The 133,394-nt window shown below is 43.7% G+C and overlaps 2 protein-coding genes and 1 long non-coding RNA gene across 4 annotated transcripts; 2 read left to right on the forward strand and 1 right to left on the reverse strand.

The window, feature by feature from the left end:
- Window positions 1-1,136: 1,136 nt before the first annotated feature.
- Window positions 1,137-65,685, forward strand: GPLD1 (glycosylphosphatidylinositol specific phospholipase D1). Its single transcript, XM_078446585.2, has 27 exons — window positions 1,137-1,484; window positions 1,939-2,214; window positions 4,763-4,818; window positions 16,581-16,659; window positions 19,764-19,861; window positions 20,291-20,401; window positions 22,014-22,062; window positions 23,036-23,090; window positions 32,295-32,402; window positions 32,630-32,657; window positions 32,751-32,890; window positions 41,299-41,364; window positions 43,022-43,142; window positions 45,397-45,536; window positions 47,613-47,799; window positions 49,964-50,074; window positions 51,365-51,439; window positions 51,536-51,692; window positions 52,175-52,316; window positions 53,102-53,207; window positions 53,293-53,386; window positions 59,289-59,465; window positions 59,805-59,965; window positions 61,169-61,195; window positions 61,314-61,364; window positions 63,876-64,670; window positions 64,866-65,685. Exons 2-26 carry the CDS (start codon window positions 2,118-2,120, stop codon window positions 63,960-63,962), a joined length of 2,523 nt encoding a protein of 840 aa, XP_078302711.1. The 5' UTR covers window positions 1,137-1,484; window positions 1,939-2,117; the 3' UTR covers window positions 63,963-64,670; window positions 64,866-65,685.
- MRS2 (magnesium transporter MRS2) lies at window positions 65,412-99,942 on the reverse strand. 2 transcript variants are annotated; one of them, XM_060614670.3, is made up of 11 exons: window positions 99,544-99,942; window positions 97,692-97,765; window positions 94,131-94,167; window positions 92,796-92,908; window positions 84,064-84,237; window positions 82,104-82,234; window positions 81,550-81,666; window positions 80,126-80,278; window positions 79,766-79,883; window positions 68,215-68,328; window positions 65,412-67,671 (listed from the first exon to the last, which is right to left on the reverse strand). In XM_060614670.3, the coding sequence occupies exons 1-11, from the start codon at window positions 99,713-99,715 to the stop codon at window positions 67,561-67,563; spliced, it is 1,314 nt and encodes a 437-aa protein (XP_060470653.1). In that variant the 5' UTR covers window positions 99,716-99,942; the 3' UTR covers window positions 65,412-67,560. The 2 variants fall into 2 exon arrangements, with proteins under 2 accessions (XP_060470653.1, XP_060470654.1); XM_060614671.3 differs by lacking the exons at window positions 65,412-67,671; window positions 68,215-68,328 and adding an exon at window positions 76,725-79,039.
- A 59-nt stretch (window positions 99,943-100,001) lies between these two features.
- LOC132666656 (uncharacterized) lies at window positions 100,002-115,932 on the forward strand. The gene is made up of 6 exons (XR_013555485.2): window positions 100,002-100,175; window positions 101,159-102,221; window positions 110,195-110,277; window positions 111,524-111,587; window positions 114,595-114,725; window positions 115,657-115,932. It is a non-coding gene; the product is annotated as an uncharacterized LOC132666656 (long non-coding RNA).
- Window positions 115,933-133,394: the final 17,462 nt, after the last annotated feature.

A 133,394-nucleotide genomic window follows, 5' to 3' on the forward strand; every position in this document is an offset into this window, starting at 1 on the left:
ATTTTTTTTTAACATTTATTTTTGAGAGACACAGCGTGAGCAGGGGAGGGGCAGAGAGAAGGAGACATAGAATCTGAAGCAGGCTCCAGGCTCCGAGCTGTCAGCACAGAGCCCAAGGTAGGGCCCAAACTCACCAACTGCGAGATCATGACCTGAGCCGAAGTCGGGCACTTAACCAACTGAGCCACCCAGGCACCCCTGTCTGCTTATCTTTGTAAGGTTCTGTTTTCAACAGTGTCCCCTCACTTCTCCTAAAGGCACACTGCCTAGAGCCCATGATACTTTTGGGGGCACACAAAACTGTTATTTCTTATAAAAATCAGGAAAAAAGTGAACTTTAATATTAATATTAACCATTAATAGCTAACTATTAATAAGTAATAAGTATTAATACTTAGGCCAATGCCAGTGTAAATCTAATTTTTCTATCTTTATGAAGGAAGGGGCCCATAAAGGCCTCAGGCCAAGGAAATTCCATGCTGTTGGCCTCCCCTTCTCTGACTGTCTAGTGCCCTGTGCAATCCCCCATTCAGAGTGGGAGCACATTCCCTCCTGGTTCCTGTCTTGCTCCTGGGCTGCCTGGGATGTCCCCCAGAGCCTGGATGGGTGTGATCGCTCACCAGGGCCCGCGAGGGCAAGACCATCAGTACCCAGGACATTTCTTTGTCACATGACCTTGTCCCGGGCACCTCCACCTTCTACTTCTCCCCTTTGCCCATCTACTCCCCCACTTGGAGTAAGGAGGAGCCTAGACCTAGGTTTGTAAAGCACCCTGTTAGCCAGACAAACCATGTCAATTAAAGGTCTCTGGCGGAAAAGCAGTGAGAAGCAGCCCGGCCCAATGCCCTCATGGCTGAGCCCACAGCTGTGGGCTTCCTTTCTCTGGGGCTTGCCGGTGGCTGAGCTAAGGTTACAGAGGAAACTTGGCAGACATCTAAGGATCTCAGATCATCCCACATTCTATTCTTCTCTATTTGCTCACCTGAGCATGAGCATGGTTTCTGCCCACCCTTTTAGGATCTCCTTCCTTGCTTTTCCCGTATCTTATGCACAATTGGAGCTTTGAGAGCGTCACGTAATTTTTCCCATGGATTAAGTGCTGTAGATTAGATCCTTCGTGACAGGTGGATTCTGAGCCTAGCATTTTCTGAATTCTTGTTTCCCAGTCTTAAATCGGTCCCACGTCTCCCGCCCCCGGTGGAATCGATATCTTTTCTTGGGGTGCAGGAATCTGACCGTGCAACAGGCTCGAGATAAGCCCCATAAGAGAGACCAGGAGTGGTTGCTGTTGTGTAATCCCTTTGCGGGTGTTGGTATCTGTTGCCAAATACTGAAAGAGAAGCTGGTGCCAGCTGTTTGTCATAAAAGCTTTCCCAGCACTTGTGGCTTGGGAGGCCAAGGACGCAGGGCACCTGATACGCGTGTGGAAACGATGCCCGAGAGATCAGCCCTTGTGAGGGGATGTTGACTGTCCATATAGACAGGTGAGAGTCTCTCTCTCTCTCTCTCTCTCTCTCTCTCTCTCTCTCTCTCTCTCTCTCTCTCTTTTTAAGAAAGCAAAGAGGGGCGCCTGGGTCGCTTGGTCGGTTAAGCGTCCGACTTCGGCTCAGGTCACGATCTCGCGGTCGGTGGGTTCGAGCCCCACGTCAGGCTCTGTGCTGACAGCTCAGAGCCTGGAGCCTGTTTCAGATTCTGTGTCTCCCTCCCTCTCTCTGTGACCCTCCCCCGTTCATGCTCTGTCTCTCTCTGTCTCAAAAATAAATAAACGTTAAAAAAAAATAAAAAAAAAAAAAAGAATATTTGGAGAAAAACTTTGCTAGTGTCATCATACAAATTTCATGTTAAAAAAATCCAGAGACCCCAGGTCAGAAAGTGGCAATGCTTCAACCCCAGGACATTCACATTTGGGTTGATGGCTTTTTTTTTCCCCCCTCCCAGGTGGAGTTTGTTTGCTGTTCTGGTGAAGTTAAACAGTAGTTAAACAGTTTGCTGGGCAGTGTTATTATTTTGAAACGACGCCGGGCTTCCCGTGTCGGTGACCCGCTTAGAGGGAAAGCAGGGAGCCTGGGCCTGGATTTCAGACACATCGTGTCACCGGAGTGGTGAGGAACGAGGGCATGTCCGCGTGCAGGTTCTGGCCCGGGCTGCTGATCACACTGGGCTCCCTGTGTCCAAGAGGTTCACCATGTGGCATCTCCACGCACGTAGAAATAGGTAAGTGCCGGCACCTTGCTGTGCGATTAGGACTCTAAGTCCGTCTAAAGGCGTTGAGGAAGAGATGTACGGTTGGTCCTGTGTATTGATAACAAGTTCCCCCGGCTGCAGCCAGCAGCCAGGGGGTGGAGAGCGGTGGGCCGTGACCCGAGTCAGGGGCGGGCAGGAGGCCTGGCAACGATGCATCTTTGATGATACGGTCCCTGGCTGTTGCTCTGGGTGGGCAGACAAGCTGGATGAGCTGGGGGCTGCCCAGAAGCAGAACATCTGATCGAATGCAGAGAGGAGAAAGATGCATGGAATTCTGTAAGACTGAGGAAGATATTTTTGTTGTTTTGTATTTCCAAGTGTGCGGAAAGGCCACTTGTGGCCCCAAGAGTCTATCCCCCAAGTCAAGGGGTTGGCATCAGGGAGGAAAAGGATGCGAGGGAGCTTGGCCACCGGCATTAGAGGTGCCCAGGATGAGGACAGCAGCCGGGAAGGACCGGCTACAGGCAGAGTATCGGATATTGGTGCACAGTACATTCAGTTCTCGTATGAAGGGCATTTGTACTATTTTTTAACTCCTGGAAAAAGTCAGCCAATTTATAATCTAAGCAGATGGGATTATATTCTGTAACAATTTTCGGATTAATGTCAGTTAATACCCGATGTCTGGGTTTACTTTTAGATAAAAACAATAATATTTTCTAGTTAGACCACTTCCAGAAGGTACAAAGCAGAACAACATTACAAATAAAGTGTGAAAACTTATCAGTGCAAGATAGACCTAGGTATTGAGTTCTAGCGCCCAAGAGCCTATGATCACAGAATTTTGCTGTCTGGAAGGGCAGTAGAGGTCACTGAGACCAGTCCCTGCAGTTCACATACAAGGACATGGATGTAGAAGAATCTCCCAGCTAGCTCGTTAGTGGGGCGGCCTAGGACCGGCTGTCCTGACAGCCAGTCCAGCATTCTTTCCAAAAACATTTATTGCTAGCGAGAGTCAGGAAACAAAAGAGAATTAGACCGAGGTTCTAATACCAGCTCTGTAAACTAAGTACGTGCCACAAGAACAGTTCATTTCCTCTCTGTTCCTCTCCTGTAGAATAAGGAAGCCAAACTTGCCAATGAATTTGAAAAGTATTTTCCAAGTGTAAGTTCTGTGAAACTGAAATTGGCTAAAACCATAAGTGGGCTGAAAGAGAACAAGTATAAGTAGAAATACTGAAGTATTCAATCCTTAAAATTTAAACACAGATGAAATATAAAATTAAAAAAATCAGATAATTGCTTGCTATTTTTTAGTCTGTGACAAAGATCCTAATAGATTAATATATACTAAATATATATTAAATGTAGTATATTAACATAAAACTTTGAGCATAATTGAAGACCACTCCTAACCTGTACAGGTTTTGAGGATTAAAAAAAAATTTTAATGTTTATTTTTGAGAGAGAGAGAGAGAAAGACAGCAAGCAGAGGAGGGACAAAGAGAGGGAGACACAGAATCCAAAGCAGGCTCCAGGCTCTGAGCTGTCAGCACAAACCACAAACCCACGAACCAGGAGATCATGACCTGAGCCGAAGTTGGACGCTCAACAGACTGAGCCACGCAGGCGCCCCAGATTTTGAAGATTTTTATGTAAAAGACAAAACTCCGACATTTACTAATTAGAGGGTTTTATAAATGTCTTGGTTCCTATTTTCACTTCTTCTATAAAGCCTGTGTGGAAGGTTGACATTCAGGCGAGTTAATTAGATTTGGCCTCATTCAGTGGTTTGGCTTTGTAAATCACTGGAATCTTCTACACAGGTCGTTTGTGTGGGCTGTGAGTTTGTATCATATAGTATTAATGCTTCTAGTAGTGGCTGTGTTTTTGTATGGATTATAAAACTGGATGTGATGCACAATAAAAAATAAAGGTATCACCCTTGGAAGTGACTTCGCAAGGCATGTTCATCTTCTAGATTCTAAGAAGATTCAGGGTGTGGGTGTGTGGGCATGTGGGTGGAGCAGGTGACCTGAGATGATTTTTTTTTTTTTTTTTTTTGGTCCATCTAACTGATGGAAAAAAAAAATTGAGAGTCATTGATTCATTCCATGCTTTTGGCCATGTATCATATTTCCTGCTTAGGCTTATTTATCTCAGTGGGTTGTTGAGGCAAAATACAATGATGACACCTTCTGTTTACTGAGCTCCTAGTGTGTATCAGCCATTGTGCTCATCACACAGCATTTATTTTGTGTGACTCTCTCAACGAACCTGTAAGGTGGGTATTATTTACTTAATTTTACTTAGGAGGGAACTGCTACCTAGCCTAGCCAGGTCTATAGTGCTACCTAAGTAGAAAGTTCAAATCCCCGTGCGGATTTGATCTGTAGTTTAACAAAATAAACATCATAAGAATCTTATGCCTGATGAAAATTACTAGTGCGTACACACTTAATTTCCATTTCCCACTTCCTTGACAGTTACAATGACAAAAATTACATCTTCCTTTTAAAATATCTCGAGTAAGTTCTGTTTTCAGTTACAGTTGAATTTCATTGATTTAATATTTCAGGACACAGAGCTCTGGAGTTTCTCCACCTTCAAGATGGGAGAATTAACTACAAAGAGGTATAACGTTTACTTTTTCTCTCGCTCGTTAACTTTCTTCCATCGGTGCCAAAAAACCTTAATGACAAATCATAATATGAGAAACTGAGAAAGAATGGTCTAAAAATGGTGCGTCTTCCTGTTTTTACAAAGAGAAGCCACACCTGAGATAAATTATTTTTCACCTCCTGACTGTCTGTTGTATAAAAATTGCATCCGTACAAGGAGCAGGAAGGATTTCTTCAGAAGTCCATGTTGAGAGGCTCTTCTGACGTCTCCTCCTACTGTATTCTTCATAGGACCATCTGGTGGCTTCTCTGGACCTGTCCTCAAATCGACTGCGCCCGTTCTGACCCTATACACTATTGCTAGTTCTATAGCTAAACAGTGTGCTGTGACAGAGAGGATTAAGTACTTCCATTTGATAAGAGTGGTTAACATTTGCTCCTGATGTCAGGATTGGATCCAATTATTGCCAGTAAGTCCCGATAATTCAGTATGGAAAGCAGGATGGTAACATAACTGAAATCTGTCATGTCTTCATACCTCGTTTAGACGTTAGTTTCGACTTTCTTGACACTTCAACAGCAGTTGGTTATCCTCATTGACCCTGCAGGAAAGCAGCCAGGCAAGAGGGGAAGGAGGAAGACTGCCTAACTGATCATGCAAACGATCAATCCTGAGTGTGTACAGAGCGATTTCTCTAGTAGAAATATTCGTGCTTGCGTCACTAACTTAATTTGAAACGTGAACTGGACACCGATCCTTCCCCTCCGCATCCGCCCTGATGCAAAGAGTGATGTCGTCATCAGAAATGACTAAGTGCCCTGAGTGCTTACCCTTCAGCTTTCAATTTATGAAGATCAGGATTACTTCACCTTTTCTGATACTATCCAATCCCTTTTCTTGATCTATTTTATATCTCTCTGTATGTGGGAATTGTTGTAGTATCATTTTCTCCCTATTCAAAACCTGCTCTTCGGTAACTTCTGGACTCAATGGTACAGTTTGGTGAAATGATTCAGAAGGAAGTGGCCTGAAGGATGCCAGCTGTGTGCCTAGACCGTCCCCCACAGGCTGGAGATCTAGGGGCAGGCTCTGTGGAGTTTTGTTGGTTCTGGGGTTATCTTTTGTTAATATATTTTCTCTTTAAAGATTTGACTTACACAAAAAGAATAATGCATCAAGTGGAGAAAATCAGTTCATTAATTTATAAGAACTGTAAAAACAGCAAACCGACCTCACACTGGGTGTCATTATTGCCCTGATACTTTTTTCCCATTGTTTTCTTATTACTAAAATGTGGCTGATCTATAATGCTACATTACATATGTACAGCATCGCGATTCGACAATTCTATACCTTACTCAATGCTCACCGTGCTAAGTGTGGTCGCCACCCGTCCCCATGCATTACTACGATATTGTTGACTGTATCTCCTGTGCTGTACTTTTCATTTCCATGTCTTATAACTGGAAGTTTGTACCTCTTAATCGCCTTCACCTATTTTGCTGATCCCCTCCCATCCATGACCTTCTCCCTGGCAGCCACCAGTTTCTTTGTATTTAAGAGTCTGTTTGTTCATGTGTTTCTTACATTTCCATCTAAGTGGAATCGTGCTATTTGTCTTTCTCTGACTTATTTCATTTAGCACAATACCGTGGAGTCTACCCATGTTATCCCAGATTTCAAGATTTTATTCTTTCTTTTTGGCTGAGTCATATTCGTGTGTGTGTGTGTGTGTGTGTGTGTGTGTGTGTGTGTGTGTAATCACCTCTCCTTTATCCATTCACATATCTATAGACACTTGGGTTGCTTTTATAGTTTGGCTCTTGTAAATAATGCTGCAGTAAACATAGGGCTGCATACATCGTTTTGAATCATTGTTTTCATTTGCGGAGGGGGCGGGTGGTAAATACCCAGTAGCAGAATTACTGGGTCATATAGTAATACTATTTTTAATTTTTTGAGGAAACCCCATACTGTTCTCCACAGTGGCCGCACCAATGTACGTTCCCACCAACAGTGCACAAGGGTTCCTTTTTCTCCACATCCTCGCCAACACTTGCTGTTTTCTTGCCTTTTTGACTAGCTGTTCTGACAGGTGGGAGGTGATATCATTGTGGCTTTGATTTGCATTTCCCTGTGACTAGTAACATTGAACATTTTTTCATCTGTGTATTGGTTATCTGTAGGTCTTCTTTTGAAAAATGTCTTTTCAAGTCCTCTGCCTATTTTTTAATGGGATTGTTTGGTGTTTTGTTTTGTTTTGGTGTTGAGTTGTGTCAGTTCTTTATGTTGTTTAGATATTAACCTTTAATGGGATGCATCATTTGAAAATATCTTCTTCCATTCAGTAAGTTACTTTGTTGTTTTATTGAGTTCTTTTGTGTGTTTGTCTTTGTGTGTGTGTGTGTGTGTGTGTGTGTGTGTGTGTGTGTGTGCGCGCGCGCGCGCAAAATCTTTTTTTGTTTTGGTGTAGTTTCAATGGTTTCTGTTTGCTTTTGCTTCCTTTGCCCAAGGAGAATTATCCATGATTATGTTGCTAAGGCCAATGCCCAAGAGATTACTACCTATGTTTTCTTCTAGGATTTTTATGGTTTCAGCTCTCCTACTTAGGTCTTTAATCTTTTTGGAGTTTATTTTTGTGTATGGTGTAAGAAAGTGGCCCGGTTTCATTCTTTGGCACATAGCTGTCCAGTTTTCCCAGTACCATTTGTTGAAGAGACCGTCTTTTTCTCATTGTATATTTTGACTCTTTTGTCATAGAGAAATGGACCATATATGTGTGGGTTTGTTTCTGGGCTCTCTATTCTGATCCGTTGACCTATGTGTCTGTTTCTGTGCAAGTACCATTCTGTGCTGATTACTACAGCTTTGTAGTGTAGCTTGAAATCTGGATACACTCCAAGATTCCTCCAGCTTTGTTCTCCTTCCTCAAGATTGCGTTGGCTGTTTGAGGCCTTTTGTGGTTTCACACAAATTTTAGGATTGTTTGCTTTAGTTCTGTGAAAAATGCCATAGGTATTTTGATAGTGATTGCATTAAATCTGAAGATTGCTTTGGGTAATATGGACATTTTAACATTATTAATCCTTCCAATCCATGAGCACGGAATATCTTTCCATTTCTGTCCTATTTAATCTCTTTCATCAATGTCTTACAGTTTTCAGAGTATAGGCCTTTCACTTCCTTGGTTAAGTTTATTCCTAGATATTTTGTTCCTTGTGGTGCAATCATAAATTAGATTGTTTTCTCAGTTTTTCTTTTTGCTACTTCATGATTCACATGTAGAAATGCTACAGATTTCTGCATATTAATTTTGTATCCTATAACATTACTGAATTCCTTTACTCTAATAGTTTTTCTTTTTTTTTTTTTTTTTTTTTGTAGTCCTCAGGGTTTTCTATATACAATATCCTATCATCTGCAAATGGTGACAGTTTTACTTCTTTCTTACCAGTTTGGATGCTTTTATTTCTTGTCTCATAGCTGCATCTAGAACTTTCAGTACTATGGTGAATAAATGTGGTAAGAGAGGACATCCTTGTCTTGTTCCTGAGTATGATGTTGGCTGTGGGTTTGTTGTACAAGGTCTTTATTATGTTCCCTCTACGTCCACTGTGCTGAGAGTTTTTATCATAAACAAATGTTGTATTTTGTCAAATGCTTTTTCTGGATCTCTTGAGATGATCATATGGTTTCAATCCTTTTGGTTAATGTGACCTATTACATTGGTTTGAGAATATTGAACCACTTTTGAATCCTAGGAATAAATCCCATTTGATCATGATGAATGATCCTTTTAACATGTTATTGAATTTGGTTTGTTAATATGGGTTGAGGACTTTTGTGTCTGGGTTCATCAGAGATGCTGGCCTGTAGTTCTCTTAGTAGTGTCTTTCAGGGTAAAGTTGGCCTCATAGAATGAATTTAGAGATTTACCTTTCTCTTCTACTTTTTGGAATAGTTTGAGAAGAATAAGTATTAACTCTTCTTTAAATGTTTGGTAGAGTACACTTGTGAAGCCATCCAGTCCTGGAATTTTGTTTGGGAGTTTTTTGATTACAGATTTAGTTTTGTTACTAATAATTGGTCTGTTCAAAATTTCTATTTCTTCTTGACTCAATTTTGGAAGACTATGTTTCTATGAATTTTTCTATTCTAGTTTCTCCAATTTGTTATATAATTTTCATAGTATTTTATAATTCTTTGTATTTCTATGGTGTTGGCTATTTCTCCTTCATTTCTTATTTTACTCATTGAGTACTTGTCTTTGTTGATGAGTCTGGTTAAAGGTTTATTAATTCTGTTTTATCTTTTCTAAGAACTAGCTCTTGGTTTCATTGATTTATTTTTTCAGTTATTTTGGTTCTAATCTTTACTATCTCCTTCTACTAACTTTGGTCTCTATCTGTCCTTTTTCTAGTTCGTTTAGGGGTATGGTTTGATGCTTCATTTGAGATTTTTCTTGTTTCTTATAGTAGGCCTATACTGCTATAAACTTCCCACTTAGAACTGCTATAAACTTTGCACCCCAAAGATTTCTTCCTTTTTAACAATTTTTTTTAATATTCATTCATTTTTGGGAGTGAGCGAGACCAAGCATGAGCAGGGGAGGGGCAGAGAGAGAGGGAGACACAGAATCGGAAGCAGGCTCCAGGCTCCGAGCTGTCTGCAGAGCCTGACGCAGGGCTGGAACTTACAGAGTGCGAGATCATGACCTGAGCCGAAGTCAGACACTCAACCAACTGAGCTACCCAGGTGCCCCAGATTTCTTCAAGTAGGCTCCATACCCAATGTGGGGCTTGAACTCATTGACCCTGAGATCAAGAGTGGCACTCTCCACTGACTGAGCCAGCTGGGGCTCCCCACAAAGATTTTCAGTCATTATGTTTCCATTATGTATATTTCCATATGTATTTTTTAATTTCTTCTTTGATTTCGTCATTGACCCATTGGTTGTTCACTAGCATGTTGTTGGGTCTCCATGTGTTTTTCTTCCCCCCTAGTTTTTCTTATAATTTCTAATTTCAGACTGTTATGGTTGGACTTATTATATGTACTTATGTTCTATAAGAATACAGAATGTGGTGTTTTAACCATGAAATCATAGCAACGGTAGTTATTTGCTTGGTTGCTGTCCTTTCTGTCCTGCTTCCTTCTACCTGCCCATAGAAGAGGTTTTTTCTTTTCCAATGAGAGAACTGATAGATGCTCACCATAGAGAAAAATTTTGAGACGACCTGCATTAACACTTGGCTTTATATCATTCTAGGTGTCATCTCTTTCATTTATTAGCACAACCCCCACCCCACCAAATTACACTCTGCACGCTGCACCTTGTTATTTTTCATTTAATATATTGGTGATGTCTTTCCATGTCAGTAGAGAACTTCAGAATCACTGAGAACAAATACATATTTTTCTGTTATCCATAATGCACCATCATTCAATCATCCAGTTCTATATTTTAACTTTTCATTTGGAAGTAATTAAAGACCAATAGAAAAGCTGGAAAATTAGGCAATTCATTTATGCCCTTTACCCAGTTTCCCTAATTGTTGACAACTTATATTTCCTTTTTTTATCCTTTGTGTTGTCAACCAAGGAAAGGAGGTGGAACTGAAAAGGAACAAAGGTCTTTATTTGGGTCTCAGAATTGCAATTGGGAGGGTACAGATTCTAGAATAACCAGAAAAGTGTGCTGCTCGTTCAGGGAAACCAAGGAGTGTTTATGAGGAAAAAAGGAAGGGGTGATTCCATGATTTAGATAAAGGAGAGAAGGAAAAACCCTGCTAATTTGGTGCTGACCAGTTGAACAATTTCTGATGACTATCTTCTTGATTATTGGTGTTATCAATTAAAACTGTCCTCCTATGTATTAATTAACTTTGCTGTCCTGTTGAAATTTTATGAGCAACTGCTTGTCAAATAGTTGCTGCTTCTGGCCCAGTTCAAGAGTTCATTCATTGGACAGGAAAATGGAATCTTTCATGTCCAGAGACTTCATCCAATTCCACATTATTTATACATATTGATTTCTTCCCCCCTGAACCATTGGAGAGTAAGTTGTTGATGGGATACCCATTATCCTTTAACACATCATTGTGTATTTCCTGAAAACAAGGACGCTCCTATGTAACCACAGCATAATAATCACAGTCAGGAAATCAACACTGAACAGCACTTTGACCCAATCCTCAGGTTTCATTCAAATCTCACCAGTTGTGTCTCAATAATCTTTATGGTTCCAGAACCAATCCAGCACCACGTGACCTACAACAGTTCCTCAGGCCCACCTTGTTTTTAATGACCTTGATATTCTGGAAAGGGCAAAGTCCAATAACTCTTTAGAATGCAACTTAATAAGGTTTTGTCTGATGGTTCTCCATGATAGACCCATTGCAGGTTATTTTTTGACAGAAATATCATAGAACATGGAGATGATGCTGTATTCTCATTGGATTGTATCAGAAGGCTCATGGTGTCGGGGCACCTAGGTGCCCAGTTCGTTAAGCATAGAACTCTTAACTTCCACTCAGGTCATGATTTCACAGTTTGTGAGATTGAGCCCTGTATCACGCTCTGCGCTGACAGCATGGAGCCTGCTTAGGATTCTGTCTCCCTCTCTCTTTCTGCCCCCGCACCGCTGCTCATGCGTGCTCAATCTCTCCAAAAAATAAATAAAAATAAACTTAAAAAAATAACTAGAAAAAAGAAGGCTCACAATGTCAAGTGTACGGTTTCTGGTGATATTAACTTTTATTTCAGCTATTGTATTTTTCATTTCTAGGATTTCCATTTGGCTGTTCTTCATATATTTCTCCCCTGAGACTGCTTTGGTGGTGGTTGGGGGGGGGGGGTTGTTTCAAGTGTGTTTGTGATTGAAGTAGTTTTATGATGGCTGCTTTAAAATATTTGTCAGATAATTATAACATTTCTGCCATCTCAGTGTTGGCCTCCATTGGTTGTCTCTTTTCATGCCTTTTGAGATTCTTGGTTCCTGGTTTGATGAGTGATCTTTGACTGAAACCTGGACATTTGGGTATCAGGTTATGAGACTCTGGATCTTACTTGAAACCTATTTTTAAAATTTTTCTTTAAATGTCTATTTTGAGAGAGAAAGCACGAGTGCGGGGTGGGGGCAGAGAGAGAGAGGGAGACACACAATCTGAAACAGGCTCCAGGCTCCAAGCTGTCAGCACAGAGCCCAGTGTGCGGCTTGAACTCATAAATCATGAGATCATGACCTGAGCCCAAGTCAGACGCTTAACCGGCTGAGCCCCCAGGTTTTAGCCCCCCTGAAACCTTCTATTTTAGCTGACTTCTTCCAGCACCGCTTTGGGAGGGGTCTGCAGTGAGCGGATACCCACCTCCTAACTCTCCTAACTGCCAACTGGGGGTAGAGGTCAAGGTTCCCCCTGGGGTCTCCACTGATGCCTCCCTGGCTGGGAGGGGTAGAAGTACCTAATACTGCTCCTCACTGCGGCCTCTACAGATGCTGGGGTGTGTGTCATTTGGTGGTGAACGTCCTGCTCTCCCCTGGGCCTTTTCTGGTCCCACCCAGTGGGGATGGGGTGAGGTGCCATGTCACTGCCAGTTGGGATTGTATGTCTAGGATCTCCCCATGGTTTCCACTCACCCTGAGGGGTAGGGATGGGAGACGGGACAGCACAGATGAAAGTCCTGGTAAAGGTGGGGCCACAGTCTTTTCTGTGTTGTTTGGCTGCAGTAGAGAGGCTGTTGTCTAAAAGTTTTCTGTCTTGCTAGTCTGCCTCTTTCCTGGTCGCATGGTTACAACAGGCTTTTGTTGTGGCTTTCGTTTGTGTGTTTAGTCTATGCTCATAGGAGTTTCTAGTTTTTCTGGTATCCAGTTGGGGACATAAGAGGCCAAAAGAAAATCAAGAGAACTCTCCACGGTATCGTCTTCAGGTCCTGCATTTCCCCAGCCATCTGCATACTTCCCTCCACCTTCCAGAGGCTTCTAAGTCTCACTTTGTGCACAACATCCCGGGTTCTTAGTTATGTTTAGCAAGAGGGAATAAGAAAAGTGCATCTCTTCGATCTTCCCGGAAGCAGAAGTCTTAGTGATGTTAATTTCTTGGTAAGATGGGGTCTTTCCATTTTTACACTGGAAACTTAATATGTATTTTCTGCTTTTTCAAAAGGTTTATTTATTTTGAGAGGGGAGGAGAGGATGTGGCAGAGAGAGAGAGAGAAAGAAAGAATGAGAATATCCCAGGTAGATTCCACGCCATCAGTGCAGAGCCTGATGTGGGGCTCAATCCCATGAACCATGAGATCATGACCTGAGCCAACATCAATTGGATGCTCAACCGACTGAGCCATCCAGGCGCCCCAGTATTTTCTAACTAGCAAGTAAATATTTTATGGGGAGAGATATTAAGGTAATGTAAATACCCTGTTTTTCCCATCGGTTTTAGTATCCATTGATAATTCTTGCCTGAAATAATTATTATGATGGTGGCCAAATTGTTTATCTGATTCCATTATTCTTTCTACGTTTATCGACATTCTACTGTAAAGTAGAGCCTTTCCTTCTTTCGCATTCGTATATTTACTTATATCCATATACGTTCATGGATTTCTTTTTTTTTTTTTTTTTTAAATTTTTTTTAACGTTTATTTATTTTTGAGAAGAGAGAGACAGAGAATGAGCAGGGGAGGAGAGAGAAAGAGGGAGACACAGAATCTGAAACAGGCTCCAGGCTCTAAGCTGTCAGTACAGAGCCTGACGTGGGGCTAGAACTCACAGACCACAAGATCATGACTTGAGCTGAAGTCAGACGCTCAACCAACTGAGCCACCCAGGCGCCCCATGGATTTCTTTTTAATGGTTTATATTACATTACTATTGTTTATGTTGAGGCTTCCATTGTCCCAGATTCTGCCTCTAGTTGGCTTTGGTGTCTATTTATCTGCCTATTTATTTAAAACCATGAGTTCACCCAAAAATATCTCCAGTTATGATCCATCATCACAGGATTCGTTCTAGCCTTCTTATGTCTGTATCTGTGACTCCTTTCTCCAACAGTGAGAAGCCTGGCCTTTGTCATTCTTGATACGTGTTCTTACGTGCTCAGGCCCCTTGTTTGTGGCCAGTTTCCTAACCATGTCTGGCAAACCCCTTCAGCCGTGGCACTGCTAGTGGAGTCCGTTTGGCCCAGAAACAAGACAAAACTAAACAGGAAAGACCTATAGGAAGGATTAATATCCTTAATTGCTCATGTATTTCATTGAAATTTCTTGATAGGTATCTTCAGGTTTGGAAACATTCACTTTTGGAGCCTGTTTTTTTTGTTTTTGTTTTTTTTTTTTCATTTTTGCTAATTTGGTAGGTGGAAAATGGTATTTTGTTAGAGATTTAATTGGCATTTTAGTGAATTAAGAATGAGGTTAAATATACTTTCAAGGGCTCATCAACTATTTCTAGTACTTATGTGAATCATTTATATCTTCTTGTTTTTCAATTAGGATATTTATCTTGATGTGGAAAAATGACTTATTAAATATATGAGCCCCCATCATGTATCAAATGATTCTCGTCGTTATTTTTCTCTTAAATTTGCTTCTGGTGCTTTTTACCATGCAAATTGCTTACATTTTAGGGTACTTAAGTGCACCATTCTGTTCTTTTATGGATTTTGCCTGTATGCTTTGCTTAGAAAAATCATTCCCTCTCTGAGGTTGTGCAATTATTTCCTTAAGTTTGGTCCTAATTTTGTGGCCTCTTGTTTTGCCTTTAACTCTTTAAGTCACCTCGTATTTGTCTGTTGTTATGCCACGCTGGAACCCTCACGGCCACAGGGTTGCGACGACACCATTTGTTGGTTACTCCCCCCCTTTCCTCTTCACTGTATGTTGTGTATGCTTGAGTCTGTTTCTTGACTCTCTTTGATCTCTTTCGACTCCAGGATCCTACTACTTTTATTTCTGTAGCTTAAAAATACATTTTTACGTCTGAAGGACGCATCCTCCCCCACATTTCCCCCCACCCCGCCGGCAGTGTCCTATTTTGCTGACACATTTACTTTTCAAAACTTACTTCAGAATTCTGTTTTAATGTTAAGTAACGGGCTCTCCCTCACCTAGAGTCTTTATCATGTGAAGTAACTAGGACAGTGGCTGACAAGGTAAATATTCAATAAAGGTAACTATTATTTTGCAGTGACAAAAGTCCAACCCGAGCTACCTTTAGAGAACAAGGAGACTTTAGGGGCCCATGTAACTTACAGCCCTGGAGCAGAGCTCCACCCACAGGTCAAGTGGCGGTCTCTCTCCCCGTGGGGGACACGGGCCATCCAGAACTCAGCCTTCAAGCTGAAAATCCCTGAAGGGAAGAGGGTGTCTCCCCCATGGCTCGAGATGAGGAGTCTCGGCGAGGGCTCTAACTGAGCTAGCTTTCATCAAACGTGCATCTCTGAGCCAAACATCGTGGTGGCAGGGGGGATTAGTAAGTCCTTACGGAGAAATGAAGAAGTTTAGGTTGCCAAGCTTTTACTTTGCCCATTTTGGCCATCAGAGTTCATCTGCAGATCACAGAAACCCCTCTGGCTAGCTTCTGCTGAGAGGGGCTCAATGCCCAGGATTGGGGAACTCCGTGCTGACGACGTGTGAGCGCTCGAAGAGCAGGTTCTGGGCTGAGCATCCAGGAAGGGCTCCCAGAACGACACCCGGAACTGGCCTGCCAGGGTCACCTGTGCCTAGTCAAACAGCCACGGCCCCAGTTGCTAGATCCAGATCCAACTGCCTCCTACACAGTCTGGAGAGTAGGAAGCCGCCATCTGGACTGTTGGCTCCAGGACCTTGTCACCTCAGCCATGTTCATTACTAGCAAAATAGGTGCTCTGTACTCTACCTGTGAACACCTGGGCCCCTCCGACCTCTGCTGCAAAACCAGGCACTCTCCTGCTAGCTGAAGAAGCAGAGGGGGAGAGGGGGCTCCACCATGGAGTCTGGGAAATGTAGTCTTTGCTTTCTAGCCTCTAGAGACCTCTGGGACCCCCTGAAGGGGGTCAGAATGGAATGGAGTGAGCCAGTCACCCAAGGAAGACCCCTCCCCCCCCCAAGCGCAAAAGACCTAATCTTACTCTAAAGCACAGGTAGCAGCTATAAACTTGTGTGTACGTAGTCGACCTTTGAACAACACAGGGACTGCGGGGACGGGGTGGGGGCAATCCCCCAGGCAGTTGAATATCCAAATATAACTTTGACGCCCCAAAAACTTAACTACTAATAGCCTCCTGTTGACCAGAAGCCTTACTGATGAGTCAATTAACACTTACTTTGTATAATATGTATTATATACCGTATTCTTCTAATAAAGCAAGGTAAAGAGACCATTAATGAGAAAATAAGTGGATCTGCACAGTCCGAATCTGTGTTCAAGGGTCAACTGTGTAAATGTATATGTGCGTATATTGTGTGTATGTGTGTATTTTATGTACACGTATGTATGTCTGTATTCCTCTCTTTCACTGATTTTTCACCGGATCATTGAAAATCCTTCTACAAAGCAGTTGGCGAACTAGCCTTGGGAAATCCCGCTCTGTTGGGTGAACGGAGCAAATAAGTGATTTTTGCTACTCCTTGATCCGCCTGTGTTTGCTAGGACAAGGTTCTCCATTGGAGGGCGTTGTCTTGGATTACGCGTGAGTTTTTATTATCACGTATGCCTGCCCTCCATCCTCCTGTTGTTGGTGGGCCTGTCCCAGGCTGCTGCCCCTTGCCCCTCATCTCTCCGTTTTCCTGCTCCCCAGCTGTTGCTTGAACACCAGGACGCGTATCAGGCGGGAGCCGTGTTTCCTGATGCGTTTTACCCCAGCATCTGCGAAAGAGGTAAGGTGGAGTGTTACAGACCACACGATGTCACCTTCACTTGAGCGGTAGGAATGGCTAGGATTTAAAACACACGACACATTATATTTTCCACTATCGTTGGTTCGCGTTAGCTGCATTTTCTGCGTAACCAAACCTTACCTACTCGAGCACGGAAATTCTGAGAATTTTCACGATCCTGTGCGCCCTTACTTTACTGCTTTGTGGCGGAAGAGAAAACATTTTGAAAGAGATTGAAGGGTCTGGGTTCTTGTTCTGTTAGCATGTGACTTTCAAAAACTCTTGGCCGTGTTGAGTCTGTTTCCATACCTGTAACGTAGTAAAAATGCCTGCTTGCCTCTTTACTGGATTTTTGTTGGTGTTAGTGCATATTATTTTGTCAAGTGTTCTGCAGACCTGAGGTGGTGTTATCAGCAAATTGGGCTCATGGGTGTGTCATTCGGAGTCCCCAGTAGTCATGGAAGGTGCTCCCCAGTGGAGTGATTTGGGGTGTTTTATAAGGTGACCATTTACAAAGACAGGGGCACAATATAAGAGAACTGGGGAGGATAGTGCAGGGAGGGGGCAGTTAGTGGACAGGCTGCTGCATGGGGGACCACTTGCTGGGGCCAGACCTTCAGCTGGGGACACAGCCAGTCCCTGTGACCCCACAGCAGGGGAGCTGGGAAAATGAATACCCCCATCTGTCTCTCTCTCCCTTCTCTTTGATCTCCTCTGTGCTCTCCCCATTGGCCAAACCCAACCCAAGCAAAGCTGGAGGGCAACGAGACCAGTTGAACAGGTCCTAGGGGCACAGGGTGGGGCAGAGAAGGGTGACCGTGGATCTGAGGGACAAATGGAAGACTTCCAGTACGCTGGTCATCACGTAAACCATTTTTGGAATCTTGGAGTCATAGCCATTATCCCAATGTTTGGTTGAATACAGTGACGCTCGTAGGGTCAGTGGAATGTTTAGTGCCACACCTATAGTCATGACCCCAGATAACTAAGCTTTTGTATTTCTCACGTTTGGAAGGTTGGGTTTTTCTTTTTTTTCTTCTGTTTCCTTCTTAGTCTGTTAACTATCCTTTCTTAATCTTGTTACTGTTTTGCCTGCTTGTTACAGCTTTTTTTTTTTTAAACCTATTTCCTCTTTAGCCCTTCCCAACACTGTGTTCAGGGAGCTATAATGTCTCGATAATTTAACAGTTCCTTGATCTCTTCCATAAAAAAGAAGTAAAAAGATTTTCTTTTTGTCAATTAAACTTGAGAAAACTTGCTTCACTATGTGCCATTTTAAGAGACCAATTAAACACACAGTACTGCAGGCTTTGAGAAGAGTATAAAAGGGGACCCCACTCTCCTGAATTTTCCATTTTTCCCACAGTGGTAGATGCCCTCCCCCAAACAGCACAGACCAATTCATCAGTGAGGTCGCTTAGAATTATAAAATATGGGTGCCTGGGTCAGTTAAGCATGACTTCAGCTCAGGTCATGATCTCATGGTTCATGGGTTTGAGCCCCGAGTCGGGCTCTGCCCTGACAGCTCAGAGCCTGGAGCCCGCTTCGGATTCTGTGTCTCCCTCTCTTTCTGCCCTTCCCCTGCTTGCACTCTGTGTCTCTCTCAAAAAATAAAAAAATAAAAAAATTATAAAATATGTACCAATTACATATAGGAATTGGATGCAGACTCCTCTTACTTAGACTTTTATGAAATTTTCCAGATTTCACCTTGGTCTCACACATACCTACTTCCACAGCACCTGTCTCTTTCGTGTTTAGGGGTTCACTTTTATGGCATCTTTCGAAAGCAAATGTTCTCAAATGCTCAGCTGCCAAAGAAACAGCTTTGTTTTTACACTCCCGTTGCATCACTTTACCTAGTACTGAACAAATCCTGTAACTACAACAATGAGGACCATCCTAGCCAGGAATGGAAGGAACCCTGCCGACTCCTGTAACACAGCTTGGCTGTGGGGACAGGTACCTGCTGGCTGCCACCCCCCCCACCCCCACCCCCAGGCCCTGGGTGGGCTTTCTTTTGCTTCTGGTCAGATTCCAGAGGGGAACAAAAGACAATTTGGTTAAGGGGAGGTTTGTCAAAAATGGTTACCTCTATACTTAATTTTGGATTTGTACTGAGTTCTGTAAAATAGGAATTATAAGTTTTATCTCTAGGAAAACCATTAGCACAAATCAAATTTCTTAGTTGCAATCTCTCTGAAAATCATTTCCACAAAAACCAATGATCGAAAACTGGTCAGGCTGTTTTTACTTTAGCGACAGTGAAAATACTTGAACTGAGGGACCTAAACTCTGGAGTTTTGGCTTCAGTTGCCCCTCGTGACATTGGACACCCCAGGAAGAATGTGTGGCTTTGGGAGTTTTCGAGTAGATGTCTGGTCCCGTCTTTCTTATCCCCGCTGTGGAAATAAAGGGAATTAAGACACTCAGCTGATGCTTGGGGCCGGTGCCACTATAAAACAATTGTTGTAAATTAAAATGCTTGAAAGCCTTTGGAGTGTATCTACTGTTGTCTTTTGTGCTGGTGGGGTGGACTGTGATGGATGGAGATTGCACACATGCACATATACACCCCACACACACCTATACGCCCCCCCCCCACTGCACCTCCCCTCAAACCACACACCCCTTCTCTCCTTCCCTTTATTATTTTTTTAAAATTATTTTGTTTTGAGGGAGGGGCGGAGAGAAAGGGAGAGAGAATCCCAAGCGGGCTCCATCCTGTCAGTGCAGAGCCTGATGTGGGGCTCGATCTCACAAACCGAGCAATCATGACCCGAGCTGAAATCAAGAGTAGGATGCTTAACCAACTGAGCCACCCAGGCGCCCCCTCCTCTCCTTCCCTTTAGAGCACAGAATTGGAAACCCTTCCAGCTTCCATGGCAGCCCAGGTGATTTCAAGATGCTGTGAGCCAGTTCAGGCTCCTTTCTCTCTCTCTTTGTGCTGGCTCTTCTGTTCTAGAGGCTTCCCCTGCACATCAACAGAAGAAACTAAGAGACTCGGAGGGGAGGAGGAGGAGGGTCGTAGTGGGCAGCAGTAGTGGCAGATTTGGGAATCTCCAGCTTTTAAAGAAAGACTCCTGACACCTTTGTCTCATCAGGGCAATTCCATGATGTGTCTGAGAGCACTCACTGGACCCCATTTCTGAATGTGAGCGTTCATTACATCCGAGAGAACTATCCTCTTCCTTGGGATAAGGTAGGCACGGCCCTCAAGCCAAGAAGAAATTCTCTTCTAGACCCGCCGAGTCCCTTGCTTATGTCTGCATCTACTCCATTTGTCCCCCGTCCCCACGCCAGGCTCTGGGAGGGCTGCCCCCCACACCCACCCCCACCCCTGCATACCTTCAATGCCAAACATAGCATGTGGCTAGTTAATATCTGAATAAACCACTTAAAAATGTTTGGGCTATGTCACTTCACTGTTTTGCTCCAAGGGTAATTAATCTGAAATCCGTAAAATATTTTGAAGAGTCCTTTGTGGTTTTTGTAACTGGAAACTACAATGTACCTGCCTCTAATTTTAGTGTTTAAGTCTCAGTAATGGAAATCATACTTATTAAAACTGTTAATAGGATTTGTATAGACAAACCCAAGCACCTAGGACTCTAATTCGCTTCTTTGGCAGGACACAGAGAAATTGGTGGCGTTCTTGTTGGGAATCACCTCTCACATGGTGGCCGATGTCAGCTGGCACAGCTTGGGGATCCAGCAAGGGTTCCTCAGGACAATGGCAGCCGTGAGTACCTGTCTTTGGGTTAATGATGCTATGGGAGTGTTTCCCACCCAGGATTAAAAACTCACCCTTTTAGAGGAGAGGAGAACTTGAGATTATTCAGAGGTCATGTCATTTATTTTAAGAACAATTTATTATTTATTATTTATTCTCAAGTGGGTTAACATACAGTGTAGTCTTGGCTTCAGGAGTAAAACCCAGTGGTTCATCTCTTACATACGACACCCAGTGCTCATCCCAACAAGTGCCCTCCTCAATGCCCATCACCCATTTTCCCCTTTCCCCTGCACCCCACCCCCTCAGTTTGTTCTCTGTATTTAAGAGTCTCTTATGGTTTGCCTCCCTCTGTTTTTATCTCATTTTTCCTTCCATTCCCCTGTGATCATCTGTTAAGTTTCTCAAAATCCACGTATGAGTGAAATCATGTGATACCTGTCTTTCTCTGACTCATTTCACTCCTAACGCCCTCCAGTTCCATCCACGTTCTTGCAAATGGCAGGATTTCATTCTTCCTCTTTGCCGAGTAGTATTCCATTGTGTATATAAACCACATCTTCTTTATCCGTTCATCAGTTGAGGAACATTTGGGCTCTTTCCATAATTTGGCTATTGTTTGGAAGCAAGATTTCTTGCCCAAAGCAGGATTTGTTAGATTTCCATCCATTACGATTTATGCCTCTTAATCTTCCTGCTGCCTATACGTTCATCACACAGGCATTAGCCATTCACTAATGTGCACTGAAAACGGCGATAAATGTGATGTTCTGTTTAGTCACAAACAATATTGGGGAAATTTCATGTTTTATTCATGTTGTGTATTAATAAGGATGTGAAGACCTGCCACTTAGTTCTATTTGAAAGTAATGGTTCCGCGTGTTTGTTTTTTCTTTTATTAAATTTTCTTGGCCTTTTTAAATTAAATTTTTTTGTGTAGTCGATAGGCTGTTACATTAATTTCAGGTGTACAACATAGCAATTGGACGTCTCGGTTCATTATGCCGAGCTCACAAGTGTCACTGCCATCTGTCACCACACAACGCCACTATACTACCATCACTGTGTCCCAATGCTGTACCTTTTATTTCCATGATTTATCCGTTTAACTGGAAGCCTGTACCTCCTTCCCCCCCTTCATCCATTTTGCCCATCTTTTTGAATGTTCTGTATGAAAACGCCATTCCCCAAACTGAAAATGACGATCTTACCTGGTGACTTATTTCTGGAAGTCCCTTCTGGTCACCAGTTGACATTAGTACCATTCTGTGAGAAGCTTATGTTTGGACTCAGTCAAGATTGTGTATCTATCCTCTGAGGCGCAAACATTTGCAATAGCTTTATTTACTACCAGACAACAGGTATACAACTCAGCGGCCAATATAGTTTTGAACAAATAAAATAAGCATTTTAATATAATAGCTATTTATTAATGTAAAATAAAATAAGAAAATGAAACATGGTTTTGAAAATTGAGTCCATCCATATGTACCCTTAGCATTTCATTTGGTTAGACAGACAGTCACCTTCCCACTACTGGTTTGGCTGTGGGGTAGGGGTTTGGGCTACAGTTTGTGATGTATACGTACACACACATCGGGTGTTTCTCTTTCTTTTTCAGGTTGATTTTCATGGCTCTTATTCGGAGGCACATTCGGCTGGTGACTTCGGTACTATTTACACTTGCCAAATTTTCTTTTGCAGTGGTTATATCTCACTTGCTACGGAGTCACTATCTTAACTCTGTATTTTTTCCCCTATTTTAGTAACTTGCTTCTTTCTCCTTAACTGAGACCATTTCATGATGAATTAGAACTGGCCATGTGGTTCCCTTGAGTAAAAATGTAATTTTCATACTCTATGAAATAGGTATTAAGTCACTTTGTGAAACGACTAATAAACAGGCAGGGGTCTAGATAGTAAGTAATGCTTCTGGGAGCATCCTTGGGCAAAGATGTGCATAGTTCATGTAGGCTTGGTGCATTATCTCTTTCTCATTTGTGTGTGTGTGTGTGTGTGTGTGTGTGTGTGTGTGTGTGTGTAAAATTCAACTTATACTAAAAAAAAACCCAAATATTTAAAGTAAAATATGTATTTTTTTATCCTATCTTACCAGTACATATACTAACTAGCTATCTTAATAATTCATAGTATGGGTATACTTTAACATAGAAATGTATTTCCGAAAAGTTGCGTATGTGTATTTTTTTATTTAAAAAAATCACATTTCATCATTGACTTGTGTCATAATTTAGAAAAGCTTTACTTTATATCAGGTTGAAACTCCTTACCTAATATCACCTAATATTTCAGCTTTAAAGTGGCATCTTCCATTTTTTCCCATAGTAAATTACCTCCCAATATACAAAGTAGATGGTGAATGGGGTTTTTAAAGAACTTTCATGGCTTGTCTTTCCTTCAAGTGAAAAACTCTTAACATGGGTATTTTTTCTTAATTCATATGTTTCACTGCCTAAGATATAAAAGATCGCCTTTTTCTTAAAGATATGCCTGTATCTGAAACAACAAACAGAAACGTGTGACGATGTGATAAATAACCTGGGTTATCCAAATTTGTGTTAAGGAAGCATGCTACATCTTGTCTCTGACTGACCAAATGTACATATTTTTCTTGTACCCTAGGAGGAGATGTGTTGAGCCAGTTTGAGTTTAACTTTAATTACCTCGCACGGCACTGGTAAGAGCAAGTACACTCACATATGTGTTCCCTAAATGGCATTGACCCTTCTTATCCCTCTAGAAAATATAAATGTAAAATTGTAAACCTGTAAATTCTAAAAGGTAAAACTGCAGATTAGAACGTTCTAAGTAGATTCTTTAAACTTGTGAATTATACCATGTAAAAATGCATATTTTTAAAAATTTTTAAAATTATTATTGAGAGACAGAGTGAGACAGAGCATGAGCAGGGAAGGGGCAGAGAGAGGGAGACACAGAATCCGAAGCAGCCTCCAGGCTCTGAGCTGTCGGCACAGAGCCTGATGTAGGGCTCGAACTCACGAACCGTGAGATCATGACCTGAGCTGAAGTCGGATGCTCAGCCTACTGAGCCACCCCGGGTGCCCCTAAAAATGCATAATTTATATATATATATAAAAAAAAAGATGATGTACACCTGTGCGTCTACCACTCAGCTTAAGAAATGGAGCCTTACTGGAATCTTACAAGTTCCTTGCCCTCCCTCCTCAACTTCTCTCCCACTGGGGTAACCACTACTGTGGGTTTCCTGTTAATCATTTTGTTGCTTTTCTCCATAGTCTAAAACACAGGGATGTGTCCATATACAAAATAGTACATTTTTTAAGTTTTTAAAAAAATGTTTATTTATATTTGAGAGACAGAGACAGAGCATCAATGGGGAAGAGGCAGAGAGAGAGAGAGAGAGAGAGGGAGACACAGAATCCGAAGCAGGATCTGGGCTCCGAGCTGTCAGCACAGAGCCCGACGCAGAACTCCAACCCACAAGCTGAGAGATCATGACCTGAGGCGAAGTCGGACGCTTAGCCGACTGAGCCACCCAGGCGCCCCAGTAGTACACGGTTTTAAACTTTAGATAAATAGAATCGTATAGCATGTATTCCTCAAATTTTGTTTGTTTCTGTTTCTGAGATACAGTCACATGGATGTGTTTGGCGGTAGTTTGTTCATTTTTCACCACTACATGGTATCCATTTCATGGGCAGAGCAGGTGAATTACTCTGTTCTCACGTGGATGGATATGTAAGCCATAGGGAGTGTTTTTGCTTCACACATCGCGTTGCCATGAACGTTTCTGTACGTACACCAGAGAGGAACCTCTCTCATAATCACCACTAGACATGGAATTGGTGGGTCGTAGGGCATGTGCATGTTTAACTCCACTAAGCAAGCCCAGACTTTCAGAAAGGTCTTCCCAATTTCTGCTCTCCGCAGTTTTATATGGTAGTTATATGTATTTTTTTTCTTTTGACGTTTACATTTTCTCCAATGCTGGGTACTGTCCAACTTGAAAATAACCTGTTCGGTGTGTAATGGTACCTCATTAAAGTTTTAATTTGCATTTCCCAGATGACTAATAATGAGGTTGAACATTCTTTCATATTGGATTGTTCGTGTTTGATAGTAAGTGAAAATCCGATTTGGTGTTTGGCCTATTTTTCTGTTGGTTTGCTTATCCTTTTTGCTTGTTTCTGAGTGTTCTTTGCATATTAGGGCTCCTAATGTTTGGTCCGTTTATCATTATTTGTTACAAATATCTTTTTACGGTGTGCGGCATGTCTTTTTACTTATGATGTGTTTCAATAAGCAGAACTTAATTTTAACCTATAGTAATTGAATATATCGGTCTTTTCCTTTGTAATTTGTACTTGTGATGTCTTATTTAAGAAATCCTTCCCTACTTGAGGGCGTGAGATTATTCTCCTACTTAGCCTTCAAGAGCTTTTATAATTTTATTTTTTAAACTTTGCCTTTCATCTACCTGGAGTTAATCTTTTGTATATTCTGAGATAAGATCTGATTTTCTTTCTTTCTGGAGACAGAACTGATCGTCTCCAGATCAGGGCACTTATCCATAGCCTCCCCTTTCCTCACTGGTCTGTAATGCCCTCTCTGACATAAATTAAATTCCAGATGTATTTGGGTCCATTTCTGGGCTTTCTGTTTTGTTCTATTGATCTAATTGTCCGCGAGCAATACTGATTTTGAAAAATTACAGTGACTTTATAACACATCTTGACATGTGGTAGGGCTGGTCTCTCAGCCTGTCCTTTTTCTTCAGACATACCTTGCATATTCTTTTGCCTTGGTTCTTTCAAGTCAAGTGATAGGAGCAAGTTGCCATGTTCTGAGAAAAATCTTGTTGGAATTTTTATTAGAATTTTATTGAATCTAGAGCTCCATCGGAAGAGAATTTACAGCTTTGCAATATTGAGTCTTCTTATCCATAAATCTGTTATATAGTTTATTTAACTCTTCTTTAATGACTTTAAAGTTTCACAAGTTTTGTCATCAAGGTCTTACATATTTTATTTGATTTGGTTGCAGAGGCTTTTTATTTGCTACCATAAGTGGTAACTTTTGGTACCGGTTTTATCTTCTAATTGCTTGTTGCTGTGTAGAAATGCAAGTGACTTTCTAATTTTGACTTTTGTATCCAGCAACTAATTTAAATGTATCTGGAGATGCTTTCAAATTTACGGCAGACTCACAATGCCTCAGCTACAGATTGTCACCATTTTGCTTTTCCTGTTTCCTCCAGAAATTTCCTTTTTCTGGTGCATCACACTGGCTAATGTTTTCAGTTCCGTAGAAGTGGTGATACTGTGGGGCACCTGGGTGGCTCAGTTGGTTAGGCGTTTGACTTCAGCTCGGGTCATGATCTCACAGTTCATGGGTTCAAGCCCCGCGTCAGGCTCCGTGCTGACAGCTCAGAGCCTGGAGCCTGCTTCAGATTCTGTGTCTTCCTCTCTCTCTGCCCCTCCCCTGCTCATGCTCTGTTTCTCTCTTTCTCAAAAATAAATAAACATTAAAAAAGTGGTGATACTGAACATGCTCACCTTGTTTGTGATCTTGAAGAAAATGCTTTCCAAATTCATCACGTATAATATTTGCTGTGGGGTTTTGTGACTATCCTTTATCAACTCAAGGTAATTCCCTTCTATTTCAGTTTGCTAGTAGTTTTTGTTATGAATTAACTTCTTATGGATTGAACTCTGCATCTGTTGAAATAGTTCTCTCTTCTTTAATTAATCTTGATTAATTAATTGTGATTCTATTAATCTTACATTTGCCAATATTTAATCAAGTTTAATTCCTGGGACAAACCAACTTTGGCATAGCTTATTTTCTGTTTAATATTTGTTACATCTGTTGCTGCCTGGGCTTTTGCGTTTTTGTATATGGGTGAGCTTGTACTGTGATTTTCCTTTCTTCTGTCCTTGTTTGGTTTTGGTATCAAGGTTGGGCTGGCTTCATGACATCTGGTGGAGAGTGTTCCTTCCTTTTCCGTTCTCTGGAAGTCTCTGTAAGATCAAAACTTCGTTTTCCTGAATGTTTAGTAGACTTTGTAAAGCCCTCCAGGCCGGGTGTTCTTTGTAGAGACTTCTTAAAAACTTCTGTAATGGTTATAGGGCTATAGAGTTTTTTAACTTCTTCTTAAGGAGTTTTATTTTTCTAGGACTTTTCCATTTCCTCTGTTTAAACACTGTAGCATAAGGTTGTTCATAATTTATTTTTTTCTTTATTTGTACTTGTGTTCCCTTATCATCCATAAATGTTCTTTATCCTGTTTTTTCTTACATCTTCTCCAATGACTCTCAAATAATATTTTTCAGGTTTATTATTTTTAAAGAATGAACTTTTGGCTTTATTGATCCTCTCTGTTACATGTTCCCTTTCTCTTTCCTTACTTTTTACTCATATATTTATTTCCTTCAGGTTCTCCTAAAATTTGTAGAGTCTTTTTAAGTTTTTAAATTTAATGCCAGTATCGTTAACCTAGTGTTATATTAGCGTACGGTATAGTGATTCAGCAAATCTGTCCATGACTTGGTGCTCACCATGGTAAATGTACTCTTAATCCCCTTTATCTGTTGCACTCCTCCCCCCACCCATCTCCCTTCTGGTAATCATCAGTTTCTTCTCTATACCTAAGGGTCAGTTTCTTCTTTTCTCTCTCTCTTTTTTTCCTTTGTTCATTTGTTTTCTTTCCTAAACTCCACATCTGAATGGGATCACATGGTATTTGTCTTTCTCTAACTTATTTCACTTAGCATTATACTCTCTAGTTCACTCCACGTTGTTGCAAATGACAAGATTCCATTCTTTTTTTATGGCCAATTAATATTCCATCATGTATATATAGACCACACCTTCTTTATCTGTTCGTCAGTTGATGGGCATTTGTGCTGCTTCCTTAATTCGGCTCTTGTAGATAATACTGCTGAAAACATTGGGGTGCACGTATCCCTTTGAATTAGTATTTTTGTATCCTGTGGGTAAACACCCTGTGGTGCAATTGCTGAATTGTAGGGAAGTTCTATTTTTAACTTTTTTTTTTTTTTTTTTTTTTTCAACGTTTTTAATTTATTTTTGGGACAGAGAGAGACAGAGCATGAACGGGGGAGGGGCAGAGAGAGAGGGAGACACAGAATCGGAAACAGGCTCCAGGCTCCGAGCCATCAGCCCAGAGCCCGACGCGGGGCTCGAACTCACGGACCGCGAGATCGTGACCTGGCTGAAGTCGGACGCTTAACCGACTGCGCCACCCAGGCGCCCCTATTTTTAACTTTTTGAGGAACCTCCACACTGTTTTCCACAGTGGCCATACCAGTTTGCGCGTCCACCAACAGCGTACGAGGTTCCTTTTCCTCCACATCCTCGCCAACACCTGTTGTCTCTTGTGTTGTTGACTTTAGCCATTCTGACAGGTGTGAGGTGGTATCTCATTATAGTTTTGATTTGTATTTCCCTGATGATGAGTGATGTTGAGGGCATCTCCCATGTGTCTGTTGGCCCTCTGGATGTTTTCTCTGGAGAAATGTCCATGTTCTCTGCCCATTTTTAAATTGGTTTAGTTGTTCTTTTGGTGTTGACTTATATCAGTTCTTTATATATTTTGGATATTAGCCCTTTATCAGGTATGTCATTTGAAAATATCTTCTCTCATTCAGTAGGATGTTTTTAGCTTTGCTGATTATTTCCTTTGCTGTGCAGAAGCTTTTTATTTTATGAAGTCCCAATAGTTTATTTTTGCTTTTGTGTCCCTTGCCTCAGGAAACATATCAGAAAAATGTTGCTATGGCTGATGTCAAAGAAATTACTGCCTGTGATCCCTTCTAGGGTTTTTATGGTTTCAGATCTCACATTTAGGTCTTTAATCCATTTTGAGTTTATTTTTGTGTATGGTGTAAAAAAGTGGCCGAGTTTCATTCTTCTGCATGTTGCTGTCCAGTTCTCCCAGCACCATTTGTTGAAGAGACTGTCTTTTTCCCATTGGATGTTCTTTCCTGCTTTGTCAAAGATTAATTGATCATATAGTTGTGGGTTCACTTCTGGGTTTTCTACTCTGTTCCATTGATTTATGTCTATTTTTGTGCCAGTATCCCACTATTTTGATTAATGAAGCTTTGAAATATAACTTGAAGTCTGGAATTGTGATGCCTCCAGCTTTGCTTTTCTTTTTGAAGATTGCTTTGGCTACTCGGGGTCTTTTGTGGTTCTGTACAAATTTTAGGACTGTTCTAGCTCTGAAAAATGCTCTTGGTATTTTGATAGGGATTGCATTGAATAGTAGATTGCTTTGGGTAGTATTGACATTTTAACAATATTTGTTTTTCCAATCCATGAACATGGAATGTCTTTCCATTTTTTGGTGTGTCGTCATCAATTTCTTTCATCAGTATTTTATAGTTTTCAGAGTATAGGTCTTTCACCTCTTCTGTTCCTAGAGATTTTATTGGTTTTGGTGCAGTTGAAAATGGATTGTTTCCTTAGTTACTCTTTCTGCTACTTCGTTATTAGTATATAGAAATACAACAGAATTTTGTACATTGACTTTTGTATCCTATGATCCTACTGAATTCATTTATCATCTCTAGTATTTTTTTGGTGGTGTCTGTAGGGTTTTCTATAGATAGTATCCTGGCATTTGCAAATAGTGATAGTTTTACTTTTTCCTTACCAATTTGGATGCCTTTTATTTATGTTGTCCAATTGCTGTGGCTAGAACTTCCAATACTATGTTAAATAACGGTGGTGAGAGCAGACATCGGCATCTTGTTCCTGACTTTAGAGGAAAGACTCTCAGTTTCTCACCACTGATTATGATGTTCACTGTGGGCTTTTCATATATGGCTTTTCTTATGTTGAGGTATGTTCCCTTTAAACCTATCTTGTGGAGGGTTTTTATCATGAATGGATGTTGTACTTTGTCAAATGCTTTTTCTGCATCTATTGAAATTATCATAAGGCTTTTATTCTTTTATTGATATGATATGTCGCATTAATTTTGTGAATACAGAACCACTCTTTGAACCCAGGAATAAATCTTATTTGATCATGGTGAATGTTTTTGTTTTGTTTTTTTAATGTATTGTTGGATTTGGTTTGCTAGTATTTTGTTGAGGGTTTTTGCATCTGTGTCCATCAGATACTGGCCTGTACCTCTGGTTTTTAGTGGTGTCTTTATCTGGTTTGGGTATCAAAGTAATGCTGGCCTCATAAAATGCATTTGGAAGTTTTCTTTCATCTTCTATCTTTTGTAATAGTTTGAGAAGAACAGGTACTAACTCTTCTTTGTATGTTTGGTAGAATTTGCCTGTGAAGCCATCTGGCTCTGGACTTTTGCTTATTGGGGGTTTTTTGATTACTGATTGAATTTCATTAACGATAATTGGTCTGTTGAAATTTTCTACTTCTTCCTGATTCAGTTTTGGTAGGTTATATGTTCCTAGGAATTTATCCATTTCTTCTAGATTGTCCAATTTGTCATCATAGAATTTTTTTTAATATTCTCTTACAATTCTTTGTGTTTCTGTGGTGTCAGTTGTTACTTTTCCTCTTTTGGGGGGAGGGTGTTTATTTACGACCTCTCTCTCTCTCTCTCTCTCTCTCATGACTCTGGCAAGAGGTTCGTCCATTTTCAAGGAACCAAGTAGGCTCCCCAGTGTGATAATCTGCTTCTTGCCCCTCTCTGAAACCATGGCTCCCTCCCTCTGGTAGCCAGACCTGTGAGGTTTAGCCCACACCATGTCTCTACCCTTTCCACCCTCTTTAATGTGGCCTTTTCTCGACATTTAGTTGTGGAGGCTCTTCTGCCAGTCTTTGGGTCATTTTTGGGGTTGTCTGCACTGATGTGAGTGTTGTCTAGTTGTACCCATGGGACAAGATCCATTTAGAGTCCTCCCACTCTGCCGTCTTTGCCAGGAGTCTCCTGTTGAGTCTTGATTTGAGACCTAACATATGATCAACACTCGTAAATAGTCCATATGCGCTTGAAAAGATTGTTCTCCAACTTTTGGTCTAATGTACGTATGCTTATTAGCTTAAGCTTATTAAATTTACTGTTAAAATGATAAACTAGCCTTTTTATTTCATATTAGGTCGATCTAATAATTACCGAGAAATTTGTTAAAAAAAATTTCCCCTGGCGATGGTGGATTGTTTTCCATTTTCTTGAAGCTCTGTCAATTTGCTATATAGACGTTTTGAAGATATGTTGTCAGGTACATTCAAGTTTAAAAATCTTACATCTTTCCGGTGAGTTGAACCTTTTCCTCATGACGTGGTGACCCTCTTCATCGCCAATGAATGCTTATTGCCTTCCAGTCTCCTTTAGCAACTATCACTGTCGTTACGCTGGCTCTCTTGGTTATGTCCCATGGTGCTTGAATTCCTCACGGCTGGACTTCGAGTTGCATGTCTCCAGGCAGGGTTTGTCGACTTCTGCAGGCTCCCGGGAGACACTGTTAACCTAGGACCATACGGAGTTACATTCAGCCCTTGAAGTTGTCCTGACTACAGAGATAGCACGAATGCAGGACAGACCATTTGTGGGACTGGTGGTAGTTACCAATGTTAGGGGGACAACTATATCTTTTCCCCTTTATCCATTGTCAGTTTCTTGGCTGACCTTGACAGGTTAGGTTGGTTTCTGGCTAATACTCGTGCAGAGGCGTGGCCATTAGTTCAGAGTCTCCTCCGAGGTGGAAACCAGCTTTGGCTGGTTTCTGTGCTTTAGCCCATGCCTTCTGCAGCCCTTCAAAATCGCCAAGAGCTCGGGGCAGAGCCTGGCTTCCCCACTTGCTTACCTCTTCAAGTTTCCAGTTTCAATTTATTTTGGGCCTTTGGAAAATTTTCACTTTCTTGCTAGCTTCGTGATTCATCTAAAAAAAAATATTTTTGTTATTTTGTCCAGCCCGGAGCTATTTTTATTGGGAGGACCACTCTGGTGCTCTTTAAAAAAAAAAAAAAAAAAATGGATCTCTCCATAGAGTCTTTCTCATAAATATACTAAAATCAGGTTTTATTTGGTTGTGATTTCTGTCTGGTGTATTCTAAGGTTTCAGAAATAAAAACGGAAGATGATTCAGCATTAATCTAATGTATGCTGCTCTTTTGACTGAAATAAGGAATATTGTGAATCAAAACCTGACTTAGAATTCTTTTTACTGTCTCATTTCTTACTTCTGTGTGGTCTAAACCAGGATGTTGGGGTGAGGAGCCATTTCGGTGTTTTTAAAAAAATATTTTGTAATGTTTATGTATTTTTGAGAGAGAGAAGGAGAGGGAGAGAGAGAGAGAGAGAGAGAGAGAGAGGGAGAGAGAATGAATGGGGGAGGGGCAGACAGAGAGGGAGACACAGAACCCAAAGCAGGCTTCAGGCTCTGAACTGTGAGCACAGAGCCTGATCAGGGGCTCGAACTCACAAACCATAAGCTCATGACCTGAGCCGAAGTTGGACGCTTCACCAACTGAGCCACCCAGGCGCCCCCAATTTTGGTGTTTTAAAACTAAGAACTTTCAATAGCAATTCAGTGCTCAAAAGAATAAAAATATATTGCTCCTTGAACTGAATTCACAAGACCAATTCTTTTGACACGTTAGAGTTCGTTTCCTGTCTTTCAATGTACCTCCATAAATATCGGGTGAAGGTACAGTTGTTTGCTGTGCATCTTTGGGGAAATCAGTTCACTTTTCTGTGCTTTAGCTTCCTCTGATGTCAAGCAGGAATGTAGTAATTCCAAGCACCGGGGCTTGTAGGTAGGACGAAATAAATAGTTCATGGAAAGCCCTTTGCATAATTCCTGGCCCAAAGTAATCATGGAGTGAACAGTAGCTGCTCTTGCTGGCCATTTATCTTTAATTTCAGAATCTTATCTTATTCTAACGCCTTTCTCAGGTATGTGCCCGTCCAAGATCTGCTGGGAATTTACAAGAAGCTCTATGGCCGAGAAGTCATCACCAAAAGTGCAATCGTTGACTGTACCTACCTTCAGTTCTTGGAAATGTAGGTGTCGCCCAGAGGAGAGCTTACAACTGATCTCAGTGTGACTTCCTTCGAGTGCTTTCTGACGTTTTAGTTTCCTGAGTTGGGTTTTGGATTTACGGGATTTTGCTTATTCAAAGGCAGTTGCATGATAGTAGCTACATGTTAGTGGAGTTTTTTTCTTCATTATCTGCTTCGCTTCTCTGTACAAACCACACTCACAGGCAAAATTGTTGTTCATGTTGCAGGTATGGTGAGATGCTGGCCGTTTCCAAGGTAAAGGCTTCATTCTTCACAATCTCAATTTAAAGGATTACGAAGACACCAGGAAAAGCACCTATTGATAACTTTTCTTTTTCTCTACTGTAGCTTTATCCCACTTACTCCAGAAGATCCCCGTTTTTGGTGGAACAATTCCAAGAATATTTCCTGGGGGGACTGGATGACATGGCGTATTGGTCCACGAACATCTTCCGTCTGACGAGCTTCATGTTAGAGAACGGGACCAGGTGAGATCCGGCTCTACTTGTATGCGGTCCTCCTGCCCTGCCCCCCCCCCCCCCCCCCCCCCCCCCCCCCCCGCCAACTATTGTGCTCAGGTTTTCCACTGATCAAATGCAAAGCTCTCATGAAGTGCTAGCCTCTCTCATAACCAAGGAGGGAGAGCAAGGAACTCCCTCCCTCATCTCAAACTTCAGATGCGCTCCCGTGTGGTTACGTGTGCTGCTGTCTCCAGTTTTGGGGACGGAGAGGTGGATCCTGCAGGACTGTGGTCAGTGGGAGGGCCCCCTGTCCACCCCTGTGCCGCGTCCCCTCTTCAGGGAGGACCCGAGTTGTGCGCAGGCTCCGGCAGCCAGGGCCCAGTGAGCCTCCTCTCCGCCTGCCGCCGTCTCAGGGTTAAAGGGTTTCAGAGGCCGCTGCACCAAACTCCCTCCTCCGAAGTGAAACGAGGAGTGGACACATTTGTAAATCACAGCCTTCGGTTGGAGTCTGACATTCAGCCCGCGTGGAACAGCGTCTGGAGCGCCAGCTCCCGCCCTGCATGTCCAGGATGAGTGTTAACCGGGGCCTCCGACCAGGGTAGACCAGCCCACTTCCAGCCGCAGTAGACCTTTGGGCTCACAGAGTCTCCCCGCCGGATGGGGGAGCCAAGGCTCCTCTCGGATCTGGCTTGCAACCACCCCACTGAGTATGCAGCCCCCGTGCACTGCGCAGCTAAGTGGGGTGGGGGTGGTCTGGAGAGGGAGCAGCGGAGGCAGCACCCCATGCAGACAAGGGCAGTGGGAAAGAGGGTTTTAGGGCCGGATCTGTACCAGATGGCGGCTGCTCCAGGTAAGGAGTATAGGACTGGGGTTATAAACTGGAGAGGCCCAAATGTGTGTAGCTCTGGGATATTATATGCTGGATGCTATTCTTTTGGCCTTAAAGACATTTGCTAGTATTCGGGGCTGGCTCATTTGGTCAGGCATCCGACTTCAGCTCAGGTCATGATCTCACCATTAGTGGGTTCAAGGCCCACGTCAGGCTCCGTGCTGACAGCTCAGAGCCTGGAGCCTGCTTGGGACTCTGTGTCTCCCTCTCTCCCTGTCCCTCCCCTGCTCACATTCTGTCTGTCTGTCTGTCTGTCTCTCTCTCTCAAAAATAAATAAACATGAAAAAAATAAAAACACTTTTAGTATTCAGAGAACGTTAACCATAATTATATATTGTGATTTGGAACAGAATTCCCTTGCGTGATAAATTTGACATTAGACTGTAAATATGAAACCTGTTTTAAGTAGCTGGGGAACAGTGAGATAAACAATCCAATATAAATACTATTTTTAATAGTGAAATAAGCCTCCGGTGAAATCTCCAGGCTCTCCTTCTGTGGCCATGGGTTTTGGGTGCACACGATGGTAGAGGATGGGCTTTGGAATTTTCCAGACCTGCCACTCACTGCTGGGTTATCCCAAGCAAGTAACTAAACCTCCCTGAGCTTTGTTTTCTCATCTGTGAAATGGGGGCAGAAATAATTCTATCTTTGATTGTGGGGCTGTTGGGAGGTCCACCTGAGGGCGCTCATGTAAATGGTTCAGTGTGTAGGAAGCACTTTATAAATGTTGGCTTCTAGTGTTAGGACCACCATTGGAAGGAAGTTCAGTTTATGTGGGTCATGTGAGTGTGAATGACCTGCATTTATTTGTTTTAAAGATTTTCTCTCTTTTTAATTTAAAAAACAATTTTAAATTAATTTTTAAATTTACATCCAAGTTAGTTAGCATCTAGTGCAATAATAACTTCAGGAATGGAATCCAGTTATATGGGAATCCCCATATAACCCCCAGGGCTCCTCCCAACAAGTGTCCTCCTTGATGCCCCTTCCCCGTTAAGCCCCACCCCCCCCCCACCACCCTTCCAGCAATCCTCAGTTTGTTCTCTGCATTTAAGAGCCTCTTATGTTTTGTCCCCCCTCGTTGTTTTTATGTTATTTTTGCTTCCCTTCCCTTATGTTCATCTGTTTTCTATCTTAAATTCCACATGAGTGAAGTCATATGATATTTGTCTTTCTCTAATTTCACTTAACATAATACCCTCTAGTTCCATCCACATAGTTGCAAATGGCAAGATTCCATTCTTTTTGATTGCAAGTAATACTTCATTGTGTGTGTGTGTGTGTGTGTGTGTGTGTGTGTGTGTATACACACACCACATCTTCTTTTAAATTTGTTTTAAATGTTTATTTTTGAGAAGGAGTCAGAGTGAGCAGGGGAGGGGCAGAGAGCGGGAGACACAGAATCCGAAGCAGGCTCCAGGCTCTGAGCTGTCAGCACAGAGCCTGATGTGGGGCTTGAACTCATGAACTACAAGATCATGACCTGAGCTGGAGTCAGACACTTAACTGACTGAGCCACCCAGACACCCCAATATACCACATCTTCTTTATCCATTTCATCCGTCAATGGACATTTGGACTCTTTCCATACTTTGGCTATTGTCAATAGTGCTACTATAAACATTGGGGTGCATGTGCCCCTCGAAACAGCTTACCTGTATCCATCCCTTGGATAAATACCTAGTAGTGCAATTGCTGGGTCATAGGGTAGTTCTATTTTTAATTTTTTGAGGAACTTTCATTCTGTTTTCCAGAGTGGCTGCACCAGTTTGCATTCCCACCAACAATGCAAAAGGGATCCTCTTTCTCCACAACCTCGCCAACATCTGTTGTTGCCTGAGTTGTTCATGTTGGCCATTCTGACAGGTGTGAGGTGGTATCTCTTTGTGGTTTTGAGTTGTCTTTCCCTAATGATGAGTGATGTGGAGCATGTTTTCATGTGTCGGTTGGCCATCTGGATGTCGTCTTTGGAGAAGTGTCTATTCATGTCTTTTGCCCATTTCTTCACTGGATTATTTGATTTTTGGGTGTTGAGTTTGATAAGTTCCTTATAGATTTTGTATACTAACCCTTTTAACTTGATATTTCATTTGCAGATCTCTTCTCCCATTCCGTCAGTTGCCTTTTAGTTTTGCTGATTGTTTCCTTTCCTGTGCAGAAGCTTTTTATTTTGATGAGGTCCCAGTAGTTCATTTTTGCTTTTGTTTCCCTTGCCTTTGGAGACGTGTTGAGTAAGAAGTTGCTGTGGCTGAGGTCAAAGAGGTTTTTGCCTGCTTCCTCCTTGAGGATTTTGATGGCTTCCTGTCTTAGATTTAGGTCTTTCATCCATTTTGAGTTTGTTTTTGTGTCTGGTGTAAGAAAGTGTCCGGATTCATTCTTCTGCATGTCGCTGTCCAGTTTTCCCAGCACTACTTGCTGAAGAGACTGTCTTTATTCCATTGGATATTCTGTCCTGCTTTGTCAAAGATTAGTTGGCCGTACGTTTGTGGGTCCATTTCTGGGTTCTCTATTCTGTTTCATTGATCTGAGTGTCTGTTTTTGTGCCAGTACCATACTGTCTTATTGATTACAGCTTTGTAATACAGCTTGAAGTCTGGGATTGTGATGCCTCCAGCTTTGCTTTTTGGGGTCTTTGGCTATTTGGGGTCTTTTGTGGTTTCATACAAGTTTTAGGATTGTTTGTTCTAGCTCTGTGAAGAATGCTGGTGTTATTTTGATAGGGATTGCATTGAATATGTAGATTGCTTTGGGTAGTATTGACATTTTAACAATATTTATTCTTCCTATCCAGGAGCATGGAATCTTTTTCTATTTTTTTGTGTCTTCTTCAATTTCTTTCATAAGCTTTTTATAGTTTTCAGTGTATAGATTTTTCACCTGTTTGGTTAGATTTATTCCTAGGTATTTTATTGTGGTTTTTGGTGCAATTGTAAATGGGATCAATTCCTTGATTTCTCTTTCTGTTGCTTCATTATTGGTGTATAGGAATGCAACCGATTTCTGTGCATTGATTTTATATCCTTCAACTTTGCTGAATTCATGGATCAGTTCTAGCAGGTTTTTGGTGGAATCTTTTGGGTTTTCCATACAGAGTATCATGTCATCTGCAAAGAGTGAAAGTTTGACCTCCTCCTGGCCGATTTGGATGTCTTTGTGTTGTCTGTTTTCTGAAGCTAAGACTGCCAATACTATGTTGAATAACAGTGGTGAGAGTGGACATCCCTGTCTTGTTCCTGACCTTAGGGAGAAAGCTCTCAGTTTTTCCCCATTGAGAATGATGTTAGCGTTAGGTGTTTCATATATGGTGTTTATGGTCTTGAGGTGATCCTTCTATCCCTACTTTCTTGAGGGTTTTTTCCAAGAAAGGATTCTGTATTTTGTCAAATGCTTTCTCTGCATCTATTGAGAGGATCATGTGGTTCTTGTCCTTTCTTTTATTGAGGTGATGTATCACATTGATTGTTTTGCAGATGTTGAACCCGCCCTGCATCCCAGGTATAAATCCCATTTGGTCATAGTGAATAAGTCTTTTAATGTATTGTTGGATCTGGTTGGCTAATATCTTGTTGAGGATTTTTGCGTCCATGTTTATCTGGGAAATTGGTCTATAGTTCTCCTTTTCAGTGGGGTGTTTGGTTTTGGAATCAAGATAATGCTGGCTTCATAGAAAGAGTTTGGAAGTTTTCCTTCCATTTCTATTTTTTGGAACAGCTTCAAGAGAATAGGTGTTAACTGTTCTTTAAATGTTTGGTAGAATTCCCCTGGAAAGCCATCCAGCCCTGGACTCTTGTTATTTGGGAGATTTTTGATTACTAATTCGATTTCTTTACTGGTTATGGGTCTGTTCAAATTTTCTATTTCTTGTTTCAGTTTTGGTAGTGTATATGTTTCTAGGAATTTGTCCATTTCTTCCGGATTGCAACTATATTGGCATATAATTGCTCGTAATATTCTTACTATAGTTTGTATTTCTTTTTTATTTTTTTTTAACGTTTATTTATTATTGAGAGACAGAGACAGAGCATGAACAGGGAAGGGGCAGAGAGGGGGAGACACAGAATCCAAAGCAGGCTCCAGGCTCTGAGCTGTCAGCACAGAGCCTGACTTGGGGCTTGAACTTGTGAATTGTGAGATCATGACCTGAGCCCAAGTCGGATGCTTAATTGACTGAGCCACCCAGGTGCCCCTTGTTGTTCACATTTCTGCTGTGTTGGTTGTGATCTCTCCTATTTCATTCTTGATTTTATTTACTTGGGTCCTTTCCTTTTTCTTTTTGACCAAACTGGCTAGGGGTTTATCAATTTTGTTAATTTTTTCAAAGAACCAGCTCCTCATTTCATTGATATATTCTGTTATTTTTGGTTTTGATAGCATTGATTCCTGCTCTAATCTTTATTATTTCCTGTCTTCTGCTGGTTTGGGGTTTTATTTGCTCTTCTTTTTCCAGCCTTTTAAGGTGTAAAGTTAGGTTTGTATCTGTGACCTTTCTTCCTTCTTTAGGAAGGCCTGGATTGCTATATACTTTCCTCTTTGACCTCCTTTGCTGCATCCCAGTGGTTTTGGGTTGTGGTGCTATCATTTTCATTGGCCTCTATGTACTTTTTAATTTCCTCTTTAACTTCTTGGTTAGCCCATTCATTCTTTAGTAGGATGTTCTTTAGTCTCCTAATATTTGTTGTCTTTCCAAATTTTTTCTTGTGGTTGATTTCAAGTTTCATAGTGTTGTGGTCTGAAAATATGCACGGTATGATCTCAATCTTTTTGTACTTGTTGTGGGCTGATGTGTGTCCCAGTATGTGATCTATTCTGGAGAATATTCCATGTACACTGGAGAAGAATGTGTATGCCACTGCTTTAGGATGAAATGTTCTGAATATATCTGTTAAGTCCATCTGATCCAGTGTGTCATTCAAAGCCATTGTTTCCTTGTTGATTTTCTGCTTAGATGATCTGTCCATTGTTGTCAGTGGGGTACTGAAGTCCCCTACTATTAGGGTATTAGCAATGAATTTCTTTATGTTTGTAACTAATTGATTTATATAGTTGAGTGGTTTCATTTTGGGGGCATATATATTTACAATCGTTAGATCTTCTTGGTGGATGGACCCCTTAATTATGATATAATGCCCTTCTGCATCTCTTGATACAGTCTTTATTCTAAAGTCTAGATTGTCTGATATAAGTAAGTATGGCTACTCCGGCTTTCTTTTGTTGACCATTAGCATGATAGATTGTTCTCCATCCCCTTACTTTCAATCTGAATGCGTCTTTAGGTCTAAAATGGGTCTCTTGTAAACAGCATATAGATGGATCTTGTTTTCTTATCCGTTCTGATACCCTCTATCTTTTGATTGGGACATTTAGTCCTTTGACGTTTAGAGTGAGTACTGAAAGATATGAATTTATTGCCATTGTGTTGCCTGTAGAGTTGGAGTTTCTGGTGGCATTCTCTGTTCCTTTCTAGTCTTTGTTGCTTTCGGTCCTTTTAGTTTTGTTTCATCCTTTCTCCCCTCACAGAGTCCCCCTTAAAATTTCTTGCAGGGCTGGTTTAGTGGTCACTGACTCCTTTAATTTTTGTTTGGGAAACTTTTAATCTCTCCTTCTATTTTGAATGACAGCCTTGCTGGATAAAGAATTCTTGGCTGCATGGTTTTTTGATTCAGCATATTGAATATATCCTGCTACTCCTTTCTGGCCTGCCAAGTTTCTGTGGATAGGTCTGCTGCATACCTGATCTGTCGTCTTTTGTAGGTTAAGGACTTTTTTTTCCCTTGCTGCTTTCATGATTCTCTCCTCGCCTGAGTATTTTGTGCATTTGACTATGATACGCCTTGTTGATAGTTCGTTTTTGTTCAATCTAATGGGAGTTCTCTGTGCTTCCTGGATTTTGATGTCTGTGTCTTTCCCCAGGTTAGGAACCTTTTCTGCTATGATTTGCTCATATAAATCTTCTACCCCTTTTTCTCTCTCTTCATCTTTTGGGACCCCTATGATTCAGATGCTTAAAAAATTTTTTTAATGTTTATTTTTGGGGGGGAAGGAGGGGAAGAGAGAAAGGGAGACACAGAATCCGAAGCAGGCTCCAGGCTCTGAGCTATCGGCACACAGCCCGACGAGGGGCTCGAACCTATGAACCATGAGATCATGACCTGAGCCAAAGTTGTACGCTTAACCGACTGAGCCACCCAGGTGCCCCTAAACCTTACTCTTTAATTAGGAGAACTATTTGAGAAGGAACAGATTTGTCTCTTGATCTCTGTTCTGCTTTATCAAGGCGGAAAATTCCTTGAATTGATTGTCTCTTCACACCCAAAGAAAGATTCATCAGAGTTTGTGGAACTTGGTGGAAATATGGAGAAAGGCTCCAAAGAAAAAGGATCCAAATTCAGGAGCGGGAGAAGCAGTGTGTACACTGTCATATTATAAGGATTTCTCAGCGTCCTGATAATTATCTTCCAAAGCAGATTTGTCGCTTGAAACTCTTAGTGTAGCTTCTGGAAGAAACAGCAGAAGAATGGTAGTTATGTTTGCAGCCGGAGCTCTGCATAATTCAAAAAGGATTTGTAACTGTAGCGTTCTTGCTGTAAGGCTGCCGTCCCAATCCTGGTGTTGGAGAACAGAGCATTTGAGGAAAAACCTTCTCCGAAGCTGAACGTTGGCCCTGAGAGAGATGATTTTTTTTAAAATGTTTATTTATTTTTGAGAGAGACAGAGAAAGAGAGACAGAGCATGATTGGGGAAGGAACATGGAGAGAGGCAGACACAGAATCCAAAGCAGCTCCAGGCTCTGAGCTGTCAGCACAGAGCCTTACACGGGGCTTGAACTCACCAACTGTGAGATCATGACCTGAGCTGATGTCAGATGCTCAACCGACTGAGCCACCCAGGCGCCCCTGGAACAGACTCTTGTAATGTAATACTCCCTTGCTTAGTGCTTCCTTCCAGAGGGAGAGGGAAAGTTTACCTCTTATGTTCTCTTAGTGGCCGTGTCAGTTTACAAATCTTTGTTTTTAAAGGAATGAGATGAAGAAAATAAGACCTATTCAATCATATGCGGGCATAATCGGGCAGAGAGGGGTGCCATTGGGAATCCGTTTCTTTTTGTCTCCAACTCCCAGAGCGTTCATGGTAGCGTGGGGCGGTGGAACAGGTTCACTGGGAGGGAGGAGGGCGGCGTGAGTCTGGGGTGACCAGAGCAGGTGCACAGGAGGGAGGGGGGTGGGTTCAAAGCCCCACGCTGGGCTTTGTGCCGACAGCTTGGAGCCTGCTTTAGGTCCTGTGTCCCTCTCCTCCTCCTCGCAGGGAGGGGTCTGGGGTGACCAGGGTGTGGGGCTGCCTGTGTTACCACCGGGCTGTCTGCAGTCGGCTCATACACCCTCAGCACGGAGGCCCCCGGTCCTTCAGCAGTGCCGTCTGGCTCCGTCACGAACGCCCCTAGACTAAGGCTTCTGGACGCGGCTTCAAGTGCACCACCGATTCTCAGTAAAATTCATGCCTGGAAAGAAGGTGGTAGAAAAATGCCCGATTCATCTGTGTCCCCAGTGACTGCAGTCTGCCCGAGAACCCTCTGTTCATTGCCTGCGGCGGCCAGCAAACCAGCGCCCAGGGGTAAGTGGATTCCAAACCCGTTCATAGAGAAACAACATGCAAACCGAACAAGGAACACACCGAGGGGTGCTCGGTAGACACGAAGACGGGATTTGTAGACAGGTAGGTGCGCGGGTCCGCCACTTACAGCCGTGTGATTTTCAAACAAGTTGCTTAATTTTTTTTGAGGTGCAACTTCCTCCTCCTGGCAAGATAGAAAAAAAACACATGTCCATATTCCCAGAATCATGGCCTGGATTTCGTGCCAGCACGGATGTAAAGCAATTAGCATATCAGCGAGTCGCTCGCTAAGGAGTAAAAATGGTAGTTCACGGTGTTATTACCATCACTGTTAGTACTCATCAACTTGACTTGCTCAGGGTGAAATCTGGGTAGTCCTCGAGGAGACCGGGTGAGCAGAAGATGGTCAGGTGGTTCCTGAGGAGGGGGGTCGGGGGCCCGACTTGTGTTCTGAGGGCTGGCGTCCCTGTGGGGCCCCGTCCCGACCACGTGCGCTTACTAAGCGTGTTCGTATTCTGCACGTCCGTGACGAGAGGGTGTTTGCTCCTCGCCGGCTCCAGGGGCTGGTTTAGGCTTTGAGGCCTCATCGTGAGCAGGACAGAGACGGTTCCCGCGCCCCGGGGTATGTGTCCGGCAGGGAGATGGGCACTGAACAAAACTCGTAGACAATCTCAAGCGTCAGGAGGGGCGTAGCATGGAGTGCCCTGACCCCGTCACAGGAGAGCCCTCGGCGACGAAGTGGTGTTTCCACGGATATTTCAGGGTGAGCGAGGGCTAGATACTCGGACGCCGCTGCAGTGAAAGAGAGAGAGAGTGTAGAGCCGCAGAACAGGAGAGTTAAGCCCTCACGGTTTAATTTATTTAAATGAGGTAAGCCTTTGTTTTTTTTTAATGTAACTGAATTGAATGCCTCTGGCTCGAGCTTGTAATGTGTAGGTTGTCAGAGTCCCTACGCCGGCTGGCGTTGTACACGGGCCCCTGCGTTCACTCCCGTTTCCCGGCTGCTCTGTCCCGCTCCTCTGCGCGTCTGGTTTGTTGCCTCTTAAAATATATGACTTTGAAAACATACTTTTATTGCACGGTTCGTTCCAGTGTCTTTGAAGATAAATCCGCGTGCCTGCATACCGGCGTCCCAAGCACCTACCATTTCTTTTCTTTTAAGTAGTCTTTCTTTAATGTTTATTTTTGAGAGACAGGGTATGAGCGGGGGAGGGGCAGAGAGAGCGAGGGAGACACAGAATCCGAAGCTCCGACTCGCGAACCCACGAAATCATGACCTGAGCTGAAGTCGGACGCTCACCTGAGCCACCCAGGCGCCCCACCTACCGACTGTCTCTTGACCATTTGCATGAAATGCTGAAATCCCGTCTTGTTGTTGTTGTTGTTGTTATTTTTAGTAATCTGGAAGAACTTCACACCTTTTATACTAGAAGAGTTTGAGGCTCCGGGAAGTAGTTTTTTATAAGCACCGGCTCTTAACCTTGGAAATGTGTTCAGTAAAATTCTGTGGAATGTCCTGGGAAGGTTTTTCTCTTTCACCTTCCAGATAATAGGATTTCATGGTCTTTCACCCGAGATGGACGTGACTTCATGTCCATCGTTCGGGGGCCTGTTGTCTCCTCAGTCTGTCCCGTTTTGTGGTTCTCCCTTCCCGCAGCTCCAAAGTACAGAAAAGTGATTTCCATAGGAATTTGACTGCGTCCCTCACTAAAGAGACTGGAAAAAATATAAACTATACTGAAAGAGGAGTGTTCTTCCGCGTGGATTCCTGGACCTCGGTAAGAGTTTTCTGTTGCTATGCGGGGGGGGGGGGGGGGGGGGGGTGGAGGGTGTGAGCTGCCCACTGCGATCTTGACCTGCAGACGTACTGGCTGTTTACTTGTTCACTGAGCGCCCTGTGCGCCTCCAGGCCAGCAAATACCCTTGGCCTCCAAATCTGGTTTTCTCCAGAGACGTCCTGAGATGTGAGTCGGGACCTTTGTGGCCTTTGGCAAGTCCCGCGGAGCCTGAGGTGGCCCTGGCAGATGCTGCATATGAAATCCATCCATGCGATCATCTTTTAAGTGTCAGACAGTTTGGGGCGTCTGGGTGGCTCAGTCAGTTAAGCGTCCAACTTCGGCTCTGGTCACGATCTCACAGTTCGTGGGTTCGAGCCCCGTGTGGGGCTCTGTGTTGACAGCTCAGAGCCTGGAGCCTGCTTTGGGTTCTGTCTCTCTCTCTCTCTCTCACCTTCCCCTGCCGATGCTCTGTCTCTGTCCCTCAAAAATTAATAATAAAAAAAACGTTAAGTGTCAGACACTCAACTGGGTGTGTAAGATGAAAGGGAAATAGACTGTGACCTTGAGAAAAGGTGTCCAATTGGGGTGATAAGTACACAGATAATCACACGTACGTAGTATGCAACAAACAACGCGGGTGGGCAATACTCTGCCTGTGAGACAAAACTTCCCTCTTTGACTTAGGCCTTGAACAGGAGGTTATATTTCATCAGTGAGCATGTATCTCTGTGGGTTGGGAAGGTTTGGGGGATATTTGGAAATACGGGTAGACTTTTTGGCCTGGAAAACAAGACAAGGGATACAAGGTACTCGGAGAGGTTTGGGAAGGCACCGGACTGTGAAAGAGCTCTGAACGCCGGGAGAAGGGTTCACGCGACATCGTCTAAACGGCGCCTCTGGGAGTTGGGCAAGCGCCTGGGCGGGTCTGTTCTGTGGGGGTGCAAGCAGTGCCGACACGGGGGACGGGCTGCAGCCGCCCCGAGAAGGGCCTCTTACCTGGGTTAGCGCTCTGCTGTTGCTGCCTTGAAATTCCTACTCACTGTTGACCTAGGGGCTCTGTGCTTCCATTTTGCACCGGGCTCCACAAATTACACAGCCAGTCCTGACCCGGGATCCTCTATCACGCACTTATCCTCTTGTCCTAGTTATTTGGATCCCCTTCATAAAAAGGGAAGTCCTGTAAGAGAAACACTTTATGTTCCTGAGGCCTGTCGTGGCCTGGCACACAGCAGGTGCTGATTAAATGCTTCCTGGCTGAACGAGCAAGGCAGAGCTGGGCATTAGGCTGGGCGTCTATGTGCAGCCCGCCAGGGGGACCGGATGGGAAAACCAGGAGGCACGGGCCTTTCCTGCAGGGCCCTCAGTGGGCTCTTCTCTGGAGCCCGAGCTGCGAGGGGCTGTCCCCCTGCTCTGGCCGATGCCACTCCGCCCGGGGCAGGCCTCGGAATTCTGGTCTGGTCTCGTGACGCCCTCAGGTGGATTTAGAGTTGTATCCCCTGGGCTTGGGCGGATCTGGTATGTGGCCGGATTATTCAGGGCCGCTTGGGTGCGCGAGCAAGTTACGAACAGCTGAGCATCCCACACGGACGGCCGGTCCCCGCTCCGGTGTTTTGCAGCTGAGCTCTCCCGCCTGACGTGCCTCTACCTGCTGTGGTTTGGAGGGTGTTTGGGGCATCTCGGTGGTGTTCCAGTTCTTGGGGGTGAAAATATGCACAGACACGCACACACGGACACAGAAATGCACACACACAACGCACACATACACAGAGATCTGCACACACACACCCATGGACACACACGTAGACATGCCCCTGCACATGCATAGACACACAGATACACAATCAGTTCCATATTGAATGAACTCTTAAGCTATTTTAATCCATTAACTTTCTTTCATTCTGTTCTTCAGGTTAACACAGAGCACAGACCATCCTGACTGTTCAGGCTAAGCCCCAGCAAACTTCCTTACCCGCTGGCATGAGACCTGGGGCTGTAACCGCTCCACCCCGCCCTCCCCCCGCCCTGCATACTGGGATAGTGATTGGCCTGCCCTGACTGCCCATCCCAAGTGGTCTTAGCTATTGATTGGAATCAGCACTTTATTTATTTATTTATTTATTTATTTATTTATTTATTTATTTATCACTTGTCAAAACTGGCTTCCCTTAGACAGTCTAATACTTTTGACAAGAAATAATAGTTTTGCCGATGATGCCATGTGTCTTTACCTGCCTGTACTAATTTTGTTTTCCAGGATTCCCTTACTTTTGCGTACCAGGCTCTGGAGAGGAACATACGGGCAATGTTCACGGGCGGCTCTCAGCAGTCGCTGAAGCACGTCTCCAGCCCCTTGGCTTCTTACTTCCTGTCTTCTCCCTATGCAAGACTCGGTTGGTAGGTAGAAGTTTCTCCTATTCCTGAATGCTATCATCAGCATGACTTTCAGTCATTGAACAGATTTCGGATGGCACCTGTTAGCACCTCATATTCCATTCCGGTCACCATCAACAAAAATATTAATTTAATTTCATCTTTGTAATAACCACTTGGGGCACCTGGGTGGCTCAGTCAGCTAGGCGTCCGACTTTGGCTCAGGTCATGATCTCACGGTTCGTGGGTTCAAGCCCCGCATCAGGCTCTATGTTGACAGCCTGGACCCTGGAGTCTGCTTTGGATCTGTCTGTCTGTCTCTCTCTCTCTCTTTCTCTCTCTCTCTCTGCCCCTCCCCTGCTTGGACTCTCTCTCAAAATAATATACATTAAAAAAATTTTCAAAACCCAATAACCACGATCTCCTTAAAATTGGTGAAAATGTGTTTAAATACAAGGAGCTTTCACCTGACTGAATAATTACAACAATAAAGTATTACAGAATATTTGCAAAGCTTCAATGTTCTTGAAGACCTAATGTCACAGACGTTTGGGAATCTAATGACATTAGAAGCATATGAACAGATGGCTAATCCAGTGATCGGAATATCCTGACTTCATATGACAAAAGCCTAGTAAACCATGGTAATTATAAATACAATGTTGGGGATTCCTCTGATGTTAATAATCAACCAAAACCGAGCCCCAGTACATAGAAGTGATTGTTTTCTGGAGGTTTGGGGACACTTCTTTTTTAAGCCACGCTCCTTAAAACCATATGACATTGTTTCCCTTGGAAACATTTACTGACAGCTCTTCTTTTTTGGGCCACTAACGCATGCAGCCCCAGCACAGGAATGGGGGGTGAATGTTGTTTTTACTGGCCGTTCAGTCGCGCATAATGGCTCCTCGTGGCCGCCTTCCCGAAGGAGCCAAAGGAGGCCTCCTGCTAGGCTTGCGGTCACATGGGGGTGTGTGTGAGGACAGGGGGGTGTGGGGGTGGGGGAGCAGCAGTGAAGATGGAGGTCTCTCCCCTGCACCCAGCCTCAGAGCCCAGGGAACAGCAGTGTCTCCCTGGTGCCTGTCAGCCCCTTGGAAACTACTTGTCTCCCTCTGTTCTGCCTTTTATTCCTTTTGTGGCCATAAGAACGAGAATAAACAGATGATCTCTGGTCTTTCTAGCTGCCCCAGCAAAGACCTTTGAACCTTTGGGTTTGTCTACTTCTGTACCTGCTCAATCATAGATTCTCATTTACAATCACCCACTAGGGCGCCTGGGGTGGGGCTCAGTTGCCTAAGTGTCTGGCTCTTGATTTTGGCTCAGGTCATGATCTCACGGGTTCATGCCGTGTTTTCTCTCACTCTCTCTCTCTCACTCTCTCTCACTCTCTCTCTCTCTCACTCTCTCTCTCTCTCTCTCACTCTCTCACTCTCTCTCTCACTCTCTCTCTCACTCTCTCTCTCACTCTCTCTCACTCTCTCTCTCTCTCTCTCTCTCACTCACTCTCTCTCTCTCTCTCTCTCTGCCCCTCCCCTTGCTTGTGCTGTCTCGCTCTCTTTCAAAAATAAATGAATAAACTTAAAAAAAAGAAAGAAAGCAAGATCTACTAACTACATTGAACAGTTAGGATTTTTCACAGCACACGGCACCCTGTGCAGCTAAGGTAGAGATAGCATGTATACTTAACACAAGTTTGTCCCAGACTCAGTTCGTGTCTGTTTGTTACCTGACCTGTCAGAGCCCGTGCCACTGGCTGGGTGCAGTTGTCCTCTCTTGCCAGGCGAGCTCAGGACCACGCACAGCTATTCTGGGTTTTGCATAGAGGACCTGAGGCTCTGTGAAGATGCTTTTCACCTGCTCGGGTCATACGGCCCAGAAATGCCCAGAGGCCTTGGTGGCCTCACTGTCGTCGTCGTTATGTTTCTTGGAGAGCAAGACCGAATCACACGAACAATGTAAACTCAGACGTGAATGCTCTCCGCAGTCAGGCAGGGTGAAGAAGTCAACAAGAGGAAGTTCTAGGGAGGAAGGACACAGGAGACCGTCTTACCCATAGTTCTCAGCAGATACTGCGGGGGGGTCCTCTCTTCTTCCCCGCAGGGCAATGACCTCAGCTGACCTCAACCAGGACGGGCACGGCGACCTGGTGGTGGGCGCTCCGGGATACAGCCGCCCCGGCCACGTCCAGGTCGGCCGCGTGTACCTCCTCTACGGCAACGACCTGGGCCTGCCCCCCATCGACCTGGATCTTGACAAGGAGGCCCACGTGATCCTGGAGGGCTTCGAGGTGAGGCGCCCATCTCCAGTTTTTCCTTTTGGTGTCCATAAGCCACTGCCTGTCTTTCTCGGCCGAGTCTCCAGAGTGAACAGCCAGTCCCAAGAACGACGATAGCAACACACAGCCGGCGGCCGATGCTTATTTTAAATGCTTGTTTTTAGTTTTGAGAGCGAGAGACAGCACGTGAGCAGGGAAGAGGCAGAGAGGGGGACAGAGTGCTAATGGAGGAGGGCAGAGAGAGAGGGGGACGCAGAATCGGAAGCAGGCTCCAGGCTCCGAGCTGTCAGCACAGAGCCCGACGTGGGGCTCGAATCCACAAAACATAAGATGACCTGAGCTGGAATCAGAGATGTTTAACCGACTGAGCCACCCAGGTGCCCCTCATTCCTTGGTTTTAAGTGGTTCATCAGCAGAAAAATCCCACACGGACTATATGGATGTTCGGCACGGAGTCTGCATTGACCCCTCTTGGGAGCACCAGGAGCCTGGAAGGTTCCCCCGGGACGTGACCGGCATTCGTTCTCACAAGAGCTGTCTGCGGCCACGCTCCTCGGCACAGACGAGTGCGGGAGTTGGGGCAGGACTGCGTGCTCCGAACACCAAGCACCGGGGGAGGGAGCCCCGGACTTGGATCAGAAGCTGGTTCCTGTCCCGGGGAAACGGCAAGACCCCCTGCTGCCGAGTTAATGCTGTGGAGACCAAACAAGATGACGACGTTCCTGGACACATGTCCACAAATGACAAGCACGGGGTCAGGACCTGACCTGACGGGAGGGGCCCTGTATGGGAGCGTTCGTCCGAAGTCGGCTGGCCGGTGTGCGACGTTACACAGTCCCGGAGGGACAGCATGTTTTGGAACCTTCTGACACCACACGAGAAAGCTCCGAAATCAGTCTGCCCTGCTGTTTGCTCCTGACTTCTTCACAAAGCCACTCCCGTGTCAGCCTTTTGGGTAGGGTCTAACCCTTTGGGCTCCTGCAGACAGGGAGCGAGAGCGGCGGCTGCCGCCTGGGGACAATCAAGGGTCACGCACTTGGGACGTGGAGGGGGCAGCTCTGTGTTCTCGTCTCCCAGTGACCTGCGAGGAGAAGGAAGATGGCCAGAGGAAGGCGGGGACTAGGGAGGGGACTCCTTCGGTCCAGCCCGAGTCTGCAGTGAGCCTTTCTGTGTCCTTGTCTGTAGAGTGAAACGCACCCGTCGTGGCCCCTTCCTCGTGGCCCACGTGCTTTGTGCCCTGGAGCATTCCTTTCTAGTCTGTCGAGTTCCCGCCTCGCAGGAAGGGGCAGTCTTCAGAGGCACCATGCACGCGGGTGTAGCACCATGAGCCATACGTAATTGACGCGGACTCTGGGCCGTGTGTATGTGGCAAACCACTGACTTGTGCAAGACTGGTCATTGTTCTAGAAGTTGTGTAAGAACGGGAGGACGAAGGGAGTTGCGTTTGGGTTGAGGCTGGTTCCAGAGGGTGGGGGATGAAAGGTCTAGGAAATCCACCTTGGAAGAAAACTGTCCCTGAACGGGCTGGGTTTTCTACCTGTAAACCGCGAGCGGGGGGATAATAAACGTGCCTGCCCTAGTCCGTGTAAGGTGCTTAGAACGGGGTCCTCAGCAGTGTTGTCCAGAACTTTCTGTAGCGACATCCTGTAGCTATGCCGTCCAGTCGTAGGGCCACTAAGTGCATCGGCTCTTGAGAACTTGCCAGGCAGCTGGTGCCTCTGGGGAGCCGAATTTTTAACGTGTTCAGTGTGAATTACTTTAAGAGCCACGTTTAATTCGTGGCCCCTGCTCTGGCCATCGTGTGGCTCTAGAACATCCTGAGTGCTCATCAGACATTAGCTGTTGTTGCTGGTGGGTGCGATGATCATTTTGGATGCTTCCCAGGGGGAGTTTGGCCCTGAACGTGGGGCAGAATGTACATTAGACCGGTTTCTAACTCTGCAGCTTGTGAGGACGGACCCTCTTCTTCCTGGCACCCCCTCCTCCCCTTAAAGCAAGACAGGCTTGCCAAAAATATCCTTAGGGCAGAGCCGCCCAGCGGGGAGTCTGGGCCTCTCAGGAGTGTCACAGGTTGCTGCTTCCTTCCTGGGCCCTGAGAAGTCTGTATTCCCGGGGAGTCCTGTGTGCTTCTGAAGGTTGTGGCTCGGCCTGGGGGGAGTCACTTGTGTCTCTTCAGCCCTCAGGTCGGTTCGGCTCGGCCTTGGCCGTGTTGGACTTTAACAAGGACGGCGTGCCTGACCTGGCCGTGGGAGCCCCATCCGTGGGCTCCGAGCAGCTCACCTACAAAGTAAGGCTGATGCTGGGGGCGGGGGGGGGGGGGGGAGGCCAGGGCGGGGGGTCTGGCCGGACAGAGCCTCTGCAGGAAGCGGACAGCCAAGTGTGTCGGCCACAGTGTGTGCAGGGAGATGATCTTGGGTCCCCCAGTTGGGGTCCTTGACGTGACCACGGGTTACCAGGTGCCACCTAGTCCCTGCCTCGCTGGCCTTAGTGTGGCCTCAATTCCACCAGAAATTACTCCCCCGACCCCCTCAGATGCTGGACGCTGGAGGGGGACGGAGATTCCAGCCGATCCGGAGGCCCCGTCATCCCAGCAGAGTGGTGACCTCCCTGGATCTTCCCGCTCGTGCACAGACCCCACCCCGTCCCTGTTCCTTGCCCAGATCTGGTCCTGGAATGTGGGCTCTTGTCTGCGTGTGCCCCGTGCACGGCAGGCCCAGCTTCTGTGCCATGTGTGAGCACAAAGGTCAAAGGCCCTTCATCACCAACCCACCCCACCGCCCGCCACGAGCTCACCCTCTGCCCTCCCCCCTCTACTCCTGGGCCCACAGGCCCCTGCACACCAGCACCCAGCTTGGGCAGCTCCCTCCCTGCTGGAAAGTCCTTTCTTCCCTTTTCCTTCAGAGGCCACATGAGACCCGTGCCAGAACTGTCCCCCAAACCCCAGTGTGGGTGACACTTCCCGGCCTCACATGGCACCCTCTGCCCCTCATGCCGTGGTGTTGTCATTGCCCGCTCGCTAGCTTTTTGGGAGGACAGAGTGTTGTTATTTATCATGGTTCCTCCAGTGCTTGGCCCAAAGTGGCACATAAATGCTTCTAGAACGAATGAGGATGGAGACCGGCAAGTGAGAGGACAGGAAATGGTCTGCGTCACAGAGTGATGGCACGGTGTGTGCGTCTCGAGGCACACGCGAGTCGTGTCCAGAGGACTGATGGGCTGGGTCAGGGGAGGCCCCACGGAGGAGCCGGGAACCGAGCTGGCCTCGAACGGGGGAGGCGGGTGAATCGTCCTGCGAACGCACGGACAGGTGTGGGTGGCACGCACAGATGAGTGACAGTGACTGTGTCCGCGTCGGGGGCTCCACCAGTCTGATGGAGGTGACCTCAAAACCGTCTCAGCACAGCAGCAGATGCGTGGGCCGGGTTTCCGTCCCTGGGCTCCTGACAGTAGGGACTCGTGTGGCTTATGTTACCACCGTTCCTGCGTCTCCTGCTCTTCTTTGGGGCTCTGGGCTCAGCACCCAAGCCTCCCGACCGTCCTGGCCTTGCCTTGCCTTGCCTTGCCTTGCCTTGCCTAGGGTGCTGTGTACGTCTACTTTGGCCCCACACGAGGAGGGATGTCTTCTCGCCCCAACGTCACCATCACCTGCCAGGTATGTCTGCGCCTTGGCCGAGGGCAGTGAACCAGACCTCGCCGCATCCCGCCGTCGGCCTCTGGGTGTCACGCAGTTTCCTGGTCTCCCCTACAGGACACCTACTGTAACCTGGGCTGGACGCTCTTGGCCGCGGATGTGAATGGCGACGGCGCGCCCGATCTGGTGATGGGCTCCCCCTTTGCACCGGGTGGAGGGAAACAGAAGGGCATGGTAGCTGCATTTCATTCCGGCCCCAAAGGGAGCGGCAAAGGTAACGCCGGTTGGGGGGGTGGGGGCGGAGGCCTCCCGGCTCTAGTCTGTGCTGGTGCACGTGGCCTCGTGTCCTTTCTTCCTCATCCCGTGATCATTTCACTGAAATCTACCAGCGTTTAGTCTGGCAGGTGTTCCCGCAGGTGCTGTGGATAGAGTCACAGGATGTACAAAAAGGGATGCAGCTTCTAGGTCCAGATCCAAGGGGGCCGGTGGGTTGTTGGCAGAGTCCCTCTGTGGAAGCGTGGGAAGCCCGAAGGCATCCCAGGGATGCCCGCCCCGCCCCCCCCCAACCCCGTCCGTATTGCATCCTGTGCGCCACAAAAGTGAGCTCTGGAGATTTCCTTCTCGTGTGAAGCGGGGGATCCATTTCTGACGGTGGGGGCCCTGCGAACAGCTTGGGGGGTATCTGAGAGCTCCGGCAAAAACTCGGCGCCCCGCCCCCTCCCGTGTGGGGTAAACGGTGCTGGTGGTCTCGCGTAGAAAAGCTGGACGTGGAGGCGGCCGACTGGATGGCGAGGGGCGAGGAGGACTTCTCCTGGCTAGGCTACTCCCTGCACGGGCTCAGCGTGGACGACAGGACGTTGCTGTTGGTCGGGAGCCCGACCTGGAAGAACAGCACCAGGCAAGCGCCCAGGGTGGGGCCGGGGACCGGTGGGCACCCGAGGCCGCCGTGGGAGCCCGCGGAAGGGTGGGGCTCAGACACAGGGGCCGCGGCCTTACCCTGCGAGGAAAAGCGAAGAAGGCTCTGGGGCGAGGTTGCAAATCCTCCTCCTTAGAAGTTTAAGAACGAGGTAGAGAGGCGCATCCGTTTGCCAGGCTGCCGCGACAGCGTGCCCCAGACTGGGTAGCGTAAGGCACAGGAAGTCCTTTTCTCACCGTTCCTGAGACCGGAAACCCAAGGTCAAGGTATTGGCAGGGTTGAGGGCTCTCCTTGGCTTGCAGAGGGCCGCCTCTCCATCCTCATACGGCCTCTTCTCCGTGCGCCTCCCTGGTCTTTCTGTTCTTACAAGGACACCAGTCAGATTGCATTAGGGCCCCGCCCTCATGACCTCATTGTAACATAACTACCGCCTTAAAGACCCTGTCTCCAAATATACATAATCTGAGGTGCTGGGGTTAGGACTCCAACATGCGAATTTTGGGGGAGCACCGTTCAGCCGTGACCGTAGGCCTCCCTATACCTGCTGTCAGCTGGGAGGCCGAGTGGTGAGCCCCGGACCTGGAGAGTCTTAATACCGGGATTCGCTCTGGAAGCCACCCCTGCTCCATGCCAAGGATCCCGGGGGGGGGGGGGGGGGGGGCAGGGTGGGGAAGAGGGGGCTTCTCTTTGCTCGGTCCTGGACCTGAACACCCGGTCAGTTCTTAATCCCGGGCCCCAGCAGCTGACCCCCGCCTGCTTCATTCCAGTCTGGGCCATTTGTACCGCACTCAGGATGAGAAACAGAGCCTCGGACGGGTGTATGGCTATTTCCCGCCAAATTGCCGAAGCCGGTTCACCATTTCTGGAGACAAGGTATGGCCGCCGCTCCCTCCCCAGGACAGGGGGCGCCACGGAGGGTTCTCTGAGTTGTACCATACTGACTCCTTGCATTTCACAGGCAATGGGGAAGCTGGGTACTTCCTTGTCAAGTGGTCACGTGATGGTGAATGGGACCCGGAAACAGGTGCTGCTGGTGGGAGCCCCGACGCACGGTAGGTCATTCGCCAGGAAACCTGGCTGCTCGTTTCTCACGTGGCTCCTTGACTGTGCCCTACTGGGGGAGAGTTGTGAAATCTGGAGCCAGACAGACCTGATTTTGAGGATTTCCTTTTCTCATTAATCACAAGCTGCACAAGCCCGGGGGAAGTTACTTAACCTCCCTGAATGTTAGCATCATCGTTTGCAATATACAAATTATAACGTCCCTCTCAAAGATTTGTTGAAAATCCCCCATGAAAGTGAGCTAGTGTGTTTTTAAAGCTCCTGTCCCACTGTGCTTGGATGAGAGGGGCGTTCAGGAAGATTCTGTAAATCCATTCACCAGGACTAGGTCTGCTCTGAGGACATTTGTTCATAAACCATTATTTTATTTGCTTTATGGGGGAAGAGTTTTAAAAAGCCGACAAAAACGTACTCACTTCAAGAGTATCAAAGTGAATCACGTTTATTGTAGAAATTTGTGAAAATACAAAGATGTATATAGAAATCACCCTTACCCAGATACTTAACAACTGAAGCTCATACTACGTGTTGTGTGTATAATATATACGCATTTTCACACCTGATTTTTTATTCTATATCTTGTGCGTGTTCTCATGTTACTAAGATTCTTAAATGTGGTTTTCGATACCTATCACATCTTTTTTTTCCACGTGCACATGCCAACATTTACTAACATCATCCCTATTCTGGAAATTTAGGATGTTTCCAATTTTTCACTGTTGTGAACAGGGTCTTATTGAATATCCATGTACAGAAAACCTTGCCTTTCTGAATAGCTTTAAAATCGGTTCCTGGAGGTGGAGTTTCTGGACTAGAGGGTCTAATAGTAAGGCTCTTAACTGCATCCTGTCAAATTATTTTTCGGGAGGATTTTTGTTGCATACGATATAATAAGCAGAGCGGATTGGGCAAAAGAATGGTGAGATCTTTCATTGCATGATTCAGGACACAGCACTGTCACACCAGGAACTTGCTGACTTAGCTTTGGAAAAGTTGTTCTTCCCCACTCCCCACCCCTTTTTACACAGTCAAGGTAGTGATTTCCAAACTCCTGCAACACACATTAGTGATTTTACTTGCCTCACATCTCTTTCTACTGGAATGCTGTGATTAGAGCTTTCTAAACTTTGTTTTAACGTTCCTACGGTCTTAGTAATTTCCTATTTCAAAATACTGTATAAGTTATAAAAAGGTTAATTTCTATATCTTATTACATGTGTATTATATACAATTTGACCTTTTTTGAGACCATTATACATTCACATGCAGTTGTAAGAAATAACATGGGGAGATCCACGTGACATCTTATCCAGTTTTTGCCAAGATAATACTTGTAAACCACAACAGTGTCACAACCAGGTTATTGACACGATGTAATCCACCAGTTGAATCTTGTTCAGATTTTCCTATTTTTTAATGGTTTTATTATTTATTTTGCAAGAAAGCGCATGTGAGTGGGGGAGGGGCAGAGAGAGAGAGAGAGAGAGAGAGAGAGAGAGAGAGAGAGAATCCTAAGCAGGCTCTGCACGGCCAGCACAGAGCCTGACGCGGAGCTCGAACCCATGAACCGTGAGCTCATGACCTGACCTGAAATCAAGAGTTGGTTGCTTAACCAACTTAGCCATCCAGGCACCCCAGATTTACCTATTTTTTACGTGTATTTTGCCTGTATTTCACCCACATTATTTGTGAATCCTGGTATGAGATGAATATGTGGAGCCCTTTGTTACAAATTATTCAGAATTTTAGGCGGGTGACTGGAAAGCATCAAGCCAAGCCTGGGGCCCCGTGTGGTTGCCTGTGTGGCACATGCTGTATCTATGTCCTAAGAACTTGGCTCCTTTTGGTTGCCGTACAGCTTCTCAAACCTGGAATCAGATTAGACGTGACCACCCTCATTTTTAATCCACACAGATTTTCTCGTGGTACCTGCACTTTATAACCCCTAAAATCCCAGTTGGCAAAGATATGATGTCACTCAAAGGATCGTAGGGAACTAGTGTGAAAACCATGAACTGCCTCCAACAGGTAGTTCATGTGGACGGCAGACAGCGTCACTGTGTTCCCTTCCAAGGGTCAGCATATCTGCATCTCCCGGGGGCTCACGGGAGAGCTTCGGTGTAGATGGGAATCACGGCTCTGTGGTACAGGGTCACCTAACTTGGAACAACTGGATGTACTCACCAGATGCTGGTGGTCTGGAGCTTGACCCTGTCGGGCCTGTCCCCTTCACCCTGAGCTCTGTCTCTGGGTCGGCAGAATCTTTGGTTCAGAACGTGGCCACAATGAACGGCTTAAATATTCAGCGGGGACTTTAGGGTGTTGATGACCTATGAAGCGTTTTCAGTATTGAAAGGGGTTGAGAGGAGGTGGGCACTCGCACAGTGCTGCTGAGATGTGAACTGATATAGCCCTTCTAGAAAGGTTTGGTTAAATGGCAAAAGCCTTAAAGATACTCATTCCTTTGGATGCTGTATGGATAGTCTCTAAGAATCTGCCCTCAGAAAGTTATTTCAGAGCTGCAGGGAAAGATCTTTCTCACAGTGTTAATTATAATAGCAAAAAATTAGAAATGGCTTAAGTGGGTATAAAATTTTATAATCCATAACAATCTCCATTTTGTTTAACACGTCTATGGGTGTCAGTCTCCAGAAAGAAACAGATGCATTGTACAACTTCACTATACTTTTTTGGGGGTGTTTTCCACACCTTTTGTAATGAATGATATGTAAAAAATCCTGGCATTCCCAAGTTTGACACTTCTGGTTTTTACTATTTCACGGTAGTCCGGAAAGTCAGCCACGTGAAGTAACATGATTCATAGTTTGAGTCGCAAGTGTTGAGCCACATCGCAAAGCGGTGTCCCCATTCCTGTGGCTCGTGCAGGGGTCCAGCTGCAGGGACACACCCGTGTGTTACGACAGCTGTGTGTTCTGCTGTCACAGTAAGTGAACTTAGTCTTGAGAAGTGACTAAAACACTTGTGTGCTTAAAAAAACTTTCACCCCCGATCCTGATCTATCCCTTTTAAAAAACCCAAGGTCTGCTGGATGACTTTTGTTATTCAAATAACAGATAGAGAAATACTGAAACATAACCTTGGGTTTGTTTTTTTCCCTCTTGCTTAAAATGTGTATTGTAAGCCACTGTTTAATTTGCATCAACCTGAAGATGAAGTATTTTAAAATTTATTTTATTGAAAAACATGTTTCAGGTGTATATAACGTACACATTATGACACGATCCTTGGAAGTTCTAGTTACCATCTGTCAGAAATGAGGTATTTGGAATGGCCAAAAATTTAAAGTATCTGAACCCTTTATAGACTTTTTTAGAGCAGTTTTAGGTTTACAACAAAATCGAGTGGAAAGTACAGAGATTTCCCGTAACCCCCTCCTACCCCCCCCCCCCAAATGAACTGTGGGCCCTGCTGTCTTCTGCACCAGACTGTGCATCTGTTATACCTGATGGACCTACACGGACCCACCATTAGAACCCAGGTTATGGTTTACATTAAAATTCACTTTTTGTGCTGAATATTCCATGGGTTTGGACAAACGTAGGACCTGTATCCATTATAGTTTCACTGCCCTAGGAATCCTCTGTGCTCATCTCTTCATCCATCTTCCCTCCTAGCCCCTGGCGAACCAGCGATCTTTCTACCTCTCCAGGGCTTTGCCTTCTCTACAACGGCATACAGTTGGGATCCTAGTACGCAACCTTTTCGGATTGGCTTCTTTATGCATTATGCATATTCTGCATTAAGGTTCTCTCTCCCATGTCTTCATGGCTTGCTGATTTTTGAGTCCTTTTCAAATTCTGAGAATTGAAAGCAACACTGTGCTGAAATTGTGACTATGATAAAAAGTAAGAGTTTTGGAAGTGCTAATCACTGCTTCCCCTCCCCCAACCTTCTGCACTTGGAGCCATTTGAGAAGTGGACTCATGAATCATTCCTATCAAAATATGTGTCTTCCAAAAATTGGGTTGGAGAATGTGGTCTGGATGGGCAGCCACATTCAGGCTTTTCTGATCTCGGCCCACAAAGTGACCATGGGGTGACTTCTCCGAGAGAGAGTTTGGGTCTGCAGGCCATCACATCTGGCCTGCAGTACGAGCGGCAGAGGTGTGGACTCAGGAGTGCATCTAGAAGGCAGACCTGGCTGTGGTCTGTGTGCATCTCACGGGAAGCAAAACCAGCATGATATGCCCACCCTGCAGGCAGGCAGAGCCAGAGGGAGAAGCCACATTTGTTCCCCACCCCTAAAGGTAGGCACTTCATCCTCCTCCCTGTGGCCAGAGCTCCCAGCATTACTGTGTTCTGTGACCCCAGGGAGCTCGAGTCCCTTCAGGAAGCAGAAGGGCATAAGAATGTCCTCTCATTTTGACGTTTCTTCATACTTTGGGCTTTCACCCTGAATATTAGCGGTTGTAGTTTATGGAAACACTGTCCTCTTGAGAATATTGTTCTGGGTCAGGTTGTACCTTTATGTTCAAGAGCCCAGATTGCTGAGCCTTTCAAAGTGCTGGCTGTTTCCTTTTTGTCCTCGCTGTTATTCCCATCGCTATTCTTGGCTCTGCTTTGAGCTTTCAGTTGGTTCTAGTTGACAGCTGGCTATCAACAGGGCATGAGGGAAGGCTGTCCAAGAAAATACAGTACGACCTTGGTTTGCAAGCATAATTCATTCCGGAAACACACTTGTAATCCAAAGCACTCGTACATCAAAGCGAATTTCAAGAACCAGTGGCTCAGCTGTGGTCATGTGGCATTCAGGGTCATGTATGACTCATTGTAAGACATCGCTCATTGATCAGGTTAAAACTTATTAGCAATGTTTGCTAGTCTTTCAGAACACTCGCAGAACAAGTTACTTGCAATCCAAGGTTTTACTGTAGTCAGTTCTACACACAATACTAAGACAATGACACAAGATTGTACCTGTTCATGGACGCGTTGCCTGGGTCATCATAAGCCTCCCGGGACCAGCAACCCCAACCGACAGATGCCATTGTTGTTTTTGAGAAGGTACTTATTTCTGAAATCGAGGTTGTGTTCCAGATCTATATAGGCGAAATTCTAGCTTTGTTTAAAAACTGTTCAATATTCACCCATTTAAAAACCATCCATCCCATACTGGCACTGAACCAAGCAACGTGTTTCTAAGCACATTGTGTGACTAAGTCACGGTCCCGTTGCTTACGGAACTGACAGCCAGGTGCAGGAGAGGCCCGGTGAACAGAAGCGAGGCTCCCCTGCGAGGGGCACGGGAAGCAGCAGGCACAGCGTGTTGTGGCCGCACACGGGAGGGAAGGGAAGGCTTTGCAGCAGAGGCGAGAGCAGGGCCGCGTTCCAGAAGCGCAGGAGTTGGCCGGCAAAGGGGTGTGGGGGAAGGATGCAGGTTCCAGGCAGACAGCACATCATGTTCAGAGGCCCAGACTTAAGAAATAGAAGGGGCTGTGGTTTAAATCTGTGATGGGTGACGTGTGGGTGAGAAGGGGGACGTGGCCCCCAACCACTAGAGCTGTAAGTAGCCGATTCTCTAAGGCCTCCTGAGCCCACGGAAGGCCTCGTGAAGAATTTAGACTGTGTATCTCACAGGAAGTTTGTGATGTAAAAAAAAGATGGTTGTGTGGAGAATGTATTGCAGGGGTCAGACCTGTCTGATGGGACATCACTGAGCCTACCCAGTGTTTGGTCTCCTCATGGCCACTGTTGGTCAGCGCTAACCTCCCTCCCTTCCCCCCCCCCGCCCCCCCCCCAGTCCCGTGGGATTCTGAGCAGTTGTGTCACTCAAGGTACAGAAGACTGAAGCGAGAAGAACTCCATTCAGCACTTTACATTTTCTCTTCATTCCTGTGATGGCAGCAGACACCATGCCCTGGTTTGTTTCAGATGAGAAGTCTAAGATGGCGTTCCTGACCATGACCTTGCACCAGGGTGGAACCGGTCGGATGTATGAACTGACGCTGGACACGCAGCCGCCTCTGCTCGGCACCTTCAGCGGAGACCGCCGCTTCTCCCGATTCGGTGGCATTCTGCACTTGAGTGACCTGGATGGCGACGGCTTAGGTAGGAGAGGAACAGGGCCTCTGGCCAAGAACTGGCTCCCCAGTCATCAGACTGGCCCCCGAACTGGGTCATCTAGGCTCTGCCCTTATCATCCACAGCTCAGTGACCCAAGGCCTTTAGGTAGATTTTAGAGCTCGGTAAGACCAGAGCCAAGAGAAAGTTCCACTTCTTGAAGGTGGTAACATGAGAGCCATGCACATCAGTTGTCCAGGAATGATCGACTGGGGACCAGAGCCTTGACTGTGCTGGGATGAAACCGGGTAGACGATTTAGGGGATGTGCTCACGGGACTTGCGGGAGGTTGGGTTAGGACCCAGTTCTGATTTCTGTCGTCTGCAGATGAAATCCTCGTGGCAGCCCCACTGCGGATAACAGACATCACGTCCGGGCTGCTGGGAGGGGAAGATGGCCGGGTGTACGTCTACAATGGCAAACAGACCACCTTCGGCGACATGACGGGCAGATGCAAATCCTGGGCAGCTCCATGTCCTGAGGAAAAGGTAATATGGGCCCGTGTGGAATCCTAGGCTACGCTGGGAAAGGCGGCTACCTGCGGATGCCTTGTGACATCGTGTCCACTGCGCAACTCTGACGGTTTCTGAGCTGTCTGGCGGTCAGGGCACAATCACTTGCCTGTGTGGCACAGGCCCGAGCAGCCCTGCATTCTTCCACGTCTGCTTGCCGCTGTAGCTCAAGTCAGTTGGACGTAGGGTCCTGCTCGTTCCGGTCCCAGCCTGCCTTGCTTGGTTAGGGCCCACAGCAGCCCCCTGGGATTCCATCAAAACGCCCCCTTTTGTTTCCTGTTCCCTGCTTCCTGTTCATCCCTTTTCTCAGGTGGGTTTTTTTTAAGTTGCCTGGGCCTAAAACACCATTTTTAAATTTAAACAACCTTATTTAATTGCAAAAGTACAGTTCATTGTAAAAATTTTAGAAAATACAAGTGGTACGAATCCTCTACCTAGATTTGCACTCTGCAGAGACGATGCCTTCTGTTAACCTTCTGAGGTGTGTCCTTCTGGTATGCTTTTCTGTCGGCTTAATGGTTCCCACTTATTGTGCACCTACTCTGTACTTGGCACTGCGTTAACACTTGATAGACCTGTCTCCCTCACCGCTACTTCTTCAAGCCACCTCCAAGCTACTGTGTGGGTACTGTGCCAGATGAAGACATTGAATGTCCGTGAGGAAGGTGCACCAGGTCACGGTGCTAGGAGAGGGCAGGCCAGGGCCCTGCACCAGGAGCTGATTCTTTAGGACACTCTTCACCATTACAGGGTGGGTGTGGATAGGGCTTATTAACAGCCGTGATCATCTTGTACACAATTTTGTAACTTGACCTGGTCTTCCCTGCCAACGTAGTTGACATTTCTCCATGCCTTCTATCCTCATACAGTGGACTTCCTGGCTGCCTGTTTTATCTGTGGACACACCATAGTTTACGTAGACGTTATTTGAGGGGCTATTAGTCCCTCAGTCCATTTCATTTCACGGTTATAAATAAGGATATAAATATCCATATATGAACATTTCTGTCCATCTGTCTTCTTGAGCTACACTCCTGTGAGTGGAATTTCTGGTGTCAAAGGGCATGCACGAGTTGAGGACTTCTCCAGAATGTAGATGTGAGTGTGGGGCTTCAGGATGAGTGGTTAAAACCTGCATCGACAGTAACACAAGTCTCCCTTCTCTCCCCTTCCTTTCAGGCTCAGTATGTACTGATTTCTCCTGAAGTAAGTACCTCCTGAAGGAATGAAGAGAAACCACAGAAGTGCGCCCTTTCCCTTATTTTAAACTGATAAGATATTACAGTATGTTTTCAAAAGACCATTAACAGACACTGCTTTACAGGCAAGTTCAAGGTTTGGGAGCTCCGTGATTACCGTGAGGTCGAAAAACAAGGTGGGTATGAAGACTGTCCTTTGGATGTTTATATCCTAAGGCTGGCGGGGGGGGGGTGGTCTTTCATCTAAAAGGTTGTATTTGAAAAAGAGGAACACAAAAAAGGAAATAACATCCATACACAATCTCATCACTTTCCCATTCAACCCTCAGGGCTGGGCTGGCAGATTACAGCCTGTGGGACTAGTTTTTGTACAGCCCATGAGCTAAAAATGATTATTACAGTTTAAGTGGCTGGGTGACACCTGAGACTTGTATGAAGTGTCCCTAGTTTTATCAGAACACATTCCTGCTCCCGTGTCTCTGTGGCAGCTACTGTAATGCAATGGTGGGCGATTAGCTGTCCCAGAGACCGAGGTCCCCCACAGCCTGAAGTAGTCATCATCTTGGCCCTTTCAGAGAGTTTGCAAACCCTGCCATGTCAGATAACCACTGTTAATATGCTGGCATGGTTTTGTCCAGATTCCGGGACAAACACGTAAACGTGTGCGTGCATGCGCTCTACCTGCACGGCCTCGTCACCTCCATGTGCTCTATAGCATCTGATGGCTCTTCTCAGACCAATACACATGGAGCTGTTGGGGTCTTTTCAATGGCTGCATCGTATTGGTTTTATTTGGTTCCCTTTCTCAGTTACTTCCATTTTTATAGAATCGTGCAAGCCTCAGGGTGCCTGGGTGGCTCAGTTAAGCATCTGACAATCTTGATTTGGGCTCAGGTCATGATCTCACAGCTGGGGAGATCAAACCCTGTGTCAGCCTCTGTGCTGACAGCATGGAGCCTGCTTGGAATTCTCTCTCCCTCTCTCTAACCATTACAAGAAACTAATTGTGCTAATGATATTCTTAGCAGACTGCTAGACCAAAAGGTATGCACATTTTGGATTTTAATGGGTACAGCAGTTAAAGAGTTTTATCTTCAAGTATAAAGCTAAAGCACCTAACCCATTCATTCATTTAGGAGAGGATGTTCTACAGAACTGTGTGAGCTTTGAGAGAGAGAAACAAGATTTATACACGTGGGAAGTTGACAGGATTAAGGCTAAAGGATAGTCTGAAAGTCTGACCAGTACTAACGGTGGGATGGGAGGCCTTCATAGATCATGGAGTGTGGCAGGGTGGGTGACCTCCAGCTTCTTGCCGTTTAGTGAAACTGCTCTCGGGTGGCCACCAGTTCAAATGGCTCTTGCTTTGCCATCTATATAGTCAAGCCTGGTTAAGTAAAAGTTTAGGGTTATCCAGAAAAAGAGATGAAGTTTATGGGAGGATTCTCTGAATGTCTGGTGCCAGAATGTGTCGTAAGCTTGGCTTGCATTTAAAATGCATTTTCTGAAAGTTAGCGGTTATCAAGAACCCATGTATTATGTAAGAATCACACATACCCAGCATCCCTTCTGCCACCTGAGGAGTGGTACAGGTCATCTAGAAGTTATGGTTGCGTACAACGCTGCACGTTCTCCTTCGTAACGACCATTCCCCTGGGGTGAACACTGAATGCGCTGCACACCCCCCCCCACCCGCCCCGCCCTCACCTGCACAACACACACCTGGGAATGGCAGCATGGGAGCAGCTTAGAGATGGACACGGACCACCTGAGGCCGGTCAGAGTGGTGGTTTACGGAGACTCAGGTTGGGAGTCTGAAGACTCGAGAGCGTGAAGCCAGAGTCAGGACGGGGCGCACAGGTGAGCCTTGGCCGCGCTGTGTCATACGACGCCCCGGAGAAGCACGCAAACCTGACGTCTGGTTCCTGCACGCAGGTGCTTACCGTCTAGGTGGAAATGTGCCCGGTAACACAGGCCCACGTATGCTGAGCAAGAGCCAAAGGCAGTCAGAAAGCGGGAGCCGGGGAAGGTGAGCTGCCAGGAACCAGGAGGAGGTTGACTAGCTGGACAGGAGGCAGGAAAGGAAGGTGTGAAATGGAGACTAAGCTCAACTACAGGCAACTACAGCTCAACTATGAAACTAAACTACAGGCAAATCAAGTAAATACTTCCATAAATAAGAAGGCGGCAAGATTTTCATTTTTCCTTTTCACACTAGGGTATAAAACAGCAAAGGGCAGTGTGGTAAGAGGGAATGTGGTTAAGGGGTCAGGAAATGTTAGCCATTATTACTTCTGGATTCCATGTGTAGTTCTCAAAATCAAATCAGTAGAACTTTTCACAGGAGGTTTGGCCGTTTCGCGGTCGCTCCCTGCTCTGGCCGGCTGGACCCTGGCCAGCCTGGGTTTAGGATCAAGTCCAGGCTCCGAGCATGTAGACCTGCCCCCAGGGAAAACAGTTTAAACACTGGCTGCAGGCTTTGAAGACACTTCTGAAGGACGGTTTCAAGCAGCAGGGCCTGCCCCCAGAGAAGGGACGGAACTTCCTCAGCCCTGGTTTTCTGAACCTACAGATCTGAGAATGCGGGATTTAAACAATGTCTTATCACCAGAGCATAACGTGATGCCTGGATTATGGCAGAAACTAAAGGCATTATGAATCATCAAAATGTTTTGTGTCCTCTGCAGAACCAAGTTGTCGTTGCTGCTGGAAGGAGCTCTTTGGGAGCCCGACTCTCTGGGGCACTTCACGTCTACAGCCTTGGCCTAGACTAAAGGCTGTCCTCCTCTGCGTCCGTCTCTTGTGCCCAGTCATCTCCAGGGGGAGCGTTCCTGCTGGGGGCGGGGCTCCTGGGAGTGGCGATGTCCCCGTCTGGGACGACGATGCAGTAGACGGTGACAGGGGCTCTGGTGAGCCAGGTCCCCTCCTCTTCCAGAGTTTCAGTCCTTGCTTCCCTTGCATTTAAACTTATTCCTGACTTACTGCCTGTGCTCAGACCTTTGTACAACGTCTCTCCTCTTCACAGGACTAGCTACGTCCTTCTGATGCCTGGAAAGACCTCTCTGTGGTTCTCTATCACAATTTCTCCTAAAAATTTCCTTTTCAAAACAGTGACCCATTCCAATCAAAGTGAAATAGTGTAGTATATAGGAAAACAAATTAGAGAACTAGTATAGTGAAAAGGGGGTGAAGGATAACCTCACAACTGCAAAGGCACCTGCTGTGACTGATTGGGTCCCTTCTTGGGAGGATTATTTCATTTTCAGTGTTTCGTATAGTGAAGGATAAATACAAGACTAAAACCTCCTTACCTTTTAGTGCCCTCAAATGCTTTTGTAGAAGCGGCTGTCCTAACTGTGGCGTCTAGTGACTTTCCACTTGTTCTAGGACCTCCCAAGAGGAGCTGCTGTCGCACTGAGTTGGTACAAACTATGTAGAGAGAAGAGATCTGGCCCGAGCCAGCGGCCACTGCAAGGGACCAGGCAGAGAAGCAGGCCTTGGCCTTGGTCTCTCTTGCTCCTGGGCTGGTTTTAGCAGATTTCATCCGCCAGGCAGAGAAGCAGGCCTTGGTCTCTCTTGTTCCTGGGCTGGTCTTAGCAGATTTCATCTGCCAGGCAGAGAAGCAGGCCTTGGTCTCTCTTGTTCCTGGGCTGGTTTTAGCAGATTTCATCCGCCAGGCAGAGAAGCAGGCCTTGGTCTCTCTTGTTCCTGGGCTGGTTTTAGCAGATTTCATCCGCCAGTCCTGCAGTGCGGCATAGTTAAGGGAAAGGAATCTACCCCAGGGTTTTAGCTTCACTAAAAATGTGAGAGACCATTACTACTGATCCTGTAACAGGGAAGCACACTAGTGAAAGGTACTAAAAGTGCAGGGAGAAGTAATGACAAGAACCCAGCTTCTCTAGAGGCAGAGTAGAGACTGGTCCAAAGAAGGAGTCCAGCAGAAGAGTAAGAGTTGAATTAGAAATCTAGGGAAAGCTACTAGAGTTAATTGTGAGCACAGGTGAGTACATACAGGGAAACAGGACACAAAGTCACCTCTGGATGAGTCCTGTGACTGTCCCCTTTCCTAAAGAGAGGCAGGTCATCTGCATGGTTCCCTAGGGAACAGCAAAAAGCACAAATACCATTTGGTTTCATTTGGGTAACAATTATTGCTAGTTCTACTTATGTGAATTATTCTTTTTAGTTTAAGGGAAATAGCTCTCATTAACACAAATCTGAACTTAATTTAACTCAGTTACCTTTATTTCAAGATCTCAAAACACATGTACATACTTGTGGTCTTTCTATGTATATGTAACAACTTGCTTCAAGATCAGAATGGTTTTGTGCCTTTGTACTGCAGATTTAGAGCGATCTGAAGTGGGTCTTGGAATAAACTCAGATCTCTGAATGCCCCTGTCCAGGCACCATCCATTAGCCCACCTCCACAGGTACCACTTAAAGTGTGTTTAACATTGCAATTCCAAAAAATAAAGCTGTGTACAACTCTTAGAATGACTCCCCACGATCTTTTTATTTAGTGGTTATTCATCACAATCGGTTTATCAAGAATAAAGCGAGTGTTCAGAAGTCATTTTAGGATGCTATTTTCTGCCTTCCAAAAATGGACAGTCTGAAGAATATTGTTCCTTGAACTTGTGAAACAGGCGATAAGACTGCTCGCTTACGTAACCAAGTATTTGGTATTATCGTTTTATTTACAGAAGTTTATGTGCTCAGTCCGTTTCAAAACTTAAAACCACTGAACTTTGTAATTTTCAGTGTAGGCCATCTTATTACTTACTGTCCTCTAAGCAGAGCTGGCTGACATTTTGAAATCCTCCTTGATGTGAGCACCTTAGAGAACCTGATAAACCATCAGTGACTTCTCTGCAGACTAAGGAGGTAATTGCCATTTCCCTTTTATTGACGAGATGGGACTCATCCAAAAAATTATCTTACCCAAGTCTGCAAACTAAGTCACACCAAAAGGAAAAAGGCCAAAATTCAATTGTGTCTGATCTCAGTCAAATCAAAGTCCTCTGGGCTTTCAATTCTTCCCCTGTCACAGTTAATGTTTATAGCCTACTTTACAGTGATAGCACAGGACCAGCAGCAGGTGCTCTGAGGTGGGCCAAAGAGTGTCCTGTGAAATCTAAGGATTATCAGAGAGACTTTGTCTTGAAAACCACCACACAGATTCAGGACACCAGAGAGCCACGTCTATCCATGTTTCAACACCCACACCACAGAGCGTACTCGGGGGCCACTCTGCCCTGGGCTCAGGCCACAGCTCCTGCCACCGCACCTGGGAGTGGGGAAAATTGACAACTTCATCCGTTTTCTTTCAAATTAGGAATAAAAATGCTGTTCCAGGAGCTATCACCAAACCACTTGGTAAACGGACTCCTAAACTTCCCCATATGACAGCCTATTGTAGTATCAGGTGACCCCAACATCACTGGCATATTTGTTCTTTGGAGTACAAGAGCTGCTCTGGAATCTTCCATGTGACTTTTGAAGGGAAGGAAAGCTATCATGTTCTGCAAAACTAACCTCCAGAAAATATAAAAATGGTAGTTAAGATGGTAAGTCGGATAGCCGTTTTGAGACTTACAAATAGCCACAGTTCTGAATCCCAACCTGACTGTAGACAAAATTCTGAAGTTTATCCACCTTTTGGTTTTAGGAAGCCCATCTGTGGCTATGTGCACTTTTTTTCGGAGGTGGTCGCGGTGACCCCTCTGTCTAAAGTCCGGGAACGACCAAGTAACAGAAGGGAAATAGTTTCTTTTGACACTATTTCTAAAGGCTTTGTTATAGCCAAGCAAAGAAAAATAGTTCCAGGGTTCAAGAAAGTGAAATCTTGATTAAATGGAATCCATGTAAGCTGATGTTCAATCGTTTCATTTTTATTTGCCTTATATAAAAAGGAGGCAAATACAAGAAAAGACGGTTTTAAAGCACAAACTTTCCAAGTGTGTTTTGAGGTTAATATAGATTTTCCTACCTTTCCAGTCACCTGAGAGTCAGCACAGGGAATCTTGTTCTTGGGAACTTCCTAAGAGCTGCTACCTGGTCTCATCACACGGGTTCATCAAGTTTTCAGGCTTTGCTTGGCGTGAGGCTGTACTTTTTTTGACATGTATAAATCAGTCTCTCCATGCCTCACATCATGTCTCTGAAAACAGCCTTTTCACTTTGTGGAAGATAGAATTTTGGCCTTTTACAAAGCAAGTACTTTGCAATTAAGTTCTAGTACTGTGAGTACCCTAATATTTTATCAGACATTATAATTTAAGTATCAGTGGTTTTTTTCAAGTCTCTGATTCTATAAAAGAAAATAAAGTATCAGAAGTTTCTCGTGACTATAAACAAATAATCCAGTCTCTACCGCGTTGTCAGGACACTCCTGCTTGATCCGGGTCCATCTGGCCGGAAGCTGTGTTTCATTTCCATGCTTCTGTCTGCCTGAAGGGTTTTTTTGGGTAAAGAGGCCATCTAAATAAAGAAGGGAAATTAATCATTTTAGTTGGTGTCTGTCTGAAAAGAAAAGCCCCTAGTAAAATGAGAACTACCTACCACATGAGGGAAGGACCATAAGACTTGTATCAGTATCTTACGTGTTTACTCCTGGTGTGAACAAGGAGTAGAAGGGGGAGAGAAAGGGTAAACTTATCTTGATGAGAACACTACATTTTCTACATTTCAATTGGGGTTATGACAAAGCCTGCGGCAGAATTGCTAACATCTGTCTAAATACATAATGCTCATCACAGCGCTGCACACAGAAGAAGTATTTCTAACTTGTTTACTGTGCCAGGCACTGTGCTAACAAGTACTTTACGTATATTATTTAACTCTCCCACTAGTACTTTAACTGGCAGATGGGGAAAGTGAGGGAGGCTTAGAGAAATTAAGTGATGTGTTCAGGGTTGCAGAGCCTGTGACCACGTAAGCCCAGGCTGAGTGTCTCGGGAGCCCAGATGTGACCCCTGTGCTGCACTGCTGCGCGCCAGACTCTCCACACCACACACCACATACCACAGGAGGCAAAGGAGCTTCGAGCTGTCGTCCGAGGAATGACAGCAGACGCCTCCAGATGAGGCCACTTCCCATAAACATAATTCCTGTAATCAGCCAAAACACCCTATGGTCCTAAAAGAGAACACAGTTCATTTTAATCACAAAAGGCTGGGTTCCTTAGCAGTAGAATTTCCCACACTACTCTTGCCCCAGAGCTTAAAAGAAGCCTCTTGTCTGTCCAGCTCCTTCCTGCAGGAAGGACCTAAGAACAAGCCTTGACTGCACCCAGAGACCCAAGAATCAGAAATAAATTAGAAGCAAAACATGATTTAAAAGGGCTTAAATATTTTAAAATCGGGGCGCCTGGATGGCTCAGTTGGTTAAGCTTCTGACTTTGGCTCAGGTCTCACGGTCTGGGAGTTCCAGCCCCATGTCAGGCTCTGTGCTGACAGCTCAGAGCCTGGAGCCTGCTTCGGATTCTGTGTCTCCCTCTCTCTCTGTCCTTCCCCCATTTGTGCTCTGATTCTGTCTCTCAAAAATAAATAAACGTAAAAAAAATTATTTTAATCATCTATAAGCCAAACATAACTCGTACTTTGTTTTCTTCCAGTCTTTGTTTACATACATACAAACCTGATTAGTTACACACAGAGAGTATACACACATTTTTTGCATATGGCTACAGTTCCCAAACTGTGAGCTGCGGTGTCCTGAGCATCACAACACCCCCAGAATATTTCAAGTTTTTAAGAGGAACACAGCGACATCTGCAATGTACTCTGAGAACCACCGGTAAGTTGTTTGACTTAACTACTTCATATAAAAATTGTCAGGTAACATCTCAAAAGCTACAACATAATCAAAAAACTTTTGGTCTAGTGATACTACGGAAAGACCCTAAGCATCACGGACCAAGGAAGTTTGGGAAGCTCCGACTTATACAATAAGTATTTCCCCTGTGATTTTCAGAATCGTTGTATTTTTGCAGTGTAATGCATCCATGTACAGAACCAGACTTGATGTTTACTATCCCACAGGGAAGGGATTCCATCTCTAGCTCTGTCAGTTGGTGATCAACCACAGCCTCGTCAGCTCCAGTGACCGGAGAGCTCACCTGTCCCCCAGGTAATTCCGTCACACAAATGATAAACTATCACTGTTAGAAATTCATACCATGCATGAAGGAGAAACCCACCTCCCTGGATGGAACAGGAACTCAGAGTTAGATATAAGCTATCAGGGAGACAAATGCTAAATGAGTTAACTTTTGTTAATGTTCACACGTTTTCTAGTCATCCAAAAAAAGAAAAAAGAAAAAGGCCCTAGTTTATTAAGTTATGTTTAATTTTTTTTTTAATGTTTATTTACTTGTGTGTGTGAGAGAGAGAGACAGAGTGCAAGCAGGGGAGGGACAGACAGAGAGGGAGACACAGAAGCCTAAATAGGCTCCAGGTTCTGAGCTGTCACAGCACAGGGCCCGATGCGGGGCTTGAACTCGTGAACTGAAAGATCATGACCTGAGCTGAAGTCGGACAGTTAACTCACTGAGCCACCCAGGTGTCCCAAGTAAAAGTTATGTTTAAATGAGACTTAGTGTACACGGATCACTACTATCTTTGCTGCAGACTGATTCAGTAATCCGCGTATGAATCAAACATCTGGGAATGCCAAAATGTGATACACTCGAGAGGTAAGCCAAGTTCCAACCAAGCTCGAAATTCCACGTGCTACTAAAATACAGAGAAACTGCATTTGGAAGATGGTGCAGTAGGAGGACCCTACGCTCACCTCATCCCAGGACACAACTGGACACAGCTAGACTCACGTTAGTGTTATTAACCCAGAAAACGACCTGAAGATGGGTAGAACAGACTCCGCAAATAAATGTGGAGAAGAAGCTACAGCCAAGAGGGCAGGGAGTATGGAGACAGGGTGGGGAGCTAAATGACAGTGGGGCTGTGCACAGAGAGAGGAACCTGCAGGCACAGAAGAGGGGAGAGAAACAGACCGTCACATGGGGGGCCTGCATGGGAAGACAAATCCACATAACACTGGCTTTGTAAACCAGAGAGGCTAAATTTTGTGAATTCTTATAATCAGCAAAACTTAAAACCTGGAATTTAAAAAAATCAGCAGACTCGGGCGCCTGGGTGGCTCGGTTGAGCGTGTCTCAATTTTGACTCAGGTCACGATCTCACAGTTCGTGGGGTCGAGCCCTGTGTCAGGCTCTGTGCTGACAGTGTGGAGCCTGCTTGGGATTTTCTCTCTCTCTCTCTCTCTCTCTCTCTCTCACTCACTCTGACTCTTTCTCTCTCTCTCTCTGCCCCTCCCCCATTTGTTCTTACTGTCTCTCAAAATAAGTAAATAAAATTAAAAAAATATATAACTAAAATCAATCAATCAATCAATCAATCAGCAGGCTCAACTTTGGGAGAGCCGAGAGGCCAAGAGGAAACTGAGTCCCTGCCTTTCAAGAGCCGACACGAGAAACAGCCCAGGGGAGATACAGCACAGAAGCAGCAGTGAGAGAGCGTGTCCTGGAGGAGTCTCCCGAAGGTGTCTGTCCCTCCGGGACACGCCAAACAAAGGAGCTGGCAGGTGCCATTTCCCTCCGCGCCCACAGCCAGGCCTGCCTCGGTGCCAGCACTGTGGTCTCCTCCCCCAGGAGACCCAACAAACCTTGAGAACACAGACACTCCTAGGCCCCGGGCACTCCGTGCATCCACACACTCCAGGGCAGGGGCCCATCAGAAGCGGCGCCCCCAAGCCTGGCTGTGTGCAAGCAGCCCCAGTGGGGCCAGCACCGCTCCAGAGTACCTCCTGCCCGGGGACAGGGGAAGGTCAGAATGTGGCCCCAGCAGTGGGCTGGGGGCAGAAAGCTGATCTGACTGCAGGCCCTGTCCGCCAATGAAAGCTTCTCAGGGGACAATGCTGGAAAGCAGCCTGCAGTTCGGTGCTACTGCATCTCTGACAAATGGCTGGTGTGACTCAACTCAAGCCCAAGGTGGCACCAGACTGGCCCACTAACACCACAGAGACCAAACACTGCCCAGAGTAGGCCAAGAGCCACTGCAGACAGCGGGACTGAAAGTAAACGTGGCCCAGACACAACAGTCAGGTGCACTCCAAACACACAGGAGACACCTCTGAAACGCCAGGTTTTGGTGAACAGGGGACGGTGTCCCGCAGGCACACAGGACCTGTTCTTTACAAGGCCACTGCCTTCAAAAGCAGGAGACATAGCTGACTTTCCTAATACATAGAAACAGACAGGGAGACAAAATGAGGCAGAAGGATATGTCCCAAATAAAAGAACAGGACAAAATCACAGCAAGAGACCTAAGCGAAATGGAGATAAGCAACATGCCTGATAGAAAATATAGGGCAATGATCATATAGTTACTGGACTTAAGAGTGGAGGACATTAGTAAGACCCTTAACAAGGACTTAAAAAGAACCAATCAGAGATGAAGAACACAATAAATGAAATTAAAAATACACTAATAGAATAAATGGAGGAAGCAGAAGAACATATCCATTGAGGACAGAGTAATGGAAAGTGATCGAGCTTATTAGCAGGTGAGAGAAAAACAAGTTATAAAGGAGAATAGACTTAGGGAACCCAGTGACACATCAAGTGTAATAACATTCGCAATGCAAGGATCCCAGAAGGAAAAGAGAAAAGGGAGAGCAAATTTATGTGAAGAAATAACTGCTGAAAACGTCAAGAATCTGGGAAAGGAAACAAACCCAGATCCAGGAGTCACAGAGACAGTCCAACAAAATCAACCCAGCAGGTCCACACCAAGACATATGGTAATTAAAATGGCAAAAAGTGGTGATAAAGAGAGGATATTAAAAGCAGCAAGAGAAAAGAAGAACATCAAATACAAAGGAAACCCCATAAGGCTATCAGCTAATTTTTCAGCAGAAACTACAGGGAAGAAGGGAGTGGCAGGATATATTCAAAATGATGAAAGGAAAACAATCTGCAGCCAAAATTACTCTATCCAGCAAGGCTATCATTCAGAACAGGAGAGATAAAGAGTTTCTCAGACAAACAAGTATAAGGAATTTATCACCACTAACCCAGCCTTATAAATGTTAAAGGGGACTCTTGGCAAAGACTGTGAGAGTATGAAAAGTAGGAAACACAAAAGCAGTAGAAATAAGTATATCTGTAAAAAATCAATCAAGGGACTCACAAAATAGAAGGATGTAAAGTATGACACCATATACCTAAAATGTGGGAGAGGAGTAAAGGATGGTTCAAACTAAAGTGAACACCAGCTTAACACAGACCGCTATATGCAGAAGATGTTATTTACAAACCTAATGGTAACCACAAATCAAAAGATGTTATTTACAAACCTAATGGTAACCACAAATCAAAAGCCAGTAATAGATATGCAAAAAATAAAGAGAAAGGAATCCAAGTATATCACTATAGAAAGCCAACTAATCGTGAGAGAAGAGAGCAAGGGAACAAAGGAACACAGAAGAACTACAAAAGCAACCATAAAACAAGTAACAAAATGGCAAAAGGTACATATCTATCAATAATTACTTTGAATGTAAATGGACTAAATGCTCCAAAAGACATAGGGTGACAGAATGGATAAAAAAACAAGACCCATCTATATACTGCTTATAAAACACTCGTTTCAGACTTAAAGACACTAACAGACTGAAGGTGAAGGGATGGAGAAACGTTTATCATGCACATGAATGTGAAAAGAAAGCTGGGGTAGCAATGCTTAGATGGAAAAAATAGTTTTAAAACAAATACTGCAACAAGAGACAAAGAAGGATGCTACAATAATCATAAAGCAAACAATCCAACAAGATATAAGAATTGTAAACATTAACGTACCCAACATGAAAGCACCCAAGTACATTAAACAGTTAATAACAAACATAAAGGAAGTAATCAATACAATAATAATAGTAGGGGACTTTTAACACCCCACTTACATCAATGAACAGATCATCCAAACAGAGTATCACTAGGGAAACGGTGACACATCGGACTAAATGGATTTAACAGATATATTCAGAACATTCCATCCTAAAACAGCAGAATACACATTCTTCTCCGGTTCACATGGAACGTTCTGCAGACCAGACCACATATCAGGCCACAAATCAAGTCTCAAAAGTCAAAAAGACTGAAGTCATACCACATATCTTTTCTGACCACAATGCTATGGAACTAGAAATCAGCCATAAGAAAACAATCTGGAAAGACCAAAAACACATGGAAGTTAAATACCATGATACTAAACAATGAATAAATCAACCAAGAAATCAAAGAGGAAATAAAAAAAAAAAGCTACAGAGACACAAATGAAAATGAAAAACCAATGGTCCAAAATCTTCAAGATACAACAAAAGTGGTGCCAAGAGGGAAGTTTATAGCAATACAGGCCTACTTCAAGAAGAAAAATCTCAAACAATGTAACCTTACATCTAAAGGAACTAGAAAAAACAAAACCCAAAGCTAGTAGAAGGAAAGAGCAGAAATGAAATAGAAACTAAAAAAAAAAAAACAACAACAGATCAATGAAACCAGGAGCTGGTTGTTTGAAAAGATCAACAGAATTGATAAACCTTTGGCCAGACTCTTCGAAAAAGAAGAGAGAGAGGACTCAAATCAGAAATGAGGGCACCTGGATGGCTCAGTGGGTTGTGTCCGACTTTGGCTCATGTTGTGATCTCAGTTTGTGAGTTCAGGCCCCATGTCAGGCTCTGCACTGACAGCTCAGAGCCTGGAACCTGCATCAGATTCTGTGTCTCCCTCTCTCTCTGTCCCTTCCCTGCTTGTGCTCTCTTTCTCAAAAAATAAATATTAAAAGATAAAAATTAAAAAAAAAAATCGGAAATGAAATGGGAAATAAGTGGTGTCACAGAAATACAAAGGATTGTAAAACAGTATTATGAAAAATTATATGCCAACAAATTGGACAACCTAAAGAAATGGATAAATTCCTAGAAACATATAACCTCCCAAAACTGAATCAGGAAGAAATAGGAAATTTGAAGTCCTATTACCAGCAAGTAGGACTTATTCCTGTGATGCAAGGGTGGTTCAATATTCGCAAATCAATCAACATGATACATCACATCCACAAGAGAAAGGATAAAAACCGTACTGATCATCTCAACAGATGCAGCAAAAGCATTTGACAAAGTACAACAGCCATTCATGATAAAACCCTCCACAAAGTAAGTTTAGAGGGCACATACCTCAACAAAATAGTCTGTATACCGGAAAACCCAATAGCTAATATCATCCTCAATGGTGAGAAACTAAGAGCTTTTCCCCTAAGATCAGGAACAAGACAAGGATGTCCACTCCCATCACTTTTATTCAACATAGTACTGGAAGTCCTTGGCTCAGCAATCAGACAACAAAAAGAAATAAAGGCATCCAAACTGGTAACAAAGAAATAAAACTTTCACTATCTGCAGATGATATGATACTATATGTAGAAAACCTGAAGGACTCCACCAAAAACCTGCTAGAGCTGATACATGAATTCAGTGAAGTTGCAGGGTACAAAATCAATGTACAGAAATCTGTTGCATTTCTCTACACTGATGATGAAGCAGCAGAGAAAGAAATTACAAAAAGAGCCCATTTACAATTGCATAAAAAAAAAAAATAAGCTACCTAGAATAAACCTAACCAAAGAGGTGAAAGATCTGTACTCTGAAACCTATAAAACACTGATGAAAGAAGAAATTCAAGACGACACAAAGAAATGGAAAGACATTCCATGCTCATGGATTGGAAGAATAAATACTGTTAAACTGTCTATACTACTCAAAGCAATCTACACATTTAATGTAGTCCCTATCAAAACACTGACTGCATTTTTCACAGAGGTAGAACAAACAATCCTAACATTTGTATGGAACCACAAAAGACCGCAAATAGCCAAAGCAATCTTGAAAAAGAAAAGCAGAGGTGGAGGCATCACTATTCTGGACTTCCAAGTTCTATTTCAAAGCTGTAATAATCAAAACAGTAGGGTACTGGCACAAAAACAGACACACAGACCAATGGAACAGAACAGAAAGCCCAGAAATAAACCCACAAATATATGGTCAATTAATCTTTGACAAAAGAGGCAAGAATATGCCTCCTATGGAAAAAGATGGTTTCTTCAACAAATGGTGCTGGCTCAACTGACAAATAAAAGGATGAAATTGGACCCACTTTCTTACACTATACACAGAAATAAGGTCAAAATGGATTCAAGACCTAAATGTGAAACGTGAAACTATAAAAATCCTACAAGAGAACACAGACAGTAACTTCTTTGGCCACAGCAACTTCTTTCAAGATAGGTTTCCTGAGGCGATGGAAACAAAAGCAAAAATAAACAATCAGGACTACATCAACAGAAAAATCTGCACAGCAGAGGAAACAATCAACAAAACTAAAAGGCAGCCTATGGAACGGGAGAAGATATTTGCAAATGACATATTGGATAAAGGGCTAGTATCCAAAATATATGAAGAACTGATCTAACTTAACACCCAAAAAACAAATAATCCAATTAAGAAATGAGAAGACATGAACAAACATTTCTCCAAAGAAGACATACAGATAGCCAACAGAAGAGACAACATGAAAAGATACTCATCATCACCTATTATCAGGGAAATGCAAACCAAAACTACAATGAGGTATCACCTCACACAGGTCAGAATGGCTAAAGCCAACAGCACAAGAAACAACAGATGCTAGAAAGGATGTGGAGAAAAATGAACCTCATGCACTGTTGGTAGGGATGCAAACTGGTGCAGCCACTGTGGAGAACAGTGTGGAGGTTCCTCAAAAAGTTAAAAACAGACAACTACCTTATGATTCAGCAATCACACTACTGGGTGTTTACCCAAAGAATACAAACACGCTAATTCAAAGGGATACACGCACCCCTATGTTTATGGCAGCATTATTTACAACAAACAATGGAAGAACCCTCAGTGTCCATCAATAAATGAATGGATACAAAAGATGTGTTTTTTTACACACACACACACACACACACACACACACACACACACACACACACACACACACACAGAGTCAGTCATGAGGCACCTGGGTGGCTCAGTTGGTTAAGCTACCAACTCTTGATATTGGTTCAGCTCATGATCTCACGGTTGGTGAGATCAAGCCCTGCATCGGGCTCTGTGCTGACAGTGTGGAGTCTCCTTGGGATTCTGTCTCCCTCTCTCTCTCTGCCCCTCCCCTGCTTGCACTTTCTCTCTAAACAAACAAATGTTAAAAAAAAAAAAAAAAAAAAAAAGAGAGAGAGAAAGACAAATACCATATGATTTCACTCATATGTGGAATTTAAGAAACAAGAAAAGGGGGGAAAAAGAGATAAAGTAAGAAACACACTCTTGTAGAGAACCACCTGATGGTCCCCTGAAGGGAGGTGGGGGGAGGATGGGGAATAGATGGTGGGGATTAAGGAGTGCACATGTGATGAACACTCGGTGATGTGTAGAAGTGCTGAATCACTATATTGTACACTTGAAACAAAAAAAAAATCTCCATTTGGTAACCATCACAGTAATATTTGATTCAGGCATGAATTAGTTTTTGGTCAAGTGACAGATGCAAAAACCAGAGGGTGAAAATTTGAAGAATGACAGGATTTTTACACAGTCTCAAAGTATCTCCCTCTGAGACATTTCACTCCACAGACAGAGTCACTTCGCAGGAGAGAAAGTTGGCAGACACCTCCCTAACCGATGGTCCCAATAACGGGACAAACAGACATCATGTGCTTCCTGATGGGACTCAACGTAAGAACATACTGACAATGCATAACCAGAACCTCAGGACAAAGAAAGGCTATCAAGGGTCAAATAACGAATCTTTTTCTTAGTGAGTGTCATGGCCATGAAAGACAAAGATCAGAAAGCTGGTCTCCATTAAGAGTCTCAGGAGACAGGGTAACTATGTGATCCAAGGTCTTCTAAGAGACAAAGAGCAGCACCGAGACAAAAGCCTAAATCCAAATAGGGTCCGCAGACTGTAAAACAGCACTGTTTCAATGTCAGTTTCCTGATTTTGACATCTGCATTGTGGTTATATATGAGAATGCCCCTGTTTCTAGGAAGTATATACTGAAAGGTATATAGTGAAATATTTACAGGTGAAGGGGCATCACATGTGTTGCTTACTCTCCAGTGGTTCAGGAAAAAAGGCTGCACAAACAGATACAATGACAGAGTGAATGTGATGTAATGTTGGTGTTTGAAGACACTGCATGAAGGCTCTATGGGAATTCTGGGACTATTCTTGGAAGATTCTAAAATTATCTTAAAAAGAAAAAAAACAAGAAGTTTTTCCTATTCTTCAGGATCCCCAGAGACAGAATTTGTAACGGGTGAGGTACTGATCCGAATCTTGTTGTGTGGGAACCAATCCCCCCGAACCACTCACCTCTCATCTCAACGGGGCGGCTCCACACTGAGGACCACACAGGCCAGGAGCTACCAGAGGGGACCGCACGGACCGGGAGCTATCACAGAAGAATTCTAAAACTCCTGGCCTCAGAACAGATGCCCAGCACACCTAAAATAAATCCAAACCCTATCCGGCTCTACAAAATCACCACGATCTCCCACCTGTCTACTCTGTGACCTCCTTCCCTACCTCTCTCTTCCTGACTCGCCTTCTCTTGCCCCTTCCGGCCTTCTGCTCCTTAAAGAAGCGCAGCCCATCCCTGCTGCAGTCAGTACGTGTGCGGCCCCCTGTGCCTCGCGTACCTTCCCATAGACCGTCCCACTCTGTACGGTCAGCTCCTCGGAAGGACCTTCCCTGACCAGCCCATCTCCTCATCTCACTTCCTGTGAGCATCATCCTTGTGCCGGGCTTTTCTTTCATGGCACTTCTCACCTAACGTACTACATGTCTATTTCTATGCTCTCTCCTACTGTCACGTGACCCCTACGTGGGCAGGGACTCCCTGCTGTTTCCCCAAGGCTGAAAGCAGTGCTTAGTATGTAACAGGCACCAAAACGGTGTTTAGAGGATGAACGAATAAATGGACTGCATTTATTTTTCTTTACGTCTCAGTACAAGGAGAACTAAAATGACTAACACTGTGCCTCGCTGATGATTGTCCTTGGAAGTGACAAGTAAGCTGAGACCTGAGAGGAAGTAGGAGCCAATCAGGCAGAGGAGGTGGGAGCTGAGGGAACGTGTGTGGGAGGAAGTGAGCCTGTACAGAAAGATCAATGCAGCATGGACAGTGGGGCCGAGTGGTTGGCTCAACGTGCAGACGAGGGCACACACACCAGGAAGAGTCCTGCAGCCCAAGGAGCCTGGATCTTTATTTAAGGGCAATCAAAAACCACTGGACAGTTTCACAGAAGAGTGACCACCAGATGTGCTTCTTTTACAGGCCACTTTTTAGAAGCGGAAGTGTCCTGATGAGACAGGACACCGGTTGGACAAGGATGACAGGGAAAGAGACAGAGAACGACCTTACAGATTACATAGGACATGGAGCCAAAAAGAGTGCTGAGTGCGTATTCAGATTATTTTCTGGAAATCTCACAGTAAGGTATTTTCTGAAAATACAAGGCTACGATGATATGAAGAACTCTGGCAGTTTAGTGTTGCATTAACGTGAAAGTGCAGCCAAGTGCAAAGTACAAGTCTCGGGCTCAAATCCTAACTGTTACTTTATAGCACTGAGCCCTTGAGCAAATTACCTCAATTTCCTGGGCCTCAGTTTTCTCATCTGTAAAGTAGGGTAACGCTTCCATCTTCAGAGCTGTGACTTGACTGAAATAAGCAAGCTACCAATGCCTGGCACGTAAGAATTAGGAAAAAAGTCCTTCATTAGCATGGCCTCTCTGTGATTCTGAATTACCGCCACCTCATGGCAGGACCCTGCAGGGGCACCACCTCACAATCAATCCCGCACGGGCACCACCGCACAGGGGGATCCCGCATTACCGTCGCCTCATGGTGCCACGCCGCACAAGCACTGCCTCACGGTGCGATCCGGCATTACCGGAACGACATGGTAAGACCCTGCGGGCTCACCATCGCATCACGTGACCTGCACCACGGTCTCCTCACGGTGCGATCCCGCACTACCCGCACCTACGGCAAGATCCTCCGGGAGCACCATCTCACTGTGCTCCTGCATACCAGAGCCCCACAGTGGGATCCTAGAAGAGCACTGTGCACGGTGTAACATTGTTTTGTCAAACCTTTCCCACGCGTGGTTCCAGGTTTCAAGAAACCTGAGGTAACCTAGGCTACAGTTATATTTCCGTTGTAACAGGGGCTAAAAACACTGCCTGAATTTTGAATGAATTAGACTACACATTTTAATTCACTAGGGGTGCATGCATTTTAAGACTCTTCTTACAATCCATTGTATTTTTTTAAGATTTTATTTTCAAGCAATCTCTACATCCAACGTGGGACTCGAACCAACCCCCTGGGCGCCCCTTAAAATCCATTTTAAAAAACGATCTTCAAAACATAAAAAATAATCCCTAGCTTATTGAAATGCAGTCTCACCTCTTCAAGAGAAGATTCTAGATTCATTCCAAAAGCAACTCCCATTAGTCCAAAGAGTGAAAGAGAGAAGGTTCCCATGGTCAACTGCAGGTTCAGCCTCATCATCACATTACGGTGGCTGGAGAGGAGAACACGTACTTGGATGAGAAGGGCCCGCTAGCCATACAGCAAATCCACGAAATAATCTATTGGAGGCCACACAGATTAAATCTATACCTTAAAAAGAGGACATACTCCCATGTGGCATTTATAGATGATGATGTAACTCCTCCCAAAATGACAGGGCCTTAAAAGCTTTATCACTTTAGAATTACTTTAAAAGAAAATATTTACTGACTGATTTATAGAATGCTTTCTTACCTGTCCAGATTGATGAATATGATACTCTGTGAATCATCGATCAGTGCCCTGAGTTCCCGAGCTGCATTGGAAAGATCCTCCGCTAATCGGTAGTAGTTTTCCAACAGCAATTCCATCTCTTCTGCATGGTCGATTCCTGCACTGCTCTTTTCACTTCAATTAAAAGCGTTAATGTAATTAACATGCCCCCAATGCATGCATCATACATTCATACCAAAAACTTCCTGATTTTGTATACAATATTCAGCTACCGATGACAAAACTGGCCTTTGTCTTTTCTTTTACTGTGATGGAGGTCAGTCTGTGAGTGGCTTTGTCAGGCGACCCCAAGCACTATTAGACTAAGTGGGGCGGGGGGCGAGGGGGCACAGGTCCTATCCCTATGCAGGATAGCCGGGTTCACTGTATTCCAGGGCCCCAGTTCACAGGATTCTCACGCAAATATGCACTACCACCTATAGGAAAATCCAGATGTGTAAATGCTGGTGAAGGAGTGCAAATTCGTGCAAATCAGGTAAAACTAAAAACGAACATAGCATTTCCTTTCCAAGATAGATACCTAATGTTATTTTCATATAGGAAGAAAAGTGTTCTTGAATGATGTCAATAGTTATTTTGTGAGCCTTTACTTATACTCCCTACCACCCTACCATAGGGAATAAGTAGGAGTGAAGTGCTCTGTGCAAGACACTTACAAAGTATATTAGACACAGACTGGCCTAATAAGCAAAGCAAATAAAAGTGTGTTCAAGTTCCTGCCATTATATCTCTCTGCTATAATAGCCCTTTTAATCTTAATTTTTCCTTTTTAAAATATAGGTAACTAATGTCTCAAAATGCTTTAAAAAATCTGTACAGACTGTGGAAAGTATGGACGTGACAAAGATGTCTCTGTTAATTTCTAAAACTCATCTACAAAGAACAAAAAAAATATTGAGTACTTCAAAAGTAAACATTTAACTTGAGTGTGCATAAGGAGAGTAAATGATTTCTAATTTTGTAAGAGACAAAAGATTCATAAGATAAGCGTTTTTACACTAGACAAAAGATACAGAACATATGTCCATGTCTTCCCCTCCTTCGCCGCCATCTCCCCATCCCCACGTGAATATTTCCCTCTCTTCCACTGTGCTCCCTAGGTTGTCTGGGTAGATGTGTGGGCCACTTTGGTGGCCAGTCCCTTGAAGATACAGGTAATGGTGTGTTTATACTCATCGTAGACCAGCACAGTGTGCACTCAATATATCCTTGTTACACTGAATAAGATGCAATACATATGGGGAAATAGTGAAACCACCGGGGATAAAAGGTGCCTCTATTTTCTGCTTTTCAGAAAAGGTTACGTTCTCTATGAAAAACCACCCTGAGGAAGACAGGTGACAGGTCCTACCAAAATAAGTAGCAAAGCACGACTACATACTCACAAGACTTGTGGGTCGCTCCACTTTGTCAGACAGAGCTCCTCCAGCCTCTCTTCTTCATCCAAGATCTCCAAAATGGACTCTTTGAAAATTTTGATGTCGGTTTCTAACTCTGACAGACTAGAAGAGTAGTTGTATAGAAATGACCAATAACATAACCTTACACATTTCACTACAAGAAAAGTGCCTTTTTAAAGTATCTTATCAAATTGATCACTTCTACATTGATGGTAAACACTGACTTGTAAAAAAATTTTGATATTTACCATGCACATTAAGAATCAATTCCCAAACCAAAAATACATTAAAAGACCCTAATGCAGCATTTCAGGCAAAACAGCTTTTCAATAAACATTAGCCCGTGTGCCCTTTTTAGCTCAACTTCCCACCTAGGCTACTTTCCTATTTTGAAGGCATGGAGAGTAAGTCGTTACCATTACCAAGACTAGTTGGTATTTTTAAAACAGGTAAGAAACATACTAATTTTGTATCTGAATTTATACAACGCATTTCACTGTTGTGTCTATCTCCCAAATAGGTAAATCACCTGTATTTACCTTTTGCCATTTTGTAGCAAGATGTGCAGTTTGCTTCTGTCTACAGAGGAATGTTTGGGATCCACTAAAGCTTCCAGTGTCTCAAGGATCAGTGGTTGCAAAACACTAAGTTTCCCCTGAAGAGTGCTGATCTAGATAACAACATGACCTTTCATAAGAATTAAAACAATCTTTTTAGAATACTCAGGGTCAGTGATCTATCTTCTGATTAAACACAAAAATCTGTAATGGCTGGGAACACGGTCACTGCTGGAATGCTGACTCTGGACAATTCAAGAACTACATCTACCAGGTTATGAGATAAGCACACGTGATGTTGTCACCCGGCTTGCACTTGGTCAACAGGGAATCAGCTCTCATACAATCTTCCCGCATAAACATTCATTATGAAAGGAACACAAGACTGATGGACTAAAAGTAAACCCGCCGTTCCACGGCTACAACACAAACTCTACAGTTGATAACCCATGCTCTCAGTCAACAGAATGCAGTTCAAAATTCCTACATAACAAATTCTTCTGAAAATCAAAACGTAACTTGGGACTTTAAAAAAACAAATCAGTGTCAAGTCAAAGTCTATTAGTCAGGTATATAGAAGCATGGCAGACATTCAGCAAGAAAGCACTGACAGAGCTATTCCAGTGGCTAAATATGGATATACGAGTTGGTACAGAGTATAAGAGAACTAAGCAGTAATTACTAAAACTAGTTAATGACATAAATCCCAGCATTTACTGTTGGTCTCAGCAGGAGAACCGAGAGCTTCCTCAGCCTACGTAACCTGTCACTGACCCCTGGCTGCACCTTCTCTTCTCTCCGTCCTCTGCTCCAACTAGTCACCATCGCATGGGCTCATACTAGCTTGAGCTCCTGCTTCATTAGCCCGGGTTGAGTGGGAGATGCAACCATTTCCGGCTCCCTCAGTACAGCAGGGCAGACGAGAGAGAAGGGACCCAGGTTCACCCGGTCCTCACCCCCCGTGCGTGCTCTTTCCCTGCTTCCTTCCCTCAGTCTGGTTAGCATGCTCCTAAAACTGTTGCATGCAGCCAGCTCCTGACACTAACCTGACTAACGAGAAGGACAGATAATGAACAATCTGTGGGGGCCTGGAGGCCAGTGACCACCCTTGTTCAGGGCCTGACAGGGTCTCCAAACACTCAGTGACTATCAACATAATGGGGGAGTCATTAGAAGAATTACACATGGCTCCTAGGTCAAACTACGTCTCAAACAGTGGCATCGCTAGCTGTCTCAAACAAAGCATTGTACAAAGAGTGATGTGGAAAGTATTAGAATGATCTGATGAGTGATCTGAGCTATAACATTTATCATGTATATGTGGTTTTACAATATACAATTTAGTTACAGAATAAAATGGAATATATTTAAAATTTTTTTGGTATGTTCTCTTGTATGATATTTAGGATGTTAAATATTTTGAATTATCACCCCTGAATACAGTTATCAACTCTGCACAAAGGACAGCCAACTTAAAATGTGCTTAAGGGAATGTCCTAATAGGACTCTTAAAGAAACTTTGTAAACTATACCTAGGGACCTTAGATCTATTTGACTGGGTCATATAGCTTAAGAATTAACTTCTTTCTCTATACAGGACCCTTAGAGATGTTTTTGTTTGGAGGCAGGGTGTGGTTAGGGAAAGTGCCATTGTGACAATACCAACTTTGTCTTAAACGAGACAAAGAACAGGGACACTCAGTCGGTTAAGCATCCGACTCCAGCTCAGGTCATGATCTCACAGTTTGTGGGTTCAACCCCATATCGGGCTCTGTGCTGACAGCTCAGAGCCTGGAGCCTGTTTTGGATTCTGTGTCTCCCTCTCCTTCTGGCCCTCCCCCCACTTGTGCTGTCTCTGTCTCTCAAAAATAAATAAATGTTAAAAAAATTTTTTTAATAAACAAGAACAAATTCAAGAAGCTAAATAAAAATATAGGCTTACCCAATATTGTAGGAGTGCTTCTATAGCCCTGAACTCAAAAGGTAAAGGGTATGTGACAAGTTGTCCTTCTCCAGCCAACTGTGAGGGGAGTTCCCGGAATAGCCATTGCTCTAAATTTAAATTACGATAATCTAGTATCAGAAGACACTCTGGAGTTATCACAGCTTTCAAATACTGTAAAAAAAAAAAAAACATATATATATACACAAACACATACACATGCATATATGCAAGTTATAGAGCTGCAGGAGAAGAGTAACAGTCATGAAGTAGGGTTTAATACTTTTTTAAACTTGGATTAAGACTAAACCAAATCATTGTTAGTTTTTTTTTTAAAAACCCTAAGATATACTTTTTAAAGAAAGGAAGCCTAAAATATATGTAAATCTTGATACCTCTAACCCTCAACAGAACTGGAATCAAACTACATATGAAGACTTACGGGTAATCATGAGAATAACAGGGAACAAAGAAAAGGTTTTCTTAAAAGTCATGTTTTGGTGGACTTTCATAATTGACTTAATCCTGATTAGTTTGGCTGAAATGGGAAAGCTGCCTTTTTAAAATGTTACCAAAACATATTAAGCTATGTGAAAATATAAAGACAAAACATAATCTTAATGCTGTAATTTAGAACACCATGAAATTAGAAATTTATTCTAAAGACTGGCATCCTTTTAGTGAGAAGAGTCATATGGACAGGTAGCCTGTGGCCACTGTATTAGTGACATAAAAACTAGAGATTTTTCACATTTTTTCCCTAACATTTTATGACATTTTTTATACAGAAAAGTTGAAAAATCACAGTGAACACCTACATGCATATCATTTAGACTGTATAATTAGCATTCTGCTAAGTTTGCTTTATCACACACTTCTCCATCAAAGAGATAATTTTTTAAAAAATGATCAGGGGAAAGAGTTATTTTAATTCCAGTATACTTAACACAGTGTTATGTTAGTTCCAGGTGTACAATATAGTGACTCAGCAATTGTATATGTTACTCAGTGTTCATCATCATAAGTGTACTCTTAATGCCCTTCCCCTCTTTCACCCATCCCCCCCCCCTCTCCACACTGGTGACCACCAGTGTGTTCTCTGTAGCTAAGAGTCTGGTTTTTTGGTTTGTGTCTTTTTTACTTTGTTCATTTTTGTTTCTTAAATTCCACATGAGTGAATACATATGGCACCTGTCTTTCTGACTTTTTTCACTTACCATTACATTCTCTAGCTCTAACCATGTCGTTACAAATAGCAAGATTTAATACTCTCTTATGGCTAGTATTTCATTGTGTGTGTGTATACCTCACTTCCTTTATCCATTTATCTACTGATGAACAGCTGGGTTGCTTCCATAATTTGGTTATTGTAAATAATGCTGCTATAAACATAGAGGTGCATATATCTTTTCAAGTTAGTGTTTTCGTTTTCTTTGGGTTAATACCAAGTGGTGTGATTGCTGAATCATAGGGTAGTTCTATTTTTAACTGTTTCAGGGATCTCCATACTGTTCTCCACAATGGCTGTACCAGTTTGCATTGCCACCAATAGTGCACGAGGTTCCTTTCTCTCCACATTCTCACCAACACCTGCTGTTTCTTGCATTTTTGATTCTAGCCATTCAGATAGCTGTGAGATAATATCTCACTGTGGTTTTGATTTGTATTTCCCTGATGATGAGTGATGTTCAACACCTTTTCATGTGTCTGTTGGCCATCTGCATGTCTTCATTGGAAAAATGTCTGTTCCTGTCTCTGCTCATTTTTTAATTGGATTATTTGGTATTTTTGGTGTTGAGCATGGATTGGAGATAGTACCAGAAGTGCCAGGCCCTGGGGAACAAGGGAAACTACACTGCAGACACTACACAGGACCTCTTCTTCATAAGAACATTCCCTTCAAGGACAGGAGACTTTCCTACACACAGAAACAGGTAGAGATACTCATACAGAATGAGAAGACAGGGAATTTGCCCCAAATAAAAGAACAGGACAAGGCCATAGCCAGAGATGTAAATAAAACAGATATAGGTAACAAACCTGATGGAGAATTTAAAACAATGATCATAGGGATACTCAACGGACTTAAGAGTGGACAACATCAGTGAGACCCTTGACAAAGAGATGAGGAAACATAAAGAGATAAAGGGCTCAATATATGAAATGAGAAACATTTCGCTTGATGGAATAAACAGCAGGCTGAAGAAGCAGAGGAATGAATTAATAACCTAGAAGACAGAATAATGTAACCAAGCTATACAAAAGGGAGAAAAAAGAATTATGCAACAGGAGAACAGCCTTAGGGAACTCAGTGACTCCATCAAACATAATAACATTCGTATTACGGGAGTCCCAAAAGAAGAGACAAAAGGAGGTAGAGAATTTATCTGAAGAAAAATAGCTGAAAACTTCCCTAATGTGGGGAAGGAAACAGATATCCAGATTCAAGAGGCACAGAGAACTCCCAACAAAATCAACATAAGCATATCCACACGAAGACCTATTGTAATTAAAATGGCAAAATACAGTGATAAAGAAATAATATTAAAAGCAGCAAGACAATAGAAGACAGTTACATACAAAGGAAACTCCATAAGCCTACCAACAGATTTTTTTCAGCAGAAATTTTCCAAGACAGAGAGATGGCATGATACATTCAAAGTACAAAATGGGAGAAACCTGCTGCCAAGAAAGAATACTCTATCCAGGGGCTCCTGGGTGGTTTAGTTGGTTGAGCGTCTGACTTTGGCTCAGGTCATGATCTCACAGTTCGTGAGTTCGAGCTCTACATTAGGTTCTGTGCTAACTCTCAGAGCCTGTAGCCTGCTTCAGATTCTGTGTCTCCCTCTCTCTCTTCCCCTCCCCCGCTTGTACTCTGTCTCTCAAAAACAAATGTTTTTAAAAAATTAAAAAAGAGAATACTCTATTCAGCAAGGCTGTCATTCAGAATTGAAGTAGAGATAAAGAGTTACCCAGGCAAACAAAAACTAAAGGAACTCATGGCCACTAATCCAATCCTGCTAGAAATGTTAAAGGGGAATCCTTGACTGCAAAGGAAAGACCAAAAATGATAGTATGAAGGTAAGAAACACAAAATCAGTAAAAATGAACATTTCTGGAAAAAAAAATCAGTCAAGGAACTCACAAAATAAAAGGACGTAAAATATGACATGTATACCTAAAATGTGGGGGCAGGAGGGGAGAAGTAAAGAATGGGTCCAAACTTAAATGACCATCAACTTAATACAGACTGCAAAAGACGTTGTATATAAACCTAATGATAACCAGAAATCAAAACCAGTGATATGAAAAAAATAAAGAGAAAAGACTCCAAGTATATCACGAAAGAAACCCAGCAAACCATGAAAGAAAGAATGGATCAGAGAAAATCTTCAGAAACAACCACAAATCATATAAATGGCATAAATACATTATTTTGAATGTAAATGAACTACACACTCCAATCAAAAGACACAGAGTAACAAAATGGATTAAAAAAAAAAAAGACCAATCTATATGCTGTCCATAAGAGATGCATTTTAGCCCTAAAAACACATGCAGATCAAAAGTGAGGGGGTGGAAATATTTGTCAAGCACATGGAAGTGAAAAGAAAGCTGGGATAGCAATATTTAGATCACATAAAATAGATTTTAAGAATGTAATTGGGGCACCTGGGTGGCTCACTCTGTTGAATGCCCGACTTTGGCTCAGGTCACAATCTCGTGGTTCATGAGTTTGAGCCCTGCATCAGGCTCTGTGCTGACAGCTTATAGCCTGGAGCCTGCTTTGAGTTCTGTATCTCCTCTCTCTGCCCCTCCCCTGCTCACACTCTGTCCCTATCTCTCAAAAATAAACAAACTTAAAGTTTTCAAAAACAAACAAAAACAAAAACGAAGACTGTAATAAGAGACGAAGAGGGACACTATATAATTATAAAAGGGACAATCCAACAAGAAGATGTAACAATTATAAATATTAACGCACCCAACATGGAAGCAACCAAATACATAAAATAGTTAAACATAAAGGAACTAAGTGAGAATAATACAATAACAATAGGGGACTTTAACACCTTACTTATATCAACGGACGATCATCCAATCAGAAAATCAACAAGTTAGGTGATGGGCATTGAAGAGGGAATCTTTTGGGATGAGCACTGGGTGTTGTATGGAAGCTAATTTGACAATGAATTTCATATATTAAAAAAAAAAAAAAAATCAACAAGGAAACAATGGCTTTTTTTTTTTTTTGAGAAAAAGAGAGAGAGGCAGAGAGAGAGAATCCCAAAAGGGGCAGAGAGAGAGAGAAAGAAGAGAGAGAGAGAAAGAAGAGAGAGAGAGAAAGAGAGAGAGAGAGAAAGAGAGAGAGAGAGAAAGAGAGAGAGAGAGAGAGAGAGAAAGAAACAGGGCTCGAGATTACCTGATGTGGGACTCAAATTCACGAACCATGAGATCACAACCTGAGCCGAAGTCAGATGCTTAATGACTGAGCCACCCAGCACCTGGAAACCATGGCTTTGAATAACACACTGGACGGGATGGATTTAACAGATATATTCAGAACATTCCATCCTAAAACAGCACAATACACATTCTTTCCAAGTGCACATGGAACATTCTCCAGAATAGATCACATATTAGGCAAAAAAAACAAGCTTCAACAAATTGAAAAAGATCAAATTCATACCATGCATCTTTTCTGACCATAACACTATGAAACTAGAAATCAACCATAAGAACAAACCTGGAAAGAACACAAATACATGGAGGTTAAATAATATGCTACTAAACAATGAATGGTCAAACAGGAAACAAAAGAAGAAATAAAGTACATGGAAACAAGTGAAAATGAATACACAATGGTCCAAAATCTTTCGGATGCAGCAAAAATGGTCCTAAGAGGGAAATACACAGCAATACAGGCCTGCCTGAAGAAGCAAGAACAATCTCAAATAAACAACCTAACCTTACACCTGAAGAAGCTAGATAAAGACTAACAAAGCCTAAAGCCAGCAGAAAAAAGGAAATAAAGATTAGACCAGAGAGAACTGTAAGCCAATATCTCTGTGAACACAGATGCGAAAATCCTCAACAAAATACCAGCAAACCAAATTCAACAATAAATCAAAACAATCATTTACTATGATCAAGTGGAAATTATTCCTGGGATGCAAGGGGGATTCAATATTTGCAAATCAATCAACATGATACATCACATCCACAAGAGAAAGAATAAAAACCATACGATCATTTCAACAGATGCAGAGAAAGCATTTGACAAAGTACAACATCCATGATAAAAATCCTCCACAAAGTAGGTTTAGAGGGAACATACCTCAACATAATAAAGGCCATATATGAAAAACTCACAGCGAACGTCATCCTCAATGGTGAAAAACTGAGAGCTTTTCCACTAAGATCAGGAACAAGAATGTGCTTGCTCACCACTTTTATTCAACATAGTACTGGAAGTCCTAGCCACAGCAATCAGACAACAAAAAGAAATAAATTATCCAATTTGGCAAGGAATAAGTAAAACTTCCACTATTTGCAGATGATGTGATACTACATATAGGAAACCCTGAGGACTCCACCACAAAACTGCTAGAGCTGATACACGAATTCAGTAAAGTCGCAGGGTACAAATCAGTGTAAAGAAATCTGTTCCATTTCTATACACTGATGATGAAGCAGCAGAGACAGAAATTAGGGGGAAAAAAATCCCATTTACAATTGCATGAAAAATAATAAGATACTGGGGCACCTAGGCGGCTCAGTAAGTTGAGCATCCAACTTCAGCTCAGGTCATGATCTTATGAGTTTGAGTCCCACACTGGGCTCTATGCTGACAGCTCAGAGCCTAGAGCCTGCTTTGGATTCTATGTCTCCCCTCTCTCTGCCCTCTCCCCTGCTCTCTCTCTCACTCTCTCTCTCAAAATAAGTATTAAAAAATTAAAAAAAAAAGATACCTTGGAATAAATGCAACCAAAGAGGTGAAAGACCTGTACTGGAAACTATAAAACACTGATGAAAGAAGAAATTCAAGACAACACAAAGAAATGGAAAGACATTCCATGCTCATGGACTGGAAGAATAAATACTGTTAAACTGTCTATACTACACAAAATAATCTGTACATTTAATGCAATCCCTATCAAAATACCAACAGCATTTTTCACAGAGCTAGAACAAACAGTCCTAAAATTTGTGCAGAACCACAAAAGACCCTGAAATAGCCAAAGCAATCTTGAAAAAGCAAAGCAAAACGGGAGGCATCACAATTCTGGATTTCAAGTTGTATTTCAAAGCTGCAATAGTCAAAACAGTAGGGTACTGGCACAAAAACAGACACACAGACCAATGGAACAGAACAGAAAGCCCAGAAATAAACACACAGTTATATAGTTAATTAATGTTTGACAAAGCAGGAAAGAATATCCAATGGGAAAGACAGTCTCTTCAACAAATGGTGCTGGGAAAACTAGACAGCAACATGCAAAAGAATGAAACTGGACCACTTTCTTACACCATACACAAAAACAAATTCAAAATGGATTAAAGACCTAAACATGAGACCTGAAACCACAAAGCCCCTAGGAGAGAACACAGGCAGTAAGTATCTTTTTTGCCATTGGCTATAGTAACATTTTTCTAGACATGTCTCTTGAGGTAAGGAAACAAAAACAAAAATAAACTAATGGGACTACATCAACATAAAAAGCTCCTGCAGAGGAAACAATGAACAAAACCAAAAGGCAACCTATGGAATGAGAGAAGATATTTGCAAGTGACATATCCAACGAAGGGTTAGTGTCTAAAAGAACCTATAAAACTCAATACCCAAGAAACAAATAGTTCAAAGAAAAATGGGCAAAACACATGGGCAGACGTTTCTCCAAAGACATACAGATGTCCAACAGGCACATGAAAAGATGCTCATTATCACTTATTATTAGGGAAACACAAATCGAAACTACAAGGAGATACCACCTCACACCTGTCAGAATGGCTAAAATCAACAACACAAAAAACAAGAGATGCTGGAGGAGAATGTGGAGAAAAAGGAACCTCATGCGCTGTTGGCGGAAATGCAAACTGGTGCAGCCACGGTGGCAAACAGTGCGGAGGTCCCTCAAAAAGGTAAAAATAGAACTACCCTATGATCCAGCAATTGCACTACTAGGTATTCATCCAAAGAATACAAAAATACTGATTTGAAGAGATACATGTGCTGCTATGTTTATAGCAGATTATTTACAATAGTCAAGATATGGAAGCAGCCCAAATATCTGATTGATGAGTGGATAAAGATATGAGACATATACATATATTATTCAGCCATAAAAAATAATGAAATCTTGCCATCTGCAAAGATATGGATGGAGCTGAAGAGTATAATGCTAAGTGAAGTAAGTCAGAGAAAGACAAATACCCTGTAATTTCACTCATATATGGAATTTAAGAAAGAAAGAAAAAAGGAGCAAAGGGGGAAAAAAAAGAGACAAACCAAGAAACTAAGATTCCTTAACTATAGACAACAAACTGATGGTCACCAGAGGGGTAGGTGGGTGGAGGGATGGGGACAACAGGTCATGGGGATTAAGGACTGCACTTGTCATGATGAGCACTGGTGATTAAAGTAAAAATTTTTTAAAAATCAATAAAAATGTTGCTGGTATTTTCACAGGGATTGCATTAAATCTGCAGATTGCTTCTGGAGGTCTGGACATTTAATCCACGAGCATGGAATATCTTTCCATGTTTTCATGTCATCTTGAATTTCTTTTATCAATGTTTTATTTCTAGGTATTTTATTATTTTTGGTATTATTATTACTATTTCTGATGCAATTGTAAACGGGACTGTTTAATTTCTCTACTACTTTGTTATTAGTGTACAGAAATGCAATGGATTTCTGTCTGTTGATCTTGTATCCTGTGATTTACTGAATTCACACATCAGTTCTTGTAGTTTTTTGGTGGACAAAGATACTTTTTTAAAGGGTTCTAGCTATCAATAACAAAAGTGAAGAATATTTTCTGAAGACTGCTTCCGTTATTAGTTTTTTTAAAAATTCTAGTTAAAATGACAGAAATCTGCCATCAAAGACTTCTTAAAGAAAGCAAGTCTCATGTCTACTGGAGGGCCAATACCATTGAGAACCATGTCTCATCTATTTCTGAACTCTAGACATTAGCCCATCCAAATTACATAGGTTCAAATTTATTCTGAATCACTAAGGAAAATTACATTGTATTTAGTGTACTCTGAGTAGACAGGGGAAGACTTTGTTTTAGAAAGCTTTCTGTTAAAATAAAAATTTAAGTTAAGATTATAAATTTTAAGGGATATTCCTGGGCTATTTGAAGAACCAGAATATATGTTCTTGGTGGCTAAAGTTATGCTATGATGACACATAACTGTATACAACTGAAAATGTCTATTATAATCAAGATTCTTTCTCCTACCATTTCAGAAACTAGAAACCAAATTCCAACAGCGAGAATAGAGACTGCAGTCAGAACTCTTCCAACACAAAATAGAGCAAGAGTCATGCCTGCTGAACATATGTACAGAACCCACGGAAGAGTTACGCTCATAATGACACGTTATATTATCAAGTACCCTACGTCTCACACATCCATTGTCAGTACAAAGGTACTTTTCACCTAGATACTGATCAAGACAGCTAGGAAGCAGGAAAGGACGATGGCATAAAAACCCTTTACCTCCATTCTCATGATAATTCTATTGTTTCTTGTTGTGATGCTCATCACATGCTGAAACCTCAAATCTCTGGCTTGAAGACCTAATTCTTGATATAAGTCAGTTTTCTTCTTTTCTATAAAAGAAAGATTTTTAACAAAAAGAGTGGGCCAAACCAATAAAGTGAGGAGTTTAGTTTTGTATCAGAGCACCCCTCCCACCACCAAGATCACTTTCTACTACCAGAAACAAGCCAAAATTAGTCTTTTTAATGGCCATTTTAGCCTCAAAACAAATTCAAGTAAATTTGGTCAGACTCTAATAATTCTTTTTTGGTCTTATCCATACTTCATAAAATGTCTTTGTACACAGAAGCCCCCGGGGACCAAAATAACCACAGCCATACATGATTAGGACTTATGGTATCGATTTCAAGCTCTAGAGATGGACCATCTTTTTTTGTTTTTTGTTTTTTTAATACATATTGTAAAGAACTACATTTCCTGTTTTCTATCTTCAAGTATTTTAAATCTGTGAAGAGATAATTCAACTTTCTTGGTTCTTGGACTAACAGAAAATGAGAAAATAAAGTCAGTTTTTCACTAGATTCTCCTACCTGAAAACTAAACTTATTACCTAAGAGAAAGCATGATGGATGGAGAAACTCAAGAAACGATATGGTTACAGTAGCATCTGTACTTGTAGCGTCAAATCACACCTGTGACAGAGCTCGAAGTACAACAGTCATTTGAAGGACATAATGAGCAAAACACACCCAAAATATCCCACCAGAATCTCAGCAATGGGAGGGACAGGATCATGGGGTTGGAAGCACATGAGAGATCCGCGGCCTGCATCTGAGGTCAGACAGTAAAGCGATGCTTAGTTTCATTTTAAAAAGTAACTGTCCATCAGCAGCAGAGTCCATCTAGTGCCCTGTCCTTCCCGTCTTCTGTCACCCATTGCCACTGCAATGTCAATAGTATTCTGTAAGTCTATCTTACATGTGGAACAGAAGATGTGTATGTGGACTAGGGCAGTGAAAGGGAGACTAAAGAGAAATTAAATGCACTTCAACTGCATAACAGCCTCTGCTCTCAAAATATCCCTTTAACATCCGGTTAGAGAGGAAGTGGCTCCTGACAAAAAAACAAAAACCAGTTCTGGGAGAATTGTCCAGGTACTGCCAGTTCCAATTAGGACAGATGGACAAATGCTGAAGACACATCTCTTTCAATATACCCACATATGCAAAGGAAATCCTACTCAAAACACTACAATTTTTTAATTTCCATCAGATTCATTCACTCACTGATTAAAAAAGAAAAGTAATTTACAAGAAAATTAAACATACTCACCAAAAGAAGTAACGTTTCCCTCTTTGTCAAATTTTGTCTGAAGAAAGATAATAAAAACAAAATATTATTTTCTCCCAAATGAGTGGACTATTTATAGTATTATACCATATGGTATTATACCTCCCAAATACAAAAAAAAAAAAAAAATGCACAGATAAACCATAACAGCTTCTTTAGGTTAAATTCGGTTAGGAGTTAAGGTTTAAAAGAATCTCTTTAATTTGCTAGGATAAATGTGACCTTGGATTAACTTTCTGTCTTGGTTCCACTGGAAATCTGATAAAGGAGTATCAATGTGTCATAGGCAACATTGCTTCTGGTAAAAACGCCTGATACCTGCTAGACCGCACAGGACCAGGAAGACTGTGGACAAATTAGAAACCTCGTGGAAAGCCAGGGCTCTGCTTTTCCTGGAGCATATGGTTGCTCTTGTAACTGGCCGCGTTCCTTGCGGAAGCCCTGGATGGGCCCTGGAGCTGGTTATAGGAGACAACGGCACTACAAGGTGTGGGGATTCTGAGCCAAGGTGTAACTCATACCCACCTTTAAGAACATCAACTCCTTGTACCTGAGCTGTCACATGGGGTCCAGAGAAGCTGCTGGATGGCTGCAAGGGCTTCTTTTGAAGAGGACACATCTGACGCTGCCCTTCTGTGTTTCCTATCCTTCATCCTTCTGAGTAGACTGAGACCAACTGTGGCTCATCTTGTGAATCTAAGGATCTACTGGAGGCTATCAAGTGTCTCTGGTGAGTGTAGGGGAATCAATAACGATTTACTGAAAGGCCTCTTCTGATAGTTTGAAGAGAGGACACAATGCAGAAAATCTACCTATTTCCCAGAAAGCAGAGGGAACATTTTTCTACAATACTTGTCCACAAGTACAGAATACTTGTCAAGTTTGAATGTGTCAAATAACATTTAATGAATCACTATGTACTAGGCTGCACTAATTACTGTTAAATATCCATTTCCAGAAAGACCCTAAGATATAGTTGAAGAAACAAATGCTGGGTTATTACCATGGAAGCGTATGCATGCTGTGTTAACAGCAAAAGAACAACATCCCACAGTATATATTTTAGCTGGTTTCTCATGAGCAAGGTAAGATCAACATAAATATGAGTACCATAAGCCATCAAAGGGCAAATTTACATCAAAAGGAACTATTTTGTGTAATACAGACTAGGTTTCCTTAATTTCACAAATACACATGCCAGCTGAAGAAAGTTTGAAAATAAAGTAAAATAAAACTAATCACCCCAAATGACAAATTTTAGAGAAAGCCATGCCAATATTTTACTAAACGTTCTCCCAGCCTTTTTCCTCTTCAATATATTCATGTTACACACACTTCTTTGCAGTCGTGCCTCCTTTTCCAACTTAACGATATATGAATATTTTTGCAGGTCAATATTCACCATTTTTTCTTTAATATTTTGATAAAGATCATACAAACTATGATTTTAAAAAATGTTTATCGGGGCGCCTGGGTGGCTCAGTCGGTTAAGCGGCCAACTTCGGCTCAGGTCATGATCTCGCGGTCCGTGAGTTCGAGCCCCGCGTCGGGCTCTGTGCTGACCGCTCAGAGCCTGGAGCCTGTTTCAGTTTCTGTGTCTCCCTCTCTCTGACCCTCCCCCGTTCATGCTCTGTCTCTCTGTCTCAAAAATAAATAAACGTTAAAAAAAATTTTTTTAAATAAAAAAATGTTTATCTTATAAAGTAACATAACCTAGAAAATGAGCTGATTAGTGAGCTTTCCTTTCAAATAGTATCAACTGATTTTCTTAAGTTTTTTTGGTACACAATGATTTCACCTGCAAAGAACCTTCTTTCAGTATTTAACTTCTGAATTTATTCTTAAAAAATTTTTTTAATGTTTATTCTTGAGAGAGAGAGAGAGAGAGAGAGAGAGAGAGAGAGAGGGAGATTGTGAATGGGGGGAGGGGCAGAAAGGGAGGGAGACAGAATCTGAAGCAGGCTCCAGGCTCTGAGCTGTCAGCACAGAGCCCAACGCAGGGCTCAAACTCACAGACCATGAGATCATGACCTGAGCTGAAGTCAGACGCTTAACTGACTGAGCCACCCAGGCACCCCTGCTTTGTACAGTTTATAAAGAAAAGTTCTTATGTTCATAAACCTGAATAATGATGATGATAATGGCTAATATATATCAAGCGCTTACCATGTGAGGCACTATTTTAACGGTTTTATGCCTCTTCCTTATTGGTGTATAGAGATGCAACAGACTTCTGCACCTTGATTTTATATCCTGTGACTTAGTAAATTTATGTGTTAATTAGTTCTAGCAATTTTTTGGTGGAGTCTTTCAGGTTTCCCACCTAGAGTACCATGTTGTCTGCAAATAGCGAAAGCCTGACTTCTTCCTTGCTGATTTGGATGCCTTTTATTTCTTTTTGTTGTCTGATTACTGAGGCTAGGACTTCCGGTGCTGTATTAAACAGTAATGGTAAGAGTGGACATCTTTGTCTTATTCCTGAATCTTAAGGGTTTCACACACAGTTGAGAGTTAATTTGAACTTTACCAGGTACTATTACCCCCAGTGTATACCAATGAGAAAACTAAGGCACAAAAATGTTATCACACCTTGTCCAAGTCTGCCCAGTTAACAGAGGTAGAGCTGAGTTCTGAATTTAGGAATGCTCGTTCAGAACAGGCACATTATTTTTTTTAAATTCAACTGTTGTTTTGAAAAAGGTAAAGCCCTACAAAAAAACCTGCAATATCTTACAACCAAATCCTGTGCAACTTTCACCTAGAGTCCTCTTTTGCTACGATTTTGCCCCAATGGCCTACTTCTCTTTCTTAGATACGTGTCTGTGATACACATTATTCTTATTATTTTACTCATTTTCCCCCCTGAATCATTTCAGATCATCGCAGAGATCATGAACCTTTAAAGCATACACTCTTGGGGCGCCTGGGTGGCTCAGTCGGTTAAACGTCCAGCTTCAGCTCGCTCGGGTCATGATCTCGCGGTCCGTGAGTCCGAGCCCCGTGTCGGGCTCTGTGCTGACAGCTCGGAGCCTGGAGCCTGCTTCAGATTCTGTGTCTCCCTCTCTCTCTGCCCCTCCCCCATTCATGCTCCGTCTCTGTCTCAAAAATAAACGTTAAAAAAAATTTTTTTTAAAAAAGCATATACTCTTAAACACTACACTTTTCGTTTCCACATGCTTCTGCATATATTATATTGCATAGCACGGGTTCAAGCCCCTGTATGGCGAACAGCCTTCAAGGACTTCTAAACATATTCACGGGGAAATCTTGAGGAGGCAGTGAGGAGCTGTGATTCGAGTGACCAGTTCTAGTATCAAAAGAAGACCTCCACATTCAACACCGAAGTTTCAAGGCTGCTCTTAAGCAAATCTAGCTGGCACTCAGGTCACCAAACAAAACACAAAGATGACATGACTTACAAGTATAATGATTCACTATGAAACAAAAAATAAGTATTATCTTGGCTGACCAGTCCACCCCAGTTAACTTAATAAGTACAGGAAGTACCTTCTGTAAGTTATCAAATGTACCATCCATACTCACCACAGTAAACACCGGGGCTACGCTGGCTAAAGTGGCTTGAGAGACATCAGAAGTTCTAAACCGGTGCATTTCACCTGAAGAATAAATCAGGGAATTCTCTGTGGTCATACAACAGGTTTCAACGTATGGCTAACATAGAGAGCTCTTATAGTATGCGGAAGTCTTCAGACTATTTTTTGGAAACATTTTTCCTAGAGGAATGAGGAATTCCTAGAGGAATGTCCCTTTTAACACTTGTAGGTGATTATATTAGATCTGGCAGGGAATGATTTTTAAAAGTAATGGCTTAGGTGAGGTACTAGAATAATTTACAGATTCCAACCACCTTTTTTCTAATGATTACTGCTGTCTCAGAGTTGATTGCACAAACGTATAACCCTGTTCTGAGATTAAAAGAAAATGTGCATCTTTTTTTGCAGAATTTAGAAAGGATTCTCATGAAAATTATATTGGTAGACATATTTTAGAAAACAGATTGCAAGTAAAACCCGTTTCAGCATTCTAGGATCAGGATTATTGGATCTCTAAGTCATGAAACCTATAGATTTTACTTCCATGTATTAACTTTTCCACACATATACTTTACACAGTAAATACTTATGTGATAACCCATTGGACTGGAATGCAGATCCCATACTCAGAAGATAACCCAATGAATTGGAATGAAAACAAATCCTTATTCGAAAATAAATCTATTTAAAACATGTAATTAGACTGAGTTGCAGTGAGTTCTGAAGAATAACCATGTCGATTTAATGACACAAAGGATGCTGTATTCAAAATACCAAAAAGGAATGGGAAGAAGGTGTAAAAAAAATTACCAATTATTTTACACTTCCAAAGTAATCACACGGACTCCACAGAATGTGGAGACACAGTCTCCTTTCCCATCTTATTCTTTCCCATTACATACACTTAGTGACTCATGTAATTGTCAGCATCTGGGGCTGCTTGTTTCCCCTTTACAAAATACAAATTATAAGAGTCAGGTGAATAAAAGTAAAAGAGCAATAATAAATCAGCATTTGCTAATCAACCACAAGTTAGATAAAGTGTTTCCAAATTGGGGATTGTGAATCTCAACGTTTGTCCTAAAACATCAGATGGGCTGAAACTGGGATCCCGAGCATTATTAAAGGAGGGAAAATGCGATGTACCCGAATACAGACTCCCTGTTGAGCGTGGGGAAGGACGTGGTGATGGCGAGTTGTACTTCAGAAAGCTTTTGAGAATAAAACTGAGAAAACTTAACTAGAGGGCAGCGCAATACTTTTGAGGAGCCATACATTGTAACGTCGCTCGTTTCTGAGTATTCTCACCCACATTCTCACACTTGGGGAAATGTGATCATTATGCTGTATCACATGGTGAAAACATTAACAGCTCCGATTCCTCCTCCTCGCCATTGCTCGGACCCCTGCGGCTGTCACACTGCACTGGAAAACTAAGTCAGAGCTTCCTCGGGAGCAACTCTTACTACGAAGTCTCCCAAGTTTTCAGCCTTATTTATAGGTGCGTCCCCATTCCTCACTTGAGCAATGGGTAAAGGGTTACCAGTGTCCATCAGGAAGGGAAAGAAGACTGGAAAAGAAAGTAACAGACAATTATTTCAGGCTTCAGAGCTACCATATAAGGAATTAGGAAGAAATTCTCGTTAAGAACATTCTTCCCCCTGGAGCACTGCAGAGGGAGGGTTGCAGCGAGGGGCGTGGGGACCTCGGCGCTGGGCGGACCCCCGGGCGGGAGCCCCAAGGGCGGACTCGGGGCTGAGGCCTGCGCAGGGTCGGACGGTCGGGTCAGGGCCCTGAGGTCGACGCAAGATCGGCGTCCAGGGCCGCGGAGAGGGCCGTACCTGCCACTGGGGGCCGGCGGGGCCCGCACAGCGGCGCGGCCCGGCTCCGCCCGAGGATGTGGGCCGCGCGGCCGCAGGCGGCAACTGGGCGCGCCCCAGGCGTCAGGCCCTGGGCCAGAGCGCACAACGTGCGCCGGGGCAGGAGCCGGCTCAGGCTCCGCAGGCGATCCATGGTGCTTGAGCGAGCAGGAAGTGACAGCAACACCCCAACCCCTCATGCCGGACGCTGGCGGGTCGGCCGGCAAAACGCGGCCCCGCGCGGCCGCTTTAAAGAGCGACGGCTGCGTACGGCGCATGCGCGGATAGCGCCGCGCCTGCACCTCCTCTCCCGCGCATGCTCGGAAGGTGACTTTGGGCAGGCTCCTTGAGTCCCTTGGCCAATCAGAGTTCGCGTCCCTTACGAGGCAAGTCGCGGGGGGGTGGGGGGTAGGTGGGCGGGGCGCGCTTACCTGCGCCACCCCAGCTGCGGAGCCGGCGCTTAACCTCTGCGACCTTGCAGAGGTCAGGCTGGAGCGTAAAGGGTGGGTCGTTGCTAGTGATGGGTGATGGTTGGATGTGAAGAAATACACGACCATAATGCTTTGCCGTTTCTGGAGCGTCTTTGCACTGAGGATCAGATACGCAGTTTGGAAGTGAGGAACTTATACCCCGTTCCTAACTCAATTCATATTTAAGTGTATTGTAGCAGAAACAACTGTCATATGGAATGACGGACTAAACTTCTGCTGGTGAAGATGGAAGCACATAAACTCACAAGATTTACACTCCGTATTTAATCAACTGTAAGATAGTATCAATTCCAAGGTAGCATTATTTTATGTACCAGCAAGAAAGAAAAAGTGCTGAGAAATTATGCTTTCTATCATTTTAAGACTCATCCCAATTTCAGTCTTTTTTTTTTTTTTTAATTCATTTTGAGAGAGAGAGCCTGTGCACATGCACAGGCTAGCCAGTGGGAGAGGGTCAGAGGGAGAGAGAGAGAGAGAGAGAAAGAGAGAGAATATGAATGAATCCCAAGCAGGCTCCACACTGTCAGTGCAGAGCCCCACATGGCTCCATTCCATGAACAATGAGATCATGACCTGAGCTGAAATCAAGTCCAAGGCTTAACCAGCTGAGCCACCCAGGTGCCTCCCAATTTCAGTCTTTATTTAAAAAGTGGGTTTTAGAAGTGATTAAATACAGTATATGTGTATATTTTTATTTTTTTTAATGTTTATTTTGAGGGAGCATGCCTGTGTACAAGCAGGGGAGGAGCAGAGAGAGAGAGAGAGAGAGAGAGAGAGAGAGAGAGAATTCCAAGCAGGCCCCATGCCCAGCCAGGAGCCCCACTAGTGGCTTGAACTCATCACTGAGGGATCAGGACCTGAGCCGGTAGCAAGAATCAGAAGCTCAATGAACTGAGTCACCCTGGCACCCAGTATATATATATATATATATATATATATATATATATATATATATATATATATATATATATATGCATATTTTTAAAGCGTGAGTTAGTAGACTTGTGCCTTCCAGAGTAGTAACACAAGACAGACATGAGCTTCACAGATTCCCAATCACTGTGTATAAACACAGAACAATGGAGAACTTTTTGTTTTTTCTGTAGGGTATTGGGAATGAAGCTGAATCAGGAAGCCAGCAGACAGAAGACTTCACAGAAGAGGGGGTGTTTGACTTCAGCACTGAGAGCAAAGGATCACATCAAGCCTTAAAATCTGGAAAGAACGTACCTCACAGATTTTTCATTTTACTAAGCGCTTCAGTGATGAAGCAGTTCTTCCTAAAACACGCCTTCAGAGACCTTTCTTTGAGACAATGTGTGATAATTCTTTTAAAAAAACTTGACCCCCCCAGCTCAATGAGACAGCTCTGTTTAAGATGGCCTTGCAGAGCCCTAGAGAAGCTCTGGGAAATGGCCAGACACATCACCTTGCAATTCATGTCAAGGGTTTGGGATTTAACCTGAGAAGGGTAGGCACCATAGGGGGACTTCAATGAGCAGCGAGGTAAAGATCTGAGGTATGTTTAAATGGATGATTCTGTGTGGGGAAGAGATTACAGAGAGTCAAGTGTGGAGGCAGAGAGATGGCAATGATGGTTTGTGCCAAGATGGAGATGGGAGACAGGGCGAGCTTGGTCCTATATGTTGAAGATCTAGTTGACAAGATTTGCAGATGGGATGTAAGCAAAGAGGCATAGAAGTTGACTACTTTTTTTTTTTTTTTTTTCCTAAACAACTGGGCAATCATGATGGCATCTAGTGAGAGGGAATTTGAGAGCGGAGAAAGTTGGAGATCAGGTTATGGCATTGTGTTTGATTCTGGACATGCTAAATCAAATATCTAAGCATTGATATCAAGTGAGCAGTCTGGAGTTTGGGGGAGATGTTGGTGCTAACATATACATTGGGAGCTGTGTAGAGGTATTTAAAGCCATGAGACTGGGTATGATCTCTTAGGAAGCGAGACAGCAAAGAGAAAAGTTTCTATGATTGAGCCCTAGATCCTCCAGCATTTAATCGGCGAAAAAAGAGGTGGATCCAGCAGAAGAATATGAGAAGGGGTGGCCAGGAAGGAGGAGTAAAATCAGAGGGTGGAATCCTTGAAGCAAAGTGAAGAAAGTGTTTCAAGAAAGAGGAAGTGCTCAATTACGTCAGATGCTACTGACAGGTAAGATGAGAAATGGGAATTGCTTATGTTGGAAGTGACACTGGAGTTTCCTGGTGATCTTGACAGGAGCAGTTTCCGTAGGGGTAGGGATTGGGGTCTGAATAGTCATCTTCCTATTCAGCCCAAGCCGTGACAAGATCCCAGAAGACTTCTGCACCTATATGACAATTTAGCCTTAAGTTTGTTTTTTTTTTAAGTTCATTTACTTTGAGAGAGAGAGCAAGCAGGGGAGGGGTAGAGAGAGGGAGAGGGAGAGAGAGACAAGCCCAAGCAAGCTCCACGCTGTCAGCACAGGGCTCAAACTTGAGAACCGTGAGATCATGACCTGAGCCGAAATTCAGAGTTGGACGCTTGACTGACTGAGCCACCCAAGCACCCTGCCTTAAGTTTCTTTAATCTCTTTTCTCACCTCTTGAGCTCCAAAGCATGTCGGTTACCTCATCCCCACCTCTGGATTGTATTCTTACCTAGAAATGTTTCATGTCAGGAAAGCCATACCAGTAACACACTCTCTGACACTAGCCTTCTGGAGGCTTTATGCCCACAATTATATTTTCCCATCAGACCCTTGCTGGCTGTCCTCCCTTCTCTACCTAGCCTGGATTATGTAACTGACCATCTGAAACCTCTGTGACTTAGTACTTGGAACATGTAGCATTCAGGGGTGTAATCCTAGAAACTACTTTATTTTTGTCCCTCCAATCCTGCTGAGTGGGGCTAGTCCTTCTCCAGCCTCTTGAAAACTTGGGTAGGTCCCATGACTCCTCTGGTCCCTTGGCCCTATGTTCACTCTGTTATCAATTCAGTAATTGAAAACGTCCACTCCATATACCAATTTCAATTCAGTAATTTGCAGTATCAGACCCCTTATACTAATCACAGCTGCAATCTTCATTCAAAGAAAGGACTTGGTACCTCTCTCCTTGTTGGGCCTGGAGGCAAACAAGAATTTTTGGTGTGGATAGAGATTTTGGACAGCTCCCCCAACCCCTTCCCACTCCTTTTCTTACTCCATGGCTGCCATTTCTGACTCTGCTGGGGCAGTGAAGCCAAGTTAGAATGAACGAGTCTTTGACTGAAAGGCAGCATCGTGCTCTCTATAGGCAGGGCAGATATTGAAGCTGACCCCATTGAGGGCATGTCCACGGGTTCTCTGGAAGACCTTCCCCTCTTCCCTCCAGGCCCATTTGGTTGCCAGTCCTTTGATGCAGACAGTGACCCTCCTGATCACTTGCAAATTCTGCCTCTTCTTGCCTCAAATGACCAGGCTCCTCTTTTCCCAACCTGCTGCTCTTTTGGGCAGGATCCTTTAAAAAGCAACCCAGACTGATTTCCCATTGTCACATGTTCACCCCAGGATTCATGCACCATTAGAAGGGAGCACAATTACTTCCCCAGCATAGAGCTGCTATCCTTTGCTTAGGTACAAGCCTGTGACATCTTCAAGCTCTCAGAGTGATCTTAAGATGTCCCTCTCAATAGACTTGAAGTGAGTGGCAAGCACTCTCCTTACCCCTTTCTCTGGAAGTGTTTCTAAATCTTCCACACCATGTCTGGCCTCAGTCTTCAGTCTTCTGATCCTTTGACATCTTCCACCTGGGTGAGAGGTCCACCTGTGTAGTGGCTTCTCTATAAATTCCCTTCAGAAGTTGGTAACTGACCTTGGTGCTGGTACCCTATCTTGGCACTTCAGCGGAAACACCTACGTTCCTCAGCACCCTCGATCCTTTGCACTTCTTTTATTCATTAATGAAGTTATTTATTTCACAAGTACTTGCTGAGCATGACAATGTGCCAAGTATTATTTTAGGTTCTGGGGTAAATGCGTGAAGGAAACAAAGTACCTGTCTGTAGTGAGTAGAATGCTGCCCGCCCCCCCCAAATTTATGTTCGCTCGGAACCTCAGAATGTGACCCTATTTGGAAGTAGGAGTCTTTGCAGGTTCAACTAGTTAAGCATCTCAAGTTGAGATCATCGCGGATTTACGGTGTGCCCTCAATTCAGTGACTAGTAGTCTTTATCAGAGAAAGGAGAGGGAGGCTTGAACGCTCAGACCTAGCAGACCAGCATGTAAAGGTGGGAGTAGAGATTGGAGTGATTCAGCTGTAAGCCAAGGAGCACCAGAAGCCACCAGCAACCAAAAGAAGCATGGATGGATTCTCCCCTAGAGCCTTCAGTGGGAGCGAGGTCTTGCTGATACCATGAGTTTGGTCTTCTAGCCCCCAGAACCGTGAAAGAATAATGTTCTGTTGTTTTAAGCCGCCCGTTTTCTGGTACTTTGTTACGGCAGCCCCAGAAAATGCATACCCTGCTTTCGTGTAGCTTAAATCCTAGTTGATGGGGGCCCATAAAATTCGGGGCCCCATCTGTGCCCTCACTACCACCCGATGATTATTTCATTGCCCTCTCTCAGTCCCTGCCCCCCTTCTCTCCCCGTAATACCTCCTTTAAGTCTTTAGTGGTGTCCTCAAACCTCTTATTCCAGCCAAGCTCCTCCAGTCATTTCCAGTACAAAATAATTTTACTGAGGGGAAATACACGCTACAGATCAAAAGCAAACAAGACATATTATAGTTTTATGTTTCCCTTCAGCTTAATTTACTGTTAAGTTCGACCTTTTGTGGCTCTTTAATATTTGGCTTCAGAATTCAAATCAAAGCCTCCTGCCAAAGAATTGTGGGCCTTTAGTAAGAAGTAAATTCCTTCGGAGCCTCAGATGTATGTTCTGGTTACTCTTCTCCCTTCACAACAAATATGGTCCAGGCACTGTACTTGGTCCAGGGAATACAAAATAAAGAGATTGATTTTACTCTTGGGGAGCTCACCTGAGAAACATGATAATGCAGACAACTGTTTAATTTCCCTTGTGAGAAGAACTATCAGTGACCAGTGCAGGGTCTCAGGGCACTTGGATGCGGTGAACCAACAGGCGAGGTCAGGGAAACCCTTTCTCAGGAAATGACAGTTTGGTTGAGACTGGGATGCATAAACATTAGCAACAAGGAGGGACTGAGAAACATTTCCAAAAAGGGGAAAAATGCGTGGGAAAACAAGTGGGGTTTTTTTGGTCATTGGAAGAATTGCCAGAGGTGTCTGACGACGCATGGTGGATGAGGCCCTCGAGTGGGTCTAGGTGAGGCCAGAGGGGCAGGTGGGAACTAGATTGTCCTGGGCTTTATACACGTTAAGGAGTTTGGATTTCATTCTGTGAGAAATAGGGAAAGTATCAAAGGGCTTTAAGCTAGGGGGAAGGATTCCATTTTCATTCTTAGATGACCACCCTGGAGACATCTTTGGAGACGGGAGTGTATGGGGCAGGGGAAGAGGAGGAGCCGGAAGACCATTGGGAGGCTTCTGTAGGCATCCAGACAAGACTTGAGGGGATGCTGGGTGAGGGCAGGGAGAACGGTCATGGGGAGAAAAGACTGGAGAGATATATAGAAGTAGAGCGGGTAGGACCAGGTGATTGGTAAGAGGGAGAAGGCACATAAGCCTGCTGGGGCTGCCGTAACAAAATTCCACAGACTGGAGACTTAAACAACAGACATTTCTTTCTCACAGTTCTGGACCCTAGAAGCCCAGGATCAAGGTGTTGGTAGGTTCTCTGCTTGGCTTGTAGATGGTGCCCTTCCCTGTGCCTTTTTCTGCACATATACATCCCTGGTGTTTCTGTGTGTCCTAATCTCCTCTTCTTGTAAGGACACCTGTTCGATTGGATCAGGACCCACCCTAATAATCTCATTTTTATTACCTCTTTAAAGGCCCTCTCTCCAAATATGTTATGTTCTGAAGTCCTGGGGGTTTGGGCTTTAAGATATGCATTTGGGGACACCATTCATTCAATAGCAGAAAGTAACAATGAACCCATGATTCTGAGAGAAGCAAGATGGTGGTGGATAGTGCTATGTACTGAGTAAGGGAAACCCGGACGAAGAAGAGTTCAGCGGAAAGAGTGGGAATTCTATTTTGGACCTGTTGGGTTTGAGATTGCCGAGTACATATCTAGATAACGTTGGTCTGGAGTAGGGGATAAAGCGGTGGGCTAGACGGAGAAATGTGGGGCTTGGGCATGTAGAAATAAGTGAAGTTGTGGGCATGTAGGAGGTTGCCTGGGGAGGATGTGAAAGGAGGAAGGGTCCAGATCACATTCTCCAGGGGACACCAACCAATACCGGAACCTGGAGCAGGAGGTCCCCAAGAGATTAAGGGGATGGGCCCTGTGGTCCAGCATGGACTAGCCCAAGTGGTAGGAGCCCCCAATAAAATAGTGGAGTCACTCTGAGAGCTTGCTGTATTTGACTACAGTGGGAAGGTAGGGAAGGTAGTGAAGGTAAAGGGGACTAGAAGTTACCATAGTTTGAGTCTTCGTTAAGTTCCCTAAGAAAACAACCCAGGCTTCTCCTTAGTAAAAATGAATGTAGGTCCTTGGTGGGGGGGGGTGGGGGGGGTGGGTGGGAGGAAGGCTCTCTCTGATGGGTTTGGAAGTCTGGCGCACTGTCCCTCCACTGTTTTCCCTGGGGCTTTCTTACTGCCACTGCCATCATTCTGAAGTGGAGTTCACTCTTTTGAAAGTTCTGCCTCAACCCCGACTACGTATTGCGTTTTCTGTTATATACCAAGCATGCACTAAGCACCACAAGCAGTAAACCGGAGGACAAGGTCCGTGCAACATTGTGTTACTGCTTTAGTTTCCCAGACAGCCTCATCTAACTGCCAGGTTTCCTCAAGGCAGTAGTCTCCAACTTCTTGTTTAATCACAAAGGATGCTTTGTGTTACTTCCCTCCTTCCCAGAGAGATCTGGCAATTCCTACAATATTACATCAGATGAAATAAACTTGTATGTAATAAGTGTCTGCACGTGTTGTTTTGCTTTTTAGTGAGTCTGATATGTTTTCGAGTAGATAAATGGTCAATTATTATTAAGTCATTTCTAAAACGTTGAAAGTAGCTTTCAGACTCTCCTTATTGTCACAGAGCCTCAGGATTTGGGCATCCCAGGCTGGGGATCCTGGTCCTAAAAGAAATGCTTTTCCATGGTTGCCAGAGGGGTGACTATGTTAAAGTCGATCTTTCTCTCTCCTTTCTCCTGCTCTCGATGCACCTGTTGCTAGCAGGCATGTTTTTCTAATGAAAACATTTCAGCCCCATGTAGAGTTAATTTAAACAATTTCACCTTTCTAGTATTTCTCTGAGGGACAAGAATATCTAAATTTATATCTCATGGAGGGTATCAACCAAAACACCCAAATACATTTTCTATTTTGAAAAACAATGGCTGAAAATTGTTAGCATATCATGTTCCAAGAAAAAATACATAATCCAAAAGAATGTAGTCAGACGTGATTCATGATTCATAAGAATCTTCCTTTCTGAGTTACTGGCTTTATTGCTGGAAATTTAGCAAAACGTACTTGGTTTTGCACTGAATAAGTACTGCGTACAAGCTGAAGGTTTATATATTGCATAGGAATGGAAAGGATTACAGAGCATTCTTGTATCAAGGTTTTTCAACCTCAGCTCTACGGACATTTTGGATCAGGTGATTCATTATTGGCGGGGAGCGCTGTCCTGGGCATTGTAGGACATTTAGAAGCAGCCCTGACCTACTAGGTCCTAGCAGCACACGGGCCCTGAGATGTGAAGCCAAAGATGTCTCCAGGCGTGGTCACTTTTTCCTGGGCAGCAAAATCACTTCTGACTGGGAACCACTGTATTTTATAAGAATTAGAAGAATCCACCAACCCCAAGACCGTTTCTCCTTTTGCAAGTTAGACCTCTTTAAATTTTGACATTTTCTTCACACATAGTAGACATTCAAAAGTGCAAATCTAACATTACCGGATTGTAGCACTGAATTAAATTTTATTCTTTATGACTTAAACATGTGTCCTGATTTATTTGCATCCATTACCACAAACCACGAGTCCAGCTTTTAAAATCATGATCCTGTTGGGACGCCTAGGTGGCTCAGTTGGTTGGGTGTCTGACTTTGGCTCAGGACATGATCTCATCTCACGGTTTGCCCAGTGTCAGCTCTGTGCTGACAGCTCAGAGCCTGGAGCCTGCTTGGGATTCTGTGTCTCCCCCTCTCTCTGCTCCTCTCCCGCTCGTGCTCTGTCTCTGTCTCTCTCAAAAATAAATAAACATTACCAAAATGTTTTAAAAATTAAAAAAAAATAAAATCATGATCCTGTCTATACCCAGGACCTGCAGTGGCAAATTGGGATCTCTGGGGTCTGGGTCTGTGATCCACCTGGGGGGTCCAAGAGCTAGCTTTCCCACGTTTGTAAAGTTTTCAGAACTTTGGCCACAGGAGGGAGCACTATTCCTGTGCTTGCTTATTCATTTATTGACTATTTTAATACACGCTTTCAGAGGTAAGTGATACAGGGAATTCCTAACCTAGGAATCAGAGGCACAGTTAGTGTATTAGTCAGGATTTCCCAGAGGAGCTGAACCAACAGGAGGAAAGGAGATTTGTCAGGAAGAACTGGCCCACTTGATAATGTCTGAGAAGTTCCAACGTCTGCCAATCTGCTGTCTGCAAACTGCGGACCCAGGAAAGCCTGTGGTGTGATTCAGCCTGAGTCTGAGGCCCGAGGGCAGGGGACCCAATGGTGGAAGGGCCAGTCTGGGAGCGGAAGATGAGAGCAGACATCCCAGGTCAAGCAGGGAGGCCGAAGAGAAATAAGTGGTGAATTCCTCTGCTGGTTTGCTTTGGTTTTTCTAGTCAAGCCCACCACCCATTCAATGACGCCCACCACACTGGCAACAACAATTTCCTGCGTCTGTTGCTTCAAGTGCTAATTTCATCTGCCGACACCCTCACAGACACCCAGAAATACTGTTCAACCTGGGCACTCTGTGTCCCCGTCAAGTCGGCACCTAAATGTAACCATCACCACCATCCACGTCGGGAGTCCAAACACCTCTCCGTTCTTATGATCTAAGCTTGTGCCCACCTGCCACTGCATTTATTTCGCAGTTGTAATTTTGGAAAGCAGTAGGGCAAGGTAGAATTTACACAAAAGATTGCTGTCCCACGCAACCGTTTTAAAGAATCTCTCAGACTGAAAGTGTTCGAACTGACCTCTTGCACTTTGAAGAGAGCACATACGCGCAGACCCCTGCTAATCGGTGCAGTATCCATCTGCCGGTACGATGAGGAGGTGTCGAATCTGAGGCAGTGTGTGTGTGTGTTTCATCATTAGTTTTTTCCTTTTTATGAAGATTTAGCATCTATCAAAAGTTTTAAGTTTTCGCTTGTGAAGATAGTAGGCCTAATAAGTTTTACACTTCTAGGCTTTAAAAAAATACACGTCCATGCCCTTCATACTATCATACGCTTGAACTGGCTGTGGAGGACAGCCAAGAACACGATACGGTGAATCTGATGAAGATTTACTTTAAAGTAGTTCAGATTGGGAGAGAGAGAATTCAGTAGAGCAAAACCTTGTGTGACGTGTGTTCTATTTGTTAAATTTACATGAATGTATGTCAAATGTATACATTTTTCAAAAATGTATTAAGTTTTATTAAATCTTACCATTCCTGTCTTCTAAACACCCAGCTTGTCATAGGATAGATCACTGTCTCCTCTTTCCTCTCCCAGCACAACGGGAAGCCCATGTTAAGGTCTGAACCATCTAGGATAATCTGGGAAGAATGGGATTTCACTCTTCCGGGAATGTTGGAAATGTCTGGGGCCACCCCTCCTGCAGTTTACCAGACATAGAAGTGACATTTTGAAACCGATAGAGATGCAACCATACATTTTTAATATAGTCCTAAATGCCTAAGGAAATGTCTCCTATGATCCAAATTACGATACAGGACGGCATCATTTAAGCTGAAGAGGGGGTGCAGGGAATGAGGCTCAGATTTAGTTATGGGTAGTTAGCTAGATGACACTTTTTGTTTCAACCCTTCTTACTGGGAATGCGTCTGACCGTGTTCTTCTTTTCTGCGACAGTCAGTGAAGCTTTGGTGACCTGGGTCATGACGCTAAATGCAATTGCTTACTGAGTGATACGCTGGCACTGGGTCTTATACCAGGTAAACTGACTTCTGATTGCCATAACATCTTACAATCATGGTTGGCCGATGATGGCAGGATCCCGAGAAAGCGGCTGCCGGCTTTGCTTCCCACGCTCTCGGGGGCTCTCTGATTTGGGGGGTGGAGAAGTGGTGGCTGCAGGAGGGGTGCGGGCTTGTCAGGTAGGATGAGGTGTTGGGGCAAGGCTGTCAGAGAGATTTGTGAGGACTGACCCCACTGGATGACATTCCTTCTTCCAGTTAAGACACCTGTGATGACAAGACGCCCCAGTGTTTGACAGAACCCTAAGAAGGAAAATAATTTCACACAAACGAGGAAGATAATTTCAAATAAACGAGGACACAATACTTTCTCATAGATTTTTTTTTAAGGTTTTACTTACTGAAAGCTCTTCTTCAGATTTTATTTAGACATAGGTTTCTATTGTATAACAGTGTACATAAATGGGAAAATGTAAGCAAAATATTCGTTAAGACACTCCTAAGACTTGTTGTTCCAATGTTAAATCATAGTTTAATCTTAATTTTTAAAAATGTTTATTATTTATTTTTGAGAGGGAAAGAGAGAGAGAGAAAGAGAGGGAAGGAAAGAGAGGGAGAGAGCACAAACCAGGGAGGGGCAGAGAGAGAAAGGGAGACACAGAATCTGAAGCAGGCTCCAGGCTCGCCCCTTAAATGAATTTTTTAAAGATTATACCATGATTGGAGTGCCTGGGTGGCTCAGTGGTTAGGTGTCTGACTTAGGCTCAGGCCATGATCTTGAGGTTCGTGGGTTTGAGCCCCGTGTCAGGCTGTGTGCTGACAGCTTGGAGCCTGGAGCCTGCTTCGGATTCTGTGTCTCCCTTTCTCTGCCCCTCCTCTGCTTGTGCTCTCTCTCTCTCAAAAATAAATAAATTTTATTTATTCTCTCTCTGTCTCTCTCAAAAATAAATAAATATTAAAAGAGTAAAAAAGGGAACTAAGCTTCACATATGAAGTATTAACCATGCACATCTCTCAGCTTGGGTGGTGGCAACATGAACCTTTTGGCCTGATTCCTTCTTGCTCACACAACACACCACACTTGGTCAAGGACAGGTATAAGACTACCTTGACTGTAAGGCACATCCTGACTTCAGAGATGATGAAAAAACATATGCATCTTGCAATAAATGTAATGTGGTGATCTGTTTTTTCTTTCCTCTCTTTCTCCTTCTGCCTCGAGTAAATTCGTGATACTAATTTTTTTTTCATTTGTCTCTTTCAGATGAAAACTGAGTTAATCATGGGAAAAATCAGGCAGGGTTCAGGGTGTGCTGGGTTTTAAATAGGTAAGGTTTTACTGCAAGTGAACTTAAATGGACCTACAGCCTTCTCATTTGTTCACGTAGATGTTTTAAGAAGTTCTTTTCAAATCTACACCCCTTATGGTTTTTCTGCACTATCTGAAAATGTCACTGGGAAATGATCAAATAGGTCATAAATCTGATGGGCTGAAAAATGTTATATTGCACAATCATTGAAACTTCTGGAGTTAGTTTATAATTAAGTTAGAAATCAATATATGTGAGGAGAAAGTACCAGGGTATCTGGCTTCCATCATACTACTTGCTATGCTAGTCATGTCTTGTTGACCGATACCAGTTTTCTAAATTGGAACTTCCAAACTTTAAATGACATCAGAACATTATAGTTCACTAAGGCAGCTCTTTCCATTAATTCAGACACTGGACTGCAGTTAACCAGTAACTTCTGCATCAGTGACATAATTTCTTGCAAAATTGGTATTTTGTAATGGTTAACTTTGCTCCTGGCTGTTCACAGCAGGGGGTAGTTCTCTTTCATCAAAGTCTTCTGGTTATTACAGTCCACCAGGGCTTAAGACATTATGCCTTAAAACAAAACAAAACCCTCCCAGGTACTGAGTGGTAGTACTATTTTACCTCACTAATTGTCAGTGAACTAAGGAAACCCTTCCAAAGTGCTTACTAAACAATTGATAGTCCAAACTGGGCATCTAAGATTTTGCCAGAAGTAGCCTTTTAATGATAGAGCCAGAGACATAGTCATCTAAGTCATCTTGCTGGTGTTAAAGGGTAGTGATTTTTTTTTTTTTATTTTTATTAAATTTTTTTTTAATGTTTATTTATTTTTGACAGAGAGACAGAGCATGAGCGGGGGAGGGCAGAGAGAGAGGGAGACACAGAATCCCAAGCAGGCTCCAGGCTCTGAACTGTCAGCGCACAGCCCGACACAGGGCTTGAACCCACAGACCGTGAGATCATGACCTGAGCCAAAGTTGGATGCTCAACCGACTGAGCCACCCAGGTGCCCCTAAACACTTTACTTTTTAAAGTTTTTTTTTGGTGAGAGAGACAGAGCGTGAGCAGGGGAGGGGCAGAGAGGGAGAGAGGGACACAGAGCCTGAAGCAGGCTCCAGGCTTGGAGCTATCAGCACATAGCCCGATGTGGGGCTTGAACTCACGAATCGTGAGATCACGGCCTGAGCCGAAGTCGGACGCTTAACCGACTGAGCCACCCAGGAGCCCCTAAAGGGTAGTGATTTTTAACTTTGTGAAAGAATGTTAGGAAGAAAGAAAGAAAGAAGGAAGGAAAGAAAGGAAGAAAGAAAAAAAAAAGAAACTTTTGTTCTGAGGTTATATAGAATTAAGGTCAGTGGAAAAAGTCTGTCCATTGTGGGAAAATATGAAAGAAGTCCCTGGGATATTGGAGAACAGGCCTTAAAATGCAGTTTCACCGCTTTGCTCCAAATCTGAATCGTGAAAGGAAACTCACAGTTCACCACCACCACCAAAGAAATCAGCAACCTCAGATATGCATCCTTCTAATTTCCACATTAAGGAAACCTGATGATAACTTGGAGAGGCAGCAGTAAGCCCCTCCCCCAGCACCTTGAATTCTTGGTGGGGGGAGACACTGACTGCTAATTAAGCTTTGGTTTTGTATCTGTAAACACCACTTCTGCCTTATGTAAATAAGATATTTACACCACTTACTTAATGATTATGCACATAAATAATTTAGAGCCGAGAGACAGAGTCAAACCATTCCTAAGGTTTTTTTTGGCCAGTTCACAGACCCCAGCTGAAGACAATGAGTAACAACTTTATTAACTTGGAATCAAAGTCTTGCTTCTGTTGAGAGTGACCCAAGGGATTTAATTGTAAGTGAAGGGGATGTATACTTGCCTGAAATGCGGAAAGAATTTTGAGCTTAGGTTGCCAAGTTTTGTGAAAGTTTTTTTTTTTTTTTCCCTCCTCATTGCTAGATTGTTAAATCACCACGGAGGAGAAACTGCTTTGTTTAAACAGCTTTTCTGTTCCAAGAACCAGAGTATTACAACAAACTCCTCGGGTGACAGAGCAAATTGTGCCATAGGTGAAATTACCCAGAGAAAATTTCCAATATTACATCTCCTTCCAGACGTCCCGCAGGCAAGTGAAATCCGCCTAGCAGTTTCTTGCCACAAAGCAGAAATCATTTAAAAAGCCAAGCTCTTAAAAATAAATAAATAAATAAATAAATAAATAAAATAAAATAAAATAAAATAAATAAAAAGCCAAGCTCTTGAGGCACTTGGGTGGCTCAGTGGGTTAAGCATCTGACTCTTGGTTTTGGCTCAGGTCATGATCTCACGGCTCCAGGAGTTTGAGCCCCACATTTGGGCTCTGTGCTGACAGTGTGGAGCTCGCTTGGGATTCTTTCTTTCCTTCTCTCTCTGCCCCTCCCCTGCTCGCTTTCTCTGTCTCTCTCAAAATAAATAAACTGAAAAAAATAAATAAAAAGCCAGGCTCTTTGTTCTACACCTTCCGTGTCATAACTGATCCATTCTCCCAGGGGTTCTGGTATTCTGTAAGATAATGTAGTGATTCATCCTTCTGTTTCCAGAAACTAGAGGGTATGAGAATAAAGGAAATCAATGATACATATGATGTATATTGCCACATTGGAGAAGGTCATTGAAAAGACACGATTGACCTGCGAGCTGGACTCGGGTATTAGAGGTTCCTCTCCTCCTCCCCCGTCCTGGGGATGTGGGGTCCTCCTGCTTTTCCCGCCCCCAGAGGCTGCTCTAAGGACACAGCCTTGAGATGGTGATGTGGTGTTGAGAACACCTGCATGGTATACGTGACTGAACCCTTTTGGGGCCTCTTTATGAACTTTTAAGATATGGCAGGCGGATGCAGGGATCCATTCATCTTGCTCCCGATGAGACAAACCTGACGTGAAAGCTCCCTTTGTTTATTACAACTGCCACCTACCAAACTGAAGTGGCCTGCCTCTTTCTTCCATGTCTCCTTGCCTTCCCCCCTACAGCTGGTTTCAGATCCCATCCAGAGAGCTCCAGAGAGGGCTGTGAACCATCATGCCAACAGATACACAGAAACACACCAGAGGGAATCAGCTGAAGATCGCTGTAGTCCTGACTCCTGCCACATCCTTCTCTGGTACCTCATGCAACTCAACTATCATTTAAAGGCTTTTTGAAACACTCGATGATTTGTGTTTTTCATTTGCCACTAGTTTTAAACTCAACTTCAGACCTGCAGGCCTATCCGCTTTTCCAGAAAGGAAGCAAATCGGTGTAAGGGCTAGATGCTCTTTAGGACAAAAGCGTGTAAAATAAAGGGGGTGGTGATTGGTTAGAATCGGCAAATAATTCATTACAAATAATGAATTACGAGCTGCATTGTGTACCCCTCAAAATTCATGTATTGAAGTCCCAAGGCCCTATTGTCCCAGAACGTGACTGCACTTGATGCTAGGTCTTTAACGAGGTAGTCAAAGTGTGGTTCTTAGGGTGGGTCCTAATCCAAAGATTGGTGTCCTTACACGAAGAGGAGATTAGCACACGGGCCTGCACGGAAGGAAGACGACGTGAAGACAGAGAGAGAAAACAGCCATCTACAAGCCACAAGAGAGGTTTCAGAAGAAACCACCCCGCTGACACCTTGATCTAGGACTTCTAGCCTCCAGAACTCAGCCATGATACATCTCTGTTAAGCCACCCAGTCTGCGGGTGACCCTGCAGCCTGGCCGGCTGACCCCACAGACACATACATGCTCCTCAGACAGGACTGGCTCCTTCTTGGCAGCTTTACACTTCACTCTGAGGTTATGCTGTTTTTAAAAAGATAGATATATAGTCTTTTATCTATATTATAGGCTAAACGTGTTAACCTCTCAACATTACGATCCTGTGATTTATTGTACTTGTGATCATACACAAAAAGGGTGGTTTAGAATATGACGGTTTTTTTCAAAACCCAAGAAGCGTAGCATTCATAATTAGCTGTACTAAATGTTCTACATGGAGTGTCTTGTCTCATCCTGGCTATAACCTATGGAATAGGTAATATCCTTGCTTCTATTTTACAGATGAGAAGACTGTGGGCATAGAGAGGGTAAGAGGGTAAGTGCCACGCTCACTGTGGAGAGCCAGAATTCAGGCACTCTCTAGTCCCCTGACCGCTGGTTTTTGAGATGAAGTATCTCACACGGTACTTGTGGGACATACGGCAGTTATTAAATGCTGGGCGTCTCCTAGTTTCTGAGATGGTACACCAGGGAAATCCTTCAAAAACATTACCGGAATTGCGTTTTTGGCCCTACAATGACAGCGATGAGTTGAGTCCCCCAAAAACAAAGGCACGAGAAGGCTTTACAGAGGCTACGGCTGGAGCCGAAAAGAGACACAGCACTGACAGAGGATACTTAATGTAGTCTCCTGGAACAGAGTGGGGACCCTGCTTAAACAGACAAAACCCAGGTTCCCCCTGGGCCCGGTATGCTAAGGAGAGAAAGGGAAAGAAAAATGCCTCATCTTGATTGGTTGGAAGGGCCTCGTCCTGATCGGTGGGTATTAGTGGCAACTCAGGCAGCCTATTGGTGAGTTTTGGAGCTGAGGTCCTCTGGTTTATGTCCAGCTCCTACATGGGGCTCATCCTGGCTGCATCCTGATTGTGCTCTGTAGCAGAAGTGGTTAAAAAATATTTTTTTTATGTTTATTTATTTCTGAGAGGAAGACAGAGCATGAGTGGGGGAGGGGCAGAGACAGAGAGGGAGACACAGAATCCGAAGCAGGCCCCAGGCTCTGAGCTGTTAGCACAGAGCCCTACATGGGGCTTGAACTTGTGGACTGTGAGATCATGACCTGAACCGAAGTGCAGCCACCCAGAGGCCCTTGTAGGAGAGGTGGTTTAATAACAGCCAACAGGCAACACCCCGGGTGCGTAATGTTTTTCACTTGGGGCTCGTTCCCATGGTCCCTGTCTCCAAAGCTGGATTAGAAACTACCTGGCAGGGGTGCCTGAGTGGCTTAGTGGGTTAAGCTTTCGACTTTGGCTCAGGTCATGAACTCAGGGTTCATGAGTTCCAGCCCTGCATGGGTCTCTCTGGTCTTTCTGCTGTCCACACAGAGCCCTCTTGGGATCCTCTCTCCCTCTCTCAAAAATAAGTAAACATTGAAAAAAGAAACCATCTGGTGACTGAAGGGAAACTGACCACCCCTGGTCCTGACTGGGGAGCTTTACCACCGGGGAGAAGATTGGGGGTGCTGAAGGGTGCGTGCACCCTCATGACGCCAGGATCTGCTTGAATCCAGCTGGAAGCAAACCATTCTTCCCTTCTTTTTCTTTCTCTCTTTTTCCCTTCCTCCCTTCATTCCAGGCTACATAGTTGAGTATTGTGACGTATAGGAGAGAGAAACAGAAGGTGCAGATGGGGGAGGAAGGGCCCAATATTAGCCACACTGTGTAAATGAGAAATAGAGCTTTGTCCAGAGTAGATTCTGAGTATTTGCTAATGAATGAATGAATGCATGCATGCATGCAGTAGGCAGTTAAGATCCAGGACTAGAAGTTAGAGACTCAGAATGGGTAAGGTCATAGGTTTGTGTACAGTGACTTAGTACGGAAATGCTTTCAGGGTGATTGGTAATTACGAAGCCAGGTGAGGGTGTGATTTCAGGCAATATCTCACCAAGGGCAGCTTGAACTCGATTGCACACAGGGACTGTAAAGTATACCTTATGCTTACGAAGTAACCTGACCTAAGTCATTTGATGAATGCATTGCAGTGTGTGTGCATTATAAAATATAAAATATCTGGGGTGCCTGGGTGGCTGAGTGGGTTAAGCCTCTGACTTCAGCTCAGGCCATGATCTCACGGTTTGTGGGTTCAAGCCCTGAGTTGGGCTCTGTGCTGACAGCTCGGAACCTGGAACCTGCTTGGGATTCTATGTCCCCCCCTCTCTCTCTGTTCCTCCCCCGCTCATGCTCTGTCACGTGCTCTCTCTCTCTCTCAAAAATAAACATTAAAAAATAAAAAATAAATAATAAAATAAAATATAAATATCTCAGCAATTTTCTTCATCTCTTTCTTGTAATAAAATTCTATCATTACTAATAACTATTGAGTGAGCTGATTTTGGAGGTCAGATTCTCTATCATCTGGAATATACACTTTTTGATCCCATCTATATGCTATCCAGTGTGGGAAATGAGCAATCCCTCGAGAGCAAAGTTTTGTGCCTAACAGACCCGGGGCAGCTACACCGACTGTCTGACATGTTGACTCCAATGAATTTAACTGTAGTTGAAAACCTCAGGCAATTTTTTTTCTTCCTTATTGTGAAATAATTGTCTAGGGATGGAAATTCTCCAGGTGGCTAGTTAAATGCCTCCAGAAGGCATGGGGCATTGATGAATCCCTCTGAGAATTTCTGTAGTTTACAAGTGGCTTTACTGGTTAAAGAATCTCATTAACTCTACCCCTTTAGAGCGGGGGTCTGCGGAATGGCCTGTTTGTGAAGAAACAGTAATGTAAATCTCAGCATCTTTGGACGAAACTCTAATGCAGAGTTGTTTTCTTATCTTAAAACCACACTGATAATTGGGAATGCAAACTGGTGCAGCCACTCTGGAAAACAGTATGGAGGTTCCTCAAAAAACTAAAAATAGAACTACCCTACGACCTAGCAATTGCACTACTAGGCACTTAGCCAAGGGATACAGGTGTGCTGTTTCGAAGGGACACCTGCACCCCCATGTTTATATAGCAGCACTATCGACAATAGCCAAAGGATGGAAAGAGCCCAAATGTCCATTGATGGATGAATGGATAAAGAAGATGTGGTATAGATATAAACAATGGAGTATTACTCAGCAATCAAAAAGAGTGAAATCTTGACATTTGCAACTATGTGGATGGAACTGGAGGATATTACGCTAAGTGAAATTAGTCAGAGAAAGACAAATATCATATGACTTTACTCCTATGAGGACTTTGAGACAAAACAGATGAACATAAGGGAAGGGAAACAAAAATAATATAAAAACAGGGGAGACAAAACAGAAGAGACTCATAAATATGGAGAACAAACTGAGGGTTACCTGAGGGGTTGTGGGAGGGGGGATGGGCTAAATGGGTAAGGGGCATTAAGGAATCTACTCCCGAAATCATTGTTGCACTATACGCTAACAAATTTGGATGTAAATTAAAAAAAATTAAAAATAAAATGAAAAAACGCCACACTGATATTTAAAATAGTTACTAACTTGTCTTTTTCAACATTACTAGATTCTATCCATTTTTTTGCATATACCCTGCTCCCTTGCTCTCATGGCTCAAAGCCCTAGATTTTCCCAGACCATATCAGGCCAGGGGGTAAAATTGGTCAAAATTAATAAGGCACATCTTTTCAGGCTCTTGATTCCTATGAAAAGTACCTGTGCATCCCATAACCTTCCCCTGTCCCGAAGGTTCCCTCTAGTTACTTCTAGGAGTTCCCAGGGAATGAGCCCTTTCATCAGCATGGTTCCTGAATGTCCCTCATTTTCTGCTCTTGCTGCTTCTGGTGCTGTTTCCTGAGGCATCCGCTGCTTGAGGAGGCAGGCGCCAGAACCTGTGCACCATTGCCTCTGCAGTGACATTGTGTTTGGCCAGGTGCCACCGCCACGGATGCCATGTTAGAGTCCTCAGGGCCCAGGGAGACACTGCCAAGGTGACACTGCTTCCTGCACCAGAATGCCTCTCTTCTTCCCCTTCTCTCCACATTTTATTTTACACATGACATAAAAGGACTGTTTGTACTCAATGCTTTATAGAATTTGTAGTGAAATATTTATTTTGGGTTTTCCGGCCAACTTCTGACAATGGATAGATATGGAAAAGCTAAAAAATAATAAATAATAAACTTTTATCTTAGGCAGTTGGGGGGGGGTGGAAAGCAAAGTAAACTCAAGGAAATAACAGGAAAGGGGATGTTTTTCAAAGAACCGGAAATAAGTGACAAAGTAATAAAGCATAACATGGAGATGATCAATAAAGCCAAAAGTTGGTTTTTTTTTGAAAAGACTAATAAAATTGACAAAACCCTGGTGAAATTAACGAAGAGTGAAGAATGCAGCCAAAAGGAACAATGGTGGAAATGGACAAGATGGGACCTGCCACAGACCCTGCAGACCTTTAGCAGATGAGAGGTTGCAATGGACGGCTTAATGCCAGTGAACTTGAAGAAGAGTGAAACGGACATAGTACTAAAATACATAACTTCCCAAATCTGATTAAAACAAAAACAACTAACAGGACCCAAATGAGTTCACTGGCAATTTCACTGGCGAGTTTTACCAAGTAGTCAAAGAGCTATAATTTTGATCTAATACCAAATCTTTCAGAAGGTAGCATGACCTTTATATATCAAAACATATATAGGCCAAGGACAACAACAAAAAGCAAATTACATTAATGTAAAAATTCCAATCTAAATGTTATCTGGCAAAATCCAGGAAAGCTTCAGTTTCTGGACGCAATGAAAAGATCTATTGCATTTATATACATTGTCAGCAATAACTAGAAAACAAAATTCTCTAAAAAAATCAGTTGCTGAGTCAGACTGAGTTATACATTTTGAGAAATTTTATCTTATCTTATCATTTACTTATATTTATTTTGAGAGAGAGAGAGAGAGAGAGAGAGAGAGAGTGTGCATGAGCAGGAAGGGGCAGAGAGAGAGAGAGGGAGTGAGAGACAATCCCAACCAGGCTCTGCACTGTCAGTGCAGAGCCCGATGAGGGGCTTGATCCCATGAACTGGGATATCATGAGCCAAAATCAAGAGTTGGATGCTCAACCAACTAAGCCACCCATGTGCCCCTTATTTTTTATTTTAATTTTTTTTTTTTAGAGAGAAAGCGAGTGCGTGCAAGAGAGTGTGGAGGGGCAGATGGAGAGGGAGAGAGAGAATCTCAAGCAGCTCCATGTTCAGCCTGGAGTCCGACAAGGGGCTCAATCCCATTACCCTGGGATCTTGACCTGAGCTGAAATAAAGAATCAGACGCCCAACCGACTGAGCCACCCAGACGCCCCTGCAGAATTTTTTATTGTATTGGTTTTCAAATGTATTGGTATAATGTTGTATATACATGCTCTGATTTTCTTTTCAATATCTGGAGCAACTTCAATTATCCTCTCCTTTTTCGTTTCCAATTTAATTTATTTAACCTATCTCTTTTTGTTATGGGGGAGTAAAATACCAAAAATATCCTTAAAAAAAAAGAAAAATGTGTTAGGACATGTCTCACGAAGATGTCAGGACTTCTTATAAGCCATAATCCTTAAGATGGCATAGTTTTACTGCAAGCCTAGCTAATTGGACCAATGGAACAGAGGAGAAAGCAGACACAGATCCACATTATATTTGGACAGTTGGCATATGATAGAGGTAGCAACATATTACAGAGGTAGCAGCATATTATATTGGACACTATATAATAAATTATGGCAACAACTTTTTGTCCATGTGAACAAAAAGGAATTTGATCCCTCTCTCACAACACACAAAAATCAATTCATGGTGAATTAACCCTAAATGCCATACACAAAACTGTAAAGCTTTTGGAAGGTAATGTAAGAGAATATCATCCTGATCCCAAGATAGAAAGAATTGCTTAAATAATACACAGAAAGCACAAAGCTCAAAGGAAAATATTTACACATCTAATTTAATTAAACTTAAGAACTTCAGTTCCAAGAAAGCCATAAATAGAAAACAAAAACTCCACAAACAAGGAGGTGATATTGGTAAAATATATAACCAACACAGGACTGCATATATTGAGAATATCTGAGGAGCTATTCAATATCCAGAAAGGTAAGGAGAAAAAAATACCTCACAGCTCCATTTTTAAAATGGGCAAAAGGTTTGAACAGGCTCTTAACAAAAGAGGAAACTTAAGTGACCGATAAATACATGTGAAAGAATATTTAGCTTCATAGAAATCAAAGAAATTCTAACTAAACCCTCCAAGATTTTGCCCCCACATCGGCAAAAATTAAGAGATGACAGACTGAGGTCATGAAGGATGTGGAGGCCCAGGAGTTCTCATCCACCACTGGTGAGACTGTAAACTAGGACAACCACTTTGGAAGTCATTTGGCATCTCTATAAAGTTGGATATGTGTGTACTCTTAGAACTGGCATTTCTAATACTTTGTACATATCTTGGAGAAACTCCCACACAGATGCATCAGGAGACATCTACAAGAATGCTTATAGAGGTATAGCTCATAATTAAGAATACAGACAATCCTAATGTGGAAGAACAACAGAATGGATAAACAAATAATGATGCAGTCATCCCAAGGACACCATACAGCAGTGAAAATGAACTCAGCAGCATGCACCAACATGGAAGGACGTTCACAAACAAAATGCAGAGTCCAAAAAATAATGCACAAAACAAGTACCTATAGTAAAATTCTACTGGTGTAAAATTCAAAAGCATGCAGAACTAAATAATTCACTGGTTAGAGATAGAAAGTGGTGAAACTACAAAGAAAAGTAAGGGAGAATGATAGACACAACGTTCGGGATAGTGGTTACCTGTCACAGACTATGAGTCTGGAGTTCTCTCTTGTCCAGCAAGAGAGCGGACACAGAATTGAAAATGAGAGAGGCTAATGTCTGGGAGGAGGCAAGAGCCCCCAAACAGACTTTTTGTCTCTATTGAGTTCTTAAGATCTTACACACGTGATGAATGTGAAGAAAACAATCAGATGGTAATCATTAACTTGTGTGTGCAAGAAACAAAGGCTCTGGGGGACAAGTGGAGCTTGTGATTAAAGCATATTGGCACCAGATGGCAAGTCGTTGCCTGCAGGTGATATAACAAGTTACTCGTGATCCCATTATAATATCTCACTAACTAACCTTGGGCACTTTCGCCCTGTGGTGGCAGCTTTCCCCCTGTGGTGGCAGCTTTCCCCCTAAGCTTTTTTTTAACCCATTTATGTAAGTATAAGGAATTCTTGAACTTATTTCCCCACAGTTACCCATTGGGGTAGGGTGGGCAGGAGCACACTGAGATATCATGGGAAATGGTAATATTTTGTTCTTTTTAAACATCTTTTAAAAAGTTTATTTAGAGAGAGAGCAAGCGAGCGTGAGCAGTGCATGTGTGTGCACGAGTGGGGGAGGAGCAGAGAGAGGGAAGAGAAAATCCCAAGCAGGCTCCCTGCTGTAAGCACAGAGCCCAATGCGGGGCTAGAACTCACGAACCATTAGATCATGACCTGAGCCAAGATAAAGAGCGGGACATTAAAACTACTGAGCCACCAGGCACCCCTGGTAATATTTTGTTCTTGAGCTGGTATGTGGTGGGGGGCATACATATCTTTGCATTATTGGTAATGTTCTTTAAGCTTATTTATTTTGGGAGACAGAAAGAGAAAACAAGTGGGGGAGGGGCAGAGAGAGGAAGAGAGAGAGAGAGAGAGACAGAATCCCAAGCAGGCTCCATGCTGTTAGCACAGAGCTGGACTTGGGGCTTGATCCCACGAACCCTGAGATCATGACCTGAGCCGAGATCAAGAGTCTGACACTCAACTGACTGAGCCACCCAAGTGCCCCTATTGTTAATGTTTTATACCCCTCACATATGTTTGAAATATTATCATTACACATTCCAAATTTAGTAATAACTTTTTTCAAAAAGTTTATTATTAAGAAGGAAGGAAGGAAGGAAAAGAAGAAAGTGGGGAGGGAGGAAGTGAGGAAGAGAGGGGAAATAACAAGAGGGTATGAATAAGAGTCTAGGTGTTTGTTGGCATTCAGCCAAGAAGACATTAATGAAGTAACAGCACTCAGGGAGGGCCGCCCAGCTGAGGTGAGTTTTGAGATGGGTCTTGAAGAACTGATTGGATATGATACCCTGAGGAGATGGGAGAGGAAATGGAAGGAATCCTCATGAGGAAAAGAAAATGAGCAAAGACAATCTGGAGGAATGAGCCCAGGAAGAATCCAGAAGGCAAATAGTCCTCTCTCCCATACTCACTCAAAAGACATCACTGCAGAGATGGCTAAGCCCCGTCAGGGAGGGCCCTGAAAGCCAGGAACAATCAGTGAGGCTGCCTGAGAGGAGGCCCAGCCGGTGCTGACCACTGTCCCCTCTGACCCTCGTAGGGGCACAAGAGCCCTGAGTCCCTTACTCCTCTTGGGGAATCCAGGTTTTGTGCTCCTGCTCTATCAGAATGTCCTCCAGGGATTGGAGAAATTTCCACTCTTCGTCTTCCAGAGCTTAGATATGCAGAGTCTGGAATTCCCTAAAAGCAAGGGAAGAGGGCTTCCGGCTGGCTTTTCCTTGCTGTGATTCTGCACCTAGGCTGGGATTTCCCTGAAGTTCCCCTCCCTGTGGAATCAGGTTAGAAACCCTGAAAACCATATGCCCAGAGGCCCCATGAGAGCGTGCAGTAGGTTGGAAATATGGCTGTGCCCCAAGAGGGATCTGGTGGAGGGTCCCCACAGCTGAGGGCCCTGTGAGTCGGGGTCTCTCATTTGGGGTGCCGTTCAAGGTGGATTCCAGCATCCCACCTGGGTGAGTGGAACAAGCCAACCAGGGGTGGGTTCTGTGTAAAATCCCACTTCTTCCATCTTTAGGGGTGAGGGAAGCTCTCAGATTATGACATATAATACATAAGATATAACATATACACTGCTGTTTTCTTTGTATGGAATGCTTACACGCCAGGTTTTTGCACAGCTGAGTATCTCTTGTCATTTAACCGAGCTGAATGTTCACCTCATCAGAAAGACCTTCCTTAGGGGCACCTGGGCGGCTCAGTCAGTTAAGTGTCTGGCTCTTGATTTCTGCTCAGGTCATGATCTCATGGTTCCTGAGTTTGAGCCCCAAGTCAGGCTCTACACTGACCATGCGGAGGCTGCTTGGGATTCTCTCTCTCTCTCTCTCTCTCTCTGCCCCTTCCCCACTCACGTGTGCACTCTCTCTCAAAATAAATAAATAAACTTAAAAAAAAAAAGATCTTCAGTGGCTGCACGAGTTTGCGTTCCCATCACCAGTTTTAAGGGGTTCCCCTTTCTCTACGTCTTTGCCAACCACTGCTATTCCCTGTGTTCTTAAGTTTAGCCCTTGTGACAGGTGTGAGGTGGTATCTCATTGTAGTTTTGATTTGTACTTCCCTGATGATGAGTGATGGTGAGCATCTTTTCATGTATCTGTTAGCCATCTGGATGTCTTCTTTAAAAAAACGCCTATGCATGTCTTCTATCCATTTTTTACCTGGATTATTCGGTTTTTTGGAGGGGTGTTGAGTTTTACACATTCTTTATGAACTGGTATAGCCACTTTGGAAAGCAGTATGGAAATTCCTCAAAAAGTTAAAAATGGTAGCTCAGTCAGTTGAGCATCCAGATCTTGATTTTGGCTCAGGTCGTGATCCCAGGATTGTGGGATCGAGCCCCATTCAGACTCTGCACTGAGTAGAGCCTGCTTAAGATTCTCTCTCTCTGTCCCTCTGCCCCCCTTCCCTGCTCACGCTCTCTAAAAAACAAACAAAAAACAAAAACAAAACAGAAAACACAACTAGATGGGGACTAAGGAGTGAGCACCAGATGATGTATGGAATCCAAAAAAACCCAACTGTACACGTGAAACTAATTTAACGCTACATGTTAACTAACTGGAATTTAAATAAAAAGAAAGAAAGGAAGGCCTTCCTTAATCCACGTAAAGTATCCCGTAGTCACTGTCTGTCACAACCCTTTTCCTGTTCATAGCACTTGCCATTCTCTAAAATGTCCAGAAGGGTGACACATTGTCTATTTTGTCACTGCTCCAAGTGCTTAGAACAGTGCTTGCCCAATAGTTGAGCAAATGAATGTTATATGTATGTGTGTGTAAAAGGGGTGACACAGAAAGGGGGAGGAGGAGAGAGAAAGGAAGGGAGGGAGGCGGGGGGGGGGCGGTGGTGGAAGGAAGGCGCCCTAGCTCAGGTCTCAGCTATGTCCACTACGGGGATTCACGTGCATCTGAACACGTCTGCTAGACTGTCAGGTGGACCTGCTAGGAATGTGTTCTTATGAGAAACTGAGGCATCACCAGAGAAAAACACACACCGTAGAGTAAAGGTAGGAAGGGAAGTAAATTTGGTCCCAATAACAAAGGCTGGAACACGGGGCATGGGACAGTGTGAAGACTAGCGTCTCACTTGTCAGCTTCCAATTCCCATGTAAATCCAAATGTGGTATCCCCACCCGTCAGCTGATGGTGTTGTTTTCACTTTGGGGCTGTTATAAACACTGTTTCTGTGAACATTTGTATACACATTTTTGTGCCAACATATGTTTTCAATTCTCTTGGGTATATGCCTAGAAATGAAATTGCTGGGTCATATGGTACACTATGTCTAACTTTTGAGTAACTGCCAGACTCTTTTCCAAAGAGGCTACACCATTTTACATTCCCCCCAGAAATGTATGAGTGTTCTAATTCCTCCACATACTCATTAACCCTCATTTTCTTTAAACTTTTTTTAACATTTATTTATTTTTGAGACAGAGAGAGAGAAAGCATGAACAGGGGAGGGTCAGAAAGAGGGAGACACAGAATCTGAAACAGGCTCCAGGCTCTGAGCTGTCAGCACAGAGCCCAACGTGGGGCTCGAACCCATGGATCGCGAGATCATGACCTGAGCCGAAGTCGGACGCTTAACCGACTGAGCCGCCCAGGCGCCCCCCAACACTCATTGTTATGTGCTTTAAATTCTCACAACCATCCTCGTGGGTGTGAAAGTTCTTCTAATACTTAAACTTTCGCCGCCACTCCCCTCTCCATTTATATGCAATGATTTTCCAGTATGTTAGTTCAAATTGTGTCGTAAACACCATACATCAGACATTGTTCTTACTGTGTTATGTAATTGTTAAAAATGTTGACCACATAGTTAATGATGTCTTTGTCTTTGTTCATCAGTCCTACTTGCCTTTTGGACTTTTATTCAAGATCATTTCTTTTATGCTTGAGTTAAGTTCTTTGAAATTTTCTTCAGAGAATTCCTACTGGTGGAAAATGCTCTTAATTTGCACTCATTCTTGAGAAAGATAATTTTGCTGGGGTAGAAATCTCATATTTAGAATTATTTCCTCAACACATTGAAGATCTTAGTTCACCGTCTTCTTATTTCTATTGTTGCTTTTGAGAAGTCAGCCATTAATGTGTTTCATTTGTGGTAATTTGTATTTTTCCACAAACCGCTTTTAGGATCATATTTTGTATATTTTCTATGGCAGAATCACTTCAATGTACCTAGATGGTGATTCTTTGAATTTATCCTACCTGGGATTCATTTGACTTCCTGAATATGAGGATTTATATCTTTCAGCCATTCTGGAAAACATTTCAAATAATGCCTCTGTTCCATTGTATCTATTTCTCCTTCTGGAACTTTGATCAGACATGGCAAATAGTCTCAATGTGGCCTTTGACTGGGACGCCTGGATGGCTCAGTCAGTTAGGGGTCTGACTCTTGATTTCGGCTCAGGTCATGATTTCGGGGTTCAAGTCCCAAGTCAGGCTCTGCACTGGTGTGGAGCCTGCTTGGAATTTTCTGTCCCTTTCTCTCTGCCACCCCCCACCCCTTTCTCTCAAAATAAATAAATTTTTAAAAATAGAAAAAGAACATGAGTCTCAGGTCACCAGGGCATGGGCAGGTGTTCTTAGGGTTGAAGCTGATTTCAGTGCTTGATTACCTCCCCAGCTTTCTGTTTTCACTCAGCTTTTGGCTTTTCTGAATGATTTTCATTCTTGCTAAATTGACAATGCATTTTGAAAGCCTTAAATATTTTTAAATCCAGCATTTTGTAATTGTTTTACAAGGAGAGTGATTCAGGATATTTAGCTCATGTTGGAAATGGGATTCTATAAATATCCTTTTTAAGGGATCCATAAAGGCAGAAATCATATATGAACAAATACATTTCACAGTAGCACCTAACACAACATTGGGTTTATCATAGTAGCTGTTTGGCTCTCCTCAAGATACCTTGGTTCTTTCTTATGTCTGCATCACCCTTAACTCTTAGATTAATTCATTTAACAGATATTTATTAAATACCTGACTTTACCATGATGCTAAGTGCCAGAAGATTCCGGCAAGATAATATTTCCTTCTGCAGTTCAGAGAAAATAGAAACCCTCTGTGTGAATTCTCTCAACTTCTCTCTGCCTCTAAACTTGCCATTTTACTGTGGGGCTTGCAGATCATACCCTAATTAACTGAAGCTTTTCACTGATATTAAATCTCTTGCCATGAAATTGTATGTTTTTCAGAAGAAGAAAATAGTAACTTAGAAAAATGTGACATTTGGTTTATATAGAATTAAAATTTTTTAATGCTTATTTATTTTTTAAGAAACAGAGAGACAGAGTGTGAGTGGGGAAGGGGCAGAGGGAGACACAGAATCCGAAGCAGGCTCCAGGCTCTGAGCTGTCAGCACAGAGCCTGATGCGAGGCTCGAACCCACCAGCCATGAGATCATGACCTGAGCTGAAGTTGGATGCTTAACCTACTGAGCCACCCAGGTGCCCCTGGTTTATGTAGAATTTAAAGACAAATTGCTATAGGTTTCTTTGGGGTTTGCATTATGACAGGAAGCTACATAAAAAATGAAGGTTCAAGTTTATTGTTTCAGGAGATTGTGATTACTCATCTTATACTCTAAATGGCACCAAATCAACTAAAGTAGGAAATGATTACTTTTTATTACTCATAACTCCTTAAATACATAGTGATGTATAGAGCAAGCATTCTTACTAAGCTCTAAATCTCGGTAGGGTGAGGGGGTAAAATGAGAAGGGGAAGGCTTAGGGCATGTTAAGAGAATCTACATGATTTGGCTGTGAATAGGAGATAAGGACAGTCCTTCTTACACTTTTGGGTACTTTAGATACAGCCACCTGCGGTAGGCAACTCAGTACACAGACAGGAAGAAGAGTTTGGTCATTACTGACATCAGCTGAGTTAATGGGACAAGAGGAATGCAGGGCTTATCAGAAGCAGCCACCGTTATTCAAATGCATGTCCAAGAAACAGTCTCAAGAAGCTGAAGGTGTTCGTTCTGAGATTGAGATGAGAACACCAGTTGTAACGGTGAGGACGTTCTTCAAAGGAAAACTAGCAGAATATGTTCCACATGTCATAAATATCTCTATTGCCTTGACAGACTGTCAAAACTCAGTGGTGGGTAAGAGTCTGGCATCCTGTGCAGATGCATTTCTCCCCATCTGGCTGTGTCCATCCATCCTCCCTTTCTCCCTTTCTCTCTTTCTCCCTATATTTAATTTTAAGTGAGCAAAGGTATTTGTACCATTGGACAAAGAGGAAATTTAGTTCTTTACTAGAATGGCACTACCAACTCACTTAAAATTTTTTAAGTGTTTATTTCTGAGAGAGAGAAGAGAGAGACAGAGTATGAGTGGGGGGAGGGGCAGAGCGAGAGGGAGACAGAATCCCAAGCAGGCTCCAGACTCTGAGTTGTTAGTACAGAGCCAAGGTGGTGCTTGAACTCAGGAACCTCAAGATCATCACCTGAGCCAAAGTTGGATGCCCAACTGACTGAGCCATCCAGGCACCACAAACTTACTTTTGCATCATAATAATCAAGGCACTACCCCTCAAGACACAGGAAAAAAAGAAAGAAAAGAATGCAGAGAGTAATGCATACTTGCTTCTCTTGAACTTGAGCAGCAGAAGCAGGACTTTCTTACAATGCTCTTGAAAATACTTGTGCAAAAAAATGTTTAGGAATCCAGGGACCTGATACATCAGCTTTCAAGCACTCCTCAAGTTGTTTCATCTTCTCAGATGGATAAGAAAAAATGCTCACTGTTCCAAACTACTCCTCATTGAGTGAGGGGCGTGGTGGAGGAGGGGAGGTGCTCGCAGCCTCACTTCTCAGGTGGAGACTCTGAAGCTGAGACCCGGACATAGCGGTGACGCCGCGGTGACGCCAAGCTGAGGCTGTGAGGCTGCGTGGGCAGTGACGGGCCTGAATGTGTCAGATCTGATTACTTTCCCAAGGTCCTATTTAGACTCCTCTCGCTAAGGGATGCCCAGCACACTGCATGCATGCAGAACACTTTTGCTAAGGTAATAAAGGCTGGAAGAGAGGCAGGTACGGTAGTTCCTGGGTGGGTCCCTCCACCTGCAGGTTTTCAGAGACCCTCACCTCGGGCACGATGTTTCCGGTGCCAGTTTGCCAGGCTCAGGAACATGCTCTTCACCCGATTCTGTACACGGGGGCTGTCCGAAGATGGTGATTTCCATCAAGTCCCCAGAGTTAACTATGTCCACCGTCAGCAGGACTTGGCTCATCCACTCCATTTCTGGAACTACGGCTCGGTCGGGGCTTAAGCAGCAGAAGAGAGACTTTGAGGGGAAACACGGTGGGAGGTCAGCGGGAGCTAGACGTGAAGGGAATGTTGGCCGGGACAGAGAAAAGCTGGAAGGTGGGCATCTTGGCGTCAAACGTGGCCTGCAAATCCGGCAGAGTGCAGAGGGTTGCTCTGCGGGGTCCCTCTCGGACTGGAGGGTTACAGCACCAGCACACCTAGGGTGTTAAGGAGGAAGATGGAGTCAGCCAGCCACGTCTCGACGGAAAACACAGTTCCTGCACAGGAAACCATCAGAGCTGAGTACAAACCCCGGTGGTGAACGTGGTAACCTCAGAGCCTGCCGGGGACTGGAAGGGCGTCCACTGGTCCCCCTGGGCCTCGGCAGCAGCTACGTCGTCTACTGTGCTAGGTCCCGGAGCTCAAGAAGAGCAAGGGCCAGGGAGCCCCCGCAGAGCTCCGGGAGGCGCGAAGCCTGTGCCCCCTGGTAAGTTTCCTGGCTGGCCCCGCCTCTTCCTGCGACTCCACGCGGGGGTTCCGGGTGGGTCCACCCAATTGACACCTGATGCTCTTGCCTGGTGGCTCTGAGGGGCCGGACCTCCTGCCCGGATCCGGAAGTGGCATGTAACTCAGGCATTCAACCCGAGTCAGACGCTTAAAAAATGGTGCTCCAGCTTAATTTATAAACTGAAAATTATTTAGTACTTACTCTAATGTATATATTACATATATATCAGCCTCTGTGCTAGGCACTGGGGATATATGGATGGATAAAATGGACACAAGTCTTTTCCTTTAGGGTATTTATATGTCTACACATATAATTATAGAAAGACTAAACATCTAATTATACAAAGACAAAAATTAAACATGTAATTATACAAAGGTTTATCATTACAATCAGTAAGAACTGTGGAGGAAAATATAAAATATGTGCAGAGCTATTCTGATCTGGGAACTGAGGTAGTAAATCTTTCCTGGGGAAATAACATTTAATTGGGACTTGGTTGCAAGGAGCCAAAAAGGCAGTGGGGGATAATGAGCTGTAAAGTATGTGCAAAGGAATATTCAAGGACGTGGAAGGATAAGGCTTGACTTTGGGAAGCCGCAGGGAGAATCGAGCGAGAAGAGAATGGGATTCGAGCATTATAAGCCAGCAAAGCCAGGCTGTTGTGATCACTGTTGATGATGTTGGATATTATCGTACAAAAAACGGGGGACATCCAATAAGTTTTCAGCTGCAAAGTGACATGATTAGATGTGTGTTTTCCAACAGTCTTCCAGGCTCTTCTGTGGAGAATGGATAGTAGGGAAACACAGGTGGAGACAAGGTGACATTTTAGGTGATGATGGTGCCCTGAATTCAGAAAGTGGAAATGGATTTGGAGATGTACGAATGGATTGACTCATCAAGAAATATTTGAGAGGGAGAATGGATAGAACTTGGTGACTAAAGAAACATTATATAAATTTTTTTAAATGTTTATTTATTTTTGAGAGAGAGAGAGAGAGAGAGAGGGAGGGGGAGGGGCAGAGAGAGAGGGAGACAGATTCTGAAGCAGGCTCCAGGCCCTGAGCTGTCAGCATAGATCCCGACCTGGGGCTTGAACTCACAGACCTCGAGATCATGACCTGAGCTGAAGTTGGACACTTAACTGACTGAGACACCCAGGTACCCCTGAAGAACCCTTATAAAACTCGGGGTGCAATGTGGTCTGGTTTCAGCACGGTATTACATTGAAATAATAATTTATTATTTTTTAAATTTTATTTAAAAATTTTTTAATGTTTATTTTTGAGAGAGAGAGAGACACACACACACAGAGTGTGAATGGGGGAAGGGCAGAGAGAGAGGGAGACACAGAATCTGAGGCAGGCTCCAGGCTCTGAGCTGTCAGCACAGAGCCCGATGTGGGGCTCGAGCCCATGAACCATGAGATCATGACCTCAGTCAAAGTCGGACGCTAAGTTTACTGAGCCACCCAGGCTCCCCCTTAAATTTTTATTTTAGAGTGAGAGAGAGCATGTGCACCTATCTGTGTGCACATGAGTGGAGGAGGGGCAGAGAGAGAAACAGAGGGAGAGAGACAGGGAGAGAGAGAGAATCCCAAGCAGGTTCCACAGTCAGTGAGGAACTGGACCTGGGGCTCAATCCCATGACTGTGGGATTATGACCTGAGCCAAAATCAAGAATCAGACACTCAACCAACTGAGCCAACCAGGCTCCCCTACCTTGAAATAATTACTATTTCCACAGTAAGACAGAATCAGAAGCATTTCAGAAATTTATTCAGGCTCTTGAAGAAACGCCAAATACCTTTATGGCAATATTTTTGATGCACAGTAAAACTTCTTTGAGAATCTCTTGCCATCTCTCACTCCCGATATCTCACACCTAGGAAGAAGCATAGTTTTGTTTCTACAAAACTCTCCTGTGTGCGACCGCTCGAACATTCCCCAGCATCCACCTGAGGTGGCTTCCCATTCCACCTCAGCCCTTCGTGATCAGGGTTTCTGTAACCTTTGTGGCTTCTGAAATCCTCCCTTGGCTCAGTTTTGGGTTTCTGCATAAGAGGGGACAGCTCCCAAACGAATTCAACAAACAGAAGGAGCAGAGAGACTGAATAGGTGGCTATGTTGTTGTGTCTCTGCAGTTAAATGTGTTCTGTGAGGAAGAGAAATGTGCATGTTCAGATGGGTAGATGAGGGTCCATTTATGGAGACAGAGAATATAGGAAAAGAGGTGGTGTTGGTGAAAACATGCGATCATGTCAACGTGTTGAGTCTAGACTGCCTTTTGATAGCGTGGGGTAGCTGTTCAGGAACACGGCTGCTGAGAGCTGCCTTCTACTGCCTTGTGAGAGGCAGTTGTTAAATTTTCAAAAATCTCAAACATAGCCACTAAAAAAATTAAATTGTGGAAATGTACAGTTAAATAAGTTATATTAAAAACAAAGGTAATAGATGCTCAAAATTCATCACCACCTTTATTTTACTATTATCTATGAAGTTCCATGTCTAGTGTAATGATATGGTAGAAATACCAAATAATGGCATGCAACCGTGCATCTCTTGCCTTCAGTGACCACAAATTGGTAGCTGGAAACCAGCCACATTTGCAGTATTTTAACCACAAAAATTGGCAAAAGCTAGGAGTCAAGGCCTTCCCCTCCCCAATAGCCAGTAATTAGATACTAAGTGGTCCAAGGGTTGCTCGGTTTACTGCCTTCCATCCCTCAAAACAGGTATTCTGTCTTACTTCTCGCTTGGTAGCATATTTGCACAGATATTTTCCCTGCTCATTCCTGCAACCTGTACATTGTTTATAACTGGTTCACAGAATTCCTTTCTCTTTTTTTTCTCTGCATTATTCCCTTGTCTTTGGTCTTCTTTTGAAAACTGTTAAGTTTCAGGACGCCTGGGTGGCTCAGTT

Source organism: Panthera onca, chromosome B2, assembly GCF_046562875.1.
Source record: "Panthera onca isolate mPanOnc1 chromosome B2, mPanOnc1 haplotype 2, whole genome shotgun sequence".
NCBI lineage: Eukaryota > Metazoa > Chordata > Mammalia > Carnivora > Felidae > Panthera > Panthera onca.

Coding starts and splice junctions, on each gene's coding strand:
- GPLD1 (XM_078446585.2), top strand. CDS start 2,118: ATGTCCGCGTGCAGGTTCTGGCCCGGGCTGCTGATCACACTGGGCTCC. Junction 32,891..41,298: donor ATGTTAGAGAACGGGACCAG/GTGAGATCCGGC, acceptor CTGTGTCCCCAG/TGACTGCAGTCTGCCCGAGA. Junction 61,196..61,313: donor ATGTACTGATTTCTCCTGAA/GTAAGTACCTCC, acceptor ACTGCTTTACAG/GCAAGTTCAAGGTTTGGGAG.
- MRS2 (XM_060614670.3), bottom strand. CDS start 99,715: ATGGATCGCCTGCGGAGCCTGAGCCGGCTCCTGCCCCGGCGCACGTTG. Junction 84,238..92,795: donor GAATTATCATGAGAATGGAG/GTAAAGGGTTTT, acceptor TTTTTTTTACAG/TATTTGAAAGCTGTGATAAC. Junction 82,235..84,063: donor AAGCACTCCTACAATATTGG/GTAAGCCTATAT, acceptor GTTGTTATCTAG/ATCAGCACTCTTCAGGGGAA.